Source organism: Populus trichocarpa, chromosome 9, assembly GCF_000002775.5.
Source record: "Populus trichocarpa isolate Nisqually-1 chromosome 9, P.trichocarpa_v4.1, whole genome shotgun sequence".
In the NCBI taxonomy this organism is placed as follows: Eukaryota; Viridiplantae; Streptophyta; class Magnoliopsida; order Malpighiales; family Salicaceae; genus Populus; species Populus trichocarpa.
In genome coordinates this window covers 10,116,555-10,255,794 of record NC_037293.2, presented here as the reverse complement: position 1 = coordinate 10,255,794, position 139,240 = coordinate 10,116,555, and the positions used below count along the sequence as shown (strand labels likewise).

Here is a 139,240-nt window from a genome sequence, read left to right as displayed (position 1 = left end):
GTGATTGATATATGCAAATATAACAACAAAATTGCCAATAATTTAACAAATACTCTCAAACTTGGTCCAAGTTGCTTTATCAAGTGTGTTTTTGCAGGCTGGACGGGATCTTAGATTCCTTAGCTTTTCAATGACTGGATGCTTTTCTTTGGGTGCTATTGTACTGATGGTAGAATTCTACGACTTGGTCTCCTGGTGTTTTCTCTCTGTTTCCCACGAACTACTAGTTTTCACTTATTTTTCTCATTTCCAGCTTTTTAGCAGGAGAGGATATGGTTTGCCTGGCTGTTGGTATGCACTTGTAGGATTTCAATGGGTAAGACCAACAATCGTAGCAGGACAGCACTTGTATAATTTGACAACTCATGTCTTGAAAACGTTTCAACACACAAATTTTGTTTTTTCAGGCCCGATTTTTCCTTTCTCTTCGGCGACTTCTTTCTCCTGATGGCATACTTTTCTCCGAGGACTTGAGCCGCTATAAAATGGAGAAGCTGAAAGTTACTTAGCCTAGTGCATGAGAGAAACAGGTCTCTAGATATCAATATGGTCTCTAGAGAGTTGTTGAAATTACAATTCTTTCAAATGTAAAATTACGAATAGATGATGTTTAAAATCGGATTGTAAAATTGAATGGTAAAATCGTAAGGTTTTACTTAGGTTATAACACATTATCAAGATGTAATTTACGTGAGAAACCAACTTGTATCGTTTCTTTCATGAGATTTTTTAAACTATTTTGATGAAAAGAGTATCTAAATATCAAATCGATTTGGAAGAGAAAAGCAGCTAAACAATATTGCTGAGGTGCTCAATAATTAGAATGTAACTTAGTGGCAAGTAAAACTTAGTTCGTTTTGGTTTTGAAAAAATAATATTAGTATCAAATTTTATAACTCAAGCCTGGTATTCATGTCTTTGCCGGAGTCGAGAAGAAATCGTTTAAAACCCGGTGGCTTATGGGTCAAGTTGACCCAAGATGAGTTATCTACAAGCAGGATCTGATAGATGACCTACGGCAAGGCGTGTGCTACGGGAGAGGATTGATTTTTATTTATTTATTTTAGAGGATCAAATGATGATATTTTGATTAAAAAAAAGAGTCGACAGGTTGAAGGCCAGGTCTTAAACTGGTTAATGGGTTAACTTAAGTGTTTTATTGGATCAACCAAGTTTTTTTCATTTATATTTTTTTTCAATCTAGGTTTTTCATCAGCTCAGTCAGTTTTTTTTATTTTGAACACATTACATGTGTACAGTAAGGGTCAACCTCTACTCCAAAAGGCACAATTCTGAACTGATACACGGAATCAATAGAGATTTGTCAAAGGATAGCCTGTGCAACTGTCATGTTACATTTTGGTTAATTACATTCTATGACATTCCTATGACCTCAGAGATGTTGCATGTTTTGATGGTTAAGAAACTTTTGGGTGACTACGAGGTTGATAATTTCACCTCAACATATGCTGCTTTGTTTTGTTTATTCTAGGTGTTCTGAAAGGTCTATCATATTAGAAATGGATGCTGTTAAGTTCACTTGTGATAGCCACACTTGGCTTGGTACTAGGGATAGTTGGAACATCTATGCCTTGTTGCTTCCCATTATCTTCACACCCGACCAGACGATCGTGTAGCAGGTTAGTTAAACTTTGTTTCTTTCCTGCTATGTCGTCAAATTTGTGAGCCCTGCAACCACATATGCATTGTTTACTGTCAATAGTTTTACCAATTAGCTAATCACAGATTTGCACAAGTGGGATCGTGACTACTGACCACTGCCTGTTGCTCTGAAACATCGAATTTCTGTCAATAACATTAAGTTTTCTGCTCCATGTCAAGTGATGCAATCAACAATTCAATGAAACTTACATGTTTCAGTCTGGTATTTCTAACTTGTAGGTGATATTGAGAACTGATAGATAGCTAAAACATTTTAAATCAAACTAGCTTTAATTTATCCTCAACCAAGCATCTTGATAGAAGTTCATATTATTAGTCATTGGAAAGCTCTTTCTTTTATTTTGTTTGCAGTGAGGATCAAGCATCTTCTACAAACCAATCATGAAATGGATATCAGGAATTGCAAAAAACTTGTGGATAGAAAAACCATTTTCAATCATGCTATGTTTGTGGATATCTTATTTTGTGTCTTTGCAGATGCACAAGGTTCTGATACCTTACTTATAGCGTTATCTGTGACACCCAGCACTCGTAGCCTTGAAGGGCATTGCTGGTATGCTTGGTTTGACTTCAATTTCAATATGGATCTTCCCCCTTGGGTTTCTTGATGAACGTGCATCTCATGGTTGTTTTTCGGACCAAGAATTAGTGAAGCTGGTTTTACTGGTTGATTCTTGCTCGACACAAAAATTTGGACAAAGCCATATCCAACATTGCATCATGGTCTCGAGATTATGTTTATTTGCAGGCTGGACGAGATCTTAAATTTATTAGCTTGTCAACATGCGGATGCTTTGCCTTGGTGTTGATTTTATTAATGGTAGAGTTCTATTCCTTGGTCCACTGGCACCTATCCAAGAAAATTCTTTGGATTTTCCATGAATCACCGATCAATGTTATCTTCTCTTTTCTTGTAAACTTGCAAGAAATGGAGGGTATAGTTTCCCGGGCTGCTGGTATGCACTCGCAGGATTTCAATGGGTAAGAAGACTACAATCTCCCACTGACCTACAATTGTGCATTCAAACAATTTTTATTTCAACTCATCTGAACGCACAAATCTAATTTTCCAGGCTCCGTTTTTCCTTAATCTGCAACGTCTTTTGTCTCCTCATGGCATACTTAATTCTGAAGACTTGAGCAAGTACAACTTGGAGAAGTTGAAAGAAGCTTAGTTTCAGAAGAACAACAGAATGTTAGGTGTTTCCATCTATGACATGAACTGTAAAGGTACCCCATCGCTTGTGAAGGATCATGTCGCTGCCGTTCTTCTTTGAAGAAGTCACAGTTAGGCTACAAATACACGGCTGATGCACTGATCTGAGCTGTGACATATTTCTGACAGCTGATGGCGAATGCCCATTGATTAATAATTAATTGCATACTGTGTATTCAACAATAAAGTTCCTTTTGTGGACTAATTACGCAGTATTTGAAGTTAAGAGCATTCTTATGAATCATGTTAGACATAATGAATGATATTTTAAGTAGTGATCGGTTACTGGAGAAGAAAATAGTGGAACATGTTTGCTGGAGAAACATAAAAATAAATTTGTCCTAAAAGCTATTTTAATATAAAAAAATTAAAGATAACCACACCTAAATTCAAAGTAAAAAGAGAAGGAACGTGCGTGTTTTTGATCCGTAATGAGGCACTGGCAACAAATGAAAACTGGACCATATTCAGATGTTACTCTCTCATCAGTCTAAAATAAAATACCCTTTTTGTTGGAGATCAACGAGAAAACGAAAAGGATTGCCATTTGTTTGTTCATGGTTGGTGGCCACTATTGGGCCGTGAAAATTCTAAGCCGCCAAGTCCAGAAGTCCTTCTTGTGGCCTTGAAAGCTCTTCCAACACCGCCTGAAATTATCCTCAAACCAGTCTTGTTCTCCTCAACGGCTGTTTCTTCTCCTAATTCCTAAAGTCTAACCTCTAACTACTTCTCCCTCTTCCTGTTTCTCTTTGGCCATTGTTCTTCTTTCTTTTCTTTTTTTCACTCAACTTTCTTGCTGAAAAAATGCAAGCCCGTACTCTGCTTCACTGTTCTCATACTCTTCAAAACCATAACCATCCTAGATTTCTTTCTCGGTCTTTAATCTCTTTCAAGAAACGACCTTTATCTTTAGTTTCACCTAACTCACACAGCTCTCTTTTGCATCCAATTCCACTCGTTATTAAACCAAGAAGTAGACTTCTTGCACCATGCAATAGCCCTGCCCATGAATCCGCTAACAATTCTGTGACTGAAAATGAAAGTAGTACTGATTCAATTTCAGAATTTATAGAAGAAACAGGAATAGAGGTGAATAGAGAGGGACTGGAGAATCAGAGTATGTGGGAGCAAATGAAAGAGATTGTGATGTTCACAGGACCTGCTACTGGGCTTTGGATATGTGGGCCATTGATGAGTCTCATTGACACTGCAGTTATTGGTCAAGGAAGCTCTATTGAGCTAGCTGCTTTAGGTACTTCCTTGAAACTTTATTAATGGAGGATTTTGAATCCAGGTTAGTTAGGTTTTGACTGTGAATTTTGGGATGAGCAGGTCCTGGGACAGTTCTGTGTGATGGTATGAGTTACATATTCATGTTCCTTTCAATTGCTACTTCTAATATGGTTGCCACTTCCCTTGCTAAACAGGTCAGTTTCTTTTTACTGTTCAAATGCATTATGTTGTATGTGAAATTTAGTAAAGCAGTGTTCTAATCTCACTAATAGGGCTGTCCTTTTGTGGCAAATTAGTCCCCAAATGTTTATAAACATACACAAAAACTTTCAAAATTTTCCTACATGAAATAGTAATAAGAACCAATGGGGTTAATAATGGCCGATATATGGTTTCTTAGCTCAATTATTCCGTGGAATGCGAGTAGCTCCTTATACTTCTAGTTTACATATTGGCCATTCATACTTCTTAGTGTTTTTCAATAACTTCAAACATTGGCGCAGGACAAAAATGAAGTGCAGCATCAACTATCTATGTTGCTCTTTATTGGGTTGACTTGTGGTTCTCTGATGTTTTTGTTCACAAAGTTCTTTGGCCCATCAGCACTAAAAGGTAACTGAGACCGCTGCAATTTTGTGGTTTTTTTCATATATTGGCAGATGCAGTGCCTTATTATATTAGGTTGGCCTGTCATAGTGTATAGTATCAACCAATAATTGGTCATATGAATCTACAGAGGTCAACCTGCGACTGACAAACTTGCTATTATCTTCGTTTCAGCATTCGCAGGGTCAAATAATTTAGATATAATACCTGCAGCTAACACATACGTTCAGGTGCATTCTCTTTTCCCATAAATTAATATGTTACTTGATCTAAATAGTCGCTAGTTTTCCTATACTTTGTGTGATGGATATGTATTTTCTTTGTGTTATTGGTGAAGCACAAAACCAAGAGAGAGCATTTATTGTGGGAGGCTTTTCAAGCTCCATTGATTATGGCTACTTTGTTATTCATCATCGGGAAGTATAATTAATATGTTTACCGAACCTTCCTCAAATCTTTAAGGCAGCTCCAGACTGCACTTTCCCATATATTCTGTGCTGTTCAAGTATATTATATGAAAAGCTTGATTTGTAATTTAATGAAACCTGAAAGGTCGATATTTTATGATAAACTATTGGCAGTTGGATAGAATTGGACATGTCAGAAAATCATTTTCTTACGGTTGAATTTCTATCATGATTTTTGTTTAAATGACATGTTGATAACTGATTTTTTTGTTTTCTGTTTGTAGATTCGAGGTTTAGCATGGCCTGCAATTCTTATTGGATGGGTTGCTCAAAGTGCAAGGTGGAAATACACTACATTTCTTCCATCCATTATCTACTGAATGTGTTAGCAGCAGCTGCTTAATTTGGTCATTATATGACAGTTCTTCTCCAGTCCCAAAGCAATATATAAGGATCATTATAGTGTTGTTGAATTTGTGGTGTTTGTATGGATTTGCTAGGTATTTCATTTATTCATTAATTATTCTGGCTCGGTTATAATTTCCTTTAAGAATAGTTCTTCTGTTTCTCAGCCTTGGAATGAAAGATTCATGGGGACCATTAAAAGCGTTGGCAGTTGCTAGTGCTGTAAATGGCATTGGTGATATAGTCCTGTGCAGATTTCTTGGACATGGTATCGCCGGCGCAGCATGGGCTACAATGGCATCACAAGTATGCTGATAAACGTTCTGCTATTAATCTATATTCATTGATTACCATATTTAAGCAGTTCATTGCTTGTTGCATTTCCACTGACGTGTTCACATTTCAGATTGTTGCAGCTTTTATGATGATTGATTCACTGAACAAGAAAGGATACAATGCATATGCAATATCTGTTCCATCAACTGATGACCTCATGATTGTATTTAGGCTTGCTGCTCCAGCGTTTATTATGATGATTTCAAAGGTTTATGATGTGCTTACTCGATTCTATAGCATTAGCTGTGTGCTTGTGATTATTGTTATGCATTTGACTGTTCTATGTTTTAGGTGGCTTTCTTTTCCCTCATCGTATATTTTGTTACATCTATGGACACCCTCACCTTGGCCGCTCATCAGGTTTCTTATGCTAACTCTCATTTTTTTTTTGGAGCTTACAGTAAGTATCTTGAAAATTGATGTTCGTGATTTGCTGTAGGTCATGATTCAAGCATTCTTCATGTGCACAGTTTGGGGCGAGCCTCTTTCTCAAGCTGCACAATCATTTATGCCTGAGTTGATGTACGGGGTCAATCGAAGTTTGGAAAAGGTAGGTATACTAGCTATTCATTGATGCTAAACCTACTACTTACATGTGTTGATTCTATCACTTGCTGGTCTAATTTCGAGGCATGCAAAGAGTTTCTTGTTGTTTTTGCATATACAAAATATGCAGAAACACAACCTTGCTCCCCCAGTTCAGACAGATGGGATGGGTTATGCAGATAACTTGTGTCAAAGAATCTATATAGGTTTTTTGTTTCTTAGAATGTGTTCAAGGTTTATGACATCTGACAGGCTCGAACTATGCTGAAATCACTGGCTATCATTGGAACAATCCTTGGATTGGCATTAGGGATTATTGGAACATCTGTTCCTTGGTTTTTCCCCAGCATCTTCACACATGATCAGAAGATCATACAGGAGGTTAGTTCTTGTTTGCAGTAATTTCACATGCAATTTATCCACGAGTTATATGTATCATGATTCATGGGCAAGGAAGGAATTCCATGAGTCCTTTCAGTTATTATCTAAGATTTGCAAGCTTTGCACCTAATCATATGCACTTCACTGGGATTGTGAAACTGCTTCTACGCTGAAATATCAGTACTTTTATCCCTTGAGCTCCATTTAAGTATTCACCCTACTCATTCCATCCATGGGATTAGATACCATTTGGATTTTGAAATGGTCCATGGTTTCGGATCTATATTAACATAAACATAGTTCAACTGTAGCAATATATCTTGGATTGATTATTGCATCTGTCAGTGGCTCACATTGTTGGTTTTTGTTATCGCCTGCAAACCATGAGCTAAAGGAAAAGGAAAGCGATATATTAAATTGCTAATACACCATGAACATGAAGCACCTTCGTAATGGTTGTTTAGGTTTCAGCTTCTGACGCTTCTTTGTATGCCAATCATATTTCCATGCAGATGCACAAAGTGCTCATACCATACTTTCTTGCGTTAGCTGTGACTCCCTGCATTCTTAGCCTTGAGGGAACATTGCTGGTATGTTTGCTTATACTTCAATTTGAATAATTTTGACTTCCTAAACAATTTCATAAATGCTTGTCCAGCATGTTTTATGTCTGTCCTTTTGGATCATGGATTGATAAAACAAGATCCAAGTCTGTTTCTATGATGGTGGTCAAGTCTGTCCATGTCATTGTGGCATTACGCTTAATACCGTGGAGTTTGTTTGAATATGAAGCTGGCATGTATGAGGTGTTCTTTAGCTTGTATTCTGGCATCATAATATCAGTACCTTTATGCAGGCTGGACGGGATCTTAAATTTATTAGCTTGGCAATGAGTGGATGCTTTTTTACGGGTGCACTATTGCTGTTGGTAGAGATCCGTTTAGTCATCTCCTAATTGTCGAAAGTCCTTTTTGCTATGCATTAATCTCGGTTTCTTGTTTTCACCAGCTTGTGAGCAGCAGAGGATACGGTTTGCCAGGCTACTGGTTTGCACTTGTAGGATTTCAATGGGTAAAAGACTGGCATCTCTAGCAATTATGCTGGAAAGATTCATCCTTGACTGATTTGAAGAGATCTTTTTTCTTTTTCCTTGTTTTTCAGGGTCGATTTTTTCTCGCCCTCCAACGCCTTCTTTCCCCCGACGGCATACTTTTCTCGGAAGATTTGAGCCAGCATGAGCTGAAGGAGCTGAAAGCAGCTTAGTTTCAGAATCCACAAACTTTCCACGTAGAGCGAAGTTCATGATATCGTCGAGGACCAAAATCCCATGCTTCTCATCTAGCTAAGTAAACAAATTACCACAACATTGCAAGATGTTTTTTGTCCATGCCACCGGCTGTCAAGTATCATTATCGTTTAAAGCCTCAAATTAGGCTAAGATCTACGCTTTTCCGGCTCCAGCTGTAAAAATGTTCTTCAATATAAGGGGCGTTAGCAACATCTATTCTAGTTTTATCCTATATTTGACAAGATCACACGAGTGCGTGGAGGAAAACAGCAGTTAATGTGGTTTTGATGCAAAAATTGTTTTGAAGGATTACTAGAGTCTAAAACATACGCCAATATTGCCATGTGAACTTGGGTCCGCAAGCGCGTATACTATACGCGATTTCAAAATCAATTCTGTACGGTGTTCAAAACCAGAGATTCTGGGTCTGATCTCATCCCCAAGGGTGTCCATGCCTCAACCTGTAACTTTTTCACAACTTAGCAGAAAAAATAAAATAAAATAAGGTGGGGGGTGGTGGTCAAGAGGACTCAACGACATGCAATTTGCCAATTAATATTTTATCCTTCAAAGAAGCCACGATGCAAACCATCTCGGTGCAAACACTCAAGCTATCTCACTGTCCTTAAAGCCATTTCTACATCTATCAAACAAATTCGTGATTTATGCAAACGAAAAAACTCCTTGCATGTTGGTCCAATTTCAGAGCCTCTCTGTTGTGTCTGGACATGAATTCCTCAAGGCCATTTTACGCTAATATTAACTTTCCATCAAGCAAGTAGCAGAAAATGTAGTTTATACCCTGCTGCTTCCTCGACGACCATGCCCAGAAAATCGCCTTGGCTCTCCTCTCGACTGCGATTTCATTAAGGTTATATCAGTGAGATTCTACAACAAACAACAATCATTTTCTGCAAATGACTGTGAATTGTGAAAGAGGAACTCAAGAAAGGGAGTTTTCCTTACCAATGGCACAGACATCAATTTTGGTGCTTTTCTCACATAAACTCTACGAGCCTGTAGCCTTTTCTCCTCGGCCTTCATTTTAGTGAGACTAGGCCGATATATAATGACAGTCCGACCAATTTGACCAACTACCACTGAACCAGTTGCTTCCTCCAATCGTCGCACCACATCCTCTAGCTCCCCTGGACAAGTCCTGTGTATTTTAATCTGTTTGCAGAATTTAAGCATTTAATTAGCACACCAAAAATTCTGCAATCATTGTTAAAAGAAAATATTGCATTTGGATGCTTGTCCAAATCCTAAAGCTGAAACAATGATTAGCAACTTCCACAAATAGCTAATAAAAGTACATGATTGATCACTGCGACTGCACTACACCCACAATTTCCAGTATCTAATCTAAGTCAGCTCAATTTTGCATAACAATGTGTGGCAGAAAAAAAACAGGGACTTACCTGGGTACATCTACAAGCTAAAGGTTATCAAGCTACAGGAGCAGCTCACATATTATATGACAAGTTGAGGAAAACTCTAGCCACCCCAACATTTATCTAAACAACAGTAGAAGCTATGCAAACAGAGATCAGTAAAACATGTCGCTCAAAACTGCGGAAGCAAATCTTGATGTAATAAACATGATCATCCACAAGTCAGCTACTTCTGCCCCCACAAGAAAAAAAAAAAAACTAGCTAGTACCCACACCAAAGAGCAACAAGGGAGTGTTGTTAATTGCAACTTTCTGTTTAAACAGTTCTAACCAAATAGTACAAATCTAAAGGGCTGGCAGCAATTTGACTCTTACCCTCAATTCAAACTCCACGAACAGGCAACAACATTGACAAGCTAAAATCTTCATCAACCTGAGAAATCAAATCCTAGTCCAAAAACTTTCCCTAACTTTTCCAGGCAACTAAACAAAGTTTAGAGAGACCCAGATTGAAGAAAAAATAAAGAACACTAGGCATCCCACGTTATCCTAATTCCGAACTATGCATAACCTCTAAACCCTTGACCAATCAACTATTCATTCAAACTCAAAGAACCTAATAATAAACAGCCAATCCGGAGAAATTAACTACCAAAAACCAACATTGAAAAAAATCGTGGTTTTACCTTTAAAAGCTCATTGGCTTCAAGGGTCTCAATAAAAGAGGTTGCAACATTATCAGTAAAACCAGACTTGCCAATCAACTGAGACTTTAGCTTCTTTCCCAATCCATGAGCATAAGATGCTAATTCCTTCTTTTCCTTCACTGTCAAAGTCGGTACCTTTACCCCATTTCTCTTCAAACCCTCTTTAGTGGAACCCTCACCAGAAACATCAACAACACTATCTTCCAACTCCAAATTATCACTTTCACCCTCAATATCGTCCTCTTTATCACCATTTTCAATTTCATTATCGATAAAGCCTTCACCTTTTTCTTCTTCTCTTTGGTCTTCTTCTTCTAGTTCCTGTAAGGTGAGAGAGTGGTTGTGAGCTTTTTGAAAGCAAGGGAAAGAGCGAAGGGAGAAGAGGAGAGGAGAATTGGGGAGAGAAGAGAGTGAAGAGAAGAGGATAGTGTTAGTTTTTTGACTTGGGGTTTTGTCGGATTTTGAGAGAATGGTTTTCGTTGTTGTGGTGGTGGTGCAAATTGGTCTTAAGAAGTATGAGAGCAGTGGTGGTTGAGATGGTGGTGGACGGAGAAGATGGTGGAGGACATGGGGGGTTGTCGATGAGGATGTTATAGCCACCGCCATAATTACTGTGAATTCTTCGTTGTTGCTTCTGCTAGATTTGTAGTGAGGTAAATGATATTACCAACTCACCATGTAAATACACTACCCAAACTGACCCCACCAAACATAAACCTTTTATCTTGACACGTAAACACTACCTCCTCTATCTTTAAAGACCCATTATCTGCCCGGTGGTTAGTAGCTTAGCAAAAAAAAAATTAAATAAGAGAATAAATTACTAATAAATGTTTGGTATTATATAAACATATATTATATATAGAGAAATTAATTTAAAATATATGTAATAATTCATGTCAAGTAAAATTAATTTAAGAATATTTTTAAAATAAAAAAATTTACATTGTAATTATTTTTTTCGAGTTTTCATATTTTGAAACTGCTTCATGATGATTTCATTCTTAATTTCATTAAAAATATTTTTTTTTAATATATACAATTATACTTTCATTCATCTATTTCTAAATCTTCCAGGAACTAGTAAAATTATTGACAACAATTCTTTGTTAACTTGTTGTTTTATACAAGTGGGTTAAATATAAATATTAATATATTTTTTTAATTTTTTTATACAATTAAACTTTCATTCATCTATTTCTAAATCTTTCAAGGACTAGTTAAATTATTGGCAACAATTATTTATTGAATTATTTTTTTATACAAGTGGGTTAAATATAAATATTAATATATATTTTTATTTTTTTTATTGTGTCTCTAATTTTTTGAGTTGTTCAGTACTTCATTTTTAATCACTAGCAAGTTGATCACCATTATTTTTCATAACAAAATACATATTAATTCATCAAAACTCATTTCAATTCATATTCATATGCATATAATATTATTCATACACATATTAATTTAACAAATTCATAAATTATCATAAACTCTAACATTTTTAATAACTAATTATTAAGGAATAAAACTAAAATTAGACAATGGAATAAATAGAAAAAATGAAGGAAACTCACCTAGAACATAAAGCATAAAATGTTACTTACTTAACTAATTAATTAATAGTTTAGGACATGAAGAGAAATTTTATAGAAGGAATGGAGGCAGGAACAATAATTCAAAAAAAAAAACTTGGATCAATTAGTAGTTAATAAAGAAAATTAAACCTGTTAAGTTATTATATTAAAATTCTAATATAAAAAATACATTGAAAAAAAAAAGATTAAGGGGGCAATTGCCCCCTTAATTCCCATTATGGCTCCGCCACTGCCAGTGATAAGAGGTTGAAAACTTTGTTTTTATATGGTTTCAGTTTGAGTCATGTGGTTGGTTATTGGAAGTTTATTTTGTTGTTAATTTTAGGACATGTGGGGATTAGTTGATATACACGTAAGCTAATCTGAAAACAATATAAATTAAAAAAAAAACTCATCATCTTAAATTCGTCCTCTCTAAGCTGCTGTAGAGCATAAAAATCATGGTAAAAAAAACCTTCTTGAAACCTAAGTTAAAAAACCCTTCAAAAATAAAAAACTACTCTATAAATGTAGAAATTAGTCATCATGTCCTTACCTTTAATGGGGAAGTAAGAAAGGGAGAGGGCCACCTTATAGAAAGACAATAAGAGAAAAGGGAAGGATTTATCCTTAGTTAAAGAGATTTTTTTTTCTCCTCGTTCATTTCGTTTGAAGATAACAGTGTTTTAGGATCGTGGTAGAAAGTCTTTCACAATGATTCATTTCCCCCTCATTTTCCTTCCCATTCCCAAAGTATGGATTTCGAAGTCTATAATTTTTTTTCCACTCGAATTCTTTCTTCACCGTGTCCATCATTGGTGTAAAAGATGGAACATCAGCTATTTTTTAATTTAATGTCAGCAATTTTCATGTCCACTTTTGAAGATCGGTCAAGGTTTTTCCTTATCTCGTATTATATAAGGGATTTTTCTCATTTAATCCAAAATTTTAACGAAGGAAATAAACCTATTCACCACATAAGCCAAACCTTAAATGACAATGGCAAAAGCACTTGATCTTGTCACATCCTGGCCACCAAATCTAATAGGCCGTATAGCTAGATAATTTGGTTACCAATACGACTACCTACTGTCCTTTGCTTCACCATTGCCTTTGAATCATCCCTGCCTGGGGTGAAGCTTACTGGTAAATACTCATCAGAGTCACGTTCAAAAATTGATTTCTCAAAATGCCTCTCTAGCTGCCCCTTGCCCTGAGATCACATTTTTAAATCAAACCCCAGAAATTTATATAAGATTCAAGAAAATACTAATGACTAAGGATCACCATACCTGGAGCCTAGCACAGGCCTTGTCTAGTTGTCTTGTTGGACTGGGAAACATTCCCTGCATGATAGCTGGTGGAAAGGGAAAACTTCCAAGCAGCTCTTGCCTGTGTGAAGTTAACAAATGCATAGCCTTTGTTTTATTTTGTGTAGAACTCACAATTTTGGCTTTTGTGAATAAACATGGATATGAGTGATTTGCGAGGAGTATACCGCAAGTTTCTCTTTCTATGTAATTAGTGGCAGTTATCTCTCCTATAGTGCACATGGTGGTAGAGACTTTTGGAGCCACTTTGAAGCATCTCAGCTGAAGGAGGATGCGACCGCCCCATGACAACGGGCGAAGACACCTTAGATGGAAGGTGTGTAAGGGCCATGATATGAGCCCAAGATTAGACCGCCCCATAACAACGGGCGAAGACGCCTTAGAGAAGGTGTGAGGGCTGCGATAGGAGCCCCATTTCAGACCGCCGCATGACGACGCGCGGAGACACCTAAGGAGTAGGTGTGTGGGCCACGATAGGAGCCCAAGTTCAGAACAACCCCAGAGCCAATGTGATGGCTGGATATGAGTGGACAGATGGATAGCCAATGAAGTGGCTATGATGAGTATGAAGACAAATGCAGGATTGACTTTCATGGATATTGCCCCCATGCTAAAGATCAATGAGCTAGAAGACATTTGCTTTGGACAATAAGTGGATGACTTGTGGAGCATTAAGACGCGGCTGCTATGAAGGAGCAGAGGGCATGCGCAGGTTCCGGGAACGAGTTAACTCTTGTCAAGGTGGTGAGCTCGGTGAAGGCATTGTAATACTCAAAGTATCAAGACATATATGGATCAACCTTTAATGGGCTGTCCCCATGGTTAAAGGTGGAGAGCTACCTGGACTCTTACGACTAAGAGCGAGAGACTCACGGAGAAGTAAGGCGTGGTTCCTAGGGTGGAACAGAGGGTAGGCGCAACTCCTGGATGAGTAGACTCTTGGAAGAGTGGTGAGCTCGTGATCATATTGAGATACTCAGATAATGACTGTCGCACTTGGAAATGGTAATTTCCGTTTGAGGGGGTGTTGTAAGCCTTGGTGTGAGGCTTGATGAATCATTCCGGACCGAGCATGGTTGATACGCTCGAAGGGGAATGCAGTGTGTCCCAGAGACAAGCGTTAACACTCTTCAGATGTGATGTGGCAGACCATCTGGTTGTAGTGATCCTTTTGTGTGAGAAAAGGTGTGCTTTGGTGACTCTGGTGATTGAAAGGTTTGGCGAGTACCTGTAAACTCGACCACATATGCTCTCAGAATGGTAAGTTTGGAAGAGCTGCAAGATGCAAGCCTGTGCTGAAGAAGCAAGAGGACAGTTGCCCCACATGAATGGCAAAGGGGGTGATTGTTGGGTTGTTGCCATTGCATGTGCATCAAATGGTTGGCACCAACCATTGACTATTGGCAGCCACCATTTTCAATGGTTAGGCAACCTACCATGCCTAACCTTGCAGCCATGTTTGACAGCAGAACAAGTGGAGCAGCACCATGGATGCCTATAAAAGAGGCATGATTTTAGAGAGCAAAGTTGAGAGTAAGAGAGGTGTGAGAATGTGAAGAGTATAGAGAGAAAGTGGAGAGCTGCAATGGCAGCAGCCTTGCTGCCATTGCAGCAGCTGCAAGTGCAGCAAGAGATCTGGGAGTTGAGTTTGAGTGAAGTGAGCCTCCTCCTCCATGTGTGTTGTAACCCTTTCTCTATCCATCTCTAATAATATTGACTTCTCCCGTGGATGTAGGCGGTTTTGCCGAACCACGTAAAATATTGTGTCAGTGTGCTTTATACCCTCCGTTTGAGCAATTATCAGTACAACCCCGGTCGGAATTCCCCAACAATTGGTATCAGAGCTGATGGTTTAAAGGGGTGTTTGATTTTTTGCTCAAAAATGAAAGTTGTCAAAATTGTATTTTGACCATACCACTGTGTAGAGGAGGAAGAGACGAAGCCAACGGTGAAAACGGCGTCAAAATCGGACGTCGGACATGGCCGCACTCTCCATCACTCTCCGGCAAGGCGTCTGCCCACGCGCGCAGACGCGCCCCACGCGTCTTCTTCACCCGGATGAGTTGACCCGACCCATGTGGCTGACTCGGATAAGGATGACGTCAGCATGATGTAAAAGTGACGTCATCATGAACACTAGACATGTGAGGGATGACATTAGCATGATGTAATTGTGACATCATCATGTACAGTAGCATGGCCCATGATGACATCAACCTGATGTAATGGTGAAGTCATCATGCACAGTAGGCATGCCATGTCAGCAGCCACGTCATAGACCAGTCAGCGTCCAGTCAACAGCCACGTCACCACAATGGGACCCACCTGCCACGTCACCAGACTCAAGCCGAACTGAGCCGAGTTGAGCCGAGCCGAGCCAAAAAGGAGCCGAGCCGCGAGCCAACGGATAAGATTCTGTGCAGCGGAGTCTACGTGCAACCGGATCTGAGATTGAATCTGGGCCGTTCATCAGGCCAGAATTGTTTTGATCAAATCTTAGCCGTCTGAAATGCGATTTGGACGATTTCAGACTTGTTTCCAGCTAATTTGATCGTTCCGGATGCAATGGTACGGTCCGATCGTTGAGATTTTAGACCAAAAATGGCGGTGGTGAATTAACAAAAGAGATTGCCCGATCAGGAGGCATCTGAAGGGCATTATGGTGGTCGATGGAGATGAAGAAGAAGAAGAAGAAGGTGCACATGTTTACCCAATTATATGTGCTGAACTGCTAAGTGGGGAGAATTTTAGTTGCCTTGAAGGAAGGCAAAATTGGGACACTCTGGACACCCGATCATGTGGACGATTTGAGGTGGAGAGTGGAAATTGATGAAGACCAATCTTGACGAATCTAAGAACTGGTAGTCTCGCCAGATGTTGAGAAATGATGTATCAAACCAGTATATTCCAGATCACTTGTAAAGGAAAGCCGCAACAAAGCTAGCAAATGGTTGTATATACGGAAAGACAGTACGATGGATAGATATGGCCTGAGAAGTTCTGTCTAGGAGATTGGGTTTTAAGCGGGACCAGTGTGACCCCTCCAATCTTTCCTGGGAACTTGCTTAGTGGAAGGATTATCCATACGGTACTATTTTCGTATATATAGCAGTTTGTAATGAAACGGTGGAAGACTAGCAGGATGACGGCACAAGGGAACAGTTGGGTTCCGTATGATCAAGGATCTGATGAAGTGGTGATTTCTCCAAAGAAGTTAGATTCGGTGACTGTGATTTCTCGAGGGGAGAATTGATGAAGACCCTGATAATGGTAGAGAAATACGGCAAGGGATAAAGATTGGCACCCTATTTTTGACTTGAACAGGTGTTGTGACAGGATGAGCTGCTGTCAAACATAAGCAAGGAATAGGGAGAAATCTGGAGAACAGAAATTGCACGAGGGCACACGAAAATTGTGCAGGAGTACCCGTAGGATCCAATGAGGTACTGCAATGAGACAACAGGTGCAAGGAGAAGAAGTGTTCCCAGATGAAGCTCAGAGCAGAGACTGTTAAAGGTTGTACAACAGGAAGTCTCTTATGCTCTTAATGAAGACAACAGGCGAAGACCTTTCCAATGCATGCAAGGATGGAAAGAGAGCTGTTGTAGAAGCACCTAATTGAGGGGGTGCAAACGCCTGTGATAAAAGGCGACCGCCTATGTTGAAAGGCGAAGACACCAAAGAGAGTTGGTGTAGGTGGAGCTGTCAAGCAGAAAGGCGTAGAAGCTCCAAACATAGAAATCGAGGTGGAGGATTGCGAGGAGTATACCGCAAGTTTCTCTTTCTATGTAATTAGTGGCAGTTATCTCTCCTATAGTGCACATGGTGGTAGAGAACTTTTTTGGAGCCACTTTGAAGCATCTCAGCTGAAGGAGGATGCGACCGCCCCATGACAACGGGCGAAGACACCTTAGATGGAAGGTGTGTAAGGGCCATGATATGAGCCCAAGATTAGACCGCCCCATAACAACGGGCGAAGACGCCTTAGAGAAGGTGTGAGGGCTGCGATAGGAGCCCCATTTCAGACCGCCGCATGACGACGCGCGGAGACACCTAAGGAGTAGGTGTGTGGGCCACGATAGGAGCCCAAGTTCAGAACAACCCCAGAGCCAATGTGATGGCTGGATATGAGTGGACAGATGGATAGCCAATGAAGTGGCTATGATGAGTATGAAGACAAATGCAGGATTGACTTTCATGGATATTGCCCCCATGCTAAAGATCAATGAGCTAGAAGACATTTGCTTTGGACAATAAGTGGATGACTTGTGGAGCATTAAGACGCGGCTGCTATGAAGGAGCAGAGGGCATGCGCAGGTTCCGGGAACGAGTTAACTCTTGTCAAGGTGGTGAGCTCGGTGAAGGCATTGTAATACTCAAAGTATCAAGACATATATGGATCAACCTTTAATGGGCTGTCCCCATGGTTAAAGGTGGAGAGCTACCTGGACTCTTACGACTAAGAGCGAGAGACTCACGGAGAAGTAAGGCGTGGTTCCTAGGGTGGAACAGAGGGTAGGCGCAACTCCTGGATGAGTAGACTCTTGGAAGAGTGGTGAGCTCGTGATCATATTGAGATACTCAGATAATGACTGTCGCACTTGGAAATGGTAATTTCCGTTTGAGGGGGTGTTGTAAGCCTTGGTGTGAGGCTTGATGAATCATTCCGGACCGAGCATGGTTGATACGCTCGAAGGGGAATGCAGTGTGTCCCAGAGACAAGCGTTAACACTCTTCAGATGTGATGTGGCAGACCATCTGGTTGTAGTGATCCTTTTGTGTGAGAAAAGGTGTGCTTTGGTGACTCTGGTGATTGAAAGGTTTGGCGAGTACCTGTAAACTCGACCACATATGCTCTCAGAATGGTAAGTTTGGAAGAGCTGCAAGATGCAAGCCTGTGCTGAAGAAGCAAGAGGACAGTTGCCCCACATGAATGGCAAAGGGGGTGATTGTTGGGTTGTTGCCATTGCATGTGCATCAAATGGTTGGCACCAACCATTGACTATTGGCAGCCACCATTTTCAATGGTTAGGCAACCTACCATGCCTAACCTTGCAGCCATGTTTGACAGCAGAACAAGTGGAGCAGCACCATGGATGCCTATAAAAGAGGCATGATTTTAGAGAGCAAAGTTGAGAGTAAGAGAGGTGTGAGAATGTGAAGAGTATAGAGAGAAAGTGGAGAGCTGCAATGGCAGCAGCCTTGCTGCCATTGCAGCAGCTGCAAGTGCAGCAAGAGATCTGGGAGTTGAGTTTGAGTGAAGTGAGCCTCCTCCTCCATGTGTGTTGTAACCCTTTCTCTATCCATCTCTAATAATATTGACTTCTCCCGTGGATGTAGGCGGTTTTGCCAAACCACGTAAAATATTGTGTCAGTGTGCTTTATACCCTCCGTTTGAGCAATTATCAGTACAACCCCAGTCGGAAATCCCCAACATGATTTTCAGGACAAAAGTAATTAAAAATGCAATATCAAATGCATATATGAAACGTATTCAAAGTCAAAAGGCAGATACAGGAAATCCAAAGCTGACTCGATTATCTCCTTGTTGGAGTCAGAATTTTGAAGCTCTGCCTTTTCATTCTCCAACAGGCAATGACTGTCGAGAAATTCCATTAGCATTTCACAGCAGCAATAAAGCAAGTGCAACAAGTGAAAGTATTAGAAGCAATGTCGGAGAGATTATGAGAAACTAGAAAAACCATTCCAGAAAAAATAAAAAGAGACAACTTTTGGACTAATTTTGATCCGGATTAGTACCGATACAATACTGCTTGATCAAAACTATCAGAGTGTAGCTAATGAAGAACCCACTACACAGACACACACACACACACAGAGAGAGAGAGAGAGAAGACTATGAAGAAACAGTTACTTGTATCTATTCCTTATCATAACTATGGTAACTTGGCCATCAGGTAGCACAGGGAACACAGGATGCTTCTGCCTAGAATTAGCACCCTCACTAGACCTCACATTTCTTCTGGTGTGAGGATACTACCTCTCACAATTTCTATCACTTCCAGAGCAAACGGTTAACGGAAAGTTAGTAGCTATATCCTTTGTTTTTATGAGATTTTTTCTTTAACATGTTTGCTCGTCTTGCATGCCATCTTTCATTAATAATATGATCTCTTTGTTACTCACCTTTGTTTTTAAGAGATTTTCTGTGGTTCATATACTTTCTTTCTTTTTTTCCCTTTAGGACGATTTTTTTTTTATCTTGCATGTGCTTGCATGGAATTTCTTTAACATCCTTGCACATTTTTTATAAAAAAAATGGTCGACTCAAACACTAACGTTTTGAGAGAAGGGCGTGGTCAGTATAGATGCCAGTTGAATTACAAATTTATTGACGCATTTCTTACCTTCGTCGGTCATCATGTACCGGCTAGCACACGGGTTATTAGGCCTCCCTGCTCCATCAAAACTTAATGGGTATACATGTTTTTTTTTTCATGGTAAAAGCGCATGGGAAACGTCCTTCATCTACTTATTTTCTTTTCTGAGTCTTCTCTGCTGAAATTTCGTCCCTTCGCACATTTTTTGCGACGATTTCTCGATCCACCATGTGGTTTTAGTTTAGAAAAACTTTAAGGGGCAGATATGCCCTTGATCTTTTTTACAGGTAATAAAATGGAAACTGATTAGATGACACGTATTTATACCGGTCCGGATTCATATTGCTGAACAACTTTCTTAGATTTTTTCTTACAAAAATTGGCTTTGGATCTTCTCTTTGTCATCTTCCAAGCCACCAAGCAACCATCCACTTGCCAGTTGAACGTTTTCTTGCTGGTTTCTACCTCTCTCAGCAGCTATGGTGTTGAGCACCCTTCAATGCCAATAATGCAGCTCCATAGGCAGCCTCTGTTTGCTTTGCCCGACTCACGGGCAAGCCAAGTACTCGCTCTCGTATCTTGGTCCATTTTTCGTTTTTTGCACCACCTCCAGCTGTAAGAACTTCCTCAACTTGGGTTGCTCCTAGATCCTTTAACAAGTTATATGCCGTCGCCTGAAAATCATACAAGGTCTCCGTGTCAACTTACCATTTCTGTTGTCTATACTCTATGGTGTATGAGAGTTTGAACATGGGCAGACCGACTGAGAATCCTTACCTCTATATGTGCAATAGATTCCAAAATACCATGCAAGTACTCAACATCACTTTCCGGTCGTGGATGTAACCTGCGAGAAGAAAAATAATTGGTCGAACTATGGAACCATGGGAGACATCCTAACTTGCCAAAAATACTGTTTCCTTTGCTGTGCTAGACATTAATGTTCCTAACTTGTGACTCTAAAAGGTACTCAAACTAGAATTTGGAACACAGACAAGAAGTGAGATGTCTATTCCAAGTTTTTATATTCATTTCTTCAACCTGATCTTACTTCCAGTTTTGAATTGAAGCACTTCATGTCTGATAAAGTGCAAGACATCAGACTGCCTAAGAAAATCTCCATTTTCCAGATGGCAGGTGATTGGGCTCCACGTTTATTTTTCTTATGATATATTTTCAAGCACTTCCTAGCTGTAACTGATTCTGAGTATACACTATCACAATTCATGCCACAATCACCAGCTTCTAGGCAGTCATGAAATTCATCTATAAGTACCTTATTCTTTGGGAATTTTGGTTGATTTTCTGGGGGGAAAGTAACAACACATTGTTCAGTGCCTTGATAAGCAAAATAGTAAGATGCTCTGCAAATGTGCAGCAGGGGAATATGGCTTTTGATTGAATAAAGTTTACAAGGGCTAGGCACTTCTGGGTTCCAACAACAAATGCAACAAGAATTGAATACCTGGGAACCAGATTTGGATCTGCCACAGGAAATCTCTCACCGACTGCTTTTAAAGGGTAGTAGTCTAGAGGAGAAGCTTCCATTGGATTTATCTGTTCACTCAATTTCTGCAGTTGCTCATCAGTGAAAAACTGCTTAAGAACAGCTCCACCAGTGTTTGAAGCACCTCCAACCAGCCATTTATCATCAAGGCGATGACTATAAACTCCAAATCGTGCATCATCAATCCTCGTAGTGCTCAGTAACTTAATAGCAAGAGTTGAGCCCAAAGAAGTGACCTAAATTCAAGTGTAAAGGTCAGAATACAATTGGTTCACTAGATTAAAGGGTTGAGTTCTAAATTTTCTTACAGCTTTTCCAGGTTGTGTTGCACGTGCTGCAAGGAAAGCGGCTATACTATCTGTTGTTCCTGCACATACAATACAATCCTCATGAAAACCTGCAAAGATGCATTTTATAAGTCGTCAAATGCAGTTCTGAAAATTTGCCAAATTGAAGAAGCTTTAAGGCGTAGGGGCAGGACAAGAGAAATTGCTGGGGAAAAAACTTACAATCAACAAACATAAAGCTCAAATAGACTATGACTCTGTTTTAACCAATTTAAGGTAATAAAACAATTTGTTCAATAAAGTAATCTTCCATTTATTTGGTCATTGTAATCGTCACTTGATCCAAAATCAATAGTTTATGAGCAATAGGGATGTCATTCACATATGATCTGTAAATCTAAAATTCTAATTAACTATATGTTTTAATGGTTATTTAAACATGAAATTTTATTTCAGTTCAAATATGAGTATAGCACCTTTTCATCAATCCTCTGTTAAAAAAAAATTAAGGAAAAGACTCCGAATATTATTGGTCTGTTTTATGCCCGGCAGTCTCAAGGAGCACACCAACACAGATTTAAGTTCCAAAGGATTAGTGGAAGGCCAAATTAATAAAGATTCAACATGCACTCCATGGAATTCGAGGCTTAAAGGGTGACTTGAGAAATATGCTGGATGTTCAAAGTAAGGAGGAACGGAGAAAATAACTACAAACTGCTCAAGTATTGGCAACTTTTCATGCAGCATTACGATAAAAATTATAGAAAGAACCGCTTGAGTATTTCAAATTAATGTCACACAAAATCACACAACAGAAAGTGTCTACCAAATTTGTCAATTCCTGGAGTATAACTTCATAATTTGGCTAAACTGTTCATTGACAGTAACTGATCTAAGCAGTGTGATAGAAAATAACAGGACTTGACTCTGTTTATCCTTTAATTATTAAGCTATCTAACAATGGAACATACCAAATTGTGTTCTAATATCCTCTTTTAAATTCCCAATTGAAGTTCCCGGAGCTATAACAGAAGGTAGAAGTTGAGAGTATGGCTGAGAATGCAGCCATGGTGGATAAGAATCCGATGCAGGATCATAACCAACCTGCAAGACACGAATCACTTGTTATATGATTCCTCCAACACAAACAATTATGGAAACATGAAAAGAAAATCCTAGAGGAAAGAGTTAATGACCAATACCTTCAGGGCATTATTGTAATCAGACACTCCGAGTTTTCCATGAAGAAGCCACAACAGCCAATCTGCTTGGTGCAATAACAATGCTGATTTTTTATTTGACTCCTCTATGTTCCACCATGAAACAAGCTTGCACAATGTAGATGATCCAGAGCAAACAGTATGGTTTGCAGGAGCAACAGATTTTACCGTTGGCAAAGCATCAGGGCAACTCTCATTGTAAAGGAATGGTCTCCATAATGGTTCTCCTGTATTTCTGCAGGAAAAAAAATCAAGAAGCTTGATCTGGAAGTAAAACAATGGTAGGATAGCCACAAAATTGCTGAGACATCCACCTGTCTACAATGAGTGTGGTCGCAGAAGTTCCATCTATTGAAATAGAAGCAACAAGTGGGCGGAGATGAACTGGAACATCCTCTAGCAGTGAGAAAAGCGCTGCCCTCCATGACCGCACCCAATCCATTTTTTCTTCACTCTTCCTAGACAAAAGTAATAAGATTCTCAGTTAATTTGGGCAATTAAATTTCACAGGAATTACACCAGTAAGCATTATAAGCTTTTCTTCCAAATTCAGTAGTATCTCTCAAGAAACTCAGAAAGCATCACGAACAAAAAGAGTAGCAACATTGATTTTAAGACAAAAAAAAACTCTAGTGGACAAGGAGTTTGCCAGTTTTGGTAAGTTAGAATTGAGCGCAATTTCCAGAAGAATATCCCAAGTAAGCGCATCATCACCAAAATCCTAGAACCAGTATATATCCATAGTAGGTTGAATTCAACTCGAACTAATACCAGGTTGAATTAACAATTATACACTAAAATGTTCCACTGTCATTTAAAATTTGAAAGCAAAAAATGACGTGAAACGTCTAATAGCAGATATGATTATGACCAATTCGACAGTTCTAAGCCCAAGCAGAAGTTTGGATGAGTTAAACTGAAAAAAACAGGCATAACTTTTGATATGATCATCGTCAGAGAAATTTAACTATCACTTTCGACAGGCCCTGTTCCCAACGGGGTTGATCAGATAGAGCCAGTCCAGGTTGGGATCATTCTCGAATTAGTCCCGAAAGTTGTTATTTCGGAATTTTCTTTATTTTCCTAGTTATTTTCATATTCCTTTCTTGATTGGATATCAAAATTTTATTTGATTTGGGTTTTATTAATTAAATCGGTTTAGCTACTATTTATTTTTCAAAACAGTTAAGAATCATTGATATTTTGGAGTTTATCAGATCAGAATTAGATATAAGTTTAGGATTTGTGAACGTGGTGCTTCCTTTTTCCTTTTTGCTATATGTTGCGTCAAGAACTGCCTAAAAAAATTGAATGCATCAATTTTTCCATAATTGTTGCAGGTGTGTGTATAATTTTCAAAGATGCACAATTTGACAGTAGTAATAAATGAATAATCTTACCATAAAAACTGGATATTCTCTCTTTCCTTCGGAGTGAATTATCCCTTGCTTGTCGATAAGAGCATATCTAGCTCCAGAAGTTCCAAAATCCATACCTAGATAAAGCCTTTCTCCAACTAGAATGCCACTTTCTTTATTGCTTGCAAGAGCCATTATCGGTCTTGGTTTGCCTACAGTTTTATACAGCTGATCTTTTCTCGTTACCAATAACTTTCTTGAACTACAATGCCCTGAAATTTAATGATGATGATGATGATAAAAAAAAAAAAAACATCAGTCAAGTTCATTGGGTAACAGGCTTCATGAGTCATGGTAAAAGAAAGACATGTAAAGATTACAAAATGTAAGAGCATGAAACTGGTTCAGCTTAGGAGAGAGACAGGGAGAGAGGAGTACCATGTTGTTGAGACTGTGAGAAGGGAGAGAGGAAGGAGAGTGTTGGGTGGTGAACCAAGGCAGTCATGGTGGTGCCTTTGTGTTGGATAAGGTGAAGAATCTTGTGTTAAAACTTAAAAGACCACGCTAGCTTCTGCCTTTTAAAACGTTTCGTTTACATTAAGAGACGACATGTCGTGTGTTAACTATTAACACTTAACAGAAACAACGAGCAGTGACGGAGATTACCAGGCACCATTCTCGGAGAGGTGAGAAAGAGAGCCAGGATTTTTTAAATAAAAAAATAAATTATTAATAAATATTATATATTATATATTATGTAGACATGCATTATATTAAGAAATCAATTTAAAATATATATATTAATTCATATCAAACAAAATTAATTTAAAAATACTTTTAAAATAAAAAAAAACTTACATTATAATTGTTCTTTTCGAGTTTTATATTTTAAAACTGCTTCATAATAATTTTATTATCAATCTCATCAAAGATATTTTTCTTAATATATACAATCAAACTGTCATTCATTTATTTTTAGTTTAGGATAGGTTCAATGCTTGTGTTTTCTAAATCTTCCAAGGACTAATGAAGTTCTTGACAACAATGTTATGCTAACATATGGTAGAGAGTAGCTAAAACCATGACTAGTAAGTTCATTGTCATCCATTTTCAATATGAAATTCATAGTAAAATACTTATCAATTCATTAAAACTCATTTCAATTCATATCCATATGCATATAATATTACTCATACACATATTAATTTAACAAACTCTTAAATTATTATAAATCCTAACATTTTCAATAACTAATTGTAAATGAATAAAACTAAAATTAAACAATGAAACAAATAGAAAAGATGAAGAAAACTTACATAAAGCATAAAACATGAGAGGTTATTTACTTAACTAATTAATAGCTCAGGACTTGAAGAGAAATTTTGCAAAAGAAAAAGAAACAAGAATAGTAGCTCAAAAAAAAAAAGAAAGGCTCTCGGTTAATTAATAAAAGAAAAAGAAAAAAAATTAGTGAAATATACTAAATATATATATTATATATTATATTATGTTGTAAGTTAACAATATCTAACTTGGGTTAATTAATTAGTAGCCATCAAAGAAAATTAAACATGTTAAGTATTATTAATATTCTAATATAAAAAGTATTTTGAAAAAAAAAAGTTTAAAGGGGCAATTGTATATTTTAATATAAAAAATATGTTTAAAAAAAAAATAAGGGGGCAATTGCCCCCTTTGATACCGTGTGGCTCTGCCACTGAGAGCATCCACCATCAAACTAATGGTTTTTTTTCACACCACTAGATTATTGCCCATTGTTGTGCTGGGGTTTAAATCCAAAAATATGTGTGTGTGTGTTATTATTATGTTTTTTTAGTAAAATTAATAATTCTAAACTAAAATTACAATGTATATTGAATAATATCTTTTAAAAATATTAATACAGTAATATATTAGAGAATTTTTTTTTAAATATTGAGATAATAATATATTGAATTAATATGATTTGATTTATTAAATTTATAACCAGAGTTATAAGATTATCAAAACTCAGTAGAAAGCAAATCAAAATAAATTGTGAATGTCAATTTTTAATAAACTTAATGTTGAATGATGAAATTGAAAATTAAATATTAATTTTTTTAAAAAAATTACTTGAGTCAATCCGGGTTAGCCTGTCAAACTCGTAACTCAGGTCGTGAGATCAAGATAATCCCGTAGAAAGCTAATAAAAAAAATACAAAACTCAATTTCCAACCATCTCAATATTAAAGAATAAAATAAATAAAAAAACAATTAAAAAAATAACCACAAGAAAGCCCAGGTCATCTCGGCCTAACTTGTTAATCCCACAACCCGAGTCATGAAACCGAAGTAACTTTATAAAAAACAATTAAATTAAATTACAACGCTCCATTTACAACACATCCAATGTTAAAATGTTGGGATTGAGAAAAAAATAAATCCAATAGACAAGGATAGCTTTATAAAAAATAAATTACAAAACTCAATTCACAAACAACATACTATTTAAATATAAAATTGAAATAAAATAAAATAAAATGAAGATTAGGTTATTGGAGTGAAATTTTAAAAAAATCAATTGAAAAAGAATAAAGAAAATAAATCGAGTTAACCTGGATCAACTTGCTAAACCTGCAACCTGTTCATGAGATTATGATAGTCTAACGAAAAACAAATTGAAAAAAATACGAAGTCCAAAAGGAAAAGAAAAAAAAATGAATAAAGCTAACCAATCAAACATGCAATTTAATCATAAAATTGTGATAATTCCATGAAAGTAAATAAAAAAATAAGAATCTCAATTTTCAACCAACTCAACATTAATTTTTTAAAATATTTTTCGCTTAAAAATATATCAAAATGATATATTTTTTTATTTTTTAAAAATTATTTTTGAGATCAGCACATCAAAACGATCTGAATACATAAAAAAATATTTTTTAGCAAAAATTTTTTTTTTGAAGGAAACCGCGTTCCCAAACAAACTTTAAATAATGAAATGAAAAAAAAAATCAATTAGCTACCGGGAAAAAACAACTTGAGTTATCTGGATTAACTTATTAAACTTGAAATAAAGTTATAAGATCAGAATAAATTCATAAAATTAAAGAATTATAAAATCTCATTTACAACGATTTAATGTTGAAATCAATAAAAAAAAACTCAATACTCAATAATAAAATAAAATATTATTACAATGAATAATATATTTTTTAGTCACACCCCATTAATGTTTTGTTAACATTAGTTAATATTAATGTTAATGTTAACGTTAATAAGGGGCCTTATTCTATTGAAATGCTTTGGTTTTTGAATAAGCAAACGACACTCGTTTCATTTGCTTATAAAGTTCGCAAAAAGCTTTCGAACCATCTCTGCATACAAAAGATGAGTGGGCTCTCGAGGTTGCGAGTCCATTGAGATAAGGCTCGTAAGTCGTAACATTATAAATCAGTCTCGTTGGGAGCAGAGGATAACTTCGACCTCCAAGGTCTGACTTAGATTTGAACCTTGCGGCTAAATGAAATTGTTTTTTAAATTATTTTTTAAATTATGATGATGTTAAAGATATTTAAAAAATATTTTTCATGTATTTTTAATTATTTTTTTTTAAAAAAACACGCACTGTAATAGCAAACACATGCTAAAATCTAATGTCTCCTGAGCTTTGTAACGGAATAATTGCTCTTCCAACCCGTAGTCAAGTCCCAATTCTATATTATTTTCCAGAGTTTATATTTGACATTTCCAAATAAACCCAGAATCCTATTGCGCTATCCTCCCGAGTCTTGACCCTTGAGAACCTCTTTTTTCGCAATTGTTTTAAATTGGTATTGAAACTCTTTTGAAACAAGCAAGGGTTGAACGACCGATTCCGACAAAAAATCCCAGGGCCGTAAAACCCACAATTTTGTGGGCCGTCATTTACGAGGAACCAAAATCTCAATAAACCATTTAGCTTGTGGATCTTGCTAAGCAAGATTACGTCAAAAAAATGTGGTCCGAGTTAGTAAGATTGCTTTCCACTCAAATAAACTTTTCTTTCTTTTCTCGTGGAAATCCCCACCAAATCTCGATTCCAGACCACCTAATCAGGAGGAACGTGGAGCTGGACAGCTCGACCAAACTCAAGCTACATCGCGATTTCCATAGATAAATCGGTGAAGCTAAAAGACACGAGAAGTATAATTGCCACTTCCACTTTCGGTTGAATGGTCAGGTGGGTTTTGCACGGTTGTAAAGGAGAAAAGGAAAGTGAGATCAGACAAACCATAAACAGACACCCGAGTTCATAAAACCTCGCCAAATTCTAGATGGGCTTCGGAATACATGGGTTAAGAGTTAGAGCTGGAATTTTTGCCTCTTGCCCCACATGTCAAATTATAGGTACCCTGGGAGCACGTGAGCCACTTGTATGGCACAAACAAAGTGGAGACGATAGACAGCTCAGTAGCTTCATCTCACAGTCACAACTCGGACACCACACGATAAAAAGAATTCCCAATCATGCACTCTTTCACGAGCTAGCTACTAACTTAGGACCACATTAAAGTTTGCATGTGCTCATCAAGCCTCGGAAAAATATGCCAGTTGCTAACGCGGGGCATCGATCTGTCTTTACTAGTACTCTTTTCCGAAAATAATCTCTTTGCACAGCAGTAGAAGGGTGCGTAAAGGAAAGGGTTAATTCAACAAATGAGTGATAGATCATAGAGACAAACATTTCTTTGGTCTTCTTGGCATATTCGGTGCCACCAATTAAAGTGATAGTGTGTAGGTTTTCTGCTAGTGGTTGTTGGCTAGTTTAAACAACCCCATCTTTAGAAAACGATATGTGTTCCTATCAGACCATTCAATCACATCCTACCTCTTTTCTTCCTGATTTTAGGCTCTTCACAATCTTCTTCGTTGGGTGGCTTCGGATATCATTCTTGCATATAAAAGGCCTAGATAAAAGGAGCCATGTCCCTTTTCTCTTGATTACCCCCTGGCCATCGAGCTTTCCTTTGAAAACACATCTACCTCTTCGATTTTTTAATAAAGTTTTAACATATAAACTTTCCGAGGTGCCGGATGCTACGAAGTAGCAAATCTCTCAAAAGTTGTATTTAAGTGGCCTTGCAAAGGTATATTTATATGTATAACATAAAAGTATAGCTTCGTCTTTAATCTTGCTTGTCTGCCTGGCAATATGGATTTGAGTAAATGGTTGAAATAACTATTAAGCTCTGGGGATAGATTGGACGGCTATGTGACAAATGTATTGAGTATTGACAGCCCGTTGGACACACCCACGCATGTCCACGGTCCAGACAAAATAACATGATAATTGATTGCACAATTTGCTTTTTATGGACATAATTATTCTTGATTTTGAAGTTGCATGCAATGCAGAAAAGCACAGGAATTGCCAATGGATCGATGCTCCCTGATCGTAAAACATAACTAAAAGATAAGTCATATCACATAGAAGTATCAACAAACAGTGAAATATAATATAGAAATTTACTGTCATTGTGTAGTCGTGTTAAGGGAGTACTTATGCTATGTTTGTTTTTTCGTTAAAAATATCTTTAATTTTTTTTTATTTCGAGTTGTGCAATCGGGAATGATTTTTTTGTAGTGAAAAAAACTGCGAGTAGTTAATTTGTGTTTTAATGACAGTTTTTTTTTTATTTCACCAAGAGGCATCATAGATAAATTGATGGTTTCGAGATTTAATACATAAAATCTCTTATCTTGTGAGAGTAATGTGTGTATGTGCGTAGAAGGGTCTAAAAGGAATCAAACTCGTAATCAAAAAGTAAATTTAAAACTTGATCAATTAAATTACCCATTAGATTATACTGTTAAATATACTTTATCCTTATATCTTTGTAGGTGAATTTCAACTTGATTATCCACGACAGAGCAATAATTAATGCTATTGCAAAACGTTATCGTTTTCAATCAGCAAGACAAAGAAAAGGAATCCCCAGAGACATTATCGAAGTTTCCCAGACAAGTGGATCCGCAGCATATTGTCAATTTAAAATCAAGAAGAAAACCAGTGTCATAAAAAATGAACTAACAATCCACGATCAATCGTTGATTTTCGTAAAAGAGTCCCATGGTCGATGAAATGTTTTGAGATGTTGTCTAAAATTTGAACCCGCCCCACTTAACTAACGCGAATCAGATTGCTGCAGGTTGCTTCGAGACCTCGTGAATTGATTATTGAATTCTCTTATATATTCGTCACTTAAAAAATGAACTAACAATCCACGATTTTAATCGTTGATTTATAATTTCCTCGGTAGATTATGGTTTCTTATGTTTTCTATCTTGATTACAGTAAAATCTGGGTGCATTACTGTTACACGTCCAGTATCTAAAAATAGCTGTTCATGTCCCTCCACATGCTTCTATGTTTACATATGGTAACATATGCTGGCATGCAACGAACATATGAACCGAAGGTCCAGAAATCTTGACAGGTGGGTCCGTTTGTCTAAACATTTACACCTGCGTTTGTTATGTCACAGTGAAAATATAGTATTTGGTTATGAAATTAATCGTGTTTTTAGTATGTAGGCCCTACCATTAACTACGTCGAAAACGTTGTTTTGTTGAAGCAGAAATTATCTGCTTCTTTCATCGCGTTCCTGTCTTCCTGCTGCACGCGCACATCCTGCTAATTAATTAGCATGAACAGTGCGGCATGCTGTATTGTTTAATTAGCAGGAATAGTGCACCTTGTTGCACTGTTCGCGTGCTCTACTATTTTTGCCGAACCAGTTCCGGTTCAAAATTTAAAATGTATTTAAACAGGTTTGATCTAGTAAAATAAAAATTATTTTTTATTTTTTAATTGTATTTTATTTAAAAAACTAGTGTTTAACATTATTTAATGAAACTATATAAATTAAACAAAAATCGCTTGATGACGTAGCATTTGCAGAATTTGATCGCAATTCCAATTCTGTTTCTGATTATATTTTACTTGATGTTGTTGTATGCTTAAGAAACCAAAAAAACTGTAGTTCTTGTCGGATGTATTTCATACGTGATGGAATTGTAGATATTATAATGAAACAATAAAAAATATTTTATATAAAGTATTATTTATTTTATAATGTAATAGCAATAATTAAATCTATAACATTTAAATTAAAAACCATCAATGTTAATATATAATTTTTTAAATTATTTTATAGCCTTAATTCCAAAAGCATTATTAACCAAATACATTAAATTACTTTTTGTTCAACCTCAATTCTAACCACAGTTTTAACCAAATATCTATTTTTTCAAACTAACCTCAGCTAAAAATACTTTTTATAAAACAACTTTTTTCAAACCATAACCACAACAGCTACCACAATACCAAACACACAATAAATTTCCAACATCAGAGATCACGAAGTATTCTGTATTCTCCAGTATTATGTTCTAACTCAAAAAATTTGAGACTCACTTTACCCTTTTCCAGTCCACAGCCTGATCCAAATTGAAAACTAATATATATTTTTCTTTACATACGATTTCACAGGTAATTTCTCGTCTCGTTCTATAAAATTCTGACCGAATCTACCTTCTCTGACACGTCGAATTTGACCAGCATCCAATGAAGTGTAGCTGAATGTGGGCCACTTGTAACAAAAGGTTGGATGATTTGACCAGCATCTGATCAAATTTGACAACGTTGTAGTTAAATGTTTTTGTTCCTGAGCGGAAAACATTCTAGAAAAACCACGATTCATGGAAAGATAGTTCAATAAACCGTCGCACGTAAGTGTGTTTTTATACACCGAGCCAGGAATAATTTGTTGCAGTAGGTGAACAGAGTTCGAATAGTTTATCGAGAGAGGACCATACACAAAAAGAAAATGTTAAATTCATCAACAAAGACTGGCATCGACCAACTTTTGTATACGCAGCTAAACAAGCTTTTTAATTTTTAAAAATATCACACTAATTTTTTTAAATAATTTTGTTGGGTTGAAATTAAAAAATAAAAATATTATTTAAAAATATTTTTAATTAAAAATATTTATATAAAAACATCATTACTATGAACAAATTTAAACTCCAATAGAAAATGGCACTCACAATAACATGCTGTTAAAAAAATTGTTTATAGGCAATTTACATGGTTATTCAATACATTACAATTATAATGCCTGGGTCATAGATTATTATATATTTTTATTTATTATATGGCAATAATCTGTACTGTCGCTAAACAAACTTGATTAGTATGTTGTCATCCTGTAATTAAGTTAATTATCAATGTTATTCTAAAAATAACAACTCAAAAAAAGTATGTTTCTGATTTAAAACAAAATTAATCATGAATGATTAAGTATAATTTTAACAGAAAAAAAATCCCCGGCTGATTGGGAGAAGAAAAAATAGCATTAAAGGAATATTTTTTACGTAATTACAAGCTAGTAAATATTTACATTTATTGTACTGTACACACTATTTTATTATTTTATAAAATTAAAAACACTATAGTTACAGTGCTTTGGAATGACCATAAGAAACCTCGGCAAAAAACATGTTTGTCATTTTTGAGAAGTGAATAAATTGGTCAGGTCTTAAGTTTGATTTTTAATAATTACTAGTTCGAGTTTTCTCAAAACTACCAAAGGTTTATATAATCATTAATTTTATGGTCCATAAAATTAGTCGAGGGACACGCAAATTAGTCCGGATACTCATATTAATAATAATAAAAAACATGTTTGTGAGTTGACCACTTGCCACTGCTATAACAAACATGTTTTATTTTTTAAAAAAAAATGTGATTTGAAAAATGAAGAAAAGAAAAGAGAAGAGAAGAACACATGTTACTCACTTGTCCAGAATCACTAATTACGTTACATATGCCATGTTTTATGATGCTATCATGCTGGAAAAAAGAAACGTGCGGTGACAGCACTCTGCATTTGACATTGTTTTTTTTTATATAAAAAAAAACCTACGCACGAAAGAGAGAGGACGAGGGAGAGGTTATAAACTGGTGGATATTATTTTGAGACAGAAAATACGAGATAACAAAAACATACAGGATATAAATCTTTATATTTTTTAATCTTAAAGACATGTAAATTTATTTTAAAATTATATAAAAAATAAATTTATTTTATATTTTTATATCTATACTAATAAAATTAACGATAGCATATATATTTGAAAATGCAAGGCACAAGCCCGTAACTCTTCCTTTACCTCATCTTCCACGTCTAATATCTCAATCGCCTTTATTTTTTTGTAGTCTCCTTTCACAGTCCAATCTTCCTATCGCATTTCATCACAACAACCCAAGTTGACAACTCGCCACGCTATATAATCCCTCCAGCTAACTGATATCGTGATAAAATTATTTGATGGTTGACTAATCATATATCTATTTTTTAAAAATATTTTTTATTTTAAAATATATTAAAATAATTTGTTTTTTTAATTTTCAATACTAGCATATTAAAATCATAAAAAATATTAAAAAAATATTAATTTAATGTTTTCTCATGTCTATACACTTTTAAAACACATATAAAAATTAAATACCAAACAACCTCCCATTTAAGGCACCGTTTGGGAACGCGGTGCAAACCGCGTTCCACAAAAAAATAATTTTTTTTGTATGTTTTGGATCTTTTTAATGTACTAATTTTTAAAATAATTTTTTAAAAATAAAAAAAATATCATTTTGATGTATTTCGATATAAAAAATATTTTGAAAAACAACCACAACCACACTCCCAAACAGAAATAATAATAAAAAAAAACTACTGTTAGATTACAAGTAACCTGTACAACACAAGTAAGAAAAAACGAAAAGATGTGAACTCCATGAAGCTAGCAGGACAAAAAAAAAAAAAAAAAAATACAGATTAAAAAAATAGAGTTGATTTTTCTTTGAATCCAAAAAAAAAATAGAGTTGATTAAGCCTTCTCGAGAGTATTTATAGACAACTATCTAGTCACTATAATCCTTCTAAAAAATGTCTATAGTTAATTATTTTGTTTCTTTCATTGATTAATCTTTGATCAGCGATTGGCTGTCCTTTCTTCCTACTCTTATTTGTCCTAATCATCACCTCACTATTATTCCCGCTCATTTTATTTCCTTAATTTCAAACTCTCCTACTTGGCGGGTCCATCTCTCTAGTTTAAACTTCCACGCTCCTTCCTTCCCACGTCATCCTCCACAGTAAATATTTTTCACCCCTTCGAAAACACGGCCCGGTCGCACCATCTCACACCTGTTATATACTACTCCTGTCATGTTTAACCTCGCACCACAAAAGTATGCAATTGAGTCCTCGGTCTTCATTTTTCCCAGCCACATTTCCCCTTCCACTCTAATTTTGTCACCCATCCAATTATGCTGAGAGTTTTAAAACTAAAATCGAAGAGACAATACATTTACTTTCTAACGATGAGTGATTCATGAAAAAAAGGAAAATTAAAATTTATTAATAAAATTACAGTTAATTTATATTATTATATAAAAAAGATATTATCTTGAACTTAACTTATATTTAAATTAACCTGTCACTTAAACATTATTTTTCACATTACATCATCTAAATTAGTAATTTGTTTCCGGTAATAATTTTAAGATCACAAGTTAAATTTAAAATTAATATTTTTAGTCCTACTCTTTATAAATCAAATGATGTACTTTTATTATTTATCTAACTTTTTTAGTAATTAAAATATTTAAAAAGGATAACATACCGAATAAGAAGCACCTTACAATATTATAAAGCTACGAGAAAATGAATATATCATATGTTTAAACACACACATTATTTAAACTAAATAATCAATTTTTAAAATCAATAAATGTTTAAATAATTGAAAAACTAAACATGAACAAGTATACTATATAAATTTAAAGTTTATAATCAAAATGCTAGCTGACGTGACAAGTAGGTTTGCATCTTACCCTACAATTCTCATGTTTGGATTTGAATAGAGATTTAAAAATTCTCATCAATGCTTTAGTTCGGGTGTGATAAGGATTCGATTGCATAATTATTAAATACAGGTCTAATATGAAAAAAATAACATACTAGAAAGACGAAAAAAATCTTCAAACCCTAAAAACCCAGACACGCACAGAAAAGATATTTTTTAAAAAATTGAAAATACAAAAGCCTAGTTCTCAATCTCTCTCTTGTGTCTATTATAGAAATCAAATCCAGCTCCTCTCTCTCTTCTGCAACTCTTTGTCTTCAAGTAGAAGAAACAATCCCCCCCTGTTTCTTCTGTACCTTTACCCCCTCTCTCGACCTTCTTCACTTACTTAAAGTGTCAAATACATTAAAAAAAACCCCACACACAATGTCACCCACTTTTCTTGTAGCAGAAACCATGTGACTTCCCCGAATCAATCTCTCTATTTCCTCTCTCCTCACCCTTCCTCCACCGAGTTAGTCCCCCCTCACCGGCTCACTGAGTCAACTCGACTCAAACCAACTCCACTGAGCATCTGGTTTTTCCCCCTGTATGGCGTCATCTTCCAGAGCGAGAAGCAGGTCTCCATTCTCGCACCGGAAACCGTCAAGTTCATACTCTTCAGCTTCTTCAACAACCACTTCTTATAATAACAGGCTGATTCCTCGCTCTTGCTCGACTTCCGCTTCTTCATTTTTCGGTTCGAGATCCGTGACGCCAAATCGAGCTCGGTCTGATTCAATGCAATACGGCGGTCTACGTGGTGGTGGTCAAACCCCTGTCGGGTTCGGGCCGGAGGAGTTAATTGCTGAACCGTTTGATCAACCGAGGAGTGGTGGTGATAGCATTTCGGTTACTATTCGGTTTAGGCCGTTGAGGTAATGGCAGATCTGAGGGTACTAGATCAGATCTTGATTTGGTTTTGTAATTTGAATTTTCCAGGGTTAATTTTTTTGTTTGGGATGTGTTTGGATACAGTGAAAGGGAGTTCCAGAGAGGGGATGAGATAGCATGGTATGCGGATGGGGATAAGATTGTCAGGAACGAGTACAATCCAGCGACTGCTTATGCATTCGGTAATTATTTATTGAATTTGAATTTCATTTTTGTTAATTATCTGAGTTAATGGAAATTTAAAATGTAAATGCGAATTGATTTGTATTGGCAGATAAGGTGTTTGGACCACACACTGCATCTCAAGAGGTGTATGAGGTTGCTGCAAAACCTGTAGTCAAGGCTGCAATGGAAGGTGTTAATGGTATGGTATTATTGATAATTAATTAGCATTGATTGATTTAGTAGTTGTGGTTGGTAAGCTGATTAATTAATGTTGATTAATTGGGGTTTTTTCTTTGACAATGCAGGAACTGTTTTTGCGTATGGTGTTACTAGTAGTGGAAAGACGCATACTATGCATGTAAGACTAGTCCCTATCTATAAATTGCATCTTTTGTGCAGTTTTTGTTAGGAGATGCTAAAAAATGTCCAATTATTGTAAAAACTGATCATAATTTCTTGTTGCAAATCAATGGTGATTCCTTTTTTTGATAACTACTCTTTTGCACCCGCACCCTGCAATTCCTCTAGATCTTTTCATGTTCGTTATTTGCATAGGCTATAACCATATAAAACGCTCAAAGTAATACAATGTGATGATCTGTTGAGGAGTTCTACAGAGGAAACCGAAGGTCTTGGTCATTTTGAAGCCCCCTCTTTTGCCTGAAATACAATTACTTTGAGCCATATCTATAAATGCATGGTTTCCCTTTTTCTTTTGCACCCTTATCTATAAATGCATTTGATGCTCAATCGTGTTTCTCTGTCATGTTACAGTTTGGACTTAGGATAGCATAACTGAAGTATCCAGTGACATGACAGTTTGATCCTGCTATGTAATTTATCACTAGATTTGATTCTTATTGTTAGAGAATAATATAAATCATATCCTAGGACCTCACCTAACAGTTTAAGCTATTGGGTTGAGATGGTTCTTTGACATGGTATCAGAGCCTTGATGACCAAGTGGTCACGAGTTCGAATCTCACCGTTCCCATTTATTTGATAAAAATCAAACACAAGGTAATGTGGACCTGTGCAAGTTTCAAGTCCAAAAGGCTTTCACTTGAGGGGGTGTGTTAGAGAATAATATAAATCATATCCTAAGACCTCACCTAACAGCTTAAGCTATTGGGTTGAGATGGTTCTTTGACACTTATGTTATGTTTATTTGGCACATGTATAAACACGTCTATTTATATGTTTTTCTTTTTTATTTCTGCTAACCTTTCTTGTTTCAGTTCCTTATAGTTAACAAATTTACAGCTCTGTTGTTTTTGACTTGTTTCTCATGACAATATGTGCAGGGAGACCAAAATTCACCTGGTATCATACCACTGGCCATAAAGGATGTTTTCAGTATTATCCAAGAGGTAAGTGTTCAGAAAATATTTCCCTCAGTATATTCTCTATAATCTGGTTCATTGCGTATCCCTTGGCTTTTATCACCCAAGTATGTATTTGTGTGTGCTTGATGTGTATGGCTGATATCATTACACTTGTATAGTCTGGTGTTAAGGTAACCTAATTCATTTGTTTTTTTTGTCTATATTCTATCCTTTTAATTATCAACTTGTTGATCAAGTATGGGTGACATATGCTTTCTCACTTCAGACTCCAGGAAGAGAGTTCCTGCTACGGGTGTCCTATCTTGAAATTTACAATGAGGTCAGTTTCACTATACTATCAATTTGAATGACAGCACTTAAATGTACAGATTACAAGTTGAACTACTTACTGTCATCGTAGTAAAATTTGTCTGATTTATACTTCCACGCATGCTTCTGATATCAGGTGATAAATGACTTGCTTGATCCAACAGGTCAAAATTTGCGTGTTAGAGAAGATGCACAGGTGTTATGCTTTTATGAATGTTCTTTAATACTACTTATTGTGATCCTTCTTTCCATGAGAAAATGTATTATTTACTGGATCTCATATATGTTGGTTTATAAATGCTTGTACTATGTTTTCCAGGGCACCTATGTTGAGGGTATAAAGGAAGAAGTCGTTTTGTCTCCTGGGCATGCACTTTCTTTCATTGCTGCCGGAGAAGGTAAATTGTATATATAAACCCAATTTCATCTTTTCCTGTATGTTTCATGCAATTTTACCCCTAAGCTTTTCATTGGTGTTTGATGTTGCCAGAGCATCGCCATGTTGGTTCAAATAATTTTAATCTGTTCAGCAGCCGAAGTCACACCATATTTACTCTGGTAAATGGTCTATGCAGATGATATTTGTCATTATAAAACAATAGTTAACATTCCATTCATACATTTTTGTGGAGTAGATATAATAAAGTATTGTTCAGAAGTAGCTAAATCTTACTCTTCTCCATCTCAATTATTGCATCATCTATGTCAAGTTCTTGCCATTCTCTGTTGTTTTTTGTTTGATAATCTCAATTATTGCATCATCTATGTCAAGTTCTTGCCATTCTCTGTTGTTTTTTGTTTGATAAAGTCTAACCATATTTACTGTAAATGTTGTACCCTCTTTCACTTATGAATTGTTTCCTTTCTTATTATTCACTGATATGCCTATGCATTTGCAGATGATTGAAAGTAGTGATCATGGTGACGAATATGATGGAGTGATTTTCTCTCAACTTGTATGTTGCATTGAATTGTCATTGTCAAAAAAGAAAAAAAAATATTTATTTTTCTTAGCTGCATGGCTCATGCTATTCTCTTGTATTTCTCTTTTGGTAGAATCTGATTGATCTAGCTGGATCTGAGAGTTCAAAAACTGAAACAACTGGACTAAGGAGAAAGGAAGGATCTTACATAAACAAAAGCCTTCTAACTCTTGGAACTGTATGTACCTGTAACTTTATATGCAATCATCTACCATTTTTTTATTTTATTCATATTTATATTGATCACAAACTGCTCCTGCAAATTATTCAAAGCCTTCAGATACATGTAATAACTGAATAACCGGTGGGTGATTATCTGATGATTTATAAGACCAACCTGAGGATAGTGAAAAGTGGTTTGAGATTTAGTGAAGTTTTATCTCAAACACAAGTCAATGAATAAACTCATTGAGCTTCTTGGTGCATGTGCCGAGCCTGAGTGCATGTTGAAGTGTATATGCCTATTTCATTTTGATGCCTGTGATTGACTATGTGGTTCCAATGTAAAGGTTATTGGAAAACTGAGTGAAGGAAGAGCATCTCATGTTCCGTATCGAGATTCCAAACTTACTCGCCTTTTGCAGTCCTCGTTGAGCGGGCATGGGCATGTTTCGGTGAGTTTAAGATATAAAATTTTCGTGCTATTTTATGGGCAACATGTTACTGAAATTTTACTTTGTTGTTGAAGATCATGTAATTCACCTGCACATACAAGTTTACTAAATGATCAATTGTTGCTGCTGCATATTGAATTGTCTCGGCCCTTGTTAGTTATTATCTTCCAGAAATGTTTACTTTTCACGTTCTCATTCCCTTTCTGACTTTTTTACTGGGAAGTAAAAACCCTACAAGAGACTGACTGTACATATTCAATCACTCTTCCTGAGCCAAATTTCAATGCCAGCTAATGTGTTCTTTCTTGGCTAAACTGCTCCTCAGCTTATTTGTACCGTCACTCCTGCATCAAGTAACATGGAAGAAACTCATAATACATTGAAGTTTGCTAGCAGGGCAAAGCGGGTTGAAATCTATGCCTCACGCAATAAGGTGCAGCATGCACTTAGCTTATGATATGGTTTTTCAACAACATAGATTAATTAAATCTAAAAGCTGACTTTAACCTGATTTTGGAAATAACTCAACTTTCAGATAATTGATGAGAAATCTTTGATCAAGAAGTATCAAAAAGAAATCTCAATCCTCAAAGAGGAACTTGATCAGTTAAGACAGGGGATGCTTGTTGGTGTCAGTCATGAAGAGATTCTGAGCTTAAGGCAAAAGGTTTTAAAATTATCTTGTTTTCTTCTTTTGAATATTGTTGTGTCGTTTTCATTGTATGTTTTTTTTTTTTTTTAACCCGTGACAAATCTTTCTTTTGTATTTCTTTGTACAGTTGGAGGAAGGTCAAGTGAAGATGCAGTCAAGATTGGAGGAGGAAGAAGAAGCCAAGGCTGCTCTCATGAGTAGGATCCAGAGGCTAACCAAACTCATACTTGTCTCTACAAAGAATACGATTCCTGGATTGCCTGATGTTCCAGGTCATCAGAGGAGTCATTCGGATGATGTGAGCCCCCCCCCACGTGTTTTGTAAATTTTGCTATTGCCTAATTTCTAACTGGTGCTGAAATTTGAAGATTTAAATATGAATGATGTCTTTTCCAGGAAATGAGTTAAATTGCAATTGCTGTGGTTCGAGCTAAAAACATTCTATTGGTTTTGGGGCATCTATGGTTCTGTTAGTGCAAAGTGCAACAGTTATATTGTGAATCTTGACAAGCATAGAGTAACATTTGACCCAAAAATTTGTAAAATGGTCCTTGCTTTCTTAATACCTTTCACTGTCATTCCCCTGTTATTCTGTAAATGCTCAACTTCTCAAAGAAGCTGCAAATTAATTTTCTATTCTTCACAACTGATTGTAAGTTAGTTTTGTTACTCTTGCAATGGTTTCTGCCCATAACATCTACCCTTTGTTTACTTGCATGATTTTTCTTTCTCACTGCTTTCTTTTCTTAGATCTTAGTTTTCCATTTGGAAGACTGAAGTGTGATATTTAAGTTGCATTTCCTTTTTCTGTCAGAAATTGGATTTGCGAGAAGGTGCTTCACTTGCAGAAAATGAGAATCAGAAGGACTCTCCATCTTCTTCTTCTTTGATTGCATCAGATCTAACTAGTGAATTTAAACATAGAAGATCTTCCAGCAAGTGGAATGAAGAACTCTCACCAGCTAGCAGTGCGGTTACGGAAACGACTCAAGCAGGCAACCTTATGAATGCTTCAAAACTGGCACCAGTAAGTTTTGCTGATTTTTTTTTGTTGCTCACTCGTATATAATTCCAAGTAAATTTCCCCTTCCAGAGAATCCAAAGTTCACTTCTCTCTCTTCTTCTCATATTGAGCACTCTGGTTTTGGTTTCATCAGATTCCTTTTCATTTGCTTCCACGACCTACCATTATTGAATCAGGAAAACCCAAATCCTGTTTCCACTGAAGTCTAGGACACTCATACCACAAATGCCATGTCATTTTGATATATTTGTGTCTCATATGTTCTAGCAGTAATTTTTCCTTTGGGTGACCAGCCCAAAACTTTTCATTTATTTTTGGTCACTGGTTTTTTTGAAGAAATTGTTAAACTGACATTTTTTTTGGGTATTTTTAGGGCGGGATGACCCAAGACCAGATGGACCTTCTTGTGGAGCAGGTTAAAATGCTTGCTGGAGAGATTGCATTCAGCACCAGTACCCTAAAGCGCCTGGTAGAGCAGTCTGTAAATGATCCTGATAACTCGAAAATTCAGGTATACTTCTCTTTTCTTGCAAAGTTATATGTCTGCTTGTGTTTAAAATTTAAGTTCAAAATGAGATGCAAAGCTTTGATCATGCTTGAGCCAACATTTTGAATAGATTACTGGTCTCTCAGTTGTGCTTGAGCCAATTTGAGTTCATGTGGTCGATATGATTTTTAGATTTTATTGAACTCTGAGTATGCATTTGATGCTTATCACATGCTCCATTGGTTCATGTTTCTTCTTTTGCATATTATAGAATTTAGTAGCTAGCAAAGACACCCTTTTCCTACACTTCCTTTTTTCACTTAGAGTACTTAGCTGTTAATATTATTTAACAGATTAGGAAACAGAAGTTTTCCATTTTTCAATGCCATATTTTTAATTATCCAACATATAAAATGTGGCAGTAATATACAACTGAGTATCCATAATTTTCTCTAAAGCTCTGATGAAGACAAGTGTATAATTTTGCCAACCACAGATCCAGAACTTGGAACGAGAGATCATGGAAAAGAAGAGGCAAATGGGAGTCTTGGAACAACGTATTATTGAAAGTGGTGAGGCTTCAATTGCCAATGCCTCATTGGTTGATATGCAGCAGGTAGTTTCACTTTCTTCCACATTTCCATTTTTCTTCCTCTCATATCCTTTCATTTCTTTGTTCTTTTTCCAGATAATAGTAGCTTAATTATTTCAATTTCATTTTGGCTACAGACAGTAATGAGATTGATGACCCAATGTAATGAGAAGGCTTTTGAGCTGGAGGTGAGCACTGCATATCATGATATTACTGAAATTCTTATCGGGGCTTGTCTGTTCACTTATTGTTCTAGTGTCACATTAAAACACAATGGAGGCAGGCACTTGTATATCAATGGTGAGCTATAATTGGTTCCTTGGCAAGTATCCCATTAAGATCACTAATTATAACTGCCGAGGAGATAAATCCAGCTCCATAATCTCTTTCTTAGAATCTCGCAGCTTCAGAATCTGCATCATAATGGTTTTTTCTCTTTCCTTTTCTTTTTTCTGCGAGAGAGGTAAATCCTTTCATAATAAAACACCTATATGATTTTAGTCTTAAGACTACTAAATATCCCAGGAAACCAGGTCATGAAGTCCGCCACCTGTCATCTTGGTTTCAGTGGTCTATAGTAGTTGGAATGGTGAATGAACTTGCATAGATTATAAATTTCCTGCCCACTACAAATGAGATGATTTTGACTTTTTTGCAGATAAAATCAGCTGACAACCGCATCCTCCAAGAACAGCTTCAGAATAAGGTTTAACCGCCATTCTCCATCCTATTTGTCCTCTTAATTGATTGTTTTTCTTCCTTTCCTTCTCTTTCCTTCTGCCATTTTATTTGATGCTCAGCACTTCCTTGGTCCTATTCATCAGCCTGGAATGCTATTGTTTCTTTCTTGTTCCCTGCTTTGCTTATGTTTCAAGCTGTTGTTTCTACATGTGGTTATTATTGGCAGTGCTCCGAAAACAAAGAATTGCAAGAAAAGGTAACTCTCCTGGAGCAGCGGTTCGCTTCACTCTCTGGTGACAAAGCACCACTAAACTCCGAACACAATGCATCTGAAGAATATGTGGATGAATTGAAAAAGAAAGTTCAGTCCCAGGTGATCACTACTATGCTAAAATTTACTAAGTTTTGACGTGCTTATTAAAAATATCTCCATTTTGGGATGTAGTCATTGTTTTTATTTCTAATTGAACTAAGGGTATTGGTTTAAACTTCTCGTATGAAACAATAGGCATTATTACTGTTGTGCATTGTCAAATATAAGCAAAATGTTGATCCCGGTGATTAGTTCTAACATATAACAAAGGAATTCCGAGTTTTTTCTTATAGCTATCAACATGTTTTTGTTTTTATCTAACAGGAGATTGGGAATGAAAAGCTAAAGATCGAACAGGTCCAGCTTTCCGAGGAGAATAGTGGATTACGGGTCCAAAATCAGAAATTGTCTGAAGAAGCTTCTTATGCAAAGGAACTGGCCTCTGCTGCTGCAGTTGAGCTGAAGAATTTAGCTGGTGAAGTGACCAAGCTCTCATTACAGAATGCAAAATTGGAACAAGAATTGCTGGCTGCCCGAGAATCCGTGCATTCTAGAGGTGCTGGCATGCAAACAATTAATGGAGTTAACCGCAAGTACTATGATGCCACAAGACCAGGGAGGAAGGGGCGGTTCTCTGGCAGAGGAAATGAGATTTCAGGAATGCATTCTGATGACTTCGAGTTGTGGAATCTGGATCCAGATGATTTAAAAATGGAACTTCAGGCAAGAAAACAACACGAAGCAGCACTTGAGGCATCCTTGGCTGAAAAGGAATTCATAGAAGATGAATACAGGAAAAGGTGTGAAGAGGCCAAGAAAAGGGAGGAGGCTCTGGAAAATGACTTAGCAAATATGTGGGTGCTTGTTGCTAAGTTAAAGAAAGATGGGAGTGCTATCCCTGGGATGAATGCTGATGAAAGGCATGGTGATGGTATAGATCATGCCAGGGATCCCAAAATGAATGGGGTCGAAGTTGATCAAAATAATGCTGTAAAAGAGAGACAAGATTTGGATGCATCACAAGAAGTTGATGGAACTCCTAAGGAAGAGCCCCTAGTTGTTCGGTTGAAGGTAAACCTTAATTATTTGAACCCTTTTTTTTTTCGTTTCTTACTTTGCTTTGTTGTACCCATCTGCTGCAATCATTCTTCATTTCTGCTTGCAGGCGCGGATGCAAGAGATGAAGGAAAAAGAGCTCAAATACCTGGGAAATGGAGATGCCAATTCCCACGTGTGCAAAGTATGTTTTGAATCACCAACAGCAGCAATTCTTCTCCCCTGTCGACATTTTTGTTGTAAGTCAGTTAGTTGCTTTCATTTGAACTGTGCCTATCCTTTCTGCACATGATGTCTAATCATGACTACTGCTGGTTTATGCTTTGCAGTGTGTAAATCTTGTTCGCTTGCTTGTTCTGAGTGCCCGATTTGTCGCACAAAGATTGCAGATAGGCTCTTTGCATTCACTTGACATTGTGCTTTTACCCTCAAATAAAGGTCATCTATACTAGCTCTGCTCATTTTTTCTGATTTGCTGATAGGTCAACCTTTTGGACAAATTTAGGTTCCTCAATGCCTTGTCATATTACTAGACAAGTAGATAAGAACCGTTAACATGTACATAGTTTAGAAGGAAAATTGAATTATCAAAATAAACTACAGGTTAGCCTGCAGACACAAAGGCTATCGCTCTCACATGGAATGGATCTTCTGATCCCGTGTCCATTGAGTCATGGACTCACGAGTCCGGCACATGCAATAAAAATCTCTTCAGCAATCTGGAAAGAAAGAGGAACTATTTCCCAAACTGCTGTGTCATTCATGTGAAAATTAGAGTGTCTTCCATCAAAAGATAAACTGACATGCTCTGTTTTTTTTCCCCCTTCTTCCCCGCCACTTCAATAATTGCAGGGCTTTGCCGATGTTTTCCTGTTCGCTACATTCACTGGAACAGTGGTGCGATTCTTTTATTAGTTTACTGTATGTAATTGTCAAAAAGGTATATCAATATATTGTTTCTGCACTCTCTCCCTTAGGGGCTGTAAAATAAGATTAATCAAAGGTAAACAAAGAATCAGTACATTCCAAAGTATCAAATTTAGGATGTTGCCTTGTTTTTGAACTTGCAGCAGAATGTTGTGATTTGTATCACCATGTATAGAAACAACGTATGCTTCCATGAGAAGTGTTTTTCCCCAGGTATCTGACCAACGCTGGTTCATCAGCTCCTTGTGTATCTTTATTCTCCTTTTCATTTCCGAGAATCTTGATATTATATGCTAATTAAAGTGCTGAGAAATCCAAACAGCATGCATTCATTTTGCTTGCTTCTCTGGACTCGTTAAATCCACCAGGCAAAACCAGGCTGGGGACCCAGAAGTCTATAACTTCTGGTGAAAAAAGAACTCCCGTAGCTTTTAAGATCTTGATCCAGCAATGGCAAAAAATGGCCACAAGTTTACATCAAATTGGGCAATGTCAGAGAAAAGAGTGTAGATGAGTCTTAAAAAATTAAACACCCTCAAAAGTCAAAACTACAAGAGGCCACTCTCTTTATATATAGGGTGCATTCCAACCCTTGCTGAAACTATTATTGCTAGTGAATGAAGGATCAAGAAAATCATCCACGCGCCACCCTGGTACTACCGTCTCTAAATACTCAGATATGCTACTTGTTGAAACTGAACCACCGCCACTAACATGATTATCGTCATAACTATATGCTGTTGGTGGCGACGCTGTCGCTACTGAAGGAGAACTGAAGATTTCATTGGAAGCTGAAATCGGTTTCTTCAGGTAGTGCTGATGGTTTCTATTTCTAGTAGTGTTAATGTTTGCATCACAGTTACTAGCGGAGGATGATGTTGCGTACAGAGAAGGACCACAGAGCTTTACACCTGTGAGAAGAAACCTATTGTGTTTCTGGGTATGTTCATTAACTTTGTGAATTGGAAGGTCACATTCTCTGCATAGAATTGCTCTATCCTCTTGACAAAACAGAACGGCTCTCCTCTCCTGAAGAAAAACAACAACAAATACCATAAACATTTTCACCACCATAACCACATTAGAGAAAAGTAAGAGAAGTATCTAGCTGCTAGTACCTGGCAGATATCACAAAGAGGGGATTCTTTGAAGGAAGGATGGACTAAAGAGAACCTTGAGTGTTTGCTTGCTAGCGTGTTTGCATGGTGAACTCTGTGATCACATCCATCACAGAGAGCAGCTTCATCTGCACAACAAAAAACTGTGGCCTCTACCTTGTCACACACATCACACCGGATCTTCATTGTCATCTTATTACGCTCCCTCTAATATTCTTGGCTAGGGTTTGATATAAAGAAAAGAGATTGTGATATTGGAAAATTGGAAATTGACCTGTGACGGTAAATAAAAGGACACTGACAAAGCTGTTATGGGAGTATGGGCAATGGGGGGGTGTAAATGGATAAACAGCTAACCAAGCTCAGGGATCTTGAATATTTGTTTGACTTTTTTAGAGAAAGCTCTGGATAGATGCCATGCAGTTTTCCTTAATATTTCTCTTTCTTGAGTAAAGAAGAGGAGAGCAAGTTGGCTTTTGGGCTATGAAGTTATTGCAATGCAACCTAAAGCTTCACTCTCTTTCTCAGTACTGTCTGAAGTTGAAGGAATGGCAACCGATTTGCAGTTATCTTCCTATTTATCGACCCAGGCTTCTCTTCATATTAATTTAGTGGGGTAGTATATATTAATTTACAGCAACAGGGAGGGAGGGAGGGGGGTGGTGGAGCAGAGTCAGCTCATGAGAGACCAGAGCTGGCTGCTCAACTTGCGTTTTCAATATTTTATTTGATTTGATTTCGACACTTTTTTTGAATGAAAAAATAACTTTGTTCTGTTTAATTTGACATTTAATTTCACAGTCTGCTTCCCATTGAATTCCTTGTATTTTTATTTTTATTTTTATTTGATGAACTGTACAAGAAATAGAAATGTTATTTTTCACTTCCAAGCTCTCTCAATGCTACCGTGCCAATAACGACATAAGATCCTGTTTGTCTTTGACTGTACTTTTTTCAAAAAATTATTTTTTTATAAAAAGATTATTATTTTAATACAAGTAATAAATACTTTATAAAAGAACCGAACATTATAATTTCAGAAGTGTCATCTTCAATACCCACACCACCAGCTAGGCTGCATAAACCATTAAGGAAATTTCATCACTGCCTGATAAAATGAAAGGCAAAGAATCAAAGAGAGAAAAAAACAAATAATGGTTTTATTGATTGACTTTCTAATCTTATGTTTTTGCTGTGTTTCTCACTCCTACTACGTACATCCATCTCCTATTGGCAATTTGTTTCACCTTGGATCCAGCTAAGTTGCATTGAAATTATTGTTAACCAGACAAAATGTCAATGATGATGATGGAAAGAAAGTGGAAGAGGCAAAATATAGGGCAAAACCACAGCAAAATGAAAGATATCCAAATGGTTGAATCTATCAAGATTGGTTTCAAATCCTTGCAAACGCAGAAACACCTTAACCAATCTGTCTTTAACAGAGAAGGAATCAATACATTGCTGGTAAAAAAACTGGGAACCTCAAGAGAGGCAATTTTCACCATCCTCTTCTTGATCTTCTCGAGAGTCAAGCCAACCCAATCCTCGATTCAAATCTAGCACATCTACACACACCCATAAAGGCAAAAGTTGTACTAGAGTGACTCTGAACAACGTTATTTGTAAGAAAAAGAATCACGTCACGACTTCCAAAACAATTGGTGCCACTCATTGGCCTCCATTGATGACAAAAAGTCATGCTTACCGTGTAAGATAATTAACAAATTCATCTATACTATGAATTATCAATGTTAAGTTTTGCTTATCAGAGAAAAGGTTGTCCCTCTTTTCTTCTTTTCATACGTACGGTTCACTTAAGCCCTTAGATTATTTGTGCAATCCATGATTAACTCGCACGGATTACCTACAAGCTCCGTTCTTTAATGGGAGTATGCGGTCATTGCTTGCATCATGACTGTTTTTATCTTGATAGTAATCTAAGTCTTCGCTTCAAATGTAAGTTGTCCACAGCATGATTAGAAGATTTGCAGTCGAAAAAAAGAAACTCAATCCTTTTAATCATGAGGTATACCCTCATTCCTCTTTCTAACAGGATCATTCATTGATCAGATGCACGTTCTAATGAAGCGGGAAACCAAAGAACATATGGATATAGCGTGACACTTGCCAGTTGATGGAGCCGGCAACACTAGAGAACAATAACACTTTTTTTCAGGGGCTATGGATGATCTTTTTGAGAATCTTTGAACAACAAATATATATAGATATTGCTAGTGGAGGTCTTGAAAGGGTACGTATGGAGATTAGGAAGGAACAGTACACTTTTAATTATTGTATGCCTAGGGGTTCCACTACTTCTCACATGGAGATGACTTTAGCAGTCCTATAAACAAATGGTCATGGCTCCTTACGAAAAGATCTACAAGAATCATGCTGAACACCTATTCCTTTGAACCCAACAATGGCCGGCGTTGAAATGTAGGAGGATCAAGTGTTTAAAACGCTTTAATTTTTGGACGTGGGTGGGTGATTGCAGGGATTAAATGATAATCGTGATTTAGCTCGATGATTCCCATGTCGAGTTATACGTGTGAAGACTTGATACTTCTCCAGTCAAGTTTTACGCAAATAATTATCTATATTTGACCGCGTGGTTCTGAGAAATCTCCTCCCCCCTCATGAAACAAACATAGATGGGAAAGGATGATTGATTACCTATTTGTGGAGTCCTAGGACTTTTTGTGAATCACGAGGCAAGTCTTGAAGTTTCCATGCAACAGTCGCTCCTTTGACATGGCTTCCAAACAAGACAGGTTGGTAACTTGGTAAGAGATGAACATCAAGGCTTGTTTGAGATTGTAATAATAATTATATTTAAAATATTTTTTATTTAAAAATAAATTAATATATTAAAATAATTTAAAAAATAAAAAATAAAATTATTTATAACAAATAAAAAAATTTAAACTTTTTTAGAATAACCGCATTTTCAAACAGGCTTGCCAAGTGTTCAACCAACGTAAGGTTGAGAAGCTGAATTGGTTGGTAAGAGATTTCTGTCCAACTATAAATAGCTAAGGGCTGAGCCGATATTAGGTCTCGATCATAGCCAAAAGGGCCTCGACAAGGGTTTCGGCTTCTGACCAGAAGTGTTTAAGACAGGTACGTTTCTAGTCCCCATTCAGTTATAATTTGCCAACTCTTTCATTCTGGATGTTATATCAGGTTGATTGATCGGTCACTTTGCCATGAAGTGCCAACGAGTGTCGTTTTGTACATCCATGTGTTTACAAGGGTGTGAATTCGTCCCTGCTTTACTCTCTAAATTATGATTCAAAAATATAATTTTAAATAAATAAATTTGTACATCCATGAGAACGGCTCTTTATTGCGCTTTAAATAAATAAATAAATAAATTTTAATGAAACACAGCCTAAAACATAATTTTATTATAACACCTCGTGCCAAGACCAAGGTCCGAGTCCATGCCTCCTCTCGTGGATAAATTTACAATATTTAATATTTCTAATTAAGAATGAATACAATTATTTTGATTTGAGCGAGCTTGGACTCTCTCCTTCTTTTCTTTAAACTAGTCAAAGTCCGTCGTGTTCCACGGGCCATTGGAGAAATCAAATATGTTATAAATAATGAAATAAATCAAATCTTAATTAATTTTTCTAATTAATAACTAAATTTTAAACTCCTGTGCGGAGCTATTTATTTAAATCGAATTTATTTTATGTTATGCCTATCTAAATTAACACATCTTTATTAAATCCAGGTAAAGATTAATTCACGATGTTATTTATCTACTGAAACAAACTTTTAAAAAATTGTACCGTTAAAGATAAAGAAACAATTAATAAGAAAACCTAACAATATGTATACATATAATCTATTTTACATTTTAATACATATAACTACTTGAAAACAATAAGATGTAAATTACATACAATCAACTAATTAATACGTTATTAACAAAATTTAAACAATTTTAGGTACCTCAAGAAGAATTGATCTCATATATATATATATATATTTCCTTCTGATATTACATGTAAATAAAAAATATTCAATATATATCTTAAATTAAAAATTATAATATGATATTTCAATTGGTCTAGATAAAAACAACAATTAACAATTATATTGGAAAAAGTTTTGATTCCAAGTTTTATTTAACACTCTCTTTTCATTTCATTATGATATTTTCTTCATTTACATGTATAAAATCCTTTTCTTCACTTGTCAGCTTATTGGGATTTACACTTGCAGGGTAAGAAATAATTTCTCCGCTTGAGAACTGTTTTGAATCAATATATATTTTAAAGGCATTAATTAAAAGATAACCCATCAGTTTTAAAAATTTAATTGAATATTATGAAAATATACACAAAAGCTAGAATTAAAACCTTCAATTTCACGGATAAGAAAAAAAAATTGAATTTAAACTATAAAGTCCTTAAAAATAACCTACTAATTTCATAATTAAAAATATTATAAAAATTATTTATAACTAAAATCACTACAAGATTTAACAGTTTTACCGACGGAATCAAAGACGGAAATGATCCGTCGGTGAATAGTTCTTCGGTAATGTTTTGTCCGTCGGTAAATCCGTTGGTAATAGAATTACCGATGGATTTACTGACGGAACAGACGCGTCGGTAATAATTTTTTTATTACCAACGGAATTACCGAGGGATTTACCGACGGAATTACCGACGGAACTTCCGTCGGTAATTAATGAAAAACATTTTAAAAAAAATCATTTTATAAAATTATAAAATAATTAAATTAACATAAATTAACACTGTATAATATATACTCAAAATGCTTGGAAAAAAGAATAAGAAAATCAATTCAAACAAATTTGCAACAAATAAATAAAATAAAAAAATAAATTCAACTAAAAAAATTCATATGAAAAAAATGAAGTTGCAATTGCTAAAAATTTAAAAATCCTATAAATAAATCTACTAAAAATTGATCTCATATGAAAAAAAAATCTCACAACAACATTTATACAATTATTAAGAACAAAAACAATTAAAAATAAAATAAAGAACAAATATAGTGAAAAAAATCATGAAAAAAAGAAGAAAAAAGAAAAATCTTACCTTAATGTAGCTGCAAGTGAAGCGAAGGAGAGAAAAAAAATTTCATTAAGCATATTAATTAAAAAAAAAACTAAGAGGATAAAAGAAGAAAGAAGAAGAAGACATACCCAAGCATGGAGAAAAAAAGAAGGAGATGAGGAGAGAAAAGAAGAGAAAGAAATAGATAAGAAATGATGTTTTTTACATAAAGTGAAGAAGAAGAAGAAGACATACCTTAATGATGTTTTTTACATATAGTGAAGAAGAAGAAGAAGAAGAAGAAGAAGAAGTAGAAGAACAACAAGAAGAAGAATAATAATAAGAAACGGGTCTCTCTCTTGTTAAATAAGGGCATTCAGGCTTTTTATTGGAACGCTTTACCGACGGATTTACCGATGGATAATTAAATATTAATATTTTTTAATTATTCCGTCGGTAATTCCATCGGTAATATTTAATTTAAATTTTCAATTTCGTAAAAATTTTTTAGAAACCGCCAAAAAATTACCAATGATTTTTCAATCCGTCGGTGATTCCGTCTGTAATATTTAAATGAAAATTTTAAATTAATTGAATTTTTTCAGAAAACTGCCAAATAACACCGACGACTTTTCAATCCGTCGGTGATTTACTCTCTGAAAAATACAGACGGAATATTCCGTCGGTGATTCCCTTTGTAATTAACATGATGAACAGTGTTCACAATTTACCAATAAATTTACCGACGGAATTTATTCCGTCGGTAAAAATGACATGTCATCATTTTTTTTTGCTTTGTTTTAATTTTTTTTCCCACGGTAATTCCCTCGGTATATACCGAGGGAATATTTCCATCGGTAAAATCCCTCGGAAATTTACCGACGGAAATATTCCCTCGGTATTTCCGTTTGTATTTATCAATTTTCTGGTAGTGAATCTCCAATTTTATTAATAAGAGAAGATTTTTTAAATTAAAATCATGAACTATCTTGACTTAAAATTGTATAGTTCTTAAGAAACAACCTGCCAATTTTAAGAGTTTAATTGGATATTATAAAAATATACACACCAACTATACAGAGATATTAAAGTACACACATACACGAATTGTGATAATATATCAATTATGTATATAGATTGTACGGATGCCAGCTCTAAAAGGACACACTTCTGTTTTACTATTGACGTTTAAATATTCTTACAAAATTAAAGTTTCTTCCTGTCTGGTCGCGGACTTGTATCTTGATAACGGAACGGATACAGTACCTGTGATCGAAGTTTGGCCCATTACACACGAAACCCAATGTTAATAACCAAGAAAAAAAGAAAAGGATCGATCGAACTCAGTTAAACAGAGTCCAGAGTGTCGGGTTTCTCACAAGCACGGCCCACTCCAAACATCCTTCCGTTTGCATCTTGTCTGCCTTGCCATATCATATTCATTGCTCACTCATCACCAAAAGGGCCACTCAATAATCAAAGATTTGCTTACCAGACTGAACGGTCGTTAGTTGTTACTGGCTTCTCCCGCCACTGTCTGCACTGTAAACCAACATGACCACACTGTTTGCTCATGCATCCAAAACCTCTTCTTTTCAACTCTCCCTTTTCCCCTTCAAGTCATAACCACCAAGTAAATAAACTCACTCTCACTTTCATATGCACAACTTGGTGAATGGAGTTCATGTTCATGTTTTCTCTCTATATTTATGCCTCTCACTGTGTAGAAGTTCAACTCGGTTTTATCAAAATCGATCCTGAACACAGTCAAAGAGGAGGTAATGATCCCATGTCTGATATACAATGTTTAGTTATCGGCGTTTCGCATGCTTCAGCTGGCTTATTGTTGTTTCCTGTGCTTACTAGCTTATAAAGTGATTAGCTTCAAGGGGTGTAGCGTGATGGTAAAGGGTTTGAGATCTGCATAGCAGGTTTTGAGTTCTAGTCAGGATGTGCACCTCTTGTAAGAATCTGGAACAGTCGGGATTTTACTCGCTCATCTAGATCTACAAAATGTGTTTTCTGGAAAGTGAAGTTTTCTGTATCCAAAAAAAAAAAAAGTGATTAGGGTTATGTTTTCTTTTTGTTGAAGAAAGAAATGATCATTAGTGTTTTGTTGGACTTGTAAATTATGTTTACAACGGGCCGGGTTGGTGAGTGATAAGGAAAGGAAAAATAAGGATTTGGATTAGGAGATGGGACTAGTCTATGAGTTAGTTTGGATTAGCAATGCCCTAGCTAGGTTAAGCAGGTGGATTTGAGAGTTGGTTAGGTGAGAATTGAGGTTTCGAATTCGGATGTGCTATGAAGAAAAATTGTATTTCTCAAATCTTTTTTTTGAATTGAGGTTTCTTATCTGATAACACGGAGCTGTTGGTTGTAAAATAGGAGAACTCTAATCTGTGCAGTCTATCAAGATCCAGAGGAATCATTGAAAAAGACATATAAGTGGATAGGCTGAAAGACATGCTGAGGGATGCAAATCCTAGACAAGCAATAAACTCCTTTGTAGTTTGCCTTTCATTAAATTCCATTTATTGGATTTATTTTCTTAGCCTAGCTGCATTTTCTTTTATGTGAACAGCTGCAGAAGCTTGTTGTTGAAATGTCCTAGCTTTCAATGAGGGTTTTTGGATACGACTTGCAGCTCGAACTGATTCCTGCAAATCAGAGGATGATAAAGCATGGTTTTCCACCTGCTTAATTCTAATTTTTGATGATGTTTATGAAGATGACTTGATTCCTATTCTTACTTTTTCTAAGAATTTCTTTGGCTTTATTTGTATTTTTGCAGAAGATTATGAGGAGTTGGCAATATCTGTGATGAGTATGGTGGATCTTCTGGTCCATAAGACCAGTGTAAACAACAACCCAACCCAACCTCCTCTCATAAGCAGTTTTCTTTGTTTTCCTTTATTGTTTAACATGTAACAGTTTTATTGTTGACTTCTCTTCTTCCTCCTTATTTTTTCTTCTGTAGGAAAGGATCGAGTCAGCTACTGATATTCTCAAGGCAATTTTGAAACGCATAGTTGATGGAGAGGAAGAGATTCACTGGCTTCCTGGAGATCCAGAGGCTCTCAAACTAACGTAGAGAGTAAGTTTTTGCTTCGATTTGATTTCAGATTTTCCTTTTTCTCTTCATTGTCAATGCCTTCATTCTCTCAATTGAACTTATGCAACTTTTTATACTTTCATTCATCAGGATATGATTCAAAGGGAGCGAGAAGGGCAACTAGACGAAGGGCTCCTTTCAGAAGTTAGTGCACAACTACCACAAGTGAGTGCTTTCTGTTTCTATGGTACATATCTGAAATAGTTTTTTTTTTTTTTTTGCTCAGTAGACTGTTCTCTGGACAGTGAAAGATCATAAGCAAAATGTTTTAAATTTCTCTTGAATGGATTCAAAGTCTGCATATGGTCTTGGCAGGAAGACATTTATACCCGTGTGTTATTTTTTGCTCATGATCTGTGTTGATCATCAAAAGCATCTTGCAAGCATTATAAGTCGAAGTGAATTCGGGTGTTTGTCAGATGAGATGAGGGCAGAAGTGGGATAGTCTTTTATTATTTTATTAGACGAACTAATACGAGTCTTTTCTTTGAATATGGGTGAGAACTCATCTTATACTCATTGGTAGGCAAAAGAAGACGGGGACAAGCCAGGGCTTGAGGCCATGTTGCTAAAGGTTCTGCAACTCTATGCTTCCGGTATTCTCTCCAAACGTAGTTATGCGAACAAATTGTGTAACTTTTACATCATTACTTCAAAATTATGTCATAAAAAATGATAGTCTTTGCAAAATTGAAAAATGCAGCTGGTCACCATGCCAAGATGTATAAAATATCTGGAAATAATGCCTATAATTAGGGATATTTTCAAGCAAAAAATATTTTTAAAAAGCAACATATAATTAAATTGTTAGACCTAGTTTTGTAGCTTGGGTGATGCTGTTGTTGATCTTTCAAAGTGTTAGGTTTTCTGAACTTCATTTATCTTTTACAGGGAGGTGAATCTTTGTGATTATACAGTTTTTTTTTTTTGGTATTTTAGAATCGTCTGCAAAATTTTATTCCAGAGTTTGGTTACTATCAGGAATTTAAAATTTCTATGCCATAAATCTTCATTTGCTATCTCTATTTTCCATTTCCCTCCTGTCTTTGGAATAATCCTCACTTCCATATTCTTGCTGTTCGCTTGAACTTATAAGCTGGATGCCTTGAACAGCTAGTATTGTCTATGTTTGTGGTGCAGGAGAGGAAGTTTTGAAGGCTGGGCAGTTTCTGGAGACTATAATCGAAGGTGCCATCTTCCTTAACTATTGTGCTTCCAGAATAAAAATGAGCCGTAAATATAGATAGTTGCGGCAATACAAATATGCTTGGGCATATGAAATTTGATCTTGGAAAGCTTAGCCTTGCAAACATCTACCTGTTGGATTGATCTTTGCCAAGTGGCATATAAGTTAAACCTGTCTCGGCATTGGATCAAGTTTTTCTAGACCATCAAAAGATTTATGTAGGAATCTTAGGATCATTTGATAGGGCATCCAGTCTCACTTCAGACATTTGTTTGCTGCAGCTCCTGAAGAAAAATGGAACAAGATTTTGCTCAATGGAATGACTGTTGGCAAAGGGGGAATTTCTCCTGAGGAACACCACGCAGTCATTAAAGAAACGAATTGAGAGGACATTGATCCGAACAGTAATAAAACCTTCTACCTTCAATTTTAGCCACTCGTATTTTTGTCATCATGTATTTCTTACAGCCTCACACCACACCACATGCCACCTATGACACACAAATCACGCACAGAGACATACCCCCGTTTTACATACCTTCTCTCACTTGTAGGAAGGAGGTTCATACCAGCAATGCATTCTGATCGAGTATCTCAAGGGCATTCAATCAAGAGCAGAAGAGATTGTCCAAGTACTTCAGGGCAAGCCATGATAGCACAAATAGAGTTCTGAATATAGATTCCGTAACGGTAAAGGATTGATAACGCAGAAACTGAGAAGAATTTTTTCCTTCAATCTGAAACAAAGAAAGGCAACCACAGAGTAACTGAAAAGGGAGATGCATAGTACGTGCTGTTTTGATTGCGTGCAGAAGAGCTAGCTAGCTGATTATCTTCTACAGCCCCCGGATATTTTTCCTGTCAACCAGATTTATATAGCATCAATGATTCTTTCCTCTCAATCAAAAAATGTACACCTTTTATGTTGATGGAAACCAATGTACTGCCAGACCGCCGAGTCTATACAATCTCCTGTTGACAGCTAAAGTGTGCGCTTAAAACGGCTTCAGATAAATAGCAAGGAATGGCGAGGATTTAATACCAGAAGCATTGCCAGAGGGTTTCTGGCTCGGTTTTAATCAATCCCCTGTCATTTGTTTATGGCATGCATTTGAGCCTGTGAGTGGCTTGATCTTCAGAAGATGAAAATTAATTTAAATTAGTATAGAATTTTGAAAAAGTTAAAGGAAAAAAAAAGAAAAAAAACTGTACTCTAACCATGCAAGAGAAATGACTGTCTATAGCTTGATTGGCATAAGAGAGAATAATAAACTTGAAATGAACAAAATTCATATAGGATCCTGTGTTATAAATTAAAAACACAAGTATATATAAATACTAAAACTATCTCATTAATTATTTTTATTTCGTATTTTATAGAGTTTTTTCCACAAAATTAGTTGGAGACTTGAAAGGGATTGAAAAAAAAACCTATGTAATGTTCGAAAAAACAGCCCTTAATGTAGAAAAGAAAGAATCGAAGAACATAGCACTTAGAGTAATTATTAATTGTTAAGTTCTTAACAAAAATAGATCCCTTAAGAAAATTTCTTCTTTTTTTTACTTGATTGAAAATAATAATTATACAGCTACTTTTGATTATCCTCATCAACAAACTATAATTGTATTAGTTATTTTGTTAGGTATTGTAATAATAATTATTTTTTAAAAATATTTTTTTATTTGAAAATGTATTTAAATAATATATATATATATATATATATAATTTTATTTTGAAATCAGCATAAATAAAATGATCTAAATTTCTCAAAACACACGCCAGCCATGTTTCTAAATATAAAATGAGAAAATTAATTTTGAAATAAAGAATTGGAAATAATGAGTCTTTAAGGTTACAAAGAATAAAGACTCCGGTATTCTGTTCAGGCAGAAGTAGTAATGGCAACTCGCAGTCTTTTACTCTCAACCCTCCGTCGTTCTCGTCCTATCTCCACGCTCTCTCGTCCCCTCACGAACTCTAGCCCTGGCCCTAACCCCAATTCTCTCACTTCACAACCTTCAAATGCGATATCGTCTCGCAACTCACTTGCTTCTTTTAATTTCCCTTCCTGTCGATCCTTGTCGACTCGCACCGCGTCCGAATCTATCAATTTCGAAGAATTTGCTGATCCTGTCTCCACCGAGACCGAGGATGGAGTTGTTAACGGTATTCTTCCGGTAGACTCAATGATTTGGTTGCTTGATTCATATCATGATCTCACTGGTCTCCCATGGTCAGGCAATTTACTTCACTCTCTCTGCTCAATTTTGGTTTAGTTGTTTTATTTTAAGAAAGAAATTAAATCATGCAGGTGGATAATCATTGCTTCATCAACACTGGCAATGAGATTAACGCTCTTTCCTTTACATGTTCTGCAAATGCACAAGATTAAGAAAATCTCTCGGTCTTTTTCTAAATGTAGGTATTTGTTTTATTTTATTTTTATTTTCATCCCAAGTATTTTTTTTTTTAGAATTACAATTTTAAGCTACAATAATTTTTATTTTTTGCATTTATTTCTCATAGTGCCTCCTCTATTCCCACCACCTCTATCAGGAAGAAGCTATATCGAGCAGATATCTCTTTTTAGAAACGAAAGAAGAGCAATTGGCTGCCCTTCTTATTTATGGTTTCTTGCTTTCCTCTCTGTACAGGTGGACCAAATCTATCTATCCCTTTTCTCCTGTTACAAAAATTGGAGATTTAATCTAGTTATTAATCTCGCCTTTTTCTCTCAATTTATTTGCAGATACCGTGCTTTCTCTTGTGGATGACCAGTATTCGACGAATGTGTCTGGATAATCATCCTGGGTTTGATTGTGTAAGGAAATGATGGGATTATTATTATTATTATTATTATTATTATTATTATTATTATTATTATAGCTAAGTTACCAGACTTTTGTTGGACTTGTATTTTCTTTACATTTTCAGGCGCTGACTGTAGTTTGTTAGTTCAACTATGAGGTTAATGTTGGAGTATTGGTTTTATACAGCATGATAACTTCTGTTTTTAATCTTCGTTTTCAGTTACTTTGATACAGTTGAGAAATTATAATCATGCATTTCATTGCATTTGAATTACTTGCCCTATTACTAATTGTGAAACTTTTCTGTATTAATTACAGGGTGGCGCTCTATGGTTTCAGAACTTGACTGAACTTCCTCATGGTGTTTTAGGCCCGATCTTTCCATTTCTTATTGCTGGTTTGCACGGTGTTAATGTTCACGTATTGGGCCCTATACTGTCTCTCACTCTCTCTCTGTTTTTTTTTTTTTCCTTCTGGTGAATGAGATATGCAATTGTGTTAATAGAGGAATTGAAAGACAAGGTACAAAAGATATCTGTTTCAAAAATGTTGGATTTACACTTGGTTACTCCCATACCTTTGACAATGTGCTGCATTAGTAGTTTGATGAATAATAGCTCTTAACATATCTTTGCCTCGTGACAATCTTTTATTTTTTTTTACTGGAAATGGTTTCAGTTTCTAAAGATGTTAGGTTTGGTAGCAAAGGTTTGATTAGCTATACATGGCAATGGTTTGGATAGTTCACTGACTCGTCTGATATATTTTTTTCAGTTCTCTTTTGACAGATCTTCTGTTCGGAACACAAGTGGCCTATTGGGCTTATTATCAGAAGTGAGCACTACAAGTTCATTGGTTGCTTAATTCTTGAATAATGATTGAATTCTCCTTCTCATATGTGCAGTATCATTTTGGTTCATGCAAGTGATTGAAAATGTCTGTTATTGCAGTACTACAGGAAATATCTGAATTTTATGATGCTGCCTTTGTTTTTCATTGGTTACTGCATTCCACAGGTAACATAGCATGACTTCATGTTTCTAGGAATTTAGCCTGTTATATGATATTGGTTTATTCTTAGCTTACCACCTTGGAAATTTAAACTAGTGATTTCTGACGTGTGCATTATTCAAACCATTGAAATTAAGTATTTTTTAAAATATACTTATATTAAATATATTAAATTAAGTTTTATGAATAATAGTTATAAAAAATTATTTTATGAACAACATAGAAAGATGTAATGTGAAAACTCCATATGATTTGGAAAACGCAATCCTTTGAAATGGATTTTTTATGTACCAATTGACAAACCAATAATAATTTTCTTTTCCTTTATTCACTTTTAAAGATAGTTATATTTTATAAATGATTGTTAGTGTTTCATGTAGGTTTTCTATATTGCAATGTCTCTTCTAATCGTAAATATATATATATATATTTTTTGCTTTTTGCTAAAACAATACAGACCTTCTGTTTTGATCAAATGTATGTTTTCATGAATTATTGAGTCGAAGTCTGAGGAATGGTTTCATTATGTTCTCTCCTACACTCCACATTTCAAGCCACAAGGCCTTCATGCATTCAATGACTTTACACTCCCTTTGATCCATTCCACGTCACTGCATTGGTGATATCACAATTATTCATCCTCATACAACGCAGGAAGGACACTAAGCAAAGTCCAATGACAATGCACTTATGAAGTCATTGCATTATTATTTTTGCAGCTTGTTTAGTAAGCGATTATAAAGATATGATAAAAGGATTCCACTCACAGTACCTTTGATCTGGAAAGATAACCCCTTTATTTTGATATTGAGCTTCTCTGTACACCCTTCCTGGTGCAGATTCACATTTGCTTTGTCTGTTTTGTTTTTCAGGGAAGTCTAGTTTACTGGGTTACCAACAGTTCATTAACTGCAATACAGGTTAGTTATCACACTTTACGGTTTCAGGATATATCTGTTACCTTTCCATACCTTGCAGATTTTATCTTGGTTATACTTGTGATATTATTTTCTAGTATGTTTTTATCTGTCCAAGGAAAGAATTACAGTTGTTGCTTCATTCGAAAAGGTGAATTTCCTTGGGGAGTTTATCCTTGAACAACCATAATACATTTGGTGACATAGTTCCTCTTTAAAAACTTAACAAAAGGTAAGGAAGGTACAAAAGCTTTCAATGTGGTCAGATAAATGGAAAAAGGATTTTCACTATTAAACATTGTACAGAATCATCTAGTTGTGGTTGGCTGCTTTCTTGCTTTCTGACTCTATAATTGCGTTTTCTGGTATATGGAGAACTAAATGAACTGGCAGACAAAAGAAATAGCTCTATTTGTGAAACGTGTTGTTTGAAGTCCTTTGACATGGTTTATTAGCTTACTTGGGGGATGCCAATTTTTTGTGACATGGTCATAGGAAAGCATTGGCATGCCTAGCTTCACATCTGACTTAGCAAACATCATTTGTTAATCACTCATGTGCAAAGCACTTTACAGTTGCGCCTGCTTTTTGATACTTTTGGATTTGTTGCTTCTTGCAAAGCTTTGTGGATTCTGAGAAGTGAGAATAATAAGTCTGGCTGTCTGATGCTCTAATTGGGTAGAGATAGTTTGGTGGGAGTTTTTTCTTCAGATTGTCATTTCCATTCTTAAACCTTTCAACTGTCCTTGCCAGTGTACAATGGGCAGTGCCATCTTTTGGCACCTTGAGTAGTGTAATATTGCAGATAAAATTAATCCCAGCCTTTTTGCCCTAGCTTTCCCTTTGTGTTCTTAGGATCTACTTTACAAATTCATCTTTTATTCTGAAGTTCATTGTTTTAACTCCTAAGCAGGAATGATAAGAGTGGGTTTCATTGTCTGACACGATATAATCAATCTTGCAGCAAGTATCTCTCAAACTTCCTGTTGTTCGTGCAAAATTAGGGTTACTGGACAAGGATTTTCCAAAAGCACCTGCACTTTCTGCAGAAATGGTTGCACATGAACTGCGCAAAGTTTCTCCAGAAAATTTGTCACCTCATGAACTACTAGTAGTGAGTGGTGCTGTACAAGTAAAATAAAGTATTTGCATTGTGGAGATGTTACAAGTTTTCTCACTTTTTCATATTGTCAATGTTGACAGCTGTCTGTTAAACTCTTATCCAGTGGGCATAGAGCCAGAGCTATTCCTTTGTTGCAGTAAATTGCTGTTGCCTTCTTCTTCTTCTGTCCAGATGACCAACTTATTCCTTTCTTTCTTTTTTTTTTTTTTTTTACATTTATAATCCAGTAACCAACTTATTGCATGTTGTGTTGCATAATTTTCTTTTGGTTACAGAATGGCACTTGAGAAGGACTCTGGCCATGTAAAGGCTTTAATTGTTATGGGGCAGGCTCGACTGCAAGAAGGACTCCATGCAGAGGCAACTGATCATTTAGAGCGTGCTATTTCCAATGTAACCTACACCTCTTTTATTGGCTTCTTTTCAACCACTATTTTACTCCAGGGCTTTCTTTTTGAATGATCTCTAATTATCACAAAATTTTGAAGAGGGCTACTGTTGTCTCCAGTCACTTGCTATAGAAAGTTAGAAACCTCTTTTTATATGCTGCAATTTTCTGGATGACATTCTTTCATTTATGAACGATGCACCATCATTTGCAATCTTTTGATACTAGTATCTTTTAACTTCTCTGACACTAAATATATCTTCTTTCTGAGTTTTGTAAATAATTTTTTTTGTCTAAATTGCATGCTTTACTCCACATAAATCTGAAACTATTATTTCTAACTTCCCTTCAGCTCATTCTTACTGGCCATCCAACAGCGGAGGATGTGGATCATCTTATTCTTGCATCACAATGGGCAGGTGTTGCCTGTATTCGTCAGGTGAAAACCATGAACACTTTTGTTATTGCTGTAGAGTAAAATGCAGCCTTACATTACAGATTTTGTTAATAAGGGATGTTCTGTCACTATTCGTCATTCATGTGTTTCTGGAGGGAACTATTTTTCTCCTTATTTATCCTCTGTGCACTCTTATTCACTACACTCTGTAGTGATTAGTCATCTGAGATTAATCTAAATTACTTTGTAATACCAACCCTTGTCCCCACTTGAATGTGATAGAAGGAGCCGCATTATGCTGGGCATAGTAATTAGTGACTCCAACTATTTGAGTTGACTTGACAGCCTTTCGAATTTGATTGATGTATCTGCATAGAAAATATATATATATAAATGGTGCGTCTCATGTTTTCATTATTTTATTCTTTTTGGTGTAGGGGAAGAATGCAGAAGGAATTATGCACCTAGAAAGAATCACAAGTCTGGAAGAACCAGAGGACCCAAAGAGCAAAGCACACTATTTTGATGGTTTATTATTACTTGCGAGGTATGATTACAAGCAAATAATAATATGTTTTTGAATATATACATATTTATAGTCAAGTTCTTGTGCTAGAAAAAAAAATAGGAAAGGTATTTTACAGGTTTTTCAAATGCTTATGATGCTTTGAGAGACAATTATAAAAAAAAAGTATCTACAGTTACCATCATTTGTGAAGTCCATATAATTAACTGTGATAATCCTGATAAGTTAAAGTGATACCATTAAAGAAAAAGAAAAGAACAATACCTGTGTTTTTCCTTTTTTTTGTCAATACATTGTTACCGTAGAGAAGACAATGCCTACTTACTTTTTTCTTAAAGAAGATACAACTTCGATGGCTATGATTGTGAATAATTGGGTGGATTGATTCTCTTATATTTGAGAGGGTGTTTTAAGAACTGCAATGGAAGGTTTCTGTTTGAAAAAAAAAATGAAAATATGAACTTATCAACAAACAAAAAATGTGGAACTTATGGATCCTTTGCTTGTTAAAACTGAACTTGTTGGCATGTTTGCCTTTCCATCACTTTTCTTTCACTTTATATTTGCTAGGCATAACTTGTATTTTATTCGTCACTAAAATTGATGTTTCAGTGCTTTAAGTAAGGAAGATCGCAATGCTGAGGCTGTCAAGTATCTGCGCTTAGTTGTTGCTTATGATCCTTCCCGCAAGGAATTCTTGGACCAATGCTTATGATCGTTCTCGCTAGGAATTCTTGGAAGAATGTGAAAATAGGACAATTTTGTCAGCTATCTTGTTAGCAGCAGGAGGAGATCACAGACCTAATTCAATTACACGTGATAACTATTTGTATAATTATTATTTGTTAATTACGTCAATAAATTATAACTTGGAATAAATCTAAGTTCGAGAAAAAAATTTCTGCCATGCCACATAAGTTCGGGCTGGTGTGGAATTAGGACGGTACATAGGCAGTAGGGATATGCATAATTGATAATGTTTTTGTTTTTTCATTCAAAAATTATGTTCTTATGATAACTTAATCCATAATTAAGTTGGTGTGTTTTACGTTGCCGTTTAAGAAAAATAGATTTAAGAAAAGTATTTTTAGTTATAGTTTTAGAGAAAATAGGTATAAGTTATTTAGTCAAACAAACAGTTTTTCAAGCTTTCGAGCTCTCCTTTATTCATAGATAGTGCTGGTAAACAGAATCCGGGAGGGGTTAACTTCGGGACAGCAGTGGGAAGTGGATTCATGGTCTCATGGCCGACCTAGGGAACTGCTCTCCCTTAAGGCGGGGGTGTGGGCTGCTATTCTAAAGACTGTTACCTCCCTCGATGTTCTTTCCGAAAAAGACAGCAAAAAACTTGGACAATAATTGAAAAATACCGAAAGCACTAGAGATGCACATTTGGGAGGAGGTCTTCCATGACATCGAGACTTAGCATCAGGGGCATGATATTAGTGTTCAACATAATTAACTTTATTATCGTGTCGGACACGGCGAATATGCCCTGTTACTTTTTTCCTGTGCTTGATTAGCTTTTCTAATTGAATGCCCCGTCTAGTTAGATGTTATCTAGCCTAACTCCGTCCAGTTAATTGTGTCCCGAAACTTAGTCTGAATCCGTGTAATTGGGCAGCTTCCAAGACTAAGGGGGATTTAATTAGAAAATTTATATGTTGTGGACCCAATTAAGACTGGGGTCATTATTGGACTCATCCCACGTCTGCATTCGGTAGTATTGGAGACGAAGGTTTTGAAACGTGTGCAGCAAGAGAGAGTTTATTGCTTTTAATCAATATACTGAAAAAATCAAGGAACAAAAGCAAAAGCATCAAGCCTGTTATTTCACTGTATAACAAGAGAGAGTTCGCGGTGAATTCGTGCAGTGCTCTCTCCGTCTCCGGCCTTGCCTCCCCTGCTTGCATTTGATCTCACTCTACAATAAGAGAGTTGTTGTGGATTTGCACAGGGCTCAAGAAATTATATTTTTTATTTTTAAAATTTATTTTTAATATTAATATATAAAAACAATAAAATAAAATAAATAATTTTAAATAAAAAATAGAATATTTTTAAACCATAAAAACAACAGTTATTATGGTTGCTTGCATTTGATTTTCACATGTTCTCTCTGATGAAGGATTGCTAAGGGGACTGTCGGAATCTTAAAAATCATTTAAGTTCTTGTTAGTATCGATCCCATTGTTATTTTTTTTTTAATTTAAATTAAAGTAAAAAATATCTTTTTTATAAATCCATCCAACCACCCCAAAATAAAAATAAAATCTCTTTAAATCCCGTTAAGAAAAGAAAAAAAAAAAGATAATCTTGGAACTTACAAAAATTCCAAAAAAAAAAAAACTTTAATTTACTGTTAACGAGTCGTGGTCATAGACACTTCGAAAGCAACCTTTTCTTTCAATCAAAAAGAGGAAAAAAAAAAAGAAGGGAAAAAGGAGAAAAAATGAAACCCTTACTTGAATCTTAAGTAGTAGTTGTGCAATCAAACTAACGCAGGCAGGAGTTCAGTTCCAGTTTATTCGAAGGAGCAGGAGCTAACCCTGAAGGAGAGGATACCTAATCTCGAATATGCTTCACGTGGCAACTAAAAAGAAAATTATTCTTTTTTTTAAAAAGGACAACTATGTATTCCCTCCACGTGTCACGCGCCTATTTGTGATTGATACGTGCTCTTAACACCACAACTGTTGTCACATGATCCACTACTACGTGTAAATAGCTTAAAGGATCCAAACTTAAATCCTTAAGGAGAACGCAACACGAAACACAAACAATCGGAGGAAAAGAAAGAAAAAAAAATCGGAGAGAAAAATGGCAAAGAGATCAATCACTATGAAACCACTCTTTCAAGAACAAGATCTTGTTTTCTACGAAGAAGGTAATGATTTCTCTAACTGGGAATTCATTAATGAATCTGATGCTGAAGATTCTGACTCTGATTCTCTGCATAGTCTTGAAAATGGCTTTGTCTCTTGGTCTTCATCAAGATCACCGAAAACAAGACAGGAAGTTGTAGCCCAAGACACCCAACAAGACCAAGATGTTGTCTTTCATGTCAATTCTCATCTTCATGAAGATTACGACGACGAAAACCGTTGTGTTTATCGTATGGGGCCTATACTGTTTCCTGCTGCGAGGGTTCGGTACGGGGAAGAGGTTGAAGATGTTGATGATGAAGAGGAGGACGACGACGACGAAGAAGACGACGGGTATGGGTTAAATGACGAGCTAGTGCCATGGAATGTGAGTGGGAAGTTAGGGAGGCAGAGGATGAGGAAATTAGGCAAAAGGATATTTCCTAAGATGAGTAGTTCAAAGAGGAGTCCTTTTCTTCATGTGAAGCCAGGGTGTGTTCATGGAAAGCATGGATTGGGATTGAAGGCTTAGCAGAGGAAGAGATTGAAGGAAATTAAGTTGCGGGGGTGGAAAAAGCTGGGATCTTTGAATTTGGTGTTGTGTAAAGAATTCAACTTTGGGGTGGTTGGTTAGGTGTAATTATTGTACTTTGGACTGGGGTTATTGGCTTTTCATTTTTAACCTAGGTTATGCTGATTGGAAATGACTTGTGTGGATGTTATTATCAATTTATTCTCGATTGATGTTCTCTTTCAGCCTTGATGAATTTTATGGCTTATTTCTCTGTGTATGTGTGGGTTGATTTGTTTGAGTGCAGGTGGGTAATTGAGGGGAATGGGTCTGGGATTGTAAAGTGCAGAGTTTAAATGGAACGTGACTAATCGTTTTTTATCAAGTTCTCTGTGTGAATCGTAGGTGACTCGGTGGGCAACTTTTGTTTGATATTGAATTACTAGTAGTGGAGGTTTAATTGGAGAAATTGCATGAAAAGGTTGTATCTTGTAATGGGTTCAGTTCGAGGTTTATTTCAGTAGTTGAATTGTGGATGCTGGCGATTTGTTTTTCAGGTTGATCCTATTTGAACTAGCATTATTAGTAGCTGTTGCCCCCCTTTTTTCTTTTAATTGCTTATAGCTGTCTATTGCGTGGTCACTAATTGTGGTGGTGGTATATGATTGATTAGTTTTGGATGTCGACTGAATGCTTTTGGGTAAATTTTTAGCATGGTGAGACGTTGACGAGGTTCAGGCACAGATGAATTGTGATCAGTCGTCCTAAGGTGTGATTTATGAAGTCAGTTGAATTTCTTGTATTCTGCTGACTGGAAATAACATGTGGTTGCTATTATCGTCTTAATGTTGCTTGATGTTTTTCTTTTAGTGTGATGATTTATGTGGTTTGTCTGTGTGTGTGTGTGTGTGTGTGTGTTTGTATTTGGTTGGAACTCGGGAATTTGGGGAGATAAGGGTGTGATTGTTATTGCGAAGTGGAGCACTTGAGAGATGCCCTCTTAATCGTTTTGTGTGTGTGTGTGTGTGTGTGGATCCTGGGCGTCCTGATGGCAACCTCTGGAGGGTTTAATTCTACAGGTTTTCGAAGGGATTGCATGCGAGGATCTGATACCTTAGTGTCAAACTAAGGAGGCCTTATCATTTATTTTTAGGTTAATCTATTTGGTTAGCTTTTTTATTTCAATACATATTTTGATTCTCAGGGTGATATGTGTAGGTATTTCACATGGTTAATTGTATAGGTGGATGGTATTTGTCACTTTTGGGGAAAATTATGGTGAAATGATGGTGAGATATTTTGAAGTTGAGGTTTAAACGAAAGGTAATTTGGGATGTTTTTAAAATGTGTTTTGTAATTAAAATAATTTTTTGTTTTTTTTTTATATTAGAACATCCAAATCGTTGTTAAAAAGACATCAAGTAGGCAAAAAAGAAACACTGCTCACGGATCTGTATCATGGATTTAGCAGTTTGAATTTCTCGCTGTTGAGTTGCTGCATTAGCCTGTAGTCCTTAGAAGGGCAGGTCATCCTAATGAAACTAATGTTTTCCCGTAATATAGTTCTGCGTTTACAAATCCATTAAGAAGGCTGGATGCTTATCCAATACAACTGAAAGGAAATAAAGAGGCTTCGATTGCATGAAAGTTCAGCTAGGCAACGAGTGATTAGGGATCCATATTGAGCCCTGCGGAATTCATAGTGAAAGAGTTGAAAGATAGTTCAGTTGTTTTATTGGTTGATTTCTGCCATGGTTTGATTTAATCTCTCCCAGTATTCCTCACAAAAGCACTTCTGCACTCTACTCTTTTAAAATGCAGTGCATGAAGCACCGGGATGTATTTCTAGTCTGTATAAGCTATTGATAAAGCCCTTGCTTGTGCAGGATTTGGTTTATTTATCCCGTCTCCTCTTTTGAAGTTCTAGGCTCTAACAATTACCCATTTTCTTTCCTCTCTCGCAGCTTGTCGGACTTGTTACGTACAGTCCACTTTTCTGCAATGTTGACGCATTGTTTCCACTGGCCCCTCATCCTCGATCAACCAGGACCATCTTTGTCGTTATCATAATCAAAAGCACCGTCTCTCTTCTTCACCACGCACCACTACCATCTCTATCATAATCGAAACAAAATGTACCATCTCTATCATAATCGAAACAAAATATATCATCTGGCATTGAGTGCCGCGTATTTCTATTTCTATTTCAGCCCCCATTCCACCAATGTCGCATTTTGTCCCTTTGGTTGTCTACCTCGTTGAGAGAGAGCACTGCTTTTTGAAATGCCGAGCTTAACAATGAGTAGGGGCCAATCCAAAGTGGGATACCTTGATCCTTGTTTGATAGAATGTAGCTTTCCCTTTCTTTTTGTCAGCTGAATCACTCCTAAATATCCACATCCTTGCCTTCCAGCAATGGAGAAAGAGAAGAAAAACTTATTTTGCGATTTTTTTTGAAGCTTTATCAGATTCTTTGTTTTTATCTCTGCTTTGTTGTCAATAAGATTGGAGTCCATACCTAGCTGCCTAGAAGGGCATCCACCATGAGACGTGTAAGTGATGCACTTTTTACTATATCTTTCTTGTCTGCTCAATGCATGTGATAGAAAGCTTTAGTTTTCTAATTCAAGGCTTTTGCCAGTGATTGAACTTTTATTTTAGCGCTTTTTAGCTTATCGTTCACCCAAATTTTCGGAAAGATCAAGTCATGTGAATTTTCTAATTACAGAAATGATCTGTTTCCAAGTTATCATTTGGGTCTAAAAGAAAGAGAGAAAAATCGGGAAAAAGAAATTTTCTTGTGAATGCATTGTCGTTTAGCTAAATTACAGGAGTCAATGACTTGATCTTGGTAGGTGAAAGCTATTCCAGGAATACGAGCTTTAAAACCAACAAAAGAAGAAGAAGGAATATATGATAGTCTTTTTTTAACCGTCCATCCTCTGTTTACCCGGTTCAGGGTTCACCGCTTGTGACTGCTGCACTTTGTCCTAGAGTCATAGAACCATGGTCAGAGGGTCAAAAGCTCCATGAACAGTATTGTATTCATATCTGTACTGCTGTTCAAGTGACATTCTTGATTCTGTAGTTCAGTTCACTCGAGCATGGCTGCGAAAGCTTTAGTGCCCGGTTCCGAGTTACTAGGATATTAGGAACGCGGCCTTTGGGTTCTCCTCTTTTTACTGTGAATGTTTCTGTCAAGTACAGCTAAATCAAAGTGCCCTCCTCCAACTAGTTTCGTCGATTGACCGGAAACTTTTCAATCTTGTTTGGAAGCAATGACCTGAGAAGAATCCTCTTGGAGCTCTTAGAGCCCACTTGTCGCCCAGCGAGTTGAATAGGCTCAGTTCAAGTTGTGACTAGGCTGCCAACCTAGAAAAGCTCAAGAGGTTTATTTTGGCATGCAGGTTTCTTTGCATTTTGATTCTTGAATTAAAGGGCCGATAGAAAAAACCCTTTGCCCTGCTGGAGAGCCGAGAGAATATTGGTTCCACGTCTTCATGCGAAGACGACGGTGATGGTAATTGAACACTTGCTCTCTCTGCTCCATAGCTGTGAGGCTAGATATAGGAACCGCCGGAAAAAAAACCCAATATTATTTGGTCGAATTATATCGATTGTTTTTATTAAAACAAATATTGTTTAGCTCTTTTAAAAAAAATACTCGAGATTGATATGGATGGGTTTAGAATGGATTTGACCGGGTTAATTACTCTAATCTAAATTCCAACAAGCACGACTCTTTCTTTCCTCCAAACATCTCTTAACTTTTTTTTTCTTTTCTGTTTTTTTGTTATATTTGCGTAGCACAACTGATTGTACTCTCGTAATTTATTCTTACGTTTTAAAAATATTTTAAAAAAAATAAAAAAATTTTAGTGTTTTTAAATCATTTTGATACGCTAGTATCAAAAATAATTTTTAAAAAATAAAAAAATATTATTTTGATGTATTTCCAAGTGAAAAGTACTTTAAAAAATAACTGCAACCACACTCTCAAACAAGCCCTGAAACACAGTGGACACTCCTCTAATTTTAGAAATTCATCAATTTAAACCATAGTCTTCTGATTTTAGAAATGTGTCATTTTTTATCATTTAGTTTCACTTCCATCTAGGAGTTGGAATTGGAATTTTTCAAAACTTGTAGGACAGTATTTTGATCCAAGAGAGCGTGTTCGGGACAAGTATTTTTGGTTGATTTTAAGATGGTGAGTTTTAGTTAGTGGAACAATGGGAATTTTTATGTTTATCATTGAATAATTGGGAGCATCTTACTATTCACTTCTTGAGCCTTACTTTGAATAAAAAGACAGTACGGATAAGAGAGAGGCTATAAAATTCATGATCATTGAAAGTGAGAAGAATATCTTCACTTAGAATTAATATTTTTCTGGTTGTATCTCTTTATATATTTTCTTAAAGTAGATGCATGAATGTAATTAATAGAATGTAATTAATTAATTACTTGCTAAACACCATAAAATTACTAGAAAAACGTATGATGAAAACCCATTGTTCATGTTTAATTTTATTTTTCGGTTAGATATCTAACCCAAAGCAAAGAAGAATTTTGAAAATTAATTTGAGTCCTTGTATTTTTATTTTTTATTCATGATTTGGTCCTTGTTTGCACAAATTTTTTATATACTTATACGCTATTGAAAATAAATTTATTCCCTGTAATAATTTTAAAAATTACCTGAACCACAAAGCTATTAATCTAGTTACATATGACAAATTTTCTATGATATATATTTTGTTTTTGAAATATGAGTTTTTGACACCTTAAAACTGAACCTCAATTTTCCAGTCATTAGAGCCATGTTTGGTGATCGAGAAAGATGATAAACAAACGATGTGTTGTCTATTAAAGTATGTGACGTGTCATTTATAATAAATAAATAAATAAATATTTTTTTAAAAAAACACATCTTATGAGCCTAGGTTTACATATGGGTCAAACATCCAACCCATGTGTGCATGACATTTTAATTTTTCATCTCATTTTTTTTATTGTCTAGCATTTTATATAATTGATTTTTTTTAAAAAAATATTTAAATCCGCTTTTTTCATGGTAACAGTTATTTTTTCAATAATTATATATGAACTTGATATAATTGATGTTCTAGATGAGGGAAAGAGGTTTTGACTTAAGAGTTATCAAATCATTTGAATTATTTCGGATACTGCTTTCAATAACTTATAGTTTTTATCAAATTAACAACATATCTAAAGAAATATATATTTTTGGCTAAAAATTAATATATTAAAAAAATTATGTCAACAACATTACATTTTTTCACATAATTTTAATTATTATATTAGTGAAATAAATTTATTTTTATTTCTATATAATTAAATAAAATAAAAATTTAAATAACACCTCATTCCACTATATCAAATATATATCTTCAGTTACTATTTATCAATTTATAGTGTTAATATTTAATTAATATTAATAATTATTTTTATAATTTATTAATTTTTATAATTTTCATTTTATTTCATTAAACACGGTAATTTTCCATTATCCATTAATTTTTTTCAATATACAAGAAAAATACGTTCACAATACTACATTATTTTCTAGCTTTCGGAATTAATTTAGAATGGCTAGTACTCAATGTCTAATCAACGAGGTGCTATATATGATTAAGAATTTGAACATTTATAGAAGCCTGGGTAAATACTATAAAAGGAATAACGTCTTAGGCGTCAATAGACATATTCCGTAGAGAAAGTACAAGAGAAGACGTGGAGAGACGCTCGATTTAAGTGCTTGTTTGACGCAGCGGTAAGTCGGTTTTTTTTTTATTATTTCTTGATTGTTTTTTGTTTTAATATATTGATATTAAAAATAAATTTTTAAATATATATATATATATACATATAAACTTCGACTACCCTAAAAAGTAACCCTACAAGACTCAACCTCTAAACAGGCAGGGAGGAGGGTCACAGTTCTTTTGAAGTGCAAGGACAAATAAGTGATAGTGCTGTCAACTGTCTGGAGTCAGCTCTTTAATTTGAACACTATACATGTTTTTGGAGATACTCAAACGTGGAATCATCAGATCCCTAGCTACTGTTTTCATAATGAGATCTATGTCTATGTCTATAGCCATTCCAAAGAAGAAGTGCCAAATCCATTACATTTACCATCCCGATCACGGCCATAAAGAAAGTTCCATTACATTTTCACATTCAAACAAGCACACCCCACAATTTGGAAGTATTAATTTGTTCATAGCTAGCCAGCCCCCAGTACCACTGCAATCAATTCAGGTATATTTAACCCCAGGAGTTAAAATAATGAGGTCAAGTTCTTTGTTTCTTTTGTTTATTATTTGCCTACATGTTTATTTATTCAGTTAGTTGCCGTACTATATCTATTCTTTATTTGCTTTTTAGTGCTAGCTAGCTCACTGGGCGCCGGTAAAATGAAGCATTGATTTCGAATACTTGAAGTGCCGATGATCGATGGCTTTATGGCGGGTAGCATTCTCTAGTGGTAACTCTTTCATGGACGAGTACTTAATTTACAAAAACAAGAACAATTCTTATGGAGTACTAGTTTAAGTAGTTTATATATATCTGCAAAAGCTGAAGAACCCTAGTACCATTCTCATGAATCATGATCACTGAACTGAATAAGAAGCCAAACGATCTGACCCCACCAACCCAAAACTAAAAACAACGCGTCCATTATACCACCATCAAAAACCACCTTTCTTAAGAAAACCCTTTGTTGAAGTAGAGTGGCCACTATTGAAAGGTTGAACAAGAACAAGTGGGAACCTAAAAGAAGGGAAATCAACAGTGAGGAACAGTGGCCTTCTTTTTTGTGATGAGAAATGATGATGATGAGACCAGCTGGATGTTTGGGGGGCTCAAGGTGTCAAGACTGTGGAAACCAAGCTAAGAAAGACTGTTTTTACATGAGATGCAGAACTTGTTGTAAGAGTAAAGGTTTTCATTGTCAAACACACGTCAAGAGCACTTGGGTTCCCGCTTATAGACGGCGACAGAGAGCTCAAGATCTTTCTCCTGTTCAGCAACACCAGCTTCAAGGACACAACCCTAAAAGGCTCAGAGAAAATCCCTCCTCAGGTACTGTTCCTTTACTTGTAGATCTATCACTATTTGAGATTGTGAAGTAATTAAAAACTCAAGAAAACCATATCTATTGCTTATACGAATGAGATAAACTCAGTAACCCTAGCATCTAAGTAGCACTCTTTATACTGTCAAGGGTGTAATTGTGATGAGCATATCCATATAGATCACTCTCCTTATCTTTCATCACGAAGTTTATCTTTGTTTTCATGATTTGCTTATTTTGAAGATTTTTAATGGCATATATTTTATCTCTTTTAGGTTTAGAAATCGAGAATTTTCCTGCTGAAGTGAACTCTACAGCCACATTTCGTTGCTTTCGAGTGAGCTCCATTGATGAAGCGGTTGATCAAGTTGCATATCAAACAAGGGTGAATATAGGAGGTCATGTTTTTAAGGGTATTCTCTACGATCAAGGCCCTGAAAATCGTTATGACTTTGGTGAAAGCTCTTGCAGACAACTTCAAGGGCCTAATCTCACAAATGCAGGTGCCCTAACTCCTGCTACTACCACTTTAGCTTCAACTTCTGGTGCTGCAGAATGTCTTGCTCGTCCTTCATTTCCTTTTCCCCTTAATGCTTTTATGTCCGATAAGCAGCTTTTCCTACACCCAAAATCTTAGGGCTCATCAGTTTAATTTGCGTAGCTATCAAAAAAAAGAAGAAGGAAAAGAGTGAAAATGTTAAAAGAGCCCAGCTTTTTGTCAATCATCAATTGAATCTTCCTCTTCTGTTACCATAAATCGCTAGATATTCACGGTCAAGGTTGTTCTTGTGAGTATCCATTGAAATAGAAATGAATAACTGGAGATCTTTGTTCTTTTTTCTAATCTTAATATATATATAATTTAACGTTCAATTAAATGGTCGTCTTAAATATTTTAAATGTGGCATGCTACTGCAGATTGGTTTTTCAGTTTGTCTCCTTGTTCATTTCTTTATCATTTTATTATCTTCTGAGTCCAGGTTTAATGTCTTCGATCTCCTTCAGTTGTTTACGAACTTCGAAGCTACTTTTTCCAGTTTATCCGTTTCTTTGCCGGCCTCAAGCTGGACTATATCTGCTTCTTAATTTGTATGTTTAGAGAGGCTACAAAGATTTAATTAATTAAGATAAGTTCTACAGGCTTATATATATATATAGTTGTGTCACCAATGCATGGGCATCAGACCCAAAATATTCAGGAAAACACACATATCCACTTGAAACATAAACTAATTAAGCAAAATAAAACACAATAGTGCTTGTCATCTGCTTTTAGTTGTTTTCTTGAATAACAATTACAGACAGCAGAAAGAAGGAAAAATGCTTATTTCATTGGCATAGTTATATATTATGTATATTAATTGCAATGTTTTTTTTTTTTCTTTCTATTTTTTTGGAGGAGGAGGAGGGAATCAGAATCACACTATCACTAAAGCGTAAGCTAAACCCTAAGGCTTGATACTTGTTAAACCATAAAACGATTAGGTAGGCATCTCTGGGAGATTTTGGAGATGATGCCTTTTATATGAAAGCACTACATAAGCTCATGTTTAGCTAGCTATAGGTTTTCTAATGCTGAGGAAACAATCATATAGTTAACTATACGAAAAGATTGATACTCTCAGTGACACAACCACTCGAATATATCCTTTGTACTTGGAAAAAGAACCATGGTACAAAAGTCATGAATGGCTAGCTCTATTTAGTGCAGATGCTGTGCCTGGAATAAACCTTTCTAAGAAATTCATAAGTGGATTCTCGCCCAGAAAGGGCCTGTAAATGGTTTTCCCGATATAGTCATGGGAAAGGAAGTTTTTTAAAATCTTCTGCGTGTAAAGAAATGACTTCTCATGGAAGATTTCCAGCGATTTGTATGGGACAAAAGACATTAGAGGTGGTTCGATCCAATGATGTTTTTATCGCATTAGATTATGGTAACAACCTTTATCACGACCTGCGTGCCCTGAGAAATATCATATATAACCATCCCCAAGGAGAATATGTTGTTCTTTAGCCCCTTTTCTTTTTCTCAAATAAGAGATCTTATTCGCGATGATCAGCTAAAAAAATTATGCACCAGCCCTTTATTTTATTAATTGAGAAGTAGAAGATGGGACATCTTTTTCATTACTAATATTGTGGTGCAAAGATATATAAAGAACCTCTTTTTCGCTAGGCATCATCTGGGATGGGAATGCATGCACTGTCCTGCGGTGCATTTTTTTCTTGTTGGGGCAGTAGCTAGGTTGTTTCCTGTTGTCTCAAAATGCTTTGAATTATTATTATTATTATTGAAGCAAAATCATATTTCATTAAGAAATCAGACCTTGTACGGAGGAAATTACATCTAGAATAATATCATCCCGGATTCTTTGCTTCGAATCAATGCTTTGCTCAATTTATAGTTTGTGTATGCAGGTAATGCCGTCCTTGTAGAGATTTTTTTAAAACTAATTTTTAATTGAAAATATATTAAATAATATATATTAAATAATACTCAGCAGTCTTTAAGGTTGTTTTCTTTTTCATATATCAAAATTTATTATGATATCTTGCTTGTAATTGTTTTTCTTAAGACACTGAACTCAAACTATATATTCATTTGGATGCAAGGGTAATAATCATAAGTCAGCTTGCTTTGTTCATATCATACTCTTTCTATGATTTTGTTAAGTCGTCGAAAAAAGTAATGTTTATTATAAAAAGTAAGTATTCATGAGAAAAGAAAAAGGGCGTGCTTTGATGCTTTGGCTTAATTAAATGCTACACGATATCTTTGTAAAACACAATGCATGTGATCGTTGATAAAACAAAAAATAAATAAAATCATTTACATATATATACGCATGAAATACCAAGATCATGATTGGATACAGCTACACAAACAGCCTATAAACTAGTAAAATTAATTAAATTAAATTTAAATATTGTTTTATTGTATTTTTAAGCATCATAAGAAAACCCCGTGTCTAATTTTTATATATACCCATCATGAATTTAATACGAGACCTTTTTTTTCCGTGATTGCTTCTGTATTTGAAGCTACCCATGAAAAACAAATGTTTGATAATGGCTAAAAACTCAATTTACTGTGCATGAACCCCATCAATTTATGCATTAAAATCACTAAAAGCAGCACAATGCTGGTTTCAGCCGTGAAGAGCTCTCACTCTTCACTATTCATTTAATTGAACAGTGGAGCATGTCTCCACTATTCACGTGAACAGTAGAGACATGCACCACTTCACGTGAACAGTGATGCATGTCTCTACTGTTCCGGCCGGACCGGGTCCGACCTAATAAAAAAATTAAATTAAATTTTTTATTTTTAATTGTGTTTATTAATGATGTAGCATTTGCAGAATTTGATCGCAATCCCAATTTTGTTCCTGATTATATTTTACCTGATGTTGTTGCGCTCTTAAGAACCAGAAAAATTATAGTCTTTGTCGGATGTAGTTCATATGTGATGAAATTGTAGATAATTTAATTGAATAATAAAAAATATTTTACATAAAGTATTATTTATTTCATGATGTAATAACAATAGTTAAATCTATAATATTTAAATTAAAAACCGTCAATATTAATATATATATATTTTAAATTATTTTATAACCTTAATTTTAAAAACATTCTTAACCAAACACATTAAACTATTTTTTGTTCAACCTCAATTTCAACCACAGTTTTAACCAAACATAGATAAATACCAAACCAACCTCAATTAAAAATATTTTTTAGAAAATATTTTTTTTCAAACCACAACCACAAAAACTACCACAATACCAAACACAATATCCTCGCTATTCCATGCCTGTGTTCTCAAGGTGCATAAATTAATGGATGCTATTCTATGCCTATGTTTATCAAATTCAACAGCTATTATTTTAGAACTCAAAATTCTTTCAAAAATTGTCAGTTTTTTTAAATAACATATTCAACAACTTTTAGTATACCATGCCTGAAGATCAGTATGCAATCACACAAAATATCCCCACATGAAAGGATGATATTTTTCTATCATTTCAACCTAACAGTGTACGTAGCAGTCATAGCAATAGATAAGAGGTAAGTGGTAGATTTTTATCTTTCTTTGCAGATGAAGTTGCAGGGAGTAATTAACCTGGACGCTTGCAAACATGGCAGAAGCAGACTTACAAAAGAAAAAAGAAAAAAAGTTGGTTGATTTATCTGATGAGCAGCTAGCAAACTTTTATGGTCTTGTTCAATTTATATATTCATTGAACCGGCAACTTTTGTTTTCTATATATATAGATGAAAAAAAGAAAGAAAAGGAAATTAAGAAAAAGAAAAATGTTGGCATTAGTTAGCATCTCTGCTGCTGTTTATAGATGCAGATAAACAGCGATATTTGGCAGCCTGCCATCATTATCTTGAGTTAAAGCTTAAGCACGTTTAAGTGGCAAGAACAAGCTAATGGTCAACCTTCTTTTATACATTTCAGTGTCGATGCCTTTCAAATCAACATGACTGTATTTAGTTTGCCTGTCTTTTTCTATACATAGTGCTCGATGTATATTGGTCTGAACGTGCATAAGAAATCTTTACCGGATCCTGAAGTTTTGTAGAACTCTAAAGAATGTTATTTGTTTTTATGTTTAAAACTGTATCTAGTTATATTCGACAAGAAAAAATATTAAATTAATTTTTAAAATTTTTTTTAATAATTTTGATATAATGATATCAAAAAATTTTAAAAATAAAATTATTTTGATATATTTTGAAATTAAAATTAATTTTAAAAAACATTCTGTTAAATCTAACTAAAATTTAAGACAGGTTTTATGGCTAAGTGAACTTTCATACCAAGTTTATCCTTTTGTTTAGTGAAAAACAGGCTGTTCACGTGTAGAGACGAGAAATACAAGTAAGAATTTTTATTTCTCATTGCCAAAAACCTAATTTGGATTTTGATGATCAAGGAAAGAACACACTCTCTCAATCATCGTACCAACCCCTTCAAGTCTCAAGTGAATGGATGTTGATTGCTAACGGTCAAGTATTAATGCTGCAAATTCTTACCTAATTAAGCACCAACATGGTAATCGACGAACTTAATTTGATTGCTAGGTAGCTGATCAACCCTTTTTACGTATTGATTGTGCAGATGAATAAATTAATGGTTTTAATAATGTGATTTATACTGAAATCCACCTAAATAAAAAATATTTTTTTATGCATCGCATCGTAGAGTAATTGTTGAATATGGCCTCTTAATCTTGTTATTTAATTATGATCACTTGTTATTCCCTGCAGAAAAATTATTGGAAAGATTTTTCTTAATTAAACGTTTTCTCTACCAGCCTGCTTTTAATTATACCTTAATCATCTTGTTGCAACTCATATTACATGTAAACACAAATAAAACTAGGAAGTTAGTTATGCTCAATGAAAATGTATGCAAGGAAAAATAGGTGGTAATTTCGTAAAATCGACTGGAATTCTCATACTGGGCCTTTTATTTCAAATAGAGGCCCAATAGACAGAAACAAAGCCTCACAAAAACTGACCATCGCTCATAATTGGGCCTCCCAGTTTTACCCTTAATAAAACCCATCAAGCCCACGATAAATCTGGCGCGAAAACAAGACCCGTCTCCCGCCAAATCAACCCTTCCCTCCCACACAAAAAGAAACCACCAAATCTTTCCCTCCAAACCCATTTCCTCCACAGAAAAAAATCCTCTCTCTGCATCTATGGCTTCCGACTCCTCCCCAGGCCGCAACAACAACGGCCCCTCATCACCCGATGAATTTGCATCGAGTCCAATCGGCAACACATACTCTTCTCCGGCCACAAGAACCCGGCGCAGACGCCGGTCCACCACACCTCTACCTTACAACACCCCGCCAACCAACCAATCACGCTTCGCCACTTCAGAATCAACCCCAACCACAACCCCCCACCGCACGCGCCATCACGTTTCAACCCCATCATCCGATGGCGGCCCCCCACTCTCATCCGATGCCGGAGATGACATCGATGAGGCCACACCGACGTTTGTTTGGGGGACGAATATCAGCGTGCAGGATGTGAAGGCTGCAATTCAGATGTTCTTGAAGCATTTTAGGGACGGGCAGAGTCAAGGGAGTGAGATTTATGAGGAAGGAAAGTATATGAAAGGGATACATGGGGTGTTGGAGATGGAAGGAGAGTGGCTTGATGTGGACGCACATGATGTGTTTAATTATGATGTTGAACTGTATGGGAAAATGGTCCGGTATCCCCTCGAGGTTTTGGCTATTTTCGATATTGTTTTGATGGACATTGTTAGTTTGATTCAGCCATTGTTTGAAAAACATGTGCAAGTCAGGATTTTTAATCTCAAGAGTTCCACAACTATGCGAAATCTCAACCCTTCTGGTAATTCATCTCTTTTTTCTTTTGTGCTTTTATTGAATATTAACGGTTTTGTTTGATTTTGATTGCGGGGTTTTTTTTTTTTGAGGATTTTGATAGAGTTTTGGTGGATTTTTTTGGTTAGATATTGAGAAGATGGTGTCGTTGAAGGGAATGATTATTCGATGCAGTTCAATCATACCTGAGATTAGGGAAGCGGTATTTAAATGCATTGTGTGTGGGTACTTATCTGACCCAGTTGTTGTGGACAGAGGTAATCGTAGTGAGCTGTTGCTAGTTGGGTCAATTGTGTAATATGTTCGTTGTTTTCAATGAGTTTTTGATTGTTTGTTGAATGTTTCCGAATGTTATCAGGACGTATAAGTGAACCTACAGCATGCTTAAAGCAAGAATGTCTAGCTAAGAATTCCATGTCACTAGTTCACAACCGGTGCAGGTAATTTCATTTTAGTTGTTTTGCTTATCTGAGAGTTTGAAACTTGCTTTACTTTCAAGGATTAAAGCGCATTATCACTAGTTATTAGATTAAGCCATGGCATTTGAAATATTTTTCCCAATAAGGAGTGAGAACTATTGTCTCACAAAATTGTCGTATTTTAATTAACTGTTCTTGCTCCAAACACCAGGTTTGCCGATAAGCAGATTGTGAGACTCCAGGAGACACCGGATGAAATCCCCGATGGAGGAACACCTCACACAGTGAGCTTGTTGATGCATGACAAGTTGGTGGATGCTGGAAAGCCAGGTGATAGAATTGAGGTGAGACCAGAACGCATGATATTGTCTGACTAGAAGGAAAGAAATTCCTGAAAGTTCTATGTTTCTCACGCTTTTCTTTCTTTGAATAGGTTACTGGGATTTATAGGGCCATGAGTGTGAGAGTTGGGCCAACACAGCGAACTGTTAAATCATTATTCAAGGTATTTGCTTTCTTTTTCCTTTTTTTCCATTAAATGGGTTGAGGCCTCTTCAAGCTCTCTAGGGATGGTGAGATCCTAATGCCATAAACTATTTCTTTTCATTGCAGACTTATGTAGACTGTCTTCATATAAAGAAAACTGACAAGTCAAGAATGTTGGCAGAGGATCCCATGGATGTTGATAATGGTAATGCTTCACGTAGGATTGAGGAAGATTTCCATTTTGATGAAGCGAAGGTGTGTTAATATTGCATTTTTCTTTACTGGAAAAGTCTTTTATGTTTTTTTCAGCCAAGATCACATTCTTGTATTGCAATTGCAGATAGAGCAATTGAAAAAGCTGTCGAGACAGCCTGATATATATGACAGACTGACCAGGTCCTTGGCACCAAATATATGGGAGCTTGATGATGTTAAAAGAGGTCTTCTTTGCCAGGTACTTGTATAAGTTTGACTTGATGCACTTCTACATCCCTACTGGTATGGATGGTGTACAATTTTGCAGTTCTTAAATCCACATCACTAACAATTGTTAATGTATTGCTCAAAATGCAGCTCTTTGGAGGGAATGCCTTGAAGTTGCCATCTGGTGCTAGCTTCCGTGGTGATATAAATATCCTGCTTGTTGGTGATCCTGGAACAAGCAAGTCTCAGCTGCTTCAATACATACACAAGTTATCTCCCCGTGGCATCTACACCAGTGGAAGGGGAAGCTCTGCTGTTGGTTTGACTGCCTATGTCAGCAAAGATCCTGAAACAGGGGAAACAGTACGAAACTCTTTTTATACAATCCTTGTATTTTTTAATAAACCAGCTAGATCTAGAATATATGTGCCTTTATGTGAGATGTTGATATTGATGATGTAATCTTGTAGGTTCTGGAGAGTGGAGCACTTGTTTTAAGTGACAGAGGCATCTGCTGTATTGATGAATTTGACAAGATGTCTGAAAATGCAAGAAGCATGTTACATGAGGTTGGTCGTGTTTTCCTTTCTCCAGATTTTTCAGTCATATAAAAGAAGTTTTCTGTTAAATAACAAACACAGACCTCTGCAAAAATGTTGGCAACAGGGAACAATAACAAGTACATTTTTATTCTTGTCTCGTATGTTTTTTTTTTAGGTTTTTTATGTGTCAGTTTTCAGAGTTTAAATGCTTATGACTGAGAGAGGGATTTCCTTTCTCCATAAAATATCCAGGTAAATATGGATATTTTTTGGCAGAAGAATAGAATAGAAAATCATCACTTAAACATACTCTTTGCATTTGACTTTCTAGCATATTATCTACTCAGAATTTTATGTCCTGCAATTTTTTGTGATGAAAGTTTCTAATCTTGCTTCAATTATTGCAGGTGATGGAACAGCAAACTGTCTCCATCGCAAAGGCTGGAATTATTGCTTCCCTCAATGCCAGAACTTCAGTATTGGCTTGTGCAAATCCTATTGGTTCACGCTATAATCCTCGACTGTCTGTGATTGACAACATACACCTTCCTCCCACATTGTTGTCCAGGTAAGGAAAACTATCCGTATGTCATGCAACTAAGAGCATGTTTGGGAACGCGGCTGCGGCTGCGTTCCCAAAAAATTTGAATTTTTTTTTTTTTTTTACTAAAATTTAATATGGTTTGTATGGTTTGGATCGTTTTGATGTGCTGATGTCAAAAATGATTTTTAAAAAATAAAAAAACATCATTGGCATGCATTTTGGCACGAAAAATTATTTGAAAAGCACCCGCAACCACACTGCCAAACATGCTCTTAAGGCAGTGGATACTTAGCAGTTTTGAGATGTATGTGACTATGGACTTGCTTTTGCGCAATGGAATTTGATATAATAGTATTATACATTTTTAATGTTTTTTTTCCAAATGTCTTAGTTTTAGCTGTTATATGTCAGTATTGCCCGTGTTAAAGTACTAATTGCTGAAAGATATTTGATGCTATTAAGTTCTTTCTGTTGCTAGAATGACTGATTGTGGAATGCTTTCTCAGGTTTGATTTGATATACTTAATTCTTGACAAGGCTGATGAACATACAGACAGGCACCTTGCCAAGCATATAGTTTCTTTGCACTTTGAGAATCCTGAGGTATGGTGAATTCTAGCAATCCTTGTTACTTGAAGCTGTCTTCAATTCTCTGAAAATTTGTTCTGCTTGCAGAGTGCAGTGCATGATGTGTTAGACATTGCTACATTAACTGCATATGTGAGCTATGCTCGAAAGTATATTCAACCACAGTTATCTGATGAAGCGGCTGAAGAGTTGACTCGAGGATATGTTGAGATGAGGAGGAGAGGAAATTTCCCTGGCAGTAGCAAAAAGGTCTGCTCTTAACTCTATCCTCTAATCCTTCAATAATCTGTGTAACTGAATTGATCATTAACGCTACCTTATGCCTAGTATGATCTTACCTGGTCATTTCTCCAAGTGCTCTTATTTCTTACAAGTAGGTCGCTACACATTATTAATTGACTCACATAGCATTAAAATCTTTCCTGGAGAACAGAGTTCAGTAGATTCCCAACTAACCCAGATTTCTTGATCCTTTTATTACTGCATTTATATGTTCTTTTTTAATTTGGTCAAATTTTCTTCCTCTTTAACTGCTTCTCATACAGTTGTTTTGATAATTTTTTTCAACAAAAAATGTTTTTCTTTTTTAAATTATGCCCTTGTCTCTAACTTATCCATATTTCTTAAATTGTTTCTGTATGTTCCTTGATTTTAAATGTTAACAGGTCATAACAGCAACACCTAGGCAGATGGAAAGTCTGATACGCCTTAGTGAAGCTCTGGCTCGGATACGTTTCTCAGAATTGGTTAGTATTTCCTTTATGGATATCACTGGAAAAGTGGTTTCATCTTGAATAGAATTTATGAACTTGTCGTCTGGTGTTGGTACTTGCAGGTTGAGAAGCATGATGTGATAGAGGCCTTTCGGCTCCTGGAAGTTGCAATGCAACAATCAGCAACAGATCACTCCACTGGTAATTCTCTATTAGCTTCACCCCTTGATTCTTAACTTCATTTTCCTAGCCAGAAACATTCAAATGATGTCTTCTCTTTTCTACAGGAACTATTGACATGGATCTCATTACTACTGGAGTTTCAGCTAGCGAAAGGATGAGAAGAGAGAATCTTGCATCAGCTGCTCGCAGCATAATTACGGAGAAGATGCAGCTCGAAGGGCCCTCAATGCGCTTGTTAGAGGTATGCTGTATGCAGGTTCTTTAAATTGTTATTTAATTTTAACCATAGCTAACACTTGCATGCCCATAATCAATAATTCAGTTGCTGGATGAGCTAAAGAAGCAGAGCTCTTTTGCTGAAGTTCACCTTCATGATGTAAGAATCTCTCTCTCTCTTCCCCCCCCAGCCCTGCAAAAATGAAAATCGTTGACCCTCCCATGTTTCCCCCCCCTTGTATTTCAGCTGAGAAGTGCAGTTGCAACACTGGCAAGTGAGGGATTTGTGGTTCTCCATGGTGACAGTGTGAAGAGGGTATAGTAAGAGTGGAGGAACCAGACTTCGTCTGATTGATACAACTAAATGATACAGCTAAAACCATGAGAAGAGAAATAAGTTTTGCAGCTTCATTATTGATGGGATTATCCCACATATTTGGCCTGTCGTGGTGTATATTTGGAAGTTGTCAGCATCACTAGGAAAGTAGTAGAATGCAGGATGCTTGTAGTCTTGTAGATGCTTTTGATAATTTTGACTATTGACTTATTGAGTGGTTAGTCAACCACGTAGTTTATGACACCATATCTTAATGATATATTGATTCTTCAAGTCTGTTAATTCGATGGACGCGATTGCTCTGTGTTCTAATCTTCATGATGTTTTTGAAGGGTTTCTTATTGTGTGGCCTGTTTCTCACTGTCTCAATTTAATAGCTGGCATAATCCTCATCTTGTTGATATAAATGTAGAATTACGAAATGGACCTGATGCATGCGCCAGGCTGCTTGATCTTGATCCAATTTTACAATTTAATAATTAAAAAGAAAACACTAATAAATAACAAATTTAACGGAGTTATTGTCCACTTGATCCATGACTGGAGCTAATCGCTCTGTCGTTTCTCGAATTAAATAACATGATGACACAGCTTTCCTTTTCTTTTCTTTACAAAAAAAAGAGAAATGCAATGGTCGTTAAACAAAAATAGAGAAAAGAAAAAGGAAAAAACAGAAAGTCAAGCAGAAAAGATGCCGATGAAAGTTTATAGTGCAGCTCTGTGGCAATCCATTCCCTCTTCTCCTACAATTACGGGTTTGAGCAGCCTGTGTCTTGTATTGTCCTGTCCCGGACAAAATAAAAAAATCTTGTAATAAAAATGCAAAAAATAAAATAAAGATATACATAGTAAAAACTTGAGCTGTATTTTCCCAGATAACATTTTCATGGCTAGACTCATGTGATCCACCACTTCAATGCTGGTGGTTTGCAACTTACACAGCCATGTTAAGAATTGGTTTGGTATTATGATAGTTACGAGTGAAATTATAATTTATTATAACTATAGTTTTAAAAATATTTAATTAATTAATACACATTAAATTTATATGTATCTCACTAAAACTTTTTCTTCATGAAAAATAAATTTGTATACATCTCATTATAACTTTTTCTAAAAAAAAAACTATAATTTATAGTTTTTTCTTTAATATATTTTTTCAAATTGTAACTATAAAAATTATTAAAATTTTAAGAGTGTTTGAAAGTATATAGCGTTGTTTTTTAAAATATATCAAAACAATATATTTTATTTAGAATATTAAAACTATAAAAATAATAATATTTTTTTTTTTTATAAAACACCAACTGAATTTCTCACACCTTTGAACGCACACTAAAAGCTGGTTTGTCTTTGAAGTTACACGTGTATTAACAATGTATATAATTAACGATTCTGTTTCACATGAATAGCTAGCATTGTTTAGAAAATAATTTCGAAATCCACATGTGCTGGACAAGTAGATGAAACATGTGTGTTCTTTAGGACGAAACTGCGAGGAAATTTCCTAAAATAGGATTTTCTTACTGGAAAACAAAAGACAGGCGAAATACAATGAAAAGTGGTTTTCTTACAACTCTTTCAAAAAAAATTTATATTTTTTTTATTATAAAAATTAGTTAATAAAAAATATTTTTCACAAGAATTTAGCTTAATTTTAAAGAAAATATTTTTTTATTTTGAATAAAATACACTTTTCAGAAATTATAAAAAAATAAAAAAATATCATATTACTTGTTTATTATAACAAATTTTATTATTAATTTTTTAATTGTTATATATTTTATTTTAAATTATTGTTTTTTTTTTTTCAATTTTGATCTTTATTTTTTTATTATTTTTTTATTTTTGTTTTGTCATTTTATAATAAATTTTTTTACATATTAGTTTTGGTTCTTATTTTTTATTGCTATTTATTTTATTTGAAATAACTTATATAATTATATATATTTTTTTAATTTTATTATTTTTAAATTTTTTTTATTTGTCATATTTAATTTTTATTCTTTTAATTATTATTTATTTTATTTGAAATAATTTATAAATATTTTTTTTTAATTTTATTATTCTTTAATCTTTTTATATATTGGTTTCTATTTTTTTAATAAACTTGAAAAATTAAGTTAAAATATTAATATATTATTTTTTAATTTATTTTTTATAACATAGTAAAATATTAGAAAATGTATTTTCATTTCTGTTTCAGGATATTATTAAATATAAAAAAATAATTAATTTAAAAAAAAAACTACGCAACAGGTAAAAAAAACCCAAGGACAGAATCGTAAACAAACCAAATCATGTAAGGAAGGACGTGGCAGCTAGTTTAGAAGCAAACAGAAGAGGGAAAAACGACATCACTCACCTCCCTCTGTATTCTGTCCTCTCACGTCTTAAAAAAAATCATTTCACCTGATTGAATCACCAAGCCAGTAAATTAAAAAATAAAAATTCAATCAATCTCTGTGAGTTGCGAGATACAGAGAGAGAAATCGAATCAAGGAGAGGAGAGGAAATGGCGGAGGCAAGAGCAGGAGGATGCTGTCCGCCGATGGATCTGTTCAGGTCAGAAGCGATGCAATTGGTGCAGCTTATTATCCCTATCGAATCTGCTCATCACACCGTCTCTTATCTCGGCGACCTCGGTCTCCTCCAATTCAAAGACGTCCGTACACATTCTTCTGTCCTTGCCCTCTAATTTTGTCTATCTCTCCCTGTCTTCTTCCATCCGATGTTGATTTTTTTTTTGTTAATTTATTGAATTCGATTTCTTATTATTCTCTGTTGTTTTCAGTGCAGATGGTAATGTTTTTTTATTTGTAATTTAATCGTAACTAAATCGAAATTCGAAATGTGATTTTGTGAACTCTTATTGCTTATATGGAGAATAAATTGGAGTTCAATAGAGACTACAACTCCTATATTTTGTTTTTGTTAGGGTTTTTGGTTTTTTAGTTAAAAGATTTTTTAATTTGGGATTGCTAGTGAAAGAATGTGATGTGATTGATTTGATAATTGATATTCAGCTTTAATTCTGATCTTATTTTCTGTTTGCAGCTCAATGCAGATAAGAGTCCATTTCAGAGAACTTATGCTGCTCAGGTGTGCTTATGTTTCGTGTTCATTCTGTGCTCTTGAGTATTTTGATTTTACGAAGAATTTTAAATGCATATGGTCCTGTTAATCACTACCATGAGTATCTGATTGCATTTGCCAGTGTAGAATTTTTTTTTTCAGCACCTTAGATATTAGTTATATGAATCCATTTTATGCCTGGTAATGAAGTGAGATTCAGCTGTGGAAATTTTGATTTTTTTCTTCTTGTAAGATCAAAAAATTTGGAGAGATGGCACGGAAGCTACGGTTTTTCAAGGAGCAAATGGTGAAGGCAGGTATTACACCTTTGACTAAGCCTGGTGCACAAAATGAAATTGATGTGGATGACCTAGAGGTATGCTACAAAGTCGAATATACTGCTAGAAATGCTTTAGATGGGTCAGGGCTCATACTGTTTTGCATGGTTTTGGGTGCCATAGGTAAAACTTGGGGAACTCGAGGCAGAGCTGGTTGAAATGAATGCAAATAATGATAAATTACAGCGCTCTTATAATGAGCTTGTGGAATATAAGCTTGTCCTCAACAAGGTATGGCTCTCTTTCCTGTTGTGGCCCAGTGATAATCATTCTTGTATTAGCATGGTTTGATAAACCATGGAGAAGCTGGAACTTATGATAAGTTTTAGACATGTCATGATTGGTTTTGCGGGAGTTTCATAGTTCCTGTTATTTCCTTGTGTAGATCCTGTGATGCGTGTTACTCAGGTGTTATAGAATTTTAAGTCAAAATGCTATTAATACACTTTTCATTTATTAAGTCATGCAATGTTATGTAACAGGCATCCATTTTGTTTAATTTTACGTCTGCTCTCAATACATTTTTCATTTATTAAGTCATACAATGTTATGTAACAGGCATCCATTTTTTAGATTTTATGTCTTAAGGACTTCATATTCTGCCGTTACGTAATTTGAAGTTGTTTCATAATCATGCACGGTCCTACTTTGAACCTTTTCTCATCAGAACTTCAATTATGTATTGGTAATAATCAAGACAATGATTTTTTTTCTTGTAGGCTGGTGAGTTTTTCTCTTCCGCCCTTAGGAATGCAACTGCTCTGCAAAAGGAATTGGAATCCCAACAAACTGGCGAAGAATCGCTAGATGCTCCTTTATTACAGGACAAAGTAGGAGTTCCAACTACTTGATAGCATATCAATGTCACTTTATCCTCTTTTTAGTACACCAGTGTTACTTTATCCTCATTTTTGTATTTGTAACTATAATAGTTGACTGGCTATTCTGTAGGAAATATTGAACGAGTCATCAAAACAAGTAAAGTTGGGGTTTATCACTGGCCTTGTTCCCAAAGAAAAGTCCATGCCATTTGAAAGAATTATATTTCGTGCTACTAGGGGCAATGTGTACATCAGGCAGGCTGCCGTTGAGGAACCTGTTGTTGATCCTGTTTCTGGAGAGAAGGTTAGTTTGGTCGCATTTCTGCTGAACATTTTATTCTTCATGTAACTTTTGTTTAGCAATAAGCATGATGATAAGCTACTTACACAGATACACTCACGTATCCATGACACAGAAACAAAAGGTAATAAAGTAACTGCAGTTACACATCTTGTAATCATTTCATCTCTGTTACTCTAGCTCAATTGTAATTATCAATGTTAATCTCTTTATGTAATGTTACTGAACTTCTTCACCCATTTGTACAAGTCCTGTGCACTGCTCACACCCATGCTATCTTATAATAGGCAGCCATGTATGATATATCAGAAGTTTGTATGGTGTTCTCTTTAACGATGTATAGACACTTATACAGTCCTGATCGTTAGAAGGCCGCTATCGAAGAGGCTCACTAAATGCTTTGGCTCTATGATGACGTGATATTTCTTCGTGTAAATTGTTTAAAGTATCAAAATCAAATCAAATCAATTACTAATTTTACCTTGCTAATTGCCTGATTTTTAGTATATGAATCACTTGTTTGTTTGAATCCAGCAGTGAATATTTTGTTAGATTTCTACTTAAAATGCAAGGGCTATGTTAAAATGCAAGGACTGTTGAGTTATCTTAAATTCACTAATACTATGCTTTATTAATTGTTTAGTGCATGTATTGTAGACTTCTTGGAGAAAATGAATTCAATTGTCACCTAATTTTGTCTACCGCATTAATATGTTTGTTTCTGACTTGTGAATGTCTACAGGTTGAGAAGAATGTATATGTTGTCTTTTATTCGGGAGAGAAGGCAAAGACCAAAATACTAAAAATATGTGAAGCTTTTGGTGCAAATCGCTACCCTTTCACTGAGGATTTTGGAAAACAAATTCAAATGATCTCCGAAGTATGTGTTGTGCTTTTGTCAGATGTTTCATTCTCGTTTTAATGACAAGTTGCAAGTTTTGTTATTTTCAAGTCTTGCCACACTGCTGCTTGCTTGTTTCTTTTCTATCTTTTGTTTATCCAGGAAGCTGCTGCATGCTTCTTTCCAAGTCTTGATATTTTCATTTCCCTCCGAACATCTTAAACTTTCATTTTGTCCATATATCTAGATTGTTATGATCAGACATTTTTCAATTGCTTTATGCGTTTTCCATTAAAAGTTTTGCCTTTTTTTTTCTGATTGAGTATGATATGCTTAACCATTTCAAATTTCAGGTTTCAGGAAGAATCTCTGAGATGAAGGCTGCTATAGATGCAGGATTGTTTCACAGGAGTCATTTGTTGCAGACTATTGGTGATCAATTTGTGCAGTGGAATACTTTGGTCTGTTCAAAGTTATAATAACTCATTTTGATTGTACATATATGATAATTTCACTCTTTATATCGTGTTCTGTCATTAACAATCTTTTCAAACTGGTGAAGGTGAGGAAGGAGAAATCCATCTACCACACTTTGAACATGCTCAGCCTTGATGTGACCAAGAAGTGTCTTGTTGCTGAGGGGTGGAGTCCTGTTTTTGGTACAAAGCAGGTAAATCCTGACACTAAATTTTAATGGGGAATGTTTTGGGTGATCTTGAATCCTATTTCTGAACTAATACATGCTATGAAACTATTGCATTGGATTGCATATAAAACAAGTTTCAACTTGATGTCTGCAGATCCAGGATGCATTGCAGCGAGCTGCATTTGATTCCAACTCACAAGTTGGAACAATTTTCCAGGTTTTGCATACAACAGAGTTGCCACCTACATATTTTCGCACAAACAAGTTTACTTCTGCTTTTCAAGATATTGTTGATGCATATGGGTGAGTTCCACTCTAAGACCATTCTTGAAGTAGCCTAATTAGTTTTGATTTTTTTCCATTTATTGTCTTAAACTTATTTTCAAATCATGAAATTTTGCTATATGTTACTGGGAGAGAATTTTATATATATATATATGTATAAGCCTAGATGGATATTCATGTCACCTTCTTTCATCTTCATCTTTGTCTCTCTCCTCAAAGTAGTCTCATGAAGTAACTATTGGTAGTTACTCCTTGAATAATATAAAATTTCTAATACGTTCCTAACTATAAAGAATGCATCGGAAATAACTGATTAAAAGTAATCAAATGACATGAAATTTAGGGTTTATAAACCCTGAACTAGGTCAGATCAACTGAGCTTAGGTCTAAATCCCAGTCCATTAACAACTTAGGTAGGAGTAATGCACATCTTACCACTGTTTACTTCATGTAAATTGATAATGGCATCATATGTGTTTGTCCCATGTCATGTAAAATGATCTAAACTAGCTGCATATGCACAATCCTAATGTATAGAATAGGTTCAGTTTTACATATAATTAGATTTGGTTAGATGATGAGGTAAGATGCCTCCCTATTTTCTGTACAGTCCCAATGTATAGTTTGCTGTTAAATATAGCATTTGCTTGCATGTATGGACTCACAGATGCTTGTGTGCATGTGCACCCAAACATTCATTTGCTGTTTGCCGGTTTTCATCATTCAAATGAAATCAATAAATACAAAAAAGATGCTTTGGTTTTACATGATGGCAGGGTGGCAAAGTATCAAGAAGCAAATCCTGGTGTGTACACTATAGTTACATTCCCTTTTCTTTTTGCCGTCATGTTTGGTGATTGGGGACATGGAATTTGCATGTTGCTCGCAACATTAGTCTTCATAATCAGGGAAAAGAAACTTTCTGGCCAGGTAATCTCTGGGTATCTTTGATGGTTGACAGACATTTTTAACTTTTATGTCTAGCTTGGTTATTGCATTATTCTGTAAAGTCATTGAATGTTGACTTCTCTTACTATCAGGATTTGACTTTTTGTTAAAGATTGCCATTTTTTGTGTGCTTGTTTTTCTAGATTATGTGGTTCCCTGCAGTTAGCATCTAATATAATTATATGTCTTTTGTGCATCAGAAACTTGGAGATATCACTGAAATGACCTTTGGTGGTCGTTATGTTATTTTGATGATGGCACTCTTCTCGATTTACACTGGTCTTATCTATAATGAATTCTTCTCAGTCCCCTTCGAACTATTTGCTCCATCAGCATATGCATGCCGTGATCTCTCTTGCAGGTGTATGCCTTAAACCTTTTATAAACCTGCTACAAAAATCTTCATTTAGTGTGCTCTTTCAATTTTTATATGACAGTCTCAGACTCTCAGTCCCCTTCGAACTATTTGTTTTTCAGGGATGCTACCACAGATGGTTTGATAAAAGTGCGCCCCACTTACCCATTTGGTGTAGATCCTGTATGGCATGGCAGCCGCAGTGAGCTGCCATTTCTCAACTCTCTGAAGATGAAAATGTCAATCCTTCTTGGGGTTGCTCAAATGAACCTTGGAATCATATTGAGTTATTTCAATGCAACATACTTTAAAAACAGCTTGAATATCTGGTAAGTTTTGGAAAAACTAGAATGCTGGCTGCTTCAGCATCTTTAAATTTATTTCAATTTTTTTTTTCAATTTTTTTGCTGGAGTTCGAAAGATGGCATGGTATCTCTAAGGGTGACATTTTTCGTGCATTTTTCAGGTTCCAATTTATCCCCCAAATGATATTTTTAAACAGTTTGTTTGGCTATTTATCACTCCTTATCATTGTGAAGTGGTCCACTGGTTCACAAGCTGACTTGTACCATGTAATGATATACATGTTCCTGAGTCCAACAGACGAGTTGGGAGAAAATGAGCTTTTTCCTAGGCAAAAAACTGTGCAGGTTGACTCGTATTTTTTGCTGCCTTTTACTTTACCTTTCATGTATATGAGATGTAGCCATTCTACTAATTCGTTTTGTATATTCGGTTTTCAGCTAGTGCTATTACTATTGGCCCTTGTGTCGGTACCATGGATGCTGCTCCCAAAGCCTTTCCTTTTGAAGAAGCAACACGAAGCTGTATGATACTGCTCTCAACTCCCAAGTTTCTCAATATGATTAAAGTTTATATATATATATATATATATATATATATATATGCATGCATGCAAATAATAAACAAGAGCATTATACCCCGTTCTCTTGTATGCGTGTATGTATGCACACTTGCAAATAATAAACAAGAGCATTGCACTTCTTTCTCTCTTTCCATGAGTTCTGATTGTAAAGTTTCTCCCAGAGGCACCAAGGTGAATCGTACACACCACTTCAGAGCACTGAGGAGTCACTTCAGTTGGAGACAAACCATGATTCACATGGTCATGAGGAATTTGAATTCAGTGAAGTTTTCGTACATCAGATGATACATACCATTGAGTTTGTACTTGGAGCAGTCTCAAACACAGCTTCCTATCTTCGTTTATGGGCCCTCAGGTATGCCATTAGGAAATGAAGCTATGCATCATTTGAGTTCAAATTTAGAATTCAATCTTGCATGTAACTGGTACATTTCAAAATTTGTGTAATTCTGTATGCATGATTGTTCTTGATGAGCGCTGTATATATTCTCTTGATGAAAGCTGCGCAAACGGAAGTTTCCTTTCTCTTATCCTTTCAATGATGTCGAATCCCACCCTTAGAACTGTAGTCATTTCTCTATATATTTCCTAAAAGGTCATCTTCTTTTTATTTGATAGTTAGCGAGCTAATTGTATGCTTTATGTTGCCTCTTTTTTTGCAGTCTTGCGCACTCGGAGTTGTCTAGTGTATTCTATGAGAAGGTCCTTCTCCTTGCTTGGGGGTATGTTAACACTTATGATGATGCTGCTTGAATTATAAACGCCACACACACCAATGACCTATACTCAAATTGGATGCTAGCTAACATTGTGCCTTGCATGTGCCACAGGTACCACAATATTTTTATCCTTGTTATTGGAGCCATCGTCTTTATTTTCGCGACCGTCGGTGTGTTGCTGGTGATGGAAACTCTTAGTGCTTTCTTACATGCCTTGCGTCTGCACTGGGTGGAATTCCAAAACAAATTCTACGAGGGAGATGGTTACAAGTTTTATCCCTTTTCATTTGCTTTGGTAAATGACGAGGATGAATGACGGCTCTGATATAAAATCATAGTTGCTGCCAAAGACGGGAATCCACTGTGTATGAGCATGGATTTGTTTGGGTTTTTTCATTTGAACATGATGAGAGGTCATTGGGTATGTTGCGGGGAGTTTGAGGAAGCTTCTATTTTTGGAGCATTGCTTCGCTTGTCCAATCCTTTATTTATCTCTTGTCCAATCCTTATTTGTTATTGAAAGGACCAGGCAGCTTCCTAGAGGAAAGTTGCTTTATGTATGTGATGGCAGTATGGCCAGGTGTAATAATAAGGTTATTTGATTTATTTAAAACTCCCACTATTATTAGTATGTGGAAAGATAGAAGAAATAAAGTTGTCTGCGGAAAACAGACTTATCTGCTTGTATTTATGCGGAGTTCTTAAAAAATAATTGAATTTTTTATATATTTTTTTTAGATGTATTGATTTTAAAAATAAATTTAAAAAAAATATTATTTTTATTTATTTTCAAATAAAAAATATTTTTGAAAGTAATTTTTACTATAATTTTTAGGTTTAGACGTTTATTTATTATCATCTCACTGGTGGGCTTGACAACAATCCCATCGTAGCTGATTATTTTAATAATAGAACCGCACCAGACCCAAGGATGAGGTGCTGCTTGTTTGTTTGGCCCTGTACCTTTCAAAAATTGTTTTAAATTATTTTTTTTATTGTTTTAAAATTCTGGTTTTAAAAATAAAATTTAAAAATATTATTTTAATATAATTTTAAATAGAAGGTTTGCTATTTCCTCATCAAACAACAAGAAGTTTCGATTTTCTATTGTCACTGGTCGTTAATATGCTTGCTTCGACCACGGGCTTTTGGAGGGTTTATGGCATCTGTTCAAATCAAGTTTCCCTCCCGACGTGTCCATCACATGACTATAAGTGTCCTTGGGAACATCGAACATTCGAATCTGATGATTTAACTGTTTAGTCGCAGTTTACCACCGAGTAACGTGAGGATGCTGTCGCGATCATTCGTGAGCGCTTTGGTGAGACATGACAGCAAAATAAATGAAATAAGAGAAACATTGCAAGTCTTAAAAAGGTGGGGTTGCGCCAGAAGACAAATAATATAGGGTAGCTGTTCTTGCAAACCGAAGACACGGGAAATTCCAAAGAAACTCCATTCCCATGCTTTGGATGTTGAGAATATGACAGGCAGATAGTTCAAGTGGGGCATATATAACTTGTAGTGTTAAATCCTTATTTACAAAGCAACAAGGTAGCAGCATCGTAAGGATATCCCTAGAGGGAGTTGGTCTGCACGGCAGCAACAGTTGAGACCATGGAGTCGACTCCGCAAATATTGCGACCCCTGCAGATTTTGTAGAATCCATTCTCGCCCCAGCTTTCTCCCCATGAGTTCTTGATAATCCAGTATGGCTTCTCCTTCATCCTGACGGGAGCATAGGCAGCTGAACCATATCCCACCAGCAACACTCCATGATCCAACCTCCTTGAGCAAATATAAGGGCATGAAACTCCTCCAATGTATGTTTGCATGAACACAGCATTGATGGCCACTGAATCAGAACACGGCAAGGGTTAGCCACAACTGAATACTAGAATTGTGGACGTCAAAAGAAAATTGATCGCTCAATCAATGAAAACCAAGTCAATTTACCTGCAAGGGGACCGTTTTTCACAAGATTTGCAGCAATTTGATCTTCATCTAGGGACACCACGCTAAAGTTGGCCACTCCAGCAGCAACCTTGTTCTTGTCAAATTTGCAAGCACCACGATCCATACCGGTGTAAGGATAGTCTTCCTCACGCATAAGACCACCAGCTTTGAGAGTATACTCAAAGGCACTATTCATCAGCCCACCATTGCACCCAGAGTCACATGAACCTGGTTCCTCTGGATCACACTGCACACAGGCGCGGGCTTAATTTAGAGAATAAGTAACCAACAAATATCTAAGCGCAGCAACTTGTGTGCCACATCATGTTATCCAAACAATCAGTCCATTTCTTTATTTCTCATCAAAAGAAAATCCTTTCCAGGTATCATGTCAACAAATTAACCAGTCTCTGCATACATTGAACCATCAGCAGGGAACTGCAGGATTTAGAAAATATTGAATCCGCGCATGCCTAGTTATTGAATGAACTTATCAACATGAAAAGAATGCAGCCAAATCATAAATTTCTTTCCAGAATTATAACTTTTATATTATAACTTTTGACTTAAAGTCATAATCCAAAAATTGCTTTTTATAAATAACTTGTGAGAAAAATAAGTTAAAATGATTTTAAGTTAGAATTATAGCTGATAAATAATGGCTCAAAACAATTTTTTTAAAGAAAGAATATGATGTAAGTTAAAATTCATTGGTTAAATTAGCTCTAACATATCCTTATATTTTAGTTTTAGTCTCGCATTTGACCCTATAAGTTATTTCAACTTATCTTTATATCATAGTTCATCATCCAACCTAATTCTAGAAGATATTTTATGCAAATTGACACCGCGTGATGTTAAAATTCATTATTTTTTTAATAAATTATGTTAGAATGATTTTTTTCATATAAGGTTTGTGCTAAAATATCTATTGGAGAATGAAATAGAAATATAAAGACATATTGGAAAGCAATTAAATTTGTAGAGATAGATTAGATCTAACATATAATGAAATATTGAGCTAATAAACTTTTTAAGTTAAATGTTATTTCTAACCAAACATATTTATGATTTTTAAAAAACAACTTAAATTAATTTGCGAAAAAAAAAAACTTAGGATAAAATACCTCATGATCGCAATCCACAAGCTGCTGCTCGCTAAGGCTAACAAGCTCTCCAGTAGCAAGGAAATGTGCGCCTTCCAAAGCTCCTGTAGTGCTAAAACTCCAGCATGACCCACATGAACCCTGACCCCAACAAATCAAAAAATCAACATCATCATCAATAACCTTAACCCCAAAAAAATAAATCATCAATAAACATAAATCACGGCTGAAGTTTTAAAAAAATAATGAAAGCCAACACGTAACTTCCCCGCCTAAAATCTGAAAAAATATACACAAAAATAATGGAATATTCTGAGAGAAATTTCCACACTAGCCCATGGATGGCGTAACAAAGATCCGACCCGACCAAGAAAAACCAAAAGAAAGCCACTTCCCACAAACAAACAATCATAAGACAAAAAAAAAATCAAATCATAAAAAACCTGATTTTTAACAGGGCCAACAGCTCCTTTCTCTCTCCAATCAAAATCCTCAGGCAAATCATTAGTAGGCAAAATCGGAGCTGTATTCGCATCCTTAGGCAACCTCAACTTCCTTAAGCCTAAAACCTGCTTTCTAAACTCAGCCGAAGTCAAATCGGAGAACTGAGTCACACCGTGACTCGCTGTTGGGTCCAATTTCTGATGACGCGCCGCGCGTCTCAGATTAGACTTGAATACGGAAAACCGGTAATCATGCTCTTCTTGTGAAAGGTATGATTTCTTGAATTTTCTCTTGAATAGCGAGAAGTGATGCTGCTCTGCGGTCAACAGGTTTGATGATGATTCATCCTGACCTTCAACTACTTGTCTGATCAGGGAATCATCACCGTTGAATGTCTCCGCAGAAATAGCGGAGATAAAGAAGAGAGAGAGGATGAGAAAGAGAGAGAGGTTGAGAGACATTGTTGGATTGAAAATCAGGTAATGGCGATGCCTTGGCAAAGGAGAGGTTTTTATAGAAAAATATACTTGTTTGTTGGTTATTGTTAGACGTATAATATACGAATCCGATACGGATTGGGATACAGATTACGTGGATTCATTATATCATCCCTCGTGTATCAATATCCGTGTCTCTAGTTTAGATTAGATCAAATTCGACCCTCTACTTTTAATTTTATGGGCCCTACGGCGGATAATTGTAGTTAATTTATTGAGACTTTAAAGGAGTAAGATCGGCGATGGATTGGGCCAGTTCTTGATTTTACCTCTTTTATTATTGAATTATTATGATCCATGGGTATATATTGAAACTTTAAGGACCATGGATGGTTTTGGTTCCAAATCATATGGTATAAATACTAAATACGATTGTACTAATATACGTAGAGAGGGAGATGGGCGGTGCTTTAAAGCTAACAGACGGTAGCGTGGGTTTTGCCTTTTGAGTTTGCTTAAGGAGAAAGGGCAGCGGATGGGCAATAGCAGAAGGACACGTGGTAGCAGTGGAGTGCTGGATTGAATGGTAGGTTCGGCTTTTTGGTGGGAAGCTAATCTATGTTTCTTCAGTTACGTCCTGGATATATTTGGGTATAAAAAGTGTGTTTGTCGTGGAGTTCGGGAATGGGCTTTTGGCCCAGGAAAGTCGCTGAGATGGGCTGGGCTGGGTTTTGTTTGCATGTGTTTTATATAATTTTGTTTTTTACAATAAAGGTACTCGTGGATGTATTTTAATTTCAATCAAGGTTAAGCTTTTTTATATGTAAATATTCTTAATTGTTCATAAATGCTGGCCTCCAAGTTTAAATTGATTGAATTATGAAATAGGATAATCCTTATTAATTATCGATTAACCTTTAAGATTTGTTTAGTTGATGTATAATGACATCAACCTTGGTCTACTCTAATTATGTTTAATTCTTGATCAAGAACTAAGATAAAATACCCACACCTGTATTTACAATAAAAAAAAAATTGAACTTTCTCTAGACTCAAGCTTGAAACAATACGAGGAGCTATTGCATTTACTGCATGAGACATCATCAAAAGAGTATGGTGCTGGAATTTAGTAATACTTTACTCAAATCACATGTTACTTAATATAGTTAAATTGTTCACTGGGTTTAGAACCTTGGGGACTTACTCTGGATTACAGTGTCAGGGCCAAAGTTTTTATGAACATCCGAAATGCGCGGCCTGAACCTCGAAGAGCTCGGTATGGCTGTTGGGCCTTTGGTTTAGATTACAATAAAAGGGCTGATAAGATATATTTAAGAACAGCAGAAATGCAGCCTAATGAGCTAAAAATGGTTACTGGGCTCTAATAAATTAAAGTGGTGAAGCGAGGGAAGCAGACCAAGATGGGTGTACCGGGCTCTTCTTCTTCTTCTTCATTGTTTCTTCTAGTTTAGGATATGGCATTGCCGTGTAGCGGAGGCAAAACAAGCAGTTTCATTAGGGCAGTGAAAAAGGGCGTTGATATGGCTCTCCATAGTCATGTTTTCCAAGTTCCTCCAGGTTACCATGCTCCCCGTGCACAGTACTCTATGTATTCACTCCCCTCCTAATAATGTAGCCTGTACGTACGTAGTACTGGTATGGTATAATAATGTATGGTCATAGTTATTTTTGTTTACTTTTGCTCCCGCAACTTGAAGCTCGCTGTTGTTTCTCAGTACTGCACAAAAGTAGAAGAAGAATAAAAAACGCTATTGCACAAGTCTCTGTGAACATTTTTATGTCATGATATGTGTATATTCACGAGCTGTTTTAAAACCCAAAAGCTTCATGTTCTTGGTTTTCTCCGAACAGGGGTTGAGACAATTTTTGAAGGGCTTACGTTTATTTGGTGGGTTTTACCAAACGTGCACCACTGGTTTTAATTATGTGTCTTAGTTGCTAACTTATATATCGGTTATACATGTTACGTTTCTTACATGGGAAACATTCGACAAAGAAACAGATTTTGAAGAGGAAGGAATAATTGGCTTGTCCTTTCATCGTTTAAAACGTTGAGAGCCCGTACATAAACATGATACTGTCATAGAGAGTAAAGTTGGCTTCACGGAGAAAAAGGAATAAGAAGTTCCGATCATGATGATTCTGGTATTAATTATTATAAAGATTTTGATAAAATAAATTTAATAATATAAAAAAAAATTATCGATAATGATTAAAATGGACCACATTAATTACTTAAAAGTAAATAAATTTTACTAGCTTTGAATAATACATATAATTTTCTTTCTCCATCATTAATGATTTTTTTAAATATTTTTAACGTTATTAAATTTATATCATTGAAGTTTTTTTTAATAATATTGATAATATCATCATTGGAGTTAGATATTTTTTTATTTATTATAAATTATATAAGATCATTTTACAATTTGAGAAATTCGATTGCTACTCTCTGAACTAAACTGTCATAGTTATCTGTATATTCTATACACTGTGCTATTTTTTCAAAAAAAAAATATTTAAATGATTAATTTTTTAAAAAAAAAAACTCGAGAGAGGTAGGCATAAAGAAGGCAGTAAGCACTGGCTAGGTGGGGTGGTATTCGTGGCATGGAGGAGTCTGATGAACGTAGTCCAGTCGTTTTAACGTCAGGAAGTCAACGGACCATGCTGGTCCACTGCCGGCGCACCTTTTTTCACCAATTCACGCTAGTGGCTGTCCATTCTGTGTGCCTTCTCTGCCCTTGGTTCTGCGTGTGGACCACAAGCCATAAATGAGAGTGGAAATAAGATTATCTCAAATGAAAATACACAGTTTAGTCCCTGTATTTGTTTCAATTCAGCAGATCAGGCCCTTCAATAAACAATTCATCAATCTTGTCTTATATTCGTCATATTTCATCAAATCAACCAAATCAAACCGGATTTTTAATACACCGTGATGAACATACCTTGTATAGTAGACTAAATTGTTTAAAATCCAATCCTTCCAAGGTTAAATTGATGAAATATAACGAAGAAAAAGGTAAATCTGATGAACTTGTTTTTACAGGGATTCATTTGCTGGATTGGCAGAATCACAGAGGTTAGGTTTGAAAACTTTCCTTCCAAGCTTGATCAAGGAAAGGAGCTGAAAGATTGATACGGCCATGGTTTTGAAATCTACGCAGCTTCTTTTTTGGACCTTTCAATCATTTCAGTATATCACAATCATCAATTGTGGGAAAGTGATGGATTACTTCGGTGACTCCTTTAATGAACTTTACTATATAAATTATTTTAAGATCTTCTAATCATCTCGTGAAATAATCCTGTCCATCCATCATGGACATTATGTTCGAGTGAGAAAATATTATCGAAAACCTCGCGATTAATTGCATTCTTCTCGCGATATAATGAATAGTCAAACCCAAATTCTGTAACCATATAATAAATTGACCATTCATGAATGGAAATCGAAAAATATATTTTAATCCATCTGGAAAAACTTTTAACTTCAAGTACTCTTCATGGTCTGGATTTTTTTCATGAGCAATTTATGATAAAAAAGAGTTAGTTATTTTAAGTTAGAGATGTATTTAATAAAAACAATTCAAATTAATTTTCTTGAAGGAACAAGTTGAAGTTAAAAAGCTTTAGCTCTTGATTGAATTAAAATTTTAACTCGATTTTATAACAAGTTTTAATTTAAATAAAAAATTATTTATAATTAAAAATTACAAGTTAAATCAATTTATAAAAATCATTCAAAATATAACCTTATACTTCTCAAGGAATACATTTCATCTGCCTCCACGGAAGGGTAGAGAGTAGGCAGTCTACCCTAACAACAAATTATATTGGCACACTCTCAAGCTGCAGAACTAGAAATGTCAGCCCAATTACCTCAATGTGTGCTGGGTAACGTGTTATATAATATTTTTTAATTGTAAATATATTAAAATATTATTTTTGATAATTTTTAATATTAACATATTAAAATAATATTAAATATTTAAAAAATATCAATTTAATATTATTTTAAAACCAGTAACCACGTAGAACGCTAAAGTATTCATTAGAACTCGGATGGCTCTGTATGTACCATTATGGTAACGTAAATTTGCTTCCTCCAGCGACCACTTCTTATTTGATACACACACAAGCTGATGGACTTTCTAAAGCTCAACCAAAAAGATATTTAAACACAGATGATATCTTGAAAGAAGCATTTTTAAAAAACCATTCATTACCTGGAAACTTATCCAAATGTGAAGAGCATTTATTTTGAAATGTCTTTTATGTTATTTTGTTTTAAAAAAAAAAACTTTTGGTTCGAGAAGAAGAATCAATGAAATGAACCCTGTTTGGCCTTTTCTTTCGTAGATAAGCGTTATCATGACATGGCCTGTCGGTGACTCCAGGGTCAACTTTACTATATTCCCATCCTACTTGAAAGAAAAGAACTCCCTCTTTTCCTATATTCGCATTTTCTTGCATCAATAAATACATAAATTTCTATCCCTTGCCTTGTCAAACTTTCAGACTTGTTGACCTCAAATTTGTTTATTGGCAAAACATGGTATAGATATTAGATTCCAAGCACATTCCCCGTAGTATATGGGAAGCGCTACACTCCTGTGTATCTGAAAACAGGCAAGCGTTTCTACATATATACATGCATATGTCAAAGGGTTTGGAGTGTGGAAAGCACAAGATGTTGAACTCTAATTTGAAGAGGATGGGCTCTTCTCCTTCTTCTTCATCCGTTGTTTTTGCAGTTTTGTTCTTGGTTCTTAACGCGCCTGTGTTGTGTCATGGAGGCAAAACCAGTAGTTTTGTTAGGAAAGTGGAGAAAACTGTTGATATGCCTCTTGATAGCGATGTTTTCAGAGTCCCTCCCGGCTACAATGCTCCCCAACAGGTGTATTATTTTTTTGTGTGTTTTTTATTTCTTTCTTTTCTTGTTCTTTTCAAAAGTGAGTTATGGTATTGTATTGTATATTGATTGAATAAAAGTTTGCATTTTCTTTTTCATATCAATACTTTAGGTGGGGTTTGTCAATTAACAAAGAAAAGCTTTCATTTTTTCAATACAAAACTGAATTTTAAATCTTTAATTCCTTTTTATTTCTTAGAATCATGGGGACTCTCCTTAGACTTTTGTTGATTTCTTGATAGAAACAGTGAATGGACTCTCCTTAATTTCTTGATATGTGGGTGGTTTTTGATACAGGTTCATATAACTCAAGGAGATCATGTGGGCAAGGCAGTTATAGTGTCGTGGGTCACTGCTAATGAACCAGGTTCAAAAAAAGTAATTTACTGGAGTGAAAATAGCGAACATAAGGAGGAGGCTAACAGCAAGGTTTATACCTATAAATTCTACAATTACACGTCTGGCTACATTCACCACTGTACCATCAGAAACTTAGAGGTGAATTTCTAAATTTTCTGATATGCTATTTGGTATTCATTTTGCTTCATTCCCAGCTCCCACTCCCTGTTTATGTTCTGTTTGGCATCGATAACCTCTAGTTCCTCAATAAATTAGTTGGAATTTGGACTTTTAATTGAAAATTTTCACCTTTTTGTACAAAATTAGAGTATGATTTTGATTACTTGACTTCTCGTGGCAGTTCAACACAAAATATTACTATGTAGTAGGGGTTGGGCACACCGAAAGAAAATTCTGGTTTACCACTCCTCCTGCAGTTGGTCCTGATGTCCCATATACATTTGGTCTCATAGGTATGTATGGCTTGCTATAGGTTCTGTTTGCTTATATTATTGGCATTATGGTTCAGTCATACCTGCAGTTTGCTCCAGTATTTTCTATAAGGGTGTATGATTCTTTGAGCAGATAGGATTTTCTTGTTTTTACATTTGCTTCTGTCCTCATTATTGGGATTTATTTGCAGGGGATCTTGGTCAGAGTTATGATTCAAACACAACACTTACTCACTATGAAAAGAACCCAACAAAAGGGCAAGCAGTTTTGTTTGTTGGAGACCTATCTTATGCCGATAACTATTCAAATCATGACAATGTGAGATGGGATACATGGGGAAGGTTTGTAGAGAGAAGTGTTGCTTATCAACCTTGGATATGGACTGCAGGAAATCATGAGATTGACTTTGCCCCAGAAATTGTAAGCATCTCACACCATAGTTTGTCATCTAACCAAGAATAATATGTTTTAACGTTTCTGAAATATGTGAAGGCCAACAGGAGATGGTATCTTCTATATTCTTATTTTCTAAGGGTGGAAATGCTTCATCTTACACCTTTCGGATAATCCATGGCTTCCCGTATCCGTTCAACTTTGTTCTCTTAGAAATTGTTGGTCTCCATTCTCAGGGCTGCTTCTCAAAGCCATTACAAGCTTGATGCTATATCATCTTGCTTGGCAACTAATTTTATTGCAGCTACCTCAATTTAGATGCTGAGTGTTACAATTACTGACTCTGACGTGGTTTCTACTGGCCTTGAATTTAGAAAGTAAATTACACTTGATGCTGCTGCTTTTGAGTTTTGATGCTCTGTGTTCTATGGTTCTAGTCCACTTTTTTTCCATATGTATGTTTGATAGATGTGCAGAAGCTGCTGGAAAAGCGAATTCATAGCAAAAGAATGTATTGTTTTTGCAGGGTGAAACTAAACCATTTAAGCCTTTTACTCACCGCTACCATGTCCCTTATAGAGCATCAAAAAGTACCGCTCCTTTATGGTACTCAATCAAGAGGGCTTCAGCATACATCATTGTCTTGTCTTCATACTCAGCATATGGTAAGGGCTTTACTCCTTTCTAAATTCCTAATAGAATGATGGAAGACCAAAATGTGCATGTGCATGCCGTAGAACTTGTTTCTATCAAACATCAGTCCTTGCTATCTTTTGTTGATATATTTTACAAGATGATTATATTTTTCATTGCTTACTGAAAGGCCTCGGAACATCATGATTTGTACACTGCTCAAATGTAGTTTAATTGGTTACCATAATTCCTGCACTGTCATCCTTTTGATTCCCGCGTTCAGATATTTGAAACATCAAGTATAATTCCTGCATTTCCATGCTTTGTCCAAATGTTTGTTACTCCAATGATGCAATTCCATAATCGTGTACCAGTACTTATGTAATTGCATCTGTTTTTCATCGTGATTTTAGGTAAATACACTCCTCAATACAAATGGCTTGAACAGGAGCTACCAAAAGTTAATAGGAGTGAGACACCGTGGTTGATTGTTCTTATGCATTCTCCATGGTATAATAGTTACAACTATCATTACATGGAAGGAGAGACCATGAGAGTAATGTACGAGCCATGGTTTGTTCAGTACAAAGTTGATGTTGTGTTTGCTGGTCATGTTCATGCCTATGAACGATCTGTAAGTGTCCCTGGTCCCGTATAAATCATGTGATAAGGTTCATGTTTCTATTGAGATGTTTTCTTTCCAGTCCTTGGGGATGTCTTTTTTTAATTTTTTCTAAAACCTTGTAAGTTCTGTAAAGATTTCTTAGTTTGGCTTCGGTTTTGGTTTTGCTTCCAAATGACATTAAATGAAAATCCTTTAAACTAATCTAACTTGAGATTCTCCGAACTATCAAATTATTGAGGAGAGATTTGTGGATGTCATCAATCAGAAAGAACCATCAGACACTAGATTTGAATGTGAAGTCATTATCAAGGTAAAACTCTGGCACATCTTCTGTCCGTAACCAATGGTTTACTGTCTCTGCAGGAACGCATATCGAACATTGCATACAACATAGTAAACGGAAAGTGCGTTCCGGTAAGAGATCAAACTGCCCCAGTTTACATTACCATTGGCGATGGAGGAAATATTGAAGGCTTAGCAACAAAGTAAGAAGACTGAATAAAAGAACTCATATTCCCAGATATATATATATATATCTTCCAGTTTGCTTGCATAGTTAAATATAACGTGGCCTCATTGTCCTGCAGCATGACATATCCACAACCAGAGTACTCAGCATACCGCGAGGCCAGTTTTGGTCATGCCATTTTCGATATCAAGAACAGAACCCATGCTTACTATGGCTGGCACCGCAATCAAGATGGATATGCTGTGGAAGCTGACACCATGTGGTTCTTCAACAGATACTGGCATCCGGTTGATGATTCAACAAATTCTGAATCGTGATGACATAGTTTTTTTTAGTTTCTCTCGTTTCCATTTCTGGGTGATCTTTTGTCAACTTTCTGTAATAAAATTCTCATATAGAGAAGTGGACCTCAACCACAAATCTTCCACTGGCCCTTTTGTCAGCGTCTGTGACAAAACAAAAAAACTGTTTGCAGATCAGATCATACAGCAAGATACACACAAAAAGTGTAATACGTGCTTTGGAAAGCGCATCATAATAATTTAGCTGTACCTTTTCGTAGTGCAATCTTGTACTCTGTCCATCTCAGCTACAGATTCTCTCTTTTCCCTTACAGAAAAAGAGTGAAGTTTTCTCAATCTTATGCTTTGTTAACTACTGGTATTTCTTTTTTTTTTATTATTATTTTTTGAGAATGGTAACCACCACTGCTACTCTAAAATCATCAGAAGCCATGGAATTTTATTCACCACCCCCCATTACTGTGACCTGGTCTCTGGAAGCAATCCTGGTGAACTGTTAATGTCCCGTTTCCAAACTAATTTTAATGCTAATCCAGTTCTCAAGAATAAAAACTAATAATTGTTCTTAGTATAAAACAATTTGCCATGAGTCTAGAACCAGAACAAGAAAAAAAAGAAAGAAAAAAAAGAAGACAAATCATTGTTTAATATTTTGGTAGTTTTTTTAAGTGATTTTCAAATTATTATTTTTTTAATATTAAGTTGATGTTTTCCAAGTATTTTTCAACAATTTAATATATTTATATTAAAAAAACAAAAAAAAAACATCAGTATTTTAATTGAAATCACTTTTAAAAATTAATTGGTATCACATCACCGAACAAACAGTGAACCCTCCCACACCCGGAGTGAGAGACCAAAATCTAATTGAAAAAAAATAGGAACGAAAAAGAGAGAGGCTTTGTTACGGATAAGCAAGTAAAATCTTACCAAAATGAGTATAGTTTTACTTAAACAAATCAGTATTTTATATCAAAGAAGTCACACTGCCTTTCATTCATTCACAAAGAAGTGGTTGGAATTGTGGTAATAAAGTGTTTTTTTTTAAGAAATATATTAAAATATTATTTTTTTATTCTTTAAAATTTATTTTCAATATCAGTATTAAAAAATATTAATTAAAAAAAATTATTTAAAAAAAAACTTTTAAAATATAAAAATAAACAGCCCATCGTACAAAGCACAACAAACAAACAATCGTTACTGCATCTCTTCTATTCTATTTCTATCCGTCAGCTTGAATCCATCGCATGAACCGATTGACGGCTTTCCCTTCCATATAAACTCAGCGGATTAGCGCGCGCGCTCTCTCTCTCCACAGCTAAATATTACGACTTGTGCGTACCGCTGTCTCACACATTCCTCTACTCTAATGAAGAGTACATCGGAATCTCAATAAAATGGCGGAGCCAGTAGATAACAACAACAGCAACAGCAACAAAGAAATAAACAACGGCTCAAGAGAATCTAACAACGAGAATAATTACAATAATGACGAAGAGAATAAGAAGACGAAAAAAAATGTAGATCCGGAATCATCCAGCTGTTAGCTTCAACCTATTACTTCCGATTCCGGTCCTCATTAAATCGGCATTCGCCGTCTCCTTCTCTTTAGAAAAGCCCACTCCGGTGTTCATCGCCGTCTTGTAAGCTTTCTCTCTACTGATTATTATTATTATTATTATTATTATTATTATTATTATTAACTTTTTCGCGTTTTAATTTTTATGGATGCTGCATTATTTTGTTTCACATTTGCGTAATTCGTAGATCTAGTGGTTTGGATTGGAAACTGTTTATGGATGGAGCTTAGTTTAGGAGAAAATTAGTGATTAAACTAGCTGTTCTGCTAATCAAGCACGGAGATAACCTTTTTCTTTTCTTTTCCACTTGAAGTTACTATAGATGCTTATTGGATTAGGTTTAGAACAGAATTCAAGTTAGAACTCATTTTTTTCTAGTAGAGATGCGTGTGCGTTCCTTTCCTGAATTTTTATCAATCCAGGAATTGCCATTGGAGTGATTTGGAATATTTCCAAGCTGGATTGGAAGTTTGCTGTTGCGTGGATGTCGTGTGATTAAAGTTTTATCAACATTTTTCAATTTCAAGTTCATTATGGGATGATTTTGCGTTGTTTTGAAATTCTAATCGTTAGCAACCTTTATTTTAGTTTAGTAATTGTACCTGTTAAATGATGCTTGAGAATGGTCTAACGAGTAGGCAACTGGTTTCCTCTGTGACGCCTTCTTCTTTCATGTTTTTTTTTTCGTTTTCTTTTAGGAGAACCTTCATGTATTCCACAAGTTCTTAGTGTGAATGCCATTCTGGTTTTTTTATTGAAGGATTGGAGATGCAATGGAAAAGGGTATGTGACTTTCGTAATTACATTCGCAGGCCAAGAAATTGGGACAATTTGCCAAGCCACCAAAGCACTCCGGGAAACAGGTTGCTGACACTTTACTTGAGTGCAGCTGGTTGTGTATATTGGCTGACATCTTATACTGACAGAGTTATGCTCACACACCTGTACACATTGGGTTTAGTAATTATTCCAACTAACTGACATTTGACTTACCTTACATAAAAAAATATATTTATCTAGATGAGCTAGAGATATTGTTAATAGTGTTCTTTCTGTGGTTTTGCTGATTTTCGGCAACTGCTGAACTTCCTAATTTAATTTTATTTTACTTTGTTTTGAGAATCATCGTGAACTTCTATAAAAGATGCACTTTGTGAGTTGTGACTTCTATTTTAAATTTATTTCTTTATAAAATCCTGACATCAGGGTAATTTTTGATGCATCAGTGGACGATGGCTTCAATCTACGAGTCCACTCTCCCATTTGTTCGAGGTGGACAGCTGGACTTCCAGCCAGGTATGCGCCCGTTTCTTCTGGATTTTCTTTTGGTACTTAGAAGTCTTATTTGTACCTCTGACTGTGCTGTGTGCTTCTGCCATCAATTTTAATGGGTTTCCAGGAGTTGAAATCCTTACAACTGAGAAATCTTCTTTTAAAGCCAGCAATGCACTTGTTCAAGGAACCTACCACATCATTGGCACCTTCCCCTATCACCACCTGTTTCTAACATGTTTAAAATTTGACATTGGTCTGATCTGACAATTTATGCGTTTCACTTTCATGATAACTCATCAGCCTTAGATTTAATTGCTGAAAGCAGTGTTTTTACCTGAGAGAAAGTAAAAGTTACGTGATAAAATAGAGGTAAAGCCTTTTTTCTGGTTTACGAGGGAAAAAATGCAAAAAAAAAATTAAATAAAAATAACCATGTATGAGTATAACTACTAACTATATTCTCCCAGCTTATTCCACCCCTTCTCTTCTTGTTCTACTTTAGCTTCCATTCTGTTCCAAGAACCAGCTAATTAATTTCTTGTGATTTTTTAGTTGATTATAAATTTAAGGCTCCTTGCATGACAAGAACAGCAAAGCTCTGCATCTTTGATTTGGCATTCTTGCATGTAATTATGAACTTCATTTGCAGAACCTGCGAAGTATCAATCCATCTTCTACTCGCAGAACAAGTTTTAGTTCAACTGCAAGTGATAATGATTCTCTACGTCGCCGAGGGCCTGAGCCTGCGTCTTCTTTTGTAGGAATGCATTGCATCTTTGATCAATGCAAAGCTGCTGGTATTTCTTTACATTACCAACATACACTTCTTTCATGTCCATTCATGTTGTAGTTTGAGTGGTTAATCTATCTTCTTAGACTAAGCACCCTCATTTTTCTTATATGCGGTTACTGTTTTGAAGTTTGGGTACATGAGTTCTGATGTCTCAGAACCACCTTCAGTCATAAAGAAATTAGAGGGCCATTCTAAAGATGTCACAGGTTTGATTAACTGGTATTGTTTCTATGGTTTTTTCTTATATTTCGGGTCCTAAGTATTTGTTTGTGTGGGTGTGCTTTCACATGTTGCCATGATCAAAGGCTTCACATTCTATTATAATTTAGACAACGTAGTGGCACGTGTAAGTGCTATGCCTAAGCAACAAGTCCTTGGTTTGTATTGGAGAGACATTGTTCTCTAGTCTTGAGTGCAACCATGGTATTGGCGTGATAGGTCGATTGAAAATCAGTCCCAATTATCTTTTAGGCAAACAACTAGAAATGGAAATGAAAACACGATCTTGTGTAGCATTCAAAAGTACAAACCGATTTACGTGGAACCTACTTGGTAAAATTTATTTGTGGATGACTGTTTTGTAGAACTGTATGAAGTATGAGCTACATTCTGCCTGCTAGTATTTGCGTTCTTCCCATGTTTTTGTGAATTAAAGTCCTGGTCGCTTTGAATTTTGTTTATAGTTAGTTCCACACACCATCAACTATCACTTAGATTGAGAATACTGATTTAACTAAGTATATTTGTGTAAGCGTGACTATTCCTGCATGCTCTAAGAGGAGTCATCAGAGAGCAGTGCAAATCTTTAGTCTCTATATCCAATATATTCTCACCAAGGACACTGCTAATTATATTGATTGAGTACGAGTTTATATATATTGCCATCATTGCCACATTTCTAAGCCTGAAAAGTATTTCCAGACTTCGACTTCTCATCCAACAATCAGTACATTGCATCAGCATTCATGGATAAAACTGTGAGAGTATGGGAGTTGTCAAAAGGGATTTGCATTCGAGTAATATATGGAGTCTCTTCACAGTTGTGTATTCGTTTTCATCCTGTAAGTATGCACTGAGACCCCCCATCCCCCCCCGCCCCCGAATCAGTGTGTGCGTGTGCTTGCATATATGATGAAGAGAACTGGAAATGTTCCCTAAATAATATGTTCTGTTCATTCTTCACAACTTGATTGGCCACTGATTATTTTTTTATTCTCTTTTGTCTGAATTTTCTCTCTTTTGTTTCCATCAATGCAGGTAAATAACAACTCTCTCAGTTGGCAATGCAAACAGAGAAATTACTGTAAATACCATTTTCCTTTGCTTGCTTGCTTGCTTGCTACATCATAGCACATTTACTTGACTAGCTGTATTCACTCATATTGTTGTCATAATTGATTGGATATGAGAAAGCATCTATCACATTTGATGATTTAAAATAGATTGATCCTACTCACGATCTTAATCAGTTTGAGAGGTTACCAACTTCTTATGTGCAAGCTTTCATGTTGAAGCAATTTCAAATGAGAATCTCTAAATCTGTGATCATACTTGGCCATGTGATAGCAAAACAATTCTACCCCACCCTTCAGTTTTCCCTTTGATTTATTCCACTTGATAGTAAGCACTTCTTTATTGATATACCAGGTATTTAATTTCAGCACTGGCAGGATTATTAATAAATTGGTGCTTGATGATAAGGTTACTGCTTTGGACCATGATCACACTGGTCACCTCTTTTCAGTGGGGATGCACAGGCGACTCTTCTTCTGTAGATACATTAAATAACCATCTCCAGTGGAATACTTTTCGTTTAACCTTTTCAGATAATGATTCATCAAGCTATGCATGTAGGGATGTGTATACCCGACAAGCATGGACCCACACACAGGTGCGTTGTTTCGGTCTCATCGCTATCGAAGTAGTGGCAAGAGCAGATATCAAGTTACAACTGTATGGTACCGGAGTCTCTCTCTGCTAGCTGGAGGCCCAGTGTTGCTGACCTGTACTCAAGATGGAAGTTTTTCTTTCTTTAGGTTTGTATCTCAGACACACCTTCTGCTGTTAGGTCTTGTAATTTGAAGTGATTTAGAGGATGTTATGCTGGTGTTGCAGTGTTGCCTTGGAAATAAAAGGTTATCTGACTCTTAGTGGCTCACTCAAATTGGCTCCTCGAGTACATAGCATCAGGGCTTCTTTCTGTCCCCTGCTTTCCCTTGAAAAAGGAGAGTATATAGGTTTGTATTTTATTACAGCAATCGAGGTTCTGATATTTGGTCACTTATTATTGGTACATATGAACTTGGAATACAACTAAAAAGCTTATGTAAAAACATGTTCACTTGTGCAATTTTTTCTTAGATAATTTCATAATATTCAAGTGTGTTGGAAAATTAGTTGTGGCAATGAATGTAATGTATTTGTAGGTCATCGTTTGCTGGATTAGTAAGTTTGTTGTCACCTTCTACACAACTTTTATGTCTTATGCAACTATCCCACAGCCTCCATGCTCTTTTCCCAACTTTCCTACAGCCCCAGAAATTTTCTGCAACATTTTTTCCAACCACTGCACCTTTTTACACTACATTTTTCAGAGAGAAGCAAAATAAAGGGAGGGTTGATTGGGAAGCGTAAAAGCTCCATTAAAACTGCAAGGTTTTGGTCTAGAATTGATTGTTCACATATCCTACAATAGAATCTTAAATTTGACCCGGTCTGGGAACAGTAATAACTGTTTTATCTTTGCTGAAGTGCTCTTTTTTTGTAACATGAAGTTGCCGGAAGTGAGGATTCAAATGTATATTTCTACGACCTAACTCGGCCAAAGCATACGTGCGTCAACAAGCTACAGGTCCATCTCTCTTGCATACTGGGTTTTGATGTTTCACTATTTCACCTACATGTTCTCATCATTATGAGCATTTCTGACTGCAGGGTCATCGCTTTCCAGTTGGTGATGTTGCGTGGAACCACGGGGAGAATTTGCTGGCTACATCTGATATTTATGGCATCGTTATTTTATGGAAGAGAGAAAAGACAAGACAGGTATAAGCGGAAACAATTCATTCACGCACTCTAGGAGCAAGACTTCAGCTTTGTCTTGTGTCGTCATTCTTTTGTAACTGCTGAACCATTTGTTGCATTATTTCTCCGATTCATTGTGTGGATGTGAAACTGAGCGATCACTATTTGTATTAAATTTTGTACTCTGCAGTTAACCATTTGCATGTATACGGCATTGAAGAAGACAACACGAAATTCATGGTTGGTATTAAATAGTATTGCATATTATTTTCCTGTGGGCAAAATGATGAAACAAGCGGAGGCTTTTAGGAGCTACTAAAGCGACACCGAGGACTTTCTTCTTATATTCCAATTGAAGCTTCTTCTTTGATGATGTGATCGCTAAAATAATCGTAGGAAACAGTAGGACAAAATGCTATTTTTCTCGGTAACTTGTGTTATTTCTCATCTTGGCTTCCGCTTTCAGAGTCGCAATCAGAACTTTTTCCCAGCGGTACTGGTGGACAGTTTTTCTTATCAAGCTAAAGGATGTTCGATAACAAGTTTGGATTGGATTTTATAGTGTTTTAAACCTTACCAGCCATGGTGGGATTCTTAGCAATGCCACCAACCTATTTCAAGTTCACTATCAGAACCATTGATTTACAGTTATAAACGAGTGGATTGAACAAGCTTTAAACCCATTTAGTTTTTTAAAATATTTTTTGTTTGATAATATTTTTTATTTTAAAAAATTAATTTTTAACATCAAATCTAAAAATACCAAAAAAATAAAATAAAATAACCATTTTTTTTCGAAACCAACCATTGATTTCCTTTCCACCGGTCTTTGGTATCCTTCGGAATGTCGAAAAAGAAAAACAAATTGTCTCTTCAAGTTAGAACTTTGGTTAATCTTTCATTCGACATGAAATTTAAAACATCCCAGTTTACTTGCTTTAGCATATTACAACTAGGTTTATTAAACGCCTCTTTAAAATGTCAAGATAAAAAAAATTAAATCTTTTTTTTTAATTCATTTTAGAAAAAGCATTAATGACCATGCTGCAGCAGTTCAGAGATAATCATCCATGCAGATACCTTTTACTATTTTTGCCCCCAACTGTGTATCTAATTGTTTTTCCAACAAGTTAAAATAGTTTGGATTTACACAGCCCTAGTTTATAAACATGAAACCAGAATGAGAAACATGTACATAACTACATAAAACTAAAAACAACCAAACACATCCTCGACAGGGTGGCCAATCCTCAAACCATATAAACATGACAGATTTCCAAACCAGTTTCCCTCTGCCATTAACTCACAAATAAAACAGCTTGTGATGCAGATATCTTTGCCTCCGTGTTTGCTTGAAACCTAACCAAGGTTAAAAAGAGACCTCCAGTTCCTCTGCTATCATTATACATCAGCATCTGTATTTTATTTACTTTTATCACCTTCGGCGTCTCTTTGTTTCCACCTGCATGAACACCATGGCAAAAATCATCAATGATAGAGTCAATTCATTCTTCCTGTATTCGTGGTTATCTGCCATTTGCATGCCACTTTGACCCGGATCCTTTTCTCGGTTAGAATTACAGAACCCCCATTATCACAAGACAACAGCAAGCCACCATAAATTAGTTCTTCTCAATCTAAATTAATACCAACACAAAAGTAATCAGGAAAACTAAAATGACTTTTGACTTGTTTGCCTTAATGTCACATGCTTACCCACTTGCCACACACTCAACACTACAGTAAATGGGAATACCTTTGCATCTGATTGTCTGGTATTATGCGGATTCTGCAACTTCTTCTGGCTTTCAGATGAACAGTTCTCACAGAAGAAGTGATCAAGTCTTTTAGCTTCCTCTGCAGACATTTCTATACAAGCAGGATGAAACCTGAATCAAAAAGTAGTATGCTGAATGATGCATTGTTTTCCCAATGTATTTGCATAAATTGGATATGTCTGCAGCAAAACAGCTCTCTGGTAAAAACATCCCATGAATATGCACAGACAATCACATAAGAAAAGGCATTTAAACCATAAGTCTCTATACCCTTGTTGCCAACTCCTTCTGAACTAGGAGCGTGTTAACAGCCTCGGACCTCAATATAAGAAATCCCTTTGAAGTGAAGGTTAGAAACAAATCTCGTGATCAAAGGCATGCCAGAGGAAATTTGAAAAAGAAAAGGGAAGAAAAACATGCAAGCAAAAGACACGGTGCAGAGTTTTTTTTTTTTTTTCTCCATGACGACCTTCTCCTGTACTTTTTAATAGCGAAGGCTCCCGTTTTCAGTTAAAACTACAGGACAATTTATCTGTCCTTCACGTAAACAATTGCTCTTACACAGAAAGCACAAATGCATGTGTGATATCTTTTGGAGAAAAGCAGAGTGGTTATAGTCACTTAACAAGAAAAATCTAAGATACTTTAGTTACCAGAAGACGAAACAACTTCAAAATAACTGTAGAAAACATTACTGTAGTCCAATTCAATTGTAATCCATCTATTACTTCAATCCCAGAGACAATTTGCACAGAAAATCTAATGCCTATTCCCCTCGGTTTGAAAATAAATATGAAAAAACAACTGACAACTGGAAACATGGTGTTATAAATGTAAACATATTCTTTCTCGCAAAAAGAAGAATAAAATTAAACTCCTCTAGTCTCCTTAACATTTGGGATAGCAAGCTGCGCGAGCTCCTAGCTAGAACTTACAAGCACCCACGTGATCATGGCATTGAATAATCTCATCAAGCAAATTCCAAACAGCATCACAGAACAAAAACCCTTTCACGAAACCTGAACTAGAACCCAGAAAAGGGCTTCAAACAAACTAAATCATCTCAAAGGCACACAACTTACCAATCACTACAGATTTCACATTGAACCATCAAGTCATCAGGATTGTACGGCATCTCACATTTACAATACCTGCCACATCAAAACCAATTCATAATCCACATAAAACAAAACCCATCTTGCTATTTTAATCCTAAATAAAAATGTTCAATTCAAATCCATCAAGCCACAATCAAGCTAAAAAAACTCGAATAATAGCATAAAAATCAAGCTAAAAAATGAAAAAACACCGAATGAAACTGTCAAATTCACATTTAATCAAAACAAAAAATCAGCTTTTAATTATAATCACAGGGTCTATAACAAAAAAGAAAAGAAATTTTGAGGCTTACACGGCAACTCTATCAGGAATAAAAGCACCAGTAGACGAATTATACTCGAAACGACAAAAGAAATCATCATTTCCAACAGCATCAAGCTTGGTATAACTCTTGAAACTATGAACCGTACACTTCCCTTCAATCGTGTCTGCACTCTGGATATCATAATGATCGGAGAAAAAAACCTCCTTTGAGCCGTGAAACTGCCGGCGGCCACCAATTGATTCCTCCGGGCGGTAATACCACCGTACATGTACCCTCGCGTTGGCTCCTCTACCGTCGGATTCAATCCGCTCAATCTTCGCCACGTACGAGGGCGTCGACGGATCCGATGGTCGCAACAACACGCAATCTCCGGCTACAGAAAGGAAAGAAAGAATAAATTTCATATTTTAGAGATGATATTAATCAATTGAAAAAAGTACAAAAGGGGGGCGAAGTTTTTATTACGTTTAACGATTTTGTTGATGGGTTTAACAGTGTAAGAGTCAAGAGTGCGTCTTGGTGCTTTAGCTTTGGCCATGGAAGTGGTGTGTAAACAAGGTCATGCACACAGACAAGAAAGAGGTTGTGGAGGAGAGAGAAGATATTAAACACAAAGGTTGTCCCCTTATTGTTTTAATAATTTATTTTTATGTAATTTTCTAGCTTGTTCAGTTAGTAAGATTCTACCCATAGTTATTAAACCCGGCCCGGCCCGGCGGGTCGACCCGGTGGCTGGACCGGTCCGGGTTTAATAAAAGACCGGCTGTGGCAACAGCCCGGCCAAACCCGGGTGACCCGGCGGGTCAACCCGGAACCCGGGTGACCCGGACGAGACCCGGTTTTTTTTTTTTTTTTTTTTCAAATGTGAGATTTGAAACCCATTAGTATATACTCTATGTTTCCATGAAAAAAACCATGTTTTTTCAATGTGGGATAAAAATCTTTTGGTTTAAATATTTCAACTTAAAAGGATAACATAGTATCTTTTCAATGTGGGATTTGAAGCCCTTTCATATATATACACTATGTTCCCATGAAAAAAATCATGTTTTTTCAATGTGGGATAAAAAACCATTTGGTTTAAATACTTCAACTTAAAAGGATAACATGATATCTTTTCAATGTGGGATTTGAAACCCTTTCATATATATACACTATGTTCCCATGAAAAAAACCATGTTTTTTCAATGTGGGATAAAAAACCTTTTGGTTTAAATACTTCAACTTAAGAGAATAACATAGTATCTTTCCAATGTGGGATTTGAAACCCTTTCATATATACACTATGTTCCCATGAAAAAAACCATGTTTTTTCAATGTGGGATAAAAAACCTTTTGGTTTAAATACTTCAACTTAAAAGGATAACATGATATCTTTTCAATGTGGGATTTGAAACCCTTTCATATATATACACTATGTTCCCATGAAAAAAAACTATGTTTTTTCAATGTGGGATTTGAAACTCATTAATATATATACTCTATGTTCCCAAGAAAAAAATCATGTTTTTTCAATGTGGGATAAAAAACCTTTTGGTTTAAATACTTCAACTTAAAAGGATAATATATTATCTTTTCAATGTGGGATTTGAAACTCATTAGTATATATACTCTATGTTTCTAAGAAAAAAGTTATGTTTTTTCAATGTGGGATAAAAAACTTTTTAAAATATTATTTACATAGATAATTAAACTTCATAATATGTATAATCTATATTTACATAGATTTTTTCATATGAAATATTAAAACTTTAATTTTTTTTAATTTTTCCGGGTTAATCCGGGTTGACTCGGGTTGACCCATGAAACCCGGGACCCGGCCCCTTGGCCGGGTCAACCCCCGGGCCGGGTTTAATAACTATGATTCTACCTGTTTTTTTAATTTGTTTTTTAAATTATTTTTAATTTAAAAATATTAAATTCATATTTTTTATTTTCTATAATTTTAATATATTAATAAAAAATAAAATAAAAATATCATTTTAAAAGTATTTTTAATTTAAATACACTTTCCATTATTAGATACATTTCATGCCACGAACAGAAAAAATTTACATTGCACTAATTACTTTCTATGATCCATTTTTTTAAAAAAATAAATATAAATAAAAGAGATAATAAAATTCATGACATCAAAAATAATAAAAATATATTCACTTAAAATTACTCTTTTTTACATTTAATTATTCCTTGCATACCATAAAATTTATTGCCAAAGACATCCTATTCCCATCTTTGTCATGACTATTTTTAAACCATTTCATAATTATTATATACTATAAATGCTATAGTTCTTAGCAGTGTTAAATCTAAAAAAATCATAATTTATAACTATTTTATTTTATTATTTTTTGTAAATCATTGTATAAAATAAAATAAAAAGGTAAAATGTGATTGAACCGGATTTATGGTTCAACCAGTGTGAAACCTAGTCTGTTCCAAAGGGTTTTCTACTGACTTTTTTAAAAAAAACTCTGACCAAACCCGTTGAGTGCCTGGTTCTGGTTCCACCAATTTCTTGAACAGGTTCGGTTGGGATATTTCCAGAACAGGTTATAAGGTCCCATGCTGTTTAGTTGACAATCTAGCACGGGAATTGTGGAGTAAACCTGTTAATTACTGGACTTTTGAACATAGCATGGCAAACATAAGTTAATTAATTAACATGTATCATATTCCATACTGAACATTATAGTATAAAAATGTTCAGCATGGAATATGATCCACACGTACCATATTGGTGCGTGGAAAAAATGCTCATAATTAAATCATTAAAAGCGGGAAATCTTATATGCTTAGAAAGTAAGTACGACTAATTATCCTCTAGATCTATTTTGAAAAAAAAAATAGATAATAAAAGTATTTTCACTTAATTAAAAAAAGAATTCTCTCTTTTTTTTAATCCATCTTTATTTCGAGGATAAGATAAAACTTGTTCGCTCAAAAAGTAAACAGGTCAAGGTCAAGGGATGTCTTGGGGAGGGGGGGAAGGGTGGGTAAGGGCACACGTAAATAGATTTTCCGTGCATTTATTTGTGGGCCAGGAGGGAGCGCATGAAGCTTGATGGAAGCGTGGAGGAGTTTTTCATGTTAATGTTTGCCTGGGAAGTGGCAAGGAGGCAATCTGAAGGGCATGTGTTGTGATGGCTGTCTCTGTTATCGCCGTCTCAGTTCTCAGCCGTTGCTATTTCTCTGTTCATTTCCCACGTCAAGTTCAGATCGGTGTCTTTGGTATTGCCACGTCATCGTTCTGAAAGTATCTGTCCCTTCGTTTAACGACATCTGCATCTTGAGGTTTGAGATTGTAAAAACCAATCATATGGTCTTGTTCGTTTGTTTTTCTACGATCTTAGCTTGTTCTAGTGTTTTGTTTAAATATTAAATGTGAAGATCTTGTTGAATAAACAATAATACTGATGACGTGGTGGACAAACTTCATAAAAAAAAAAATATTGATTTTTAATGGTTGACGGGACTTGGAATTGAGTTATATTTTTAAAACAAGTTTTTTTTTAATGAGAAAATATTTGAATTTATTTTGTGAGATGAGAAGGAGGTAAAAAATGAAGAAGATAAAAATAATATTTGTTATATATAGATAAAAGATGTGTGTTTTTTTGTCTCTTTTATGATGTTCTTTGTTTATTATTATTCAGATGAATCCTCATCGTGTCTCTTTCAAAACTTCACAATATATAACTTGAAAAATATCTAAAAAAAAATATTTGAATAAATACAAGTGAAAAGTACTATTCATGAATAGTACCGTGCACATCACTATTCATGAATAGTAAACATATGTGAGCTAAAAATAGCTCGGTCAAACCAGAGCTTGAGCTTGTTTGGGCCTCCGTCTAGTTAAATTTCATGGAGTTTGGTTGAGCCTTACTAAGGGTAGAGAGAGAAATTAAAAAGAAAAGGAGAGAGAGGAGAAAGGGTAGCTCGGCTGGAACCTGGCGACATGATAGAGATTAATGGAAACTTTTTCTCAAGAATTTTATATAGATTCTTTATATTTGGAGACATAAATTATATATATACGAGATAACATGCCCGCGCGCTGCCGCGGGCTTATAAAACAAATGTATTTGATAGTGTTATAATTATGAATCAGCGCTAGATAAGTAATAGAGATTAAAGGTATGGTGGAACAAATATTTCATGACGAAAAAAAAAGTTGTGTTGGTGATCCAAAACTTAGAGACTGAATAAAATGATTTGTAGTAATTTACAGTGTTTTGTGAGGAAAGATACAGTGCTTTCGCCACATGATTTAGCTTTTCAGTTAATAAAAAGAAAAAAAAATTACAAAGCTAAATTCTCTACCAACTTAATATTAAAAAAAAACCAACAAAGATAATTTTGGAAGGAAAAAAACCCATGAGAAAAAATGTTGTAGCAATCCACAGTGATTTGTGAGAAAAACTATAACGCTTTCCTTATATGATTTAGTTTTACTGTAATTATAATTCTTAACCAACTCAATATTAAAAAAAAATCGACAAAGATAATTTTGGAAAAACACTGCAACAATTCACAGTGTTTTAAAGAGAAAAATTATAAAGCTAAATTCTTAATCAGCTCAATATTAAAAAAAAATCGACAGAGACAATTTTAGAAAAAAAAAAAACAAACACCAAAAAAAGGAAAAAAAATCATGTTGGAAACACTGTAGCAATTCACAGTGTTTTGTGATGAAAGCTACAGTGCTTCCCCACATGATTTAGCCTTATTTGTAATGACTTGTAATTGTAATTCACAAACAACTTAATATTAAAAAAATAAAATTGAAAAGGATAATTTGAAAAAAATTAAAAAAAAAACCATGTGGGAATGAACAATAATTTTTTAAAAACATTATAGTGCTTTCCTCATATATTATAACTATAATTTTTAACCAGCTCAATATTAAAAAATAAAATAAAAAAAAAAGATAATTTTGGAGAAAAAAACCATGCGGAGAAACACTGTAGCAATCAACAATGTTTTAAAAAAAAAATTACAAAACCAAATTCTCAATCAGCTCAATATTAAAAAAAATCAATAAATATAATTTTAAAAAATAAAGAAATAAAATAGAAAAACTAAGTGGGAAAACATCACAGCAATTCACAGTATTTTAAAGAAAAAAATTACTAAGCACAAATTTTAACCAGGTCAATATTTAAAAGGTAAAACCAACAAAAATAATTTTGAAAAAAAAATAAATGAAAAAAATAAAAAATAAGAAAATTGAAAAAAAATTGAAAAAAAAAGAAAGTTGAAAAAAAAAGAAAAAAAAAAGTTGAAAAAAAAAGAGGAAAGAATCACTGTGGATTACTGTTATAATCCACAGTGATTTGTGTGTGGAGGAACAGTAAATTCCCCAAACGTTTTAGTATATTAGTTAATAAATATATTCAAGAGATGACAGGGGTACAATTTCTAATATTTATCTTATATGGAATAGTGTTTTATGAAGATGATTTCCTATTTGTTAATATTGTATCACCTTCTTCATGAATTTTGAAGAATTTGTGAAGGTATCATACAAAGGTCAATCTTTCTATTTTTTTGTGATTGCACACACTTTTTAAACATTCTTTTTCTTCTTTTATTATATTATCAAATACTTAGAGATATTTTAGAATCACAATGGGATTTTTTTATATATTAAATGTAATAAAAAAGAATCATGTGTATATTTTTTCATATTTAATAACAAGTGTGTGTGAGAAAAACATTTTTTTTCTGACTACGAGAGAGACTTTAAATCAATGGTCCATTATTTAATGAATCTTTATGTTTTTTCAATACTTTATTACATGTTATTTGTATTTATTAACTTTGTTCTTATCAAACAAAATGTTATAGCATAAAAAAAAATTGTTGGAAAAATCATGAGTTTTCTTATATAGAACCAGATAGGTGGCCCTGACAAAAAAAAAAAGATTTTATAATTGATTTTATTGAGTTTAATAAGTTTAGTTAATTTAATAAAATAATTAAAAAATACACAAACAATAAGAAGAGTGGAAAAAAATTCAACAATGATTCAATGCAAAAGATGGATGCTTGCCAATATTATATAGATATATCTTTACAATATTCTTAAAATATCTCCATGATCCTACTTGTTAAAAAAACAAAAATGATATAAGAATGAGATAATCATATAAAAAAAATAAAAAAATATATGAATCTCAATTCCCAACAAATAAAATGTTGAATATATGAATCTCAATTCCCAACAAACAAAAATATATAGTCAACTTGGTCTAATCTCCCAGAGCCATTACACGGGTCATGAGGCCGAATTACACTATAAAAGATAAACTCATAAAAAATAATGAAGTCACATTCTCAACTAACCAAAATAACAAGGGGTAAAGTTGAAAAAAAAAAACAAACTCATCTAAAAAATGATCAAATTTTTTTTAAAAAAGAATGAGGATGAAACTTTACACAAAAGGAAAAATAAATTAAATGGTGAGGGATAAAATTGAAAAAAACTCAGTCAATAAAATGATAATAAAAAATGAGGATCAGACTTAAAATAAAAAACAAATGCTAAGGGATGAAATTAAAAAGAAATCAATAAAGGATTCAAAACCAAATCTACTGTATTCAAAATAATAAAAACTAAATTTGATTCAATCAACAAGGACTAGACTTCCTTAAATTTTTGCAGTCTCATCATGTTTTTTATTGAGAGGAGAGAGAAAAGAGGGGGGAAAGAAAAATGTTATAACGACAACACGCACTACACTACCATAAAGAGAATGACGAGATGCTTCTAACACTGTCTTGAAAAGCGGTGTTTAGAGACTGGGAAGTGCCACACGCGTTGTCCACTTGCTGGCGCGTTGCCTTAATCATTTTTTTGAAAAAATATATTTTACATTCTTTAGAAGACCCAATTACCCCTTAGACAACATGGGAACTACAAAAAAAAGTCTAAATAGAAAGTTTAATTTCAATGGTATTTAATTATTTTACTATGAACGAAACTTGAACAATAAAAAAAACCCCATAACCTGAGTTTTTTTTATATAAGAGTAATTTAATAATTTAACTGTAAGACTAAAATATCCCATTCAATTTGATAATAACAAATATATCTAATAGAGAGATAAATTACTCTCAATTTCCAACTAGATAGTTTTTCTTGTCAAATGGGAAAATGGTAATTTTATGCTAATCAACTGTAAATTAAGAATGCAGTAAAATAAAACACTAATCTCTTTTAGTTTTTATTTTAATAATAATTCAATTAGTATAGTAGAGGATAGAGCAAAGTTTCTCGTCCTTATCTTGAAAAATACATGACAATAAAATAGGAACGGAGTGGAGACTAAATTGACGAGAGACAGAATCAACTATCAAGGGAGGTCTTCGCTTTTCATGTATGCAAATTAAGTTTATTTTTTCTGGTTTAGTCACAAACAAGCTATTTTAATCAAGATTAAAAAAATCAAATAAAACTTTATTTCACGTAGTCTATAGTATGATATATTAATATTTTTTTATTTTAGTTTAATTATTTTTTTATGTTTTCAAATTATTTTGATATATTAATATCAAAAGCAAAATAGCTTGTCTGGTTTTAATATCAAAATAGCAAAATAGCTTGTTTTAAAAATAAAAAATATTATTTTAATATATTTTTAACTAAAAATTACTTTAAAAAATAACCTAATTTTAAACACTCCCGAAATACAAGAGAAATTAATGTTACTATTAGAAACAGGCAGTCGGGCACAAAGAATCGCGGCCAGCAGATGCCATGCCAAACGATGGAGGAGAAAGGATCGATGGTAGTTATCACGTGTCTCGTGCTGCTCGTGAGTCAGGTCAGCGTATCAACTGGGCTTTAATGTGTACTTTTCTTCTTTCTTTTCTCACTCATTCTAGCCAAGAAAATCAATTGGCAGCTGCTTTAGATCCAGAACCTTTGAAATCAAATCAAGCATGTATATGCTCTCTGGTTATGCTTGCAAGTTTGGCAACATTTATCTTCACCTGTCCTTCATCCCATTATATTTAATTTTAATTTTTGGTTTTCAGTCTAGATATTATTTTTTAAGTATGATAGATGTTATTTTTTAAAATTTATTTTTAATATTAACATGCAAAACGATATGTTATCATATTTGTTTTTAATTGAGCTTTAAATAAATTATCCCACTTGAATTAATATACTCAAAGGACCTTATTTTCTTCTTACAATTAGATGCCATCCGAGTCAAAAATTTAAAACAGTTTCAACAATTGAGAATTTAAGATTCAATGCTTACGATTTCATCAATTATGTCATATTCAAATCCTAAGAAAATAATTAAGAATTTACAAATGGCTAAATTGTAAAATACTCTCAGAATTAAAAATCTTTTGATTTTCCACCCTAAATAATATGATTTTTTAAATGTGGCTCTTTTATCAAAGTTTTATTAGGAATTTGGTGGGAAAGCCCCTAACTGTTGCTGTTATTATTATTGCGCACGGAAAGGGAGGAATTTGGACGATTTTTAGAGTTTTTATTTTTTTTTAAAAAATTATCTTATAAATCCCTAACAAAAGTGTCACTCAAAAAATCATAATGTTTAAGATGAGAACTTTGAGGGTTTTTAATTCTAAGATTATTTATTTTTGTCAAATTTTAGGAAATATTTCACAATCTAACCCTTACAAATTGAAGGAGGGTTGTCCTTCCAAGCTACGCTTTGATGCACCAAGAATTTTTTTTTTTTTGTAATTAAATTTTTTGATTTTTTTACTTTAATTTTTATATTGTTTTAATATGTTGGTATTAGAAATGATTTTAATATATTTAAAAAAAACACTGTGCAAAGCACTATTTATTTGAAAAGGAACACAGCCACGTTTGAAGACTTTATAGAGTTTTGTCGCAAATATTAGATTGTCCGCAAGTATCGTGGAGAACCAATCTTTTCACATGAACCCTTGATAGATGAGTACTTTTTTTTTTTTGTTGTCTAATAAAGTAGGTTAGGAGTAGCTAGGACCGGTCTAGCCGTGCTGGCTCATCCGTCAGAGGGTGAATGGCCGTGCCAGCGTTGTTGGTTCGTCAATGGCCTTAAAGTGAAAAGGAGGAGGGGGACCCCAAGATTGCAACCAGCATGAGAAAAAGACTAGGGCAGTACATGTTTTATTTATGAATCACGAGTGACGGGTTTTGCCCTCACCTAACTGCTAGGTACGTTTGATGTCCTCCTAGTCCTAGGGTCACCTAACTCTAGAAAGGATACCCTATAAATTGCTTTAGAGGACGGTAAAAGGAGATTATTCAAATTAACTGAATCTAATGGCTTTCTAAAAACTTTTGGATAATTTTTTTTTGTTAGGCTTTTTATTAAAACCCGGTTTCGGTTTCTGATTTTTTTTTAAATCAAATTAAATCAAAAGAAACCAAATAAATTTTAAAAAATTATAAGCTAAAAGCCTATTAAAATAAGATACGTAAAAAAAACTCAACCGAAGGTTAATTAATTTAAATTAAATTTTTTATAGTTTTAATAAGTATGAAACTGAACCAAATTGATCAGTTTATTTTGTATTCAATTGTTTAGAATTTTGAAGGAAAAAAAACTGCTTTGATTTTATTTATTTTTTATCTAAACCGAACAATCTGAATTAATACCCAGTTCTAAGTACTCTAAATCAAATGTCGTTTTTGACGATAATGGTGGGAGGGGGGCTAGAATAGGAGATGTCCGGCATCGAGAGAGAAGTAATAAAAGCATGGAGAAGCATCTTTCTCTGTCGAGGGTATGGCTTAGAATCAACCACTTGTCGTCACTAATCGTTTTACCAGAGAGATTTTTTATGCATCATCCGTGAGACGAGATGTAAAAAGATTTACAGCCTTTATTTTTTTTTCAGCGGTGTTGCCGTGTTTTTTTTTAATATTTTTTATTTTTAAATTAAAATTTTAATAGTTTCAATGTAATAATATTAAAAATAATTTTTTAGAATTATTATTTAAGTATATTTTTAAATAAAAAATATTTTTTAATAACACTATCACAATACAGAACGAAACCAACAAGTTATAAGAAAATAAAATAAAAATCAGCACCATTCGTTTTGCGGGGCCCACACGTGGGTTCCATAAAGTCAATGATGGTTATGATTTTATTTCTTTGAACGAAATGAAATGACGGTGATGATTTGTCTCCATCGTAGCATTTAATTCGTGGCATGCTATATCATCATCAATCTATACCAACAAACATGTATGATGTGAGATCAACAAGAAATACTGAAAATATATATATGTGCTGAAAGAGTTCTTGGTCTTAACGATAAGTATTTGCTGAGCTCAAAAGCATCAATTCCCATGAGGAAAGAAGCACAGGTCTTCTCTCAAGTCCCAATCTTGTTTTAAAGGGGCAAAAAAATAATGGGGTCTTGAGGAGAGTTTTACCATTTTCTAGGTGGTTGACCACAGCCCAGTTGGCACCTTGCAGGCCGGAGAGTAGCCGAGTAGCTGCATCCGGTGCAGTTTCCTTTAGCATGAACGGTACAATATCTATGGCCATTGACCCATACTCGGCTCTCTTCCATACTACCCATGTCCGAGGCCTAGGGATCATCTCCTGTCGGTGCATTGAAATAGGCCTATAAGCCCAATTAGAATTACCGACGTTAGCCGAAGTCATTGTAAGAGACACAAGCTTCGCATAATTCTTTTTGATATTATTATCACTCTGTACCATGTCAGTGGTCAATATCCAAATCAGTTTAAGAACAAACTCAATATCCAAAACAGTCCAAGCTAGATTCCAAATCAAGTCACCCAGGTAACCCATTAACTATGCATAAAAGTGCATTCGTGTAAATCAAGCCAAGAGAAACCCGAAGGAAAAATAAAAGAAATAAGAGAAGAACCCACACAAAATTTAAGGTCTCGAATTTCGTTGCATGTCTGCTTCCCGGTAATTAATCTTCCTTGTAATACTCCAGGAAGGAGCAGCAAACTCACATATTTCTACAACACATGGTAGAGATTACAAGTTCACCACAAAATTCAGGCTACTACAAAAATTTCTGGCAATCGCATTCATATCAATTGCCTTGGAAACTCTTCCACGAAATTAAACGCTACAATAACAGGAAATTATGATTGAAACCATCTTTTAAGTTGTTTATTAGCCTGTTTTTCACCTTCAGGTTTGTCGGCAGTCTGCTTGGAGAATTTGGATTTGTATTGTTCGATCAGCATGTCAAGTTTATCAGCCACGTCCTGTCCTACGGGGTCTTTATTCTTCTTGGGCCTTTTTCTTTTCTCTGAACTCTTACCGCCCTTGTTTTCTTCTGTTTGGTTAGGACGTTTCCTCTTTGTTAGCCACAAATCTGCTTCCTTGAAAGGTTTAACTATTTTTTCGCTATTAACTGAATTTCCACCATCGGACTTTCTGCCTTCATCCTTTTGCTTGTGTTGGGAGCCTTTAGCCTTCTGTTCCCTGCTTTCTCTCTTGTCTTTTGCAGAAGTTTGTATGTCTTCAGCTCCTGGATTGCTCTTCTTCTTTTTAGCAGTCTGTTCTTTCAAGGACGTCCTATAGGAATCCTTATTCTTCACTTCATCCATTCTATTTGATTCTGGGTCCTTCACTGCTCTATTCTCAACTCTGGATTTCCTTTTTCTGGACATCTCCTTCTGGCTTGGAATGGCGTTTGGAGTCTGTGACTCGTCATTTTCCTGCGTATCTTGGAAATCTTTATGGGTTTCCTGCTGCTGCACTTGAAGCTTAGCTTTTCGTAGTTTCAAAGTTTGAACATTATCAAGAGCAAACGAGACTATTGGGCGATGTTCAGGACCAAAAGTTTCTGCAAGGAGGCGAACGTTGCATTTTTCTTAGGAATTGATTTTCTGGAAATATATTCAGAGGAGATACCAAGACAAGTCAATGAAATGTGTTACCAGGATTGTTATTAAGAACCCTCAGGGCCACCAGTGCATGCTGATGCTCCGTAAACTCAACAAAAGCAACCCCACGTGAATGGTCCTTTGTGACAACTTTTCCCTTCTTTACATTCTTTAAAAACTTCATCTGCACCAGCAATATGAAAACAAAGAAGTTATCTCAGGATACAAGCTAAATTTTACATACAGAAACGGAACAAAGACAAAGAATCCAGGTAGCTAACCTGTCGAATCACAGGCTTTTGCTTTGTGGCACGTGAGGTAACAGCATCAATGAAAAGCTTCTTCAGTTGTTTTTCAGTCATTGACTTTGGTAAATTGTATACAACAAGCCTGGTCCTTGAGACATGAAAATTTGGAGATCTCAGCTTGGTCATCTTCTCTTCCTGCAACCTGCAAAGTTCATAGAGCATTATGAGATGGGTAAGATGCTTTTACAAGAGTAGCACAAAAATAAACAGAAATGTTGAGAAACAACATCATAATGTATCTGAAAGATACACCCTCTTTTTGGGGACAGGAACCAAAATTCAAAGACGCTATCCATGTATAAATCCTCATTTCCTGGGATGCTGCGTGAATTGAGAGAGAACATCTATACCAATATAGTGAGGAACATATGCTAGCCAGCCTTTTAAATATAAACTACTAGATGACATGCATGCACCATACATTGGCCAAATTCAAGGAATAGTTGCTTCCATCTTCATTTCCAAACACAAATAAAAGGGGAAAATAAAAAACAACAGGGAAAGGAACTTACCTGTTCCTCTTAGCCATATCACTAATTGAGACACCTTCAGCAGCTGGAGTCCCCTCAAGAATAAGGCCTTCCTGTTAAGCATTTGGGACCAGTAAAAAAAAAAGATTAACTTCAAGGCCCGTGGAATTAGTCGAGGTGCACGTAAGCTGGCTCGGACACCCACGTTAATAAAAAAAAAAAACATGAGTAAGGCGTAACAAAGTTCGGAGGGGGTGATAGATGAACCTTTGCCAAGTAAAGATTGCGATGGTCCCGGTCCTCAATTTTGGTCTTCTCTTTTTCCTTATCATGCGCTGATTTCTTATCCAAAGCCTTCAAGACTGTCAGTTGCCTACCTTTCAAAAAAATTCCCAGACCAGATGCAACATTAGCAGCTGAAACAGCAGCAGTAGCCCCATCTGCTGTTTTAAACTTGAGAAAACCAGTCCCTCTAGGTCGCCTGCCACGAACAAAAGTAGGTTATACAAAATTGAGGTAAATAATCAGGAAATGTAGAAGCATATCAGACTGTATATGAGTCCCTACTTGGTGACTTGATGAAGGACAGGAACAAAGGATAGCACTTCCCCGAATGCAGAGAACCGTTGTTTCACTTCTCCACTTTCAACATCAAAAGGAAGATTGCTAATAAAAACAGTTCTCTGCAAATCATCTTCTCCATCTATGTGCTTAGTATTAGATGGTTTGCTCTTTCCACTGGATAGAGGACTCCCTGATAAATTTTCAGACTCGCCAGGCAACTTACTTGGCACATCAACAGTTTCCAACTCCTCAATACCCTTGGGCAACACATCAGAAGATGATGCGATCAAATTCCTGAGAACTTTTCTCGCAATGTCTGCTTCCTGTTCAAAATCAACTTCAGTTGGCATGTCTTCTTTTTCAGATAAATCCGAGTCAGGTGAAGTAACAACAACCCCATCATGCTGTTGTTTTTTTCCAATAACATCTGTATCATTGTCATCTTCGTCGTCATAATCTGAATCCTCACAGCTACTGTCTTTTTCATTCTGATGTCCTGCAGAAGCACTACAAAGCTTAACTAAAACTTACAGACTTAATGTCAAAAGATGTCCAGGCCCTGTAAGAAAATGCAACACAGTAAAACAGCCACTTACCATCTTCTGAAGCAGCAGACACATTAGCACCACTGCTATAAATCTTTTTTGGAACAGCCCAGTCAACAGCTATGGGTCTTTTGCCAAACTTTTGCCCATTGAACTTCTGAATGGCCTGAAGAAGGAAAAAGGAAAAAAATTCAAAATGCTATGGAATCCCTGTAAGAAAAGGCATGGTTCATGAGGAATACATTTTCTGCATCCTGCTTGCATGTGAACTTGACAAAAGCAAAACCCTTGGATAACCTGCATAAATGCAAAATTGGCATGAAAATACTATAGACAAAACATCATTGACAAACAGGGATTATGGATAATGTATCTGCATACCCTGTTTCAGAATTATGTGGAACAAACACATCCCAAACACATCCCGCTGATTCAAACACACCTTTTATCTCATTTGGTTTGGCCTGCATTGATGTTTGGTAAACTAGTTTAGAAATCAACCTCCTCCAGAAATATTGGTGAATGATAACAAATGAGCATAGAATAACCTTGAAAGGAAGATTTCTGATAATAAGTTTCCATTTCTGTGTCTTGCAACCCTGGCCCACAAACACAATTGAAAGGTAATTAGAAAACTTTAACTATTATTTTCCTATGCTCAAAGAATTTACAACTTTTTGACTCATCTGAGCCGGAATTAATAGAACTACACTAAACACAGACCACAAGGGATAGCAACTGGCAAAAACATATATTTATTGACAGAGAAAATTCTTGAAGCAGACACAATAGTAGAAATATTAGCAGAGTAAATAAAAGCCATCATTTCCATGTAGCAAGCAATTTGAAATTACCTCCCCCCCTAGCTGCCGCGCCCAAACAATTCCACCTTTAATTTCTTTTTGGTGTAGCATTGCCACAGAAGAACGTGCTTCTTTGACACTTGTGAAAAGTACAGCTGAAGCACCTGATCTGCATCCATCTTGTTCAAGGCCTAGAAATTTTACGCAAAACAACCTTTTTTTTATCATCAAACAGAGCAAACTAAAATCCCTTAGATTTCTGTATACATATGTTTACAGTTTCCAAACTGGAAATAATCAAGTTGATGTCTGTATTCGAGTAAGATAAAAACTCTAACTCCATAAGCTACAGGCAAATGAACAAGCAAGATTGAATAAAGGATTAGACCATCGGAATAGAGGACCATAACAAGTGTCAAAAGCATTAAACAGCTTGCAATAACTAACAGATTCCCACTTTGCTGACATTGTAAATCATTCTTACTGTGATAATATCATAACAGGTAATATAAATGTTACCACACTGCAAGAGAATATACAAACAAATAAAGGGAAGTTTTTTGTTAATTGTATTTCAAAATTATCATCAGAAGGCATCCTGTGTACAGGAAAACTTCTATCGTGATATGATTACAAGTCATGTGCCGTACCAAAAACAAATCAGCTAAAAATAATAATTCTGAAGATAAATTCAATTAGCAAAGGCTTCTGCTTCCCACATCAAGTGGAAGCTGGAACACATAGATTGGTGCTTGGTAGCAGAGTTACCACGTATAAATGACTTGCACAAACAAGGAATTCAAACGAATATATTAACATCTTACATTATCTTATCATGTTAAATTGTGGAAGCTTCCCTATCATCCATTTCCATGCCACACACCCCAAAAGACCAGTTATTCACAAAGAACACCCTTACCATGTTTTTTCAGCTCTTCCTTGGGAAGGGGATAAGTTACAGAACACACAGTGCCAGTCTCTTTGGCTCGCTGATGAACATCTTCTGCCATAGCATCATTAAGAAGGCCACCAAATATCACAGTTCTAGCAACCCTTCATAGATCAAAAGAAAAAAAAAACCATGTGTAGTTTTCTGAAGAATAGAAAAAATACTGCTATGCAATCATCAAATAATTCCTTATATATGAATTCATGTATTAGTTATAATGGTAGTTTAGGTGACCAAGATTTATTTATTTTTAAGGGCTAGGGTTTCTTTTATTCAGGGTTCTGTTTAGCATCCAAGGGCTGCTAATCCACCAATAACAAACGTTATTGATATTTTGAGAATTTTATAGCTCTCTTTCTTTTCTGGTTGTTCAGTCCAGACAATCAGCCTTTTGGCTTCGTTTGCTACCTTTTGCCTTTTCTTCCTACATCAGGGTTGTAAGTTCAAAGCTGTAATTACTTTAACTTCAAAGCTATAACTCAAGAACCAGACACTTCATAATCTATTTCAACATTTCGAAGTCAGCAATGAATCTTGTCTCGCCATTCTACTTAATACAGGGATATAGTTTTTTATTAATCCAATCCTACAAAGGGCTATTATGGTAGGGAAGCAAGCACAAACAACCACAATACTAAGCTACTAATGGAGATTGGATATTGTTTGAGGGCGCCACGAAGCATGAGCCCTCTAACAGCAATGATTAATAGTGAAGCTCTGTAGTGAGTGTCAATAGATAGTTAATAACTAAAACTTTAATGGAACACCAAACAATATGAAAAAGTCCAGTCACATTAAGAGAGCTATCTGACTTAGTTTTGGATGCTATTGCTTCTGCAAAATGATACTAGTCTAGGTATTTATGAAAACTTTAACAACCGATACACCCTAAGAGACAATTAGAAATAATTCAAGAGAAAATGTCCATAATATCACCAAGAAAATAAAGTACCTCTGCTTTTCAGAACAATTCTCTTTATCAGTTAGATCAGTGACAAGTTTTGCTGGTTTTCTCGGCTCTCGAGGTTTCCCTAAATTTGTTTTCAAAATATCAAACTCACACGCAGAATGTCAATCTGAAACAGGAACATTTAACTTAACATGCATGACAAAATGTACCATAATTCCCAACCTGATTCCAGCACATTCAGAACATGCTTTTCTGGCTTAGAGGCAACACTGCCCTTCTCATCGATGGTCTTCGTTGCATCATCTGAGTAAACAACAAACAGGTAATTTGTTTCTATACATTATTTTCTAACCTGATTATAATAGCAAAACAAGATAAATTTAAGTGTCTAAAACTAACAATGGATGATATTGACCTTGAACTTGACCTTGACCTTGAGCTGCCTTTGCCCGACGCTGTTCTAATGACGCACGGTGCATAGCATGTTTAACTGCAATTTTCCGGCCTCCAACAGACGAACCATTCTTAATCTCAATAGCTCGGTTAGCATCATCCTTAAGCGCACTAAAAATGAATCCAATCAATAACAGCAGCGGCAGCAGCAACAAAATTAAAGAGAAAAACAGCAAAATAGACTAATGATAAGATTTATTTCAATTAATAATCCATAAGTATAACCTACAATTGAACGAAACCAAATCCACGGTGCTCAGTCGACCCTGAGAAATAAAAATCAATTAATAATAGCAGCATTCAAGAATAATTACAAATTACAAACAAAAAACCAGAAATTATACAAAAAAAATTAAATGAAAGTAGAAGTGCAGCAGCTCTGATTTTCATACCTTTTTGCGTAACCATAAAGCAGCGCCTGATTGGACCGACATCACTAAAAGTCTCTTCAAGCTATTAAAATAAAAAAAATGATCCATCAAGCAGCAAGATTATTATGAGTTGAAGCAAAGGATTAGGTGGTAATTTAAGTGAAGATTAGTACCTGAGACTTGGTGAAAGAGTAAGGTAAGCTGGAGACGAAAAGAGTGCTAGAGCTGTGCTCGGAAGCGGAGCCACTTTCATTCGTGTTCTTCTTCTTTCCCATTGCGCTGTGTTTGTGTGTGTGGCGATGGAAACCGTGAGTATGGTATAGTCGAACCTAAATCCTCAAAAAACCTCGACGGCGTTAAATTAGCTAGTGTGGGGAGCTGGGCTTTGGGCTGATCCAGGGCCGGATATTAAGTGTTTATGGGCTTCTCTGGGTTGGGTCTTTTAGATTAAGTAGTCCAAAGGAGATAATTTTTGCGTTTTTTTTTTAAATTAATCTCTCTTGTTTCGAATGGAAGCAAGATTTATTTATTTATTTATTTTAGAAATATTTCAAACGGGACTAAGGGTTTGTTTGGTCTTGTTATGTTTGTAAGAGAAGTTGGAGAAAACATGCTTGTCTCTTAATGAATTTTCCTTAGTAATCCTCTGTTTTTTTTTTTTTTTTCCATCTTTTGTCGTGTCAAAGGCTTAAATAATGTTACTATCTATTGCAAAGGGCTGAATAGAGTAATGTGTCCTAAAAAGAAGGCCCAGGTCCATTTTCAGATTGCATTTCTGCACATGTCAGTAGGGTTGAATTTTCTGCGTAAATATATGTCACTAGCGTCGAATATTCATTGTCTGTGTTCACATCTATCGATGATGCAACGAAAACAGGGATTGTAAAATAAAAATAAAAAATCACGAGTGACATAAAACATGGAAGGATCCATGCTAATGGAATATCGATGCACATAGCAGAGAAAGGGCAAGTACCTCTTGTTCTTCTCATTCATGGCTTCTCTGAATCATGGTATTTGATTAAAGAGGATATGCTCTCTTCTTCTTCTTTTTATTCTCTGAATTCGAATCTTTTTCATTAAATCTTTATAAATATATTGATATATGTTTAAATTTTCCTGCTACATTGTGCAGTGTCCTGGTCCTGAGAGTGTATTTATGGAAGGGCATGACTTGACTGGGGTGCAGAAGTGGCACCTTTTGCCATTTCAGGCCAGGTAGAGTGAGGGCAGTTGTTAACTTAAGCGTCGCCTGCCGGACACGTTCCAGAGAAATCAAACCTACCAAATTATTTGACGGGATTTCTGGAGAAGGGTTCTACATTTTTCAATTTCAGGTAAGGGAGGATCAAACCATTTTTCTGGGGAATTTTAATTAAATTTTACTACACCATCTGGGTTCTTAATATGTTCCTTTTTTCTTCTGGCATTACAGGAGGCAGGAAGAGCTGAAAAGTCACTCGCTAAATATTAAAATTACGTGTTTTCCGAGTGTTTGTTTTTTTTTTAGTTTTCATCTACATCACAAATCTGTTTAGATTTCTAGTTAGATCAAATAAGATACTTTACCTAATAAGATTTGATTGATTTAGTTAAGTTTTTAGTAACCTAGTTAGCTTAATAAACCATTAATCATCCCGGTAACTCGGACTCCTTTTGAATTGGTAACTATAGTTATGATTTTTCACATGAGCATCCTTCATGTATTTACTTGTTTAAGTTCGGGTTGGAAAATTGGAAAATTTATATTCACGGAATGTATTCTTTTTTTTTTATGAACTAACTTGGATCTTCTTGCACTACGGCAGAGAGCTAATATTACTGTCCCCACAAAATTGATAGTCGGTGGCAAAGATGTGGGTTTTCTGGCATTTGGTACAAAGGACTGTGTTAATGGAGAAATATCCAGGGAGCTTTTACCTAGCCTTGAAGTGGGTTTCATTGATGAGCTCGGCAGGAGAAAGCTGAACTAGTCTCGAATCAGATCTTGTCATTTTTCAGCAAGAAATCACTTCTATGATGAATAAATAATGTACGCTGGGATTTAAAGATACAACTTTTACTGTGATCTATTGTTGTTTCACTGCTTACAAGGACATTACTGGATGGTTTTAATTGTATTTAATGGAATGCACGTTTTTATAATTTTGAATAATTGCTTTTAGAAGAAGAAAAAACAAATATATAGGGTCAGCCTGCACTTTTTTCATATAGCGAATGCATAAATATAATAATAAAATAACGAAATTAAAAATAAAAATATTTAATTAAAAAAGTAAAAATGCTCAGGATAATAAGGAATGATTTGTCAAACTCTAGATTCGGAACATAAAACCCATTGAATTTAACAAATTTTTATTTAATTATACATGAACCAAGTATAGCAAAACTTTTTTTTCTTAAAAAAAATGACGCATAAGAATGAAATATAAAATAGCTCTAATTTTTTTAAAATTTAATAGCAAAAGAGGTTTTTCTTCTCCAAGTTAAATAAAAAAAATACCATCAATTTCCTCCGTCTTTTTCACTTTTATTTTTTGTCTTTTAATTTTTAATTTTTTAATAATTCTAGTTAAATTAACCTTCAATTAATTTCTTAAAATGCAATTTTTTTTAAAAAAAAAGAGAGAGAGAGCGGAGAAAAAAATCACGAGCATAATGAATCAACAGTGCCCGTGTATTAACAGTGCGTGGGGGACAATATCCCCCGCCTTCGGAGTGTTTTAAATTGGCGTCAAAGATCTGTAATTGGAGCCCGTGCACGGGATCGGTCAGGCAGGGTACAGCACCATCGTCATGGTTCTGGTGATTAACTGATGAATACTGACAGGGCTTTAATTTGCCCACAGGTAAAGTTTGGCCCATGTAAATTACAAGGGAGGGTTGTGTACTGGCCAGTAAAGTGGCGTGGAGATCTAAAACTAAACTGCAACTGGCACCATCTTGCAATAAATTGAAGGGAAGATTTCTTGACATTGCACATTAAATTCATTCATGCCATTATTGAAATCGTGTGGTGTAGAGATAGCTTCTTAGAGGAGCATTTTTAAAAAAGTTGTGTGAAACACGACGGAACCCTACAATTCAAAACATGTAGGGTGGCTCTTCCATTCCATCCGAATAAATAGCTTTTTTAATTTTTTTTCCGGGGAGGTAGAGAGGAACAAAAAACTATGTCACCGGCTTTCGAGTCGTTTGGTTTAAGATACTAAATTTTCACACCAGATTTTAGGGTATAGTTTAATATTTTCTTAAGAAATATAGAATTCATGTTAATCTTATTTTTGACGATTTAATATTAGATTTCAGATTCTTGTGAGAAAATAATGAGAGGAGAGTATCTATTAATGACCGAGACCTTTTTAGTTAGATGACTAAACGAACAATATTAACACCATTCCACTAGCTGAATGCCGGATTTTCAAGCCTGTGTAGCATTTTTTTTTCTCGGAAAAATGAATTTAGCACTGAAATTAAGAGGTTTTCCCCAGATTATGCAATTACCTAGCAGTTAGTTAATCGAGTCCATGGACTCAGAAAACAGTTAATCACACAAATTAGCTTAAATCAAAAGCAACTTTGGTGAACCCTACAGCAAACCCTTTATGGTGCACGCATGGTTCTCAACAAAAGTTGTCTGGGCAAGAGTTTCATGTACGTGGTGGCCTCTTGGTATCCATGAATAGGTCAATAAATCTTTGAATGATGAAGCTTCCCACGTGGCAAAAAAACTCGAAAACCCCATGAACAATGGCTCCTGGCTCTTTCTGTTTTGGGTGAAAAGCAAAACCAGTATGTATGGTGAAAAGCAGCTGTGCCCCGAAAATAAAGAGGGTTAGGTTAAAAGAATGAAGCATTTCTCTCATCATAACAACAGCAACAAAACAAAGTGTCTTCCATGGAGCCAATAAAAGAGAAGCCTCCGCGACTTTGCAAGCACAGTGGAGCCCAGAGGGCATTATCCAGGTGGGACCCCGTCCATGTCATCGCTGACACTGTCAAGTGAAGGGACTATGTTTCCTTTGGAATCTGTTCTATGTGGTTTGATTGTAAAGCTAGCATGGGACCCGCATTCCATACCAAGAAGATAATTAAACAAAATTAAAGAAAGAGAACTGCCAAGAAGAGCCAGGTGTGAACTTCACTAATCAACCCACCTAGTTCACTAATCATGTAATCAAAACCGCCACGTGTCAAGTGATTAAAAGACAATCCACTTGAGTTCTTGCCTAATCCTCAACAAGACAAAGCAAACAAATCTTAACCCCTTGATTAACTAGTTGTTATACATGCACCATACCGACTAATCTACATATAAGTTAAATTACAGCTGGCGATTATTTGTTTATCTAATATTTTATTCTTTTTAATTGGTTGAATGGGATAAGATTTCTAAATAGCTTATAAAATCAATTTCTCTGGGAGGGTAGATTGTGTTTCTGGTTCGTGAAAGGCCTACGTGCCGGCCGGGACTTTGCATAATGGCGCCGTGGGATCTTATTAAATTAAAGTTTGGTGCAGAAAAGTTCGACCAACATGCATCCAAAGAAGTATTTTAGAAGCTTATGATGACTTGATCTTGACACTCCTCATAAATGAACAGAATTCCATTCCACCATGACTTTGCCATGCCAATGCGAGGTTGAGAAGAACAGCTGCGTCGGGAGATATTTTTTTTTAATCCTCTTTCCATCATAATAGATGCCGCATATATAAATCATATTAATTTTTGTTTTTGTGCAGATGACGGGTCATTCACACGAAAATTAATGATCCATAAAAAAAAATTCTCTAGTTTTGACATGAAAATTGGAACGTGATTTAACAAAGTGAGATGTGCATTCACTCACCAGCTCAATTAATTCAATTGATATAGAGTGAAACATTATAAGGATAACAATTAATTTTCTTAAAAAATAGTTGTTAAATCTTTAATTGCATCAGAATTTATATAAACAGCGTGTATCGATTAAAAAAAATAGCATGATCATGCCTGAAATTAGTAACCTAAATAATATTAAAAAAATCATTTTTTTTTTGTGTTTTCGGTAATATCTTTCCAAGTCTCCAACAGCATCAGTGTCATCGGTATTTTTTTTATTATTATTATTAATATAAATGTCCAAAACAATTTATATATATTTTAATTAATTTTATAAATTTTAAAATTAACAATTATATAAACCCAACAATAATCGCCGTCTTAGTAATCTTAGCGTCTTCGGCATTATTAAAATGGGTAGAAATGGTCGTAGTTGCAGATTTTTTGGCGTTTTTTTTAAGAAAACGTTTAAAATGGTTGAGAAGTCGAATTTAAGAAAACTTTGACTAGCAACAGTAACGTCTCCGAAAGCTGCTTTCAAAATAAAACTTGTAATTCATAGATGAAAGGACTTGTCTGTCTGAATCTTCCATGATTGAACAGTGCGAGATTGTCTTGAGAATAATCTTTTTTTCTTAGAACGGATTCCCATGAATCTCAAGTAAAAGCAATTTAAAGATATTCATGGCTAGAGAAATATATATTATATAGGTACGATAATATGAGTTTTTAAAAGCAAAATGGAAGTCAGGGGCCGCTACTGAGCTGTCAAAGTTACATGCATTACCTTACCTGATATTCTAAAAAATTGAATCGAGTGATGATTCTCACCTTCAATATTTTATCATATCTTGACGTTCTTTCAGACAGGCACGAACCCATAAGAAAATTAACTCTTTTTTTCTGTGGTTGTGCAGTGATTTTTACTAGAGATGTCAAAAAGATAACCAAAAAAAAAGTGAAAACCAATGGTAGATGTTTTCGTGAGTTCTGTTTTTTTTTTTTTTGTCCTGATAATTGTAGTATTGATGAATCGTGTGGAACACTTTTATATATATATATATATTTTTTGATATTTAGATGAATTTATATGCATTTCGACTGATTTTATAAAATTTAAAATTAATAATTATGTAAATTTTAAATTTTAAACCAAATGAGTCTTTAAATTAAGTTTTATAGCTATATATTTATAGAATATATTCGAGTGAAAGAACTACAAGGAAAAACTATATTGAACTTCTTTTAAGTTTTCTTTTATCATTTTATCTAAAGGATATTTATTTATTAAAAACTATAAGAAATTTTTGGTTTTTCATCCAATGGATTGTTATGGCATGAAGTGTTATGTCCATAAAAAAAATAAAAAAAAATTGTGATCGTTTACGCTTCAAAGTAGCATAATTTCTAAATTTCTCCTTCCCATCATTATTTCCCAGCACGATTCCATCTTGAACGGTACATGCAAAGTAATTTTTCTGTTCTCATTATGCTTTTCAAATTTTAATCAAAATAAAAAATATGAAAAATAAATCACTTATGTCCTGCTAATTAATGTGATTAAACTTGTACTACAGCCATATCCAGTACTTTTCCGGAGAATTCAAATCAAACACAATCATCGACATTAAAGTATTTTCAAGAACAAAAACAACATTTTCTATCATACTAGATTTTCCAGTATCGCCAAGAAAATTGCCTTTACCATGGTAGCTTATAAGCTTACAAGGCACTGTTAAACTTAAAGAAACATCTCAACTCATTCAAATGTAAGAATAACAATATTAAAAAAAAAATAGCCCGACTACAATTAAAAACCACATCTATACCGAATGAACCCAAACCTGTTGCCTCAATATTTATGTTTCTTAGCTACCTCTCCACAGTTTCCTGGTGAACGGAGGATTTGCTTCAAAATATCCCACCCTCACAAGATTCGAGCTAGAAAAACAGTGGCACGAGGGACCGGGAAAAGGGAATGTGATGATTAATATGGATGAAAAGGTTTACGACTCTACAGCTGAAAAAAAGGAGCAGGACGTGCCCGGGAGCAGTACAATGATAGATTCGGTGATCGTGATTTTAAAAAAATTGATTTTTTTAGTTTAACATTAATTTTTTTATATAATTTTTTTTATTTTGATAAATTAATATAAAAAATAAATTTAAAAAAATATTATAATAATTTTTTAAAAAATAATATCTACTACATTTCACTTTCACTTATAGATTGAACGTCTTACTAGCATCCTCATCTTGAAAAAAAAATCAGTTTTGAT

The 139,240-nt window shown here is 35.2% G+C and overlaps 15 protein-coding genes, 1 long non-coding RNA gene and 2 pseudogenes across 21 annotated transcripts in view; 12 read left to right on the top strand and 6 right to left on the bottom strand.

The window, feature by feature from the left end:
* Nucleotides 1–749, top strand: part of LOC7494456 (protein DETOXIFICATION 46, chloroplastic) — a 5,410-nt gene extending 4,661 nt beyond the window's left edge. The window contains exons 12-14 of one of the 2 annotated variants that reach the window (XM_052455715.1): nt 98–169; nt 254–316; nt 408–749. In XM_052455715.1, the coding sequence (XP_052311675.1) occupies nt 98–169; nt 254–316; nt 408–509 (237 nt within the window). In that variant the 3' untranslated portion in view covers nt 510–749. The other variant, XM_052455716.1, reaches the window with a different exon arrangement.
* Nucleotides 750–3,309: 2,560 nt separating this feature from the next.
* LOC7456343 (protein DETOXIFICATION 46, chloroplastic) lies at nt 3,310–8,313 on the top strand. Its single transcript, XM_002312982.4, has 14 exons — nt 3,310–4,151; nt 4,232–4,326; nt 4,636–4,744; nt 4,913–4,968; nt 5,430–5,485; nt 5,718–5,856; nt 5,957–6,094; nt 6,178–6,246; nt 6,326–6,436; nt 6,685–6,813; nt 7,326–7,403; nt 7,670–7,741; nt 7,822–7,884; nt 7,975–8,313. The coding sequence occupies exons 1-14, from the start codon at nt 3,704–3,706 to the stop codon at nt 8,074–8,076; spliced, it is 1,665 nt and encodes a 554-aa protein (XP_002313018.3). The 5' UTR covers nt 3,310–3,703; the 3' UTR covers nt 8,077–8,313.
* A 332-nt stretch (nt 8,314–8,645) lies between these two features.
* LOC7456344 (uncharacterized) lies at nt 8,646–10,913 on the bottom strand. The gene is made up of 3 exons (XM_024608362.2): nt 10,182–10,913; nt 9,068–9,274; nt 8,646–8,956 (listed from the first exon to the last, which is right to left on the bottom strand). The coding sequence occupies exons 1-3, from the start codon at nt 10,806–10,808 to the stop codon at nt 8,897–8,899; spliced, it is 894 nt and encodes a 297-aa protein (XP_024464130.2). The 5' UTR covers nt 10,809–10,913; the 3' UTR covers nt 8,646–8,896.
* Nucleotides 10,914–19,679: 8,766 nt separating this feature from the next.
* LOC7464001 (D-ribulose kinase) lies at nt 19,680–24,424 on the bottom strand. 3 transcript variants are annotated; one of them, XM_002313732.4, is made up of 9 exons: nt 24,259–24,424; nt 23,863–24,092; nt 22,777–22,916; nt 22,445–22,697; nt 22,214–22,346; nt 21,264–21,352; nt 20,914–21,191; nt 20,226–20,295; nt 19,680–20,122 (listed from the first exon to the last, which is right to left on the bottom strand). In XM_002313732.4, the coding sequence occupies exons 1-9, from the start codon at nt 24,323–24,325 to the stop codon at nt 19,919–19,921; spliced, it is 1,464 nt and encodes a 487-aa protein (XP_002313768.3). In that variant the 5' UTR covers nt 24,326–24,424; the 3' UTR covers nt 19,680–19,918. The 3 variants fall into 3 exon arrangements, with proteins under 3 accessions (XP_002313768.3, XP_024464095.2, XP_024464096.2); XM_024608327.2 differs by having other exon boundaries at nt 21,264–21,322; XM_024608328.2 differs by lacking the exon at nt 24,259–24,424 and having other exon boundaries at nt 22,777–22,920; nt 23,863–24,009.
* A 10,557-nt stretch (nt 24,425–34,981) lies between these two features.
* On the top strand, nt 34,982–45,013 carry LOC7464002 (kinesin-like protein KIN-7D, mitochondrial). Its single transcript, XM_024608651.2, has 25 exons — nt 34,982–35,636; nt 35,737–35,834; nt 35,927–36,016; nt 36,123–36,175; nt 37,122–37,187; nt 37,429–37,482; nt 37,609–37,668; nt 37,792–37,870; nt 37,963–38,030; nt 38,372–38,428; nt 38,529–38,633; nt 38,965–39,069; nt 39,395–39,502; nt 39,605–39,736; nt 39,849–40,019; nt 40,536–40,748; nt 41,119–41,256; nt 41,729–41,848; nt 41,962–42,012; nt 42,483–42,530; nt 42,732–42,878; nt 43,143–43,889; nt 43,984–44,113; nt 44,204–44,312; nt 44,727–45,013. The coding sequence occupies exons 1-24, from the start codon at nt 35,311–35,313 to the stop codon at nt 44,284–44,286; spliced, it is 3,249 nt and encodes a 1,082-aa protein (XP_024464419.1). The 5' UTR covers nt 34,982–35,310; the 3' UTR covers nt 44,287–44,312; nt 44,727–45,013.
* A 104-nt stretch (nt 45,014–45,117) lies between these two features.
* On the bottom strand, nt 45,118–46,577 carry LOC7456345 (B-box zinc finger protein 20). The gene is made up of 2 exons (XM_002313733.3): nt 45,920–46,577; nt 45,118–45,830 (listed from the first exon to the last, which is right to left on the bottom strand). The coding sequence occupies exons 1-2, from the start codon at nt 46,109–46,111 to the stop codon at nt 45,369–45,371; spliced, it is 654 nt and encodes a 217-aa protein (XP_002313769.2). The 5' UTR covers nt 46,112–46,577; the 3' UTR covers nt 45,118–45,368.
* Nucleotides 46,578–52,250: 5,673 nt separating this feature from the next.
* Nucleotides 52,251–56,348, top strand: LOC18102148 (uncharacterized; annotated as a pseudogene).
* Nucleotides 56,349–57,101: 753 nt separating this feature from the next.
* On the top strand, nt 57,102–63,317 carry LOC7456346 (ALBINO3-like protein 2, chloroplastic). 2 transcript variants are annotated; one of them, XM_024608048.2, is made up of 14 exons: nt 57,102–57,499; nt 57,578–57,684; nt 57,793–57,920; nt 58,016–58,087; nt 58,395–58,496; nt 58,851–58,910; nt 59,027–59,092; nt 59,960–60,007; nt 60,969–61,118; nt 61,208–61,263; nt 61,403–61,520; nt 61,868–61,954; nt 62,350–62,459; nt 63,051–63,317. In XM_024608048.2, exons 1-14 carry the CDS (start codon nt 57,165–57,167, stop codon nt 63,151–63,153), a joined length of 1,542 nt encoding a protein of 513 aa, XP_024463816.2. In that variant the 5' UTR covers nt 57,102–57,164; the 3' UTR covers nt 63,154–63,317. The 2 variants fall into 2 exon arrangements, with proteins under 2 accessions (XP_024463816.2, XP_024463817.2); XM_024608049.2 differs by having other exon boundaries at nt 57,362–57,504.
* A 1,845-nt stretch (nt 63,318–65,162) lies between these two features.
* On the top strand, nt 65,163–66,058 carry LOC7456347 (uncharacterized). The gene has a single exon (XM_002312985.4). It carries the CDS (start codon nt 65,259–65,261, stop codon nt 65,832–65,834), a length of 576 nt encoding a protein of 191 aa, XP_002313021.3. The 5' UTR covers nt 65,163–65,258; the 3' UTR covers nt 65,835–66,058.
* A 5,708-nt stretch (nt 66,059–71,766) lies between these two features.
* Nucleotides 71,767–73,754, top strand: LOC7456348 (protein SHI RELATED SEQUENCE 1). 2 transcript variants are annotated; one of them, XM_002312986.4, is made up of 3 exons: nt 71,767–72,101; nt 72,228–72,926; nt 73,194–73,754. In XM_002312986.4, the coding sequence occupies exons 2-3, from the start codon at nt 72,671–72,673 to the stop codon at nt 73,553–73,555; spliced, it is 618 nt and encodes a 205-aa protein (XP_002313022.3). In that variant the 5' UTR covers nt 71,767–72,101; nt 72,228–72,670; the 3' UTR covers nt 73,556–73,754. The 2 variants fall into 2 exon arrangements, with proteins under 2 accessions (XP_002313022.3, XP_052311895.1); XM_052455935.1 differs by lacking the exon at nt 71,767–72,101 and having other exon boundaries at nt 72,171–72,926.
* Nucleotides 73,755–78,581: 4,827 nt separating this feature from the next.
* Nucleotides 78,582–84,036, top strand: LOC7456349 (DNA replication licensing factor MCM4). The gene is made up of 17 exons (XM_024608265.2): nt 78,582–79,305; nt 79,427–79,555; nt 79,657–79,738; nt 79,929–80,061; nt 80,151–80,222; nt 80,330–80,458; nt 80,544–80,657; nt 80,777–80,989; nt 81,097–81,195; nt 81,576–81,736; nt 82,219–82,315; nt 82,388–82,549; nt 82,966–83,046; nt 83,136–83,214; nt 83,301–83,437; nt 83,519–83,572; nt 83,660–84,036. Exons 1-17 carry the CDS (start codon nt 78,639–78,641, stop codon nt 83,732–83,734), a joined length of 2,484 nt encoding a protein of 827 aa, XP_024464033.1. The 5' UTR covers nt 78,582–78,638; the 3' UTR covers nt 83,735–84,036.
* A 2,057-nt stretch (nt 84,037–86,093) lies between these two features.
* On the top strand, nt 86,094–93,651 carry LOC7456350 (V-type proton ATPase subunit a3). The gene is made up of 18 exons (XM_002312988.4): nt 86,094–86,414; nt 86,807–86,851; nt 87,078–87,200; nt 87,286–87,393; nt 87,882–87,992; nt 88,114–88,287; nt 89,027–89,164; nt 89,479–89,586; nt 89,688–89,795; nt 89,926–90,074; nt 90,833–90,986; nt 91,205–91,365; nt 91,482–91,688; nt 91,826–92,009; nt 92,103–92,186; nt 92,407–92,600; nt 92,908–92,967; nt 93,076–93,651. Exons 1-18 carry the CDS (start codon nt 86,265–86,267, stop codon nt 93,278–93,280), a joined length of 2,463 nt encoding a protein of 820 aa, XP_002313024.4. The 5' UTR covers nt 86,094–86,264; the 3' UTR covers nt 93,281–93,651.
* A 696-nt stretch (nt 93,652–94,347) lies between these two features.
* Nucleotides 94,348–97,711, bottom strand: LOC7456351 (cysteine protease RD19A). Its single transcript, XM_002313734.4, has 4 exons — nt 96,470–97,711; nt 96,048–96,167; nt 94,921–95,167; nt 94,348–94,819 (listed from the first exon to the last, which is right to left on the bottom strand). The coding sequence occupies exons 1-4, from the start codon at nt 96,929–96,931 to the stop codon at nt 94,542–94,544; spliced, it is 1,107 nt and encodes a 368-aa protein (XP_002313770.2). The 5' UTR covers nt 96,932–97,711; the 3' UTR covers nt 94,348–94,541.
* Nucleotides 97,712–101,388: 3,677 nt separating this feature from the next.
* LOC7456352 (purple acid phosphatase 2) lies at nt 101,389–105,412 on the top strand. Its single transcript, XM_002312990.4, has 8 exons — nt 101,389–101,831; nt 102,144–102,344; nt 102,547–102,658; nt 102,829–103,058; nt 103,558–103,696; nt 104,078–104,298; nt 104,653–104,774; nt 104,877–105,412. The coding sequence occupies exons 1-8, from the start codon at nt 101,586–101,588 to the stop codon at nt 105,073–105,075; spliced, it is 1,470 nt and encodes a 489-aa protein (XP_002313026.4). The 5' UTR covers nt 101,389–101,585; the 3' UTR covers nt 105,076–105,412.
* An 817-nt stretch (nt 105,413–106,229) lies between these two features.
* On the top strand, nt 106,230–112,406 carry LOC18102147 (uncharacterized; annotated as a pseudogene).
* A 382-nt stretch (nt 112,407–112,788) lies between these two features.
* On the bottom strand, nt 112,789–115,531 carry LOC7456354 (chromatin remodeling protein SHL). The gene is made up of 5 exons (XM_002313735.4): nt 115,363–115,531; nt 114,925–115,270; nt 114,596–114,664; nt 113,492–113,624; nt 112,789–113,197 (listed from the first exon to the last, which is right to left on the bottom strand). The coding sequence occupies exons 1-5, from the start codon at nt 115,433–115,435 to the stop codon at nt 113,171–113,173; spliced, it is 648 nt and encodes a 215-aa protein (XP_002313771.1). The 5' UTR covers nt 115,436–115,531; the 3' UTR covers nt 112,789–113,170.
* Nucleotides 115,532–125,751: 10,220 nt separating this feature from the next.
* LOC7464006 (uncharacterized) lies at nt 125,752–132,465 on the bottom strand. The gene is made up of 18 exons (XM_024608882.2): nt 132,313–132,465; nt 132,161–132,221; nt 131,998–132,034; nt 131,731–131,879; nt 131,538–131,618; nt 131,358–131,436; nt 130,376–130,509; nt 129,508–129,647; nt 129,202–129,252; nt 129,035–129,117; nt 128,896–128,950; nt 128,705–128,819; nt 128,112–128,604; nt 127,812–128,025; nt 127,587–127,657; nt 127,048–127,216; nt 126,821–126,950; nt 125,752–126,726 (listed from the first exon to the last, which is right to left on the bottom strand). The coding sequence occupies exons 1-18, from the start codon at nt 132,412–132,414 to the stop codon at nt 126,017–126,019; spliced, it is 2,874 nt and encodes a 957-aa protein (XP_024464650.2). The 5' UTR covers nt 132,415–132,465; the 3' UTR covers nt 125,752–126,016.
* A 528-nt stretch (nt 132,466–132,993) lies between these two features.
* Nucleotides 132,994–134,254, top strand: LOC112328604 (uncharacterized). Its single transcript, XR_002983597.2, has 3 exons — nt 132,994–133,152; nt 133,275–133,476; nt 133,575–134,254. It is a non-coding gene; the product is annotated as an uncharacterized LOC112328604 (long non-coding RNA).
* The last annotated feature ends 4,986 nt before the right edge of the window (nt 134,255–139,240 follow it).

Excerpts from the sequence above, each read along its gene's own strand:
- LOC7456349 (XM_024608265.2), top strand. The coding sequence starts at position 78,639 with ATGGCTTCCGACTCCTCCCCAGGCCGCAACAACAACGGCCCCTCATCA. Across the intron at positions 79,739-79,928 it reads CTAGTTCACAACCGGTGCAG|GTTTGCCGATAAGCAGATTG; the intron begins GTAATTTCATTT and ends TCCAAACACCAG. Across the intron at positions 82,316-82,387 it reads TGCACTTTGAGAATCCTGAG|AGTGCAGTGCATGATGTGTT; the intron begins GTATGGTGAATT and ends TTCTGCTTGCAG.
- LOC7456347 (XM_002312985.4), top strand. The coding sequence starts at position 65,259 with ATGGCAAAGAGATCAATCACTATGAAACCACTCTTTCAAGAACAAGAT.
- LOC7464002 (XM_024608651.2), top strand. The coding sequence starts at position 35,311 with ATGGCGTCATCTTCCAGAGCGAGAAGCAGGTCTCCATTCTCGCACCGG. Across the intron at positions 35,637-35,736 it reads ATTCGGTTTAGGCCGTTGAG|TGAAAGGGAGTTCCAGAGAG; the intron begins GTAATGGCAGAT and ends GTTTGGATACAG. Across the intron at positions 42,013-42,482 it reads AGAAGGCTTTTGAGCTGGAG|ATAAAATCAGCTGACAACCG; the intron begins GTGAGCACTGCA and ends ACTTTTTTGCAG.
- LOC7464001 (XM_002313732.4), bottom strand. The coding sequence starts at position 24,325 with ATGACTGCCTTGGTTCACCACCCAACACTCTCCTTCCTCTCTCCCTTC. Across the intron at positions 22,698-22,776 it reads ACCACACTCATTGTAGACAG|AAATACAGGAGAACCATTAT; the intron begins GTGGATGTCTCA and ends TTTTTCCTGCAG. Across the intron at positions 22,347-22,444 it reads ATTACAATAATGCCCTGAAG|GTTGGTTATGATCCTGCATC; the intron begins GTATTGGTCATT and ends CGTGTCTTGCAG.
- LOC7456351 (XM_002313734.4), bottom strand. The coding sequence starts at position 96,931 with ATGTCTCTCAACCTCTCTCTCTTTCTCATCCTCTCTCTCTTCTTTATC. Across the intron at positions 96,168-96,469 it reads TTGGCCCTGTTAAAAATCAG|GGTTCATGTGGGTCATGCTG; the intron begins GTTTTTTATGAT and ends TGTTGGGGTCAG. Across the intron at positions 95,168-96,047 it reads TTGTGGATTGCGATCATGAG|TGTGATCCAGAGGAACCAGG; the intron begins GTATTTTATCCT and ends GCCTGTGTGCAG.
- LOC7456344 (XM_024608362.2), bottom strand. The coding sequence starts at position 10,808 with ATGGCGGTGGCTATAACATCCTCATCGACAACCCCCCATGTCCTCCAC. Across the intron at positions 9,275-10,181 it reads AAGCCAATGAGCTTTTAAAG|ATTAAAATACACAGGACTTG; the intron begins GTAAAACCACGA and ends TTCTGCAAACAG. Across the intron at positions 8,957-9,067 it reads AATTGATGTCTGTGCCATTG|TCGAGAGGAGAGCCAAGGCG; the intron begins GTAAGGAAAACT and ends ATGAAATCGCAG.
- LOC7456354 (XM_002313735.4), bottom strand. The coding sequence starts at position 115,435 with ATGGCCAAAGCTAAAGCACCAAGACGCACTCTTGACTCTTACACTGTT. Across the intron at positions 115,271-115,362 it reads CATCAACAAAATCGTTAAAC|CCGGAGATTGCGTGTTGTTG; the intron begins GTAATAAAAACT and ends TCCTTTCTGTAG. Across the intron at positions 113,198-113,491 it reads CCAGACAATCAGATGCAAAG|GTGGAAACAAAGAGACGCCG; the intron begins GTATTCCCATTT and ends GTGTTCATGCAG.
- LOC7464006 (XM_024608882.2), bottom strand. The coding sequence starts at position 132,414 with ATGGGAAAGAAGAAGAACACGAATGAAAGTGGCTCCGCTTCCGAGCAC. Across the intron at positions 131,619-131,730 it reads AGGTCAAGGTCAAGTTCAAG|ATGATGCAACGAAGACCATC; the intron begins GTCAATATCATC and ends TTGTTTACTCAG. Across the intron at positions 127,658-127,811 it reads GCAATCTTTACTTGGCAAAG|GAAGGCCTTATTCTTGAGGG; the intron begins GTTCATCTATCA and ends AATGCTTAACAG.
- LOC7456348 (XM_002312986.4), top strand. The coding sequence starts at position 72,671 with ATGATGATGATGAGACCAGCTGGATGTTTGGGGGGCTCAAGGTGTCAA. Across the intron at positions 72,927-73,193 it reads CAGAGAAAATCCCTCCTCAG|GTTTAGAAATCGAGAATTTT; the intron begins GTACTGTTCCTT and ends TATCTCTTTTAG.
- LOC7456350 (XM_002312988.4), top strand. The coding sequence starts at position 86,265 with ATGGCGGAGGCAAGAGCAGGAGGATGCTGTCCGCCGATGGATCTGTTC. Across the intron at positions 86,415-86,806 it reads GTCTCCTCCAATTCAAAGAC|CTCAATGCAGATAAGAGTCC; the intron begins GTCCGTACACAT and ends TTCTGTTTGCAG. Across the intron at positions 90,987-91,204 it reads AAAAGAAACTTTCTGGCCAG|AAACTTGGAGATATCACTGA; the intron begins GTAATCTCTGGG and ends TTTGTGCATCAG.
- LOC7456346 (XM_024608048.2), top strand. The coding sequence starts at position 57,165 with ATGGCAACTCGCAGTCTTTTACTCTCAACCCTCCGTCGTTCTCGTCCT. Across the intron at positions 57,921-58,015 it reads TTGCTTTCCTCTCTGTACAG|ATACCGTGCTTTCTCTTGTG; the intron begins GTGGACCAAATC and ends ATTTATTTGCAG. Across the intron at positions 61,521-61,867 it reads TAGAGCGTGCTATTTCCAAT|CTCATTCTTACTGGCCATCC; the intron begins GTAACCTACACC and ends ACTTCCCTTCAG.
- LOC7456343 (XM_002312982.4), top strand. The coding sequence starts at position 3,704 with ATGCAAGCCCGTACTCTGCTTCACTGTTCTCATACTCTTCAAAACCAT. Across the intron at positions 4,152-4,231 it reads TATTGAGCTAGCTGCTTTAG|GTCCTGGGACAGTTCTGTGT; the intron begins GTACTTCCTTGA and ends TGGGATGAGCAG. Across the intron at positions 6,247-6,325 it reads TCACCTTGGCCGCTCATCAG|GTCATGATTCAAGCATTCTT; the intron begins GTTTCTTATGCT and ends GATTTGCTGTAG.
- LOC7456352 (XM_002312990.4), top strand. The coding sequence starts at position 101,586 with ATGCATATGTCAAAGGGTTTGGAGTGTGGAAAGCACAAGATGTTGAAC. Across the intron at positions 102,345-102,546 it reads GTACCATCAGAAACTTAGAG|TTCAACACAAAATATTACTA; the intron begins GTGAATTTCTAA and ends TTCTCGTGGCAG. Across the intron at positions 103,697-104,077 it reads GTCTTCATACTCAGCATATG|GTAAATACACTCCTCAATAC; the intron begins GTAAGGGCTTTA and ends TCGTGATTTTAG.
- LOC7456345 (XM_002313733.3), bottom strand. The coding sequence starts at position 46,111 with ATGACAATGAAGATCCGGTGTGATGTGTGTGACAAGGTAGAGGCCACA. Across the intron at positions 45,831-45,919 it reads CTCTTTGTGATATCTGCCAG|GAGAGGAGAGCCGTTCTGTT; the intron begins GTACTAGCAGCT and ends GTTTTTCTTCAG.